The sequence below is a fragment of the Anastrepha ludens genome, chromosome 4 (assembly GCF_028408465.1).
Source record: "Anastrepha ludens isolate Willacy chromosome 4, idAnaLude1.1, whole genome shotgun sequence".
Classification (NCBI taxonomy): domain Eukaryota; kingdom Metazoa; phylum Arthropoda; class Insecta; order Diptera; family Tephritidae; genus Anastrepha; species Anastrepha ludens.
This window is the reverse complement of record NC_071500.1, coordinates 20,002,740-20,146,918: the sequence shown is the minus strand read 5'-3', so window position 1 is coordinate 20,146,918 and position 144,179 is coordinate 20,002,740. Positions and strand designations below refer to the sequence as shown.

At 37.4% G+C, this 144,179-nt stretch overlaps 10 protein-coding genes across 16 annotated transcripts; 3 read left to right on the top strand and 7 right to left on the bottom strand.

Annotated features, from left to right (window-relative positions):
• Window positions 1-26,835: 26,835 nt before the first annotated feature.
• On the bottom strand, window positions 26,836-36,747 carry LOC128860253 (serine/threonine kinase NLK-like). The gene is made up of 2 exons (XM_054097645.1): window positions 35,735-36,747; window positions 26,836-28,791 (listed from the first exon to the last, which is right to left on the bottom strand). The coding sequence occupies exon 2, from the start codon at window positions 28,398-28,400 to the stop codon at window positions 27,993-27,995; it is 408 nt and encodes a 135-aa protein (XP_053953620.1). The 5' UTR covers window positions 28,401-28,791; window positions 35,735-36,747; the 3' UTR covers window positions 26,836-27,992.
• A 1,066-nt stretch (window positions 36,748-37,813) lies between these two features.
• Window positions 37,814-40,190, bottom strand: LOC128861110 (UBX domain-containing protein 4). The gene is made up of 5 exons (XM_054099010.1): window positions 39,946-40,190; window positions 39,683-39,817; window positions 38,996-39,624; window positions 38,279-38,934; window positions 37,814-38,223 (listed from the first exon to the last, which is right to left on the bottom strand). The coding sequence occupies exons 1-5, from the start codon at window positions 40,025-40,027 to the stop codon at window positions 38,007-38,009; spliced, it is 1,719 nt and encodes a 572-aa protein (XP_053954985.1). The 5' UTR covers window positions 40,028-40,190; the 3' UTR covers window positions 37,814-38,006.
• A 3,376-nt stretch (window positions 40,191-43,566) lies between these two features.
• Window positions 43,567-44,467, bottom strand: LOC128860421 (uncharacterized). Its single transcript, XM_054097947.1, has 3 exons — window positions 44,248-44,467; window positions 43,807-44,023; window positions 43,567-43,748 (listed from the first exon to the last, which is right to left on the bottom strand). Exons 1-3 carry the CDS (start codon window positions 44,329-44,331, stop codon window positions 43,717-43,719), a joined length of 333 nt encoding a protein of 110 aa, XP_053953922.1. The 5' UTR covers window positions 44,332-44,467; the 3' UTR covers window positions 43,567-43,716.
• A 2,315-nt stretch (window positions 44,468-46,782) lies between these two features.
• On the top strand, window positions 46,783-54,484 carry LOC128860240 (iron-sulfur clusters transporter ABCB7, mitochondrial). 2 transcript variants are annotated; one of them, XM_054097628.1, is made up of 9 exons: window positions 46,783-47,025; window positions 49,048-49,177; window positions 51,576-51,750; window positions 51,817-51,980; window positions 52,044-52,210; window positions 52,282-52,392; window positions 52,463-53,257; window positions 53,331-53,606; window positions 53,697-54,484. In XM_054097628.1, the coding sequence occupies exons 1-9, from the start codon at window positions 46,885-46,887 to the stop codon at window positions 53,895-53,897; spliced, it is 2,160 nt and encodes a 719-aa protein (XP_053953603.1). In that variant the 5' UTR covers window positions 46,783-46,884; the 3' UTR covers window positions 53,898-54,484. The 2 variants fall into 2 exon arrangements, with proteins under 2 accessions (XP_053953603.1, XP_053953604.1); XM_054097629.1 differs by having other exon boundaries at window positions 46,784-47,025; window positions 51,630-51,750; window positions 53,697-54,483.
• On the top strand, window positions 46,936-48,987 carry LOC128860242 (SET domain-containing protein 4). The gene is made up of 2 exons (XM_054097632.1): window positions 46,936-47,025; window positions 47,305-48,987. Exon 2 carries the CDS (start codon window positions 47,499-47,501, stop codon window positions 48,843-48,845), a length of 1,347 nt encoding a protein of 448 aa, XP_053953607.1. The 5' UTR covers window positions 46,936-47,025; window positions 47,305-47,498; the 3' UTR covers window positions 48,846-48,987.
• A 6-nt stretch (window positions 54,485-54,490) lies between the features above and the next one.
• LOC128860241 (vitamin K-dependent gamma-carboxylase) lies at window positions 54,491-80,909 on the bottom strand. The gene is made up of 6 exons (XM_054097630.1): window positions 80,673-80,909; window positions 61,331-61,611; window positions 60,918-61,239; window positions 60,498-60,844; window positions 59,425-60,437; window positions 54,491-55,017 (listed from the first exon to the last, which is right to left on the bottom strand). Exons 2-6 carry the CDS (start codon window positions 61,593-61,595, stop codon window positions 54,823-54,825), a joined length of 2,142 nt encoding a protein of 713 aa, XP_053953605.1. The 5' UTR covers window positions 61,596-61,611; window positions 80,673-80,909; the 3' UTR covers window positions 54,491-54,822.
• Window positions 68,630-69,147, bottom strand: LOC128861082 (glutamic acid-rich protein-like). The gene is made up of 2 exons (XM_054098968.1): window positions 69,142-69,147; window positions 68,630-69,091 (listed from the first exon to the last, which is right to left on the bottom strand). Exons 1-2 carry the CDS (start codon window positions 69,145-69,147, stop codon window positions 68,630-68,632), a joined length of 468 nt encoding a protein of 155 aa, XP_053954943.1.
• Window positions 69,072-70,118, bottom strand: LOC128860243 (uncharacterized). The gene has a single exon (XM_054097633.1). The coding sequence runs from the start codon at window positions 69,836-69,838 to the stop codon at window positions 69,173-69,175; it is 666 nt and encodes a 221-aa protein (XP_053953608.1). The 5' UTR covers window positions 69,839-70,118; the 3' UTR covers window positions 69,072-69,172.
• A 12,211-nt stretch (window positions 80,910-93,120) lies between the features above and the next one.
• On the bottom strand, window positions 93,121-132,691 carry LOC128860238 (neuronal synaptobrevin). Of its 6 annotated transcripts, XR_008454230.1 has the most exons (9): window positions 132,603-132,691; window positions 131,729-132,054; window positions 131,365-131,637; window positions 120,949-121,010; window positions 120,404-120,554; window positions 115,900-116,058; window positions 115,749-115,800; window positions 103,814-103,906; window positions 99,492-99,580 (listed from the first exon to the last, which is right to left on the bottom strand). XR_008454230.1 is itself a non-coding variant. In XM_054097623.1 (8 exons), the coding sequence occupies exons 4-8, from the start codon at window positions 120,975-120,977 to the stop codon at window positions 99,414-99,416; spliced, it is 558 nt and encodes a 185-aa protein (XP_053953598.1). In that variant the 5' UTR covers window positions 120,978-121,010; window positions 131,365-131,637; window positions 131,729-132,054; window positions 132,603-132,691; the 3' UTR covers window positions 93,121-99,413. The 6 variants fall into 6 exon arrangements, 5 of the variants coding, with proteins under 5 accessions (XP_053953598.1, XP_053953600.1, XP_053953599.1 ...); XM_054097623.1 differs by lacking the exon at window positions 103,814-103,906 and having other exon boundaries at window positions 93,121-99,580; XM_054097625.1 differs by lacking the exon at window positions 103,814-103,906 and having other exon boundaries at window positions 93,121-99,580; window positions 132,591-132,608.
• A 5,368-nt stretch (window positions 132,692-138,059) lies between these two features.
• Window positions 138,060-139,382, top strand: LOC128859962 (tRNA N(3)-methylcytidine methyltransferase Mettl2). The gene is made up of 2 exons (XM_054097142.1): window positions 138,060-138,254; window positions 138,459-139,382. The coding sequence occupies exons 1-2, from the start codon at window positions 138,133-138,135 to the stop codon at window positions 139,285-139,287; spliced, it is 951 nt and encodes a 316-aa protein (XP_053953117.1). The 5' UTR covers window positions 138,060-138,132; the 3' UTR covers window positions 139,288-139,382.
• Window positions 139,383-144,179: the final 4,797 nt, after the last annotated feature.

The following is a 144,179-nucleotide window of genomic DNA, read 5'->3' as shown; positions in this document are numbered from 1 at the left end:
ATATGGCATTTCTACTTGTGCCAAGTAAATAGAGTAAATCGATCTCTGCAATCATGAAAAATGATTTTACAACCGACGACTATTGTTTCATTTTTATTTTCCGCATTGCAAAATAAATATTTGCGAAGGAGGCCATGACAAGGAAATTGAAAAAGTGTTAACTCAATTGTCTGAAACCCTCAGCGAGTGAGCGCCGTAGAAGACGACGCACTTGGCTGCAGTGCTACTGCAATGTCCGTCAGTCAGGCAGCGCACATATAAATAAATATAGTGACAGCAAGACGGAGGGAGTATACATATGTATGTATCCTTAAGACAGCGCTTAGCATATACAGGGTGATCCTTATATATATATATTTTTTTTTTTATATTTTTTTTTCTTGTTTTAGCAGTAACTTTTGCAATCCACGTCGACTTTTTATCTGCTCTAGACTGGCAATGCGAAGCGTCCAATGTACGCCTGCTCAATTAACTGTATAAAAAAGCATGTTGTTTATTTCGAAAAGCACAGCAAATTTCAAAATCTGAGAAATATTCATTTTCAAAATTTCGACTGGACATTGCAGAAGAAATTCTACAAAATGTTAAAATTCCTGAATACCCAACACGCGTAAGGACGAAGCACCGAAGCACCTTAGGCGAAGCAACAGTGCCTTAGCAGCAGAACAATGGGGCATTTCACAAGAAAAATTCCTCCTACACAAAGTAAACAAAAGCCTCAACGAAGATCAGGTATGCGCGAAACAGAATAAGTGCAGTGAAACTGTGTGGGAATGTAAGAAATTCACAATTCAATTCCTGATTGCATTGAAATACGAGTACTTCACACTGTACAAAATTATTAATAAAATTCTTTAAAATATGAATAATTTTATTTATATTTATTTAAATATTGGGAGGTTGAATTAGTTTTAAAGGTGATACACAGATGGCGCTATTTATCACTTTATAGCGTTGCCAACCCTAGGCTTTGTTTATCAGTATCTGTCATTTCGCTGAAGTATAAACAACGCAGTGTTTTCGTGCTCCGAGTATGTCAACTTTCGTGCCGTCGAAACGCAATTTGCGGGAAGCTTTGCTTTTCTGCTTCAATTTGAAAAAAAAATACATCCCAAGCCCGTGAATTGCTGCAGGAGGCCTACCCAGACCATACTCCGTCGATTTCAACATGTGAGTACTGGTTTCGACTATTCAAAAGTGGTGATTTTCACACCGAAGACAAGGAGCGTCTTGGCCAGCCCAAAAAGTTCGAGGACGCGGAATTGGGGGAATTGGTAAACGAGGACTCGTGCCAAACCCAAGAAGAGCTTGCTGAATCATTGGGCGTTGATAAATCAACCGTTTGCAAACGTCTAAAAGCGATGGGAATGATCCAAAAGCAAGGACATTGGGTCCCGTACGAGTTGAAGCTGCGCGACGTCGAACGGCGACTTTTTACGTGCGAATTGCTGATCGAGCGACAAAATCGGAAGGGTTTTTTGCATCGGGTGGTGACTGGCGACGAAAAATGGATCCACTACGATAACCCAAAACGCAAAAAATCATGGGTTTTGCCCGGCCACGCATCAACGTCGACGGCCAAGCAGAATATTCACGGCAAGAAAATCATGCTCTGCATTTGGTGGGATCAGGTCGGCGTCGTATATTTTGAGCTGCTCCAACCGGGCGAAACAATCACGGGGGATCGTTACCGACTGCAATTGATGCGTTTAAGCCGGGCATTGAAAGAAAAACGTCCGGAAACGGTAAAAGGGCACGACAAGGTTATTTTGCAACATGACAACGCTCGGCCGCATATTGCTCAACCTGTCAAAAAATACCTTGGAACGCTTGGCTGGGAAGTGTTACCCCACCCGCCGTATAGTCCAGACATAGCTCCCTCCGATTATCATTTGTTCCGGCATATGAGTCTCGATTTGGCGGACCAGCGATTCTCCTCGTACGAGGCTACCAAAATATGGGTTGAGTCATGGATAGCCAAGCAGCGGCCAGAATTTTGGAGAAACGGCATCCGGAAATTGCCCGAAAGATGGGCGAAAGTTGTAGCTAGCGATGGCCAATACTTCGAATAAAATATTTTGTACCGTTTTTTCACAATAAAGCCCCAAATCTTCGAAAAAAACCTTTAAAACTAATTCAACCTCCCAATACTATGACTAATTGTGTTTTTAAACACACTCGGCTAAAAGCTTTAATAGAAATTGGTTGAAATGCATTTATTGTTTTCATTTAAAGTATTTTTATTTAAAGTTTTAATAATGGGTATCTAATTTAATAAGTTTTCAATTAAACAAAAATATACTTAAGCCTGTTTGCTGGAAACCCGTTTCACGTCTGCAGTACCTACTTTTACTTTTGCTTCTTAATTTTCTCACTGGTCATGATCAGCGCGCAAGAGAAAACCAAGTAGGGTCGCATTTAGAGTGGTGAGTAGTGAATACTTAAGCGGCGTTTACATTAACTTTCGACTCATGTACCGAAATGCTGGAGCGCCTGCCGCGATGTGGGTTGCACCAGGGTGTGATTTGAAGTATAAGTAAACGAAATTTTATTTTAATTGAATTTTTGTAAGATCTGAGTTTAGAACTTTGAGTTTCGAATTTTTGGGTTTTCGAACTTTTAGCTTTGGCTGAGTTCTTGAGTGCAGAGTTAAGAACTTTTGTGTTTTGAATTTTGAAGTTTTTGAACTTTCACCTTAGAGGTCTGAGTCTTGAGTTCTGAATTTAGAACTTTGAGTTTTGAAATTTGGGGTTTTCGAACCTTCAGTTGTGAGATGAGTTTTTGAGTTCTGAGCTTTGAATTTTTGGAATTTCGAACCTTCAGCTTTGAGCTGAGTTCTAAAGTTCTGGGTTTAGAACTTTTGAATTTTTGAGGTTTCTGAACTTTCCGCTTTGAGCTGAGTTCTTAAATTCTGAGTGTTGCATTTTGGGAGTTTCGAACTTTCAGGCTTGAGCTGAGTTCTTGAGTTTTGAGTTTAGAACTTTGAATTTAGAAATTTGGCGTTTTCGAGCCTTCAGTTCTGAGTTCTTGAATTCGGAACTTAAGAACTTTTGTGTTTTGAATTTTAAAGTTTTTGAACTCTCAGCTTAGAGGTCCGAGTTCTTGAGTTCTGAGTTTAGAAATCGGAGTTTGAACTTTGGAGTTTTGAATTTTGGGGTTTTCGAACTTTCAGCTTTGAGCTGAGTTCTTGAAGTTTTCGAACTTTCAGTTTAGAGGTCTGAGTTCTAGAGTTCTGAGTTTAGAACTTTGATTTCTGATTTTTGGGGGTTTCAAACTTCGAGCTTTGATCTGAGTTCAGAACTTTTGAGTTTTGAATTTTGTGCTTTTCGAAATTTCAGCCTTGAGCTGAACTTAGAACTTTTGAGTGTTGAATTTTGGCGGTTTCGAACTTCCAGCTTTACGCCGAGTTCTTGAGTTTTTAGTTTAGAACTTTTGAGTGTTGCATTCTGGGGATTTCGAGCTTCTAGCTTTAATCCGAGTTTTTGAGTTCTGAGTTTAGAACTTTTGAGTGTTGAATTTTGGGCGTTTCGAACTTCCAGCTTTAAGCCGAGTTCTTGAGTTTTGAGTTTAGAACTTTTGAGTGTTGCATTCTGGGGATTTCGAGCTTCTAGCTTTAATCCGAGTTTTTGAGTTCTGAGTTTAGAACCTTTGAGTATTGAATTTTGGGGGTTTTGAACTTCTAGCTTTGAGCCGAGTTCTTGAGTTTAGAACTTTCCAGTGTTAAATTTGTGAGGTTCTCGAATTTCCAGCTTTGAGCTGAGTTCTTGAGTTCTGATTTAGAAATTTTGAATTTTGGGGGTTTCGAACTTTCTTCAGCTTAGAGGTCTGAGTTCTTGGGTTCTGATTAAGAAGTTTTGAACTTTGGAGTTTTTGAACTTTATTTTGTTTTCGAGCTTTGAGTTTTGCGTTTTTGAATGTTCGAACCCTTTTTCTTTGATTGTGTAGGTTTTTAGGAATACGTTTCTATAAAACGTTTTATTTTGTTTTAATGAAATACTTTTCATTTGCAAGAAATTATGCCAAGCACGGGCTCCTTATATATTAGCTTCCTTTGGAAATTAATTTCCAGCGCAAGAATTTAGTCATGTTATTTTTACAGTGGCAACTCCTTCCTGCTTACGGAAGAGAAGTCAAAATCATAAATTCTGACGAAGCGCATTTTCATCTCGGCTGCTTTATTTACAAGTAAAACTGCCACATCAGGGATGAAAAAGCCCACACGTAATCGTCAAGAAACTAATGCATTCACAGAAAGTGACAGTTTGTTGCAGATTGCGTCAACGGGGAGCGCTATAGAGGCATGATAACTATTTTTTGTGGCCGAAAATGTAAGACATGGAATTGAACGATGTTTGGTTACAGCACGATGGTGCGTCATGACACACAGTCCAAGCCACAATGGATCTTTTTTGCGCGCCAAGATCGGTAATTAGCCGTCCGGACGATGTCAATTGACCACTTTGAAGCTAGAATTTGACGCTGTTAGACTTCTTTGTGGGGTGCCATAAAGGACCAATGCTATGCGAAATATCCATTAACGATTCAAGCTCCTAAAAACGAATATCGAGGCATATGCGTGATAGAGCCAAAAACTATAACCAAGGTCGTGGAACGTTGGGTCAACAGGATGCGCTACTGCGAAACCAGCTGGCGCAGCAACATGACTGAAATCGTCTTCCCTACATAAGCGAAATATTTGATCTTTCGAATAAACCAATTATATACCGAAAACATCGATTTTTACTCCTTCTGTTACTGTTTTGAGTTTTTAGAAATAGAAACTATACGGTCCATCCTGTATATGCATATGTACGCAGGTGTATACTTCTGAGTCTGGCTATGTATGCGATGACGAAATGTGAGTGTTTTGCAGTAGTGCTTTACCTTTGCCGCAAGAGTGTCTGAGCCAGCACACAAGTGTGCATCTGCATCTAGAGTTGACGATGCTGGTTACACAGTTAATGAAGACTACATATACACACACACACATATATACATATATTACTACCAGCACACTACGAGCATCCATCCGTTAGAATGCAAAACCAGTTGTAGGTAGCTTGGCGCACAGTTCTCGTTTTTCGTCTTTAATTTTGTGAGTCTTTTTGAATTCCTTTTTGCATTCGTTGCTGACTGCCACTATGTCTATCGTTATTGCCATACAGCCTCGCCAGACTAAGTCCGTTGCCATCGGATGCGGCAACGAGTTCAAGTGACATGACAGGTACGAAACGCAGAGGGATGCTACAATGAAGGTATTGCCGTATACAAATACAACAGCTGTTCTGTATTGTAAGTTGCCTAAATTGTTGTTTCGCCGGCCTTGCCGTACGACAAAAGTACGGTTTATTGTCCGTACAAGCACATATTTGCCACTTTCTATAAAAAACATTCACAATCTAATCAGCTAGCAGTCAAAAGCGGTGCCGCAACGGATGAAGGGGACTCTTTCTGGCGGGCCTATAATACACCACTTCTCTACAACTAATTTTCATTCCTCAACTCATTTTTTTCTTAAATCTGTTGGCAACTGCTTCTAAGCGCAACGCTATGCTGTGCTCTCTGCCACTTATCGCACTGCAGCTTCTGTCTTAGTTTGCCACGTTAAGTTCAGTTTTGGCTAACCAGAAGCACGTAATGCAAGTTTGGTAGGTTGGCCTAAGTTAAGTTAAATTATGTCTAAATCTTGGCTAACTGAAGCTTTATAGGCGCTGCTGTTCATACCGAAAATTCTATCCTCAGCTACAACAGTGTCGGTCCTCTATCGTCATCATACATGTTTGTATTAGCTCAATTGTTGTTGTGCAGTTCGAGCCACTCCAGGTGATGTAACAAAATGATATTAAGAGGCAGACATGCACAAACTTGTATTGTACCCGCTGTGGGTCTACGTACTTCTCAACGGAGCAACAATAATTCGGCACTTCAGACTGCGCCGCATGTTGCACTGTGGTGTGTTTTGGTATTGAAAGTCATTGCCCAAGAGGAGGAGTGGGTAGACCGACTGAACATAGAAATTTTAGCTTTCCAATCCAATGATTAAATACAAATTATTCAAAATTATTGCTCAACCCTAGCAATGTTTTAGTGATAGTTAAGATAAGGGTTTCATTATCACTAAATCTTCAGTGTTTTAGTGTTTCAACTATCCGCTTATTGCATTAATTATTTAGAGCACTATGCGCAAGCCTGAAATTACCGTAGTGAACATCGCTGTCCTGAAGTGCACAGAAGAACCTCGTAAGGCAAATTCACTGCGTACAACCTTAGAAGGTAGGAAATGCATATAAGTCGCCTTATGGGTCAGCTAGGCAGCTTATTCTCCATGGCAACGCATCTCGAGTAAACGAGGAAAATTCTGGTTGTGACATAGCAAAAAAGAGAGCGGCGTTATAGGGGAAACTCGGACGCGAGTAACAATAAAAGTGAGAAACAATACAACAATACTAATGACACGTCAGCAAATCGGCTGAAAATTTGCTGAGAGCAGGATAGCGGTTTGCGTATGTGGCCCCTTCTGTATTATTTTTGCCATGAGGCGAAGGAAGTTTCGTTGAAGAGGAACAAAAACTGGTTCCGAAATGTCTCTCATTTCATTGTTGTAATAACAAATGCCAAACAATTAAATGGAAAATTATCGATAATACAAGATGTATTGTTTAGAGATACCAGAAAATTAAGTCGATATAGTAATACTAAGGGAAGTATTTTTTCTTTTACGTAAAATGCATAGGTTTTTCTGGCACATAATCATGTTTTTATGTTGTTTTTGTTGTCGCAGCATAAATATTCCCCATACATATACAGGAAATGCTGCTGAAGTGACACTCCTTACCCGGATATAAATCCGGGTCGTTCCGGTTACGGAGAATCGACTGTCGAGAAAAAACAAGAGGTTTTCTTATAAATCGATTTATTTTCCTATTCAATCATAAAAAAAAATTTTTTTTTTTTTAATTTTACTCCTTTTCCTCCCTCCTAGTAACCTAACTTTCAACAAATTATGAATTTCCGGTTTTCGTCATGTAAAATAACGTCTTAAACTCTATGCGATTCGGCAAAAAATTTAAAACACGTTTTTTGACTCCTAAGCAGGCTTTGGCCGAGCTCCTCTTTAAATTTGCGTTTTTGCATTTTGATGTTCCTCCAGTTGCACACGTAATTTTATGTCTTCTACAGCAGGAAAAAAAACTATTTCGAATCGCATACCTCATAGCAATATCTGAAATATATTTAACTCTGTGACGATTCCCAAAGTAAAGCGAAGTAAACGGAAACCGTCACTAAGTATACGATAACGGAGGGTTGCGCACTCTTAGGGTTCTATGATCTTTGACGTGCTCAAGGCACTTGCAGATTGTCTACCCACTTTATATTTACTTGCCTGAAATAATTTTAAAAACCATATATTTAATCAAAATCATAACAATGTAAGACATTTTCGTTCAGAAAAAGCATCAGTAGATTTCAATTTCTCCCAAGTCCTTACCGCTAATAATCTCTAATCAGGTTTTAAAAACGGCGCGAGTCTCTTTAAAATAACTCACTGTTTTCTTGCCCGCATCTGAGTTTGTTAGCTCGACTCTCATCCACCTTCACACACTTATTTTCACCAACATTTTCAGAACTCTCTCAATGCTGGCTGTGTAGCCATATGCACGCACGCACGTACATACTCGTATCTATTCGTTCAGTCCAGCTGCAATCGCCATTCTCCAATATTCTCCACCTATAGCGAGCGAGTGAAAACTTACACACGAAGGATTTATTAATAATTTCTTTAGCACGTTGTTTTTTTTCTGTGAAGTAAAAAAAATAAAATAGTTCGTTCGTCGCACCAAACATTGAGAGAGTGCTCAAGAGCAGTTGTTTCAGTATTTTTTGTTACGAGTTTAGTGCATTTTTTGTGGACCTATACATACACATTTGTGTAAATGCGGATGTGTGCTCGTTTGTTCGTCGATACCTTTTACAATCAGCATTGACTTTGGTTCGGCAGTGGCTTCTTTCTTCTCCCTTATTGAGTCCTCTGGCTCAGCTTAGTTGCGTTTGTTGAACTGCAGTAGTGTGACGATTTCTTCTTTTTATTTTTTTATTTATTACTTACTTTGGCATGCATGTGCGTGTGTGTGTGTGTGTGTGAGTGAATGTCTGTATTTGATTATACTGCCTTGGTGTGCACAACAAGTCGTTTAGGCAGCCGTAGTCGATTTGAGCCTGACCGTGTTTTTTTGAGTGTTCTTATTTGGTTTTTGGGAAGACGGCTTTAGGGCTTTACTTGTGGCGCGCAGCGACTGCGTCTTTGACTACAACAGCAAATGCTGAACCTCTGCAGTATTCAATAAGCTGCAGAATTTAAATTGCGCAGAACAGCAGGAAGAGGTTCGTTCATAAGTGGTAACGAACGACTCGAAGTGTTGGCCTGGCTCTTTAACACGGTGCCACTGCGCGGTTTTTAATATGTTTTTTTTTTTTGCTTTAGTATTTTTGGCATTTTGTTGTTTTTCTTTTTCGGAGTCAGCCAGTGAACCAGGCAACGATCCAGTCAGCTAGCGAACGGTATTTGAGTACTCCAAGCAGTTTTCGTCTGATTGCATCCGGAAGTGCCGCTTTACACTTGAATGGTAATGAGAATATTCTTGAATTCGGGTTTTTAAAAAAGAGTAGCAACACATTGGTTACTACTCTCGGCACACAGTAAGAGTTTGGTAGACATTTTTTCACTTTTTCATTTATTTATTACTTTTTTTTTGCCCACTTTAAACGCTGCGCTGACACTTGAGACGTTTTTTATACTCTTTTTTATCTTGAGTACATTTTTTTTTTTTGGTTAGTCTTGAGTTTGGCTGGGTTGGGCATAATTTTGTGGTAGCTGCACACTAATGTTTTTTAAATGCTTTAAGAATTTATTGTACAAATTTAATGTTATTGTTGGCATCAAGTGGTTACAACGAGCTTACATTAATTAACAATTAAAAATAAAAATACGAACTCAAAGAAGGAAAGATGAAAATGTATGCATGAGTTTTGTTTTTGTGCCAGAATGTGGAAAGGAGTGTGTACGTATGTATGCATGTATGTATGTATGTATGTAAGTGTGTATGTATGCGTGTTTTAGTAGTATAAGGCAATATCGTACATATAATATTAATTGCTGTAAAGATGAGATAAGCATCGGCTTTGAAATTGAAGTGGTTTTCAAGGAAATTATTTAAAAAAAAGTTTTAACGATTATTCGAATGATTAAATTTAAGGAGCCAAAAGGTTAGTAGCTATTTTTCAGAGCAAAAATGGAAGTAAATTAACAGCTCTACTAGAGAGTATGTTGTATATAGGTTTGTAGGGATGGAAATTTAAGGGTTATCGTTGAACGGGATCCTGAAAATTATTCCGGCTTATACAATAACATTCATAAATTCAGGAAAAAAATCAATTAGCCTGTTTTTGTAAAAATTGGAATATTTTTTAAATAGTGAATTTCATAAATAACTTAAATTGCTAGAAAAAACAAAAAACAAAAAAATCACTGGTACTTTGTTGTTTTTTTTTTTTTTTGTTTTTTGAATGACGTTAGCGGCTTAGTTTGTGCTTTTCCAGAAGACGACTAGAGGTACTATTTGTGCACGTCTGTAGGTAAACCTGTGAAACAGTTGTTGTTAAAATCTGTTGTTGCGAAAAGTTAAAATAAACACAATGTTTCGAAGAAGTTGAATGTTTTATGAGTCAATTCAAAGGGGCAAGCGAGAAGGTGATTGTTTGCTAGGACATATATTTGGTATATTTCGGATAAGTAGTCATAGATGGTGCTACAGCTTCCAGAAAGGATTTGTGCCACTATCACGCAAGCCTCAGGAAGCAATTACGCCTGCGATGTGTCATGATTGGTCGCGATAATATCGACGGTAATGTCGGAGGATGCATTTAAATGGTAACCTGACCTTTACGAGGACTGAGTAATGCTGCTGAAAAATGTAAAACAAGGCGAAAATTGCAAAAATAACGAATTGTTTTCGTAAAATGGTATAAAATATCAGCAATAAATATGCAGACATTGAAAGAAGTAAGAATTTAAACGGCGATATCATGACGTCAGAAACAAAATGTCTAATGCAGCAAATAATATTTTTTTTTCAGATACTTCGCTCATTAAAACATTTTCCTAAATGAGTGAGAGGGTAAACTAGTGCAAGTAGAAAACACTAAAAGTTCTGTCGTGACCTTTAAAATAGACAGATGTAGCTGGCTTCAGTAAATTAAGGGGATAGATACCAGTAAATTTTCGAAAAAAAAAAATTCTTTTCATAAAATGTTAATATAATCCTTTAAGACTATGTATGTCAAAAAAATGTAAGTATTTCTTATATTATAGATGGTCAATCGTGACGACTCTATTCTTTGCTTTCGAGCGCTGGGAGAGGTATAGTTACGTTGCCGACTTTAGGCGCGCTTTTCTCAAAACTATATTTTTCGAATTGGCGTCCACGATAACTCGAAAAGTTATTGACCGATCTCCCTGAAATTTTGCACACACTTTTTTTATGATATACTTTCTATGTGAATTTACAATCCGAGAATTTTTCGAAGCAAAAATAGTAGGAAATTTCGCCCCAAACTTCATGTTTTTTTTTTGAAGCATTTTATTCAGCGATTTTTTCCATTTTTTTTAATTCATATAGAAATTATGACATTAATAACCAAAAACAAAATTTTGGTTTTTGGTATTCAGGTCACTGACGCCGTTGCTACAATGCCCGCCGATTGAGAAGCCCCGCTGCGACCTCCCTGGAAGTATTGAGTGTACATCCGCCGTTTTAAATGATTAACATAAAAACAAAAAAATTGTGTACTATTTTAATGTTTAAATAAACTCTATGCCAATTTTGAAAAAAATATATTGACTTCTTCATTTAAAATAATTTTAATGAAAATCAGGGAAAATATGGCCGTTTACAGGTATATGTCCCCTTAAGTTCTTCGAACTTTTTTTTATTAATTATTTTATTTTTATTATTGTTTTTTGTAATTAAATCTATTTTATATATATTTTTTTTTAATTGTTTTTTTATTTTATTTTTTGTTTTTTATATTTTTATTTTTTTTAATTTTTTTTTTATTTTATATTTTTTATTTTTTTTTTATTTTTGTTTTTTTTATTTTTTTATATCTTTATTTTTTTTTTTTATTTATATTTTTTATTTTTTTTATATTTTTTTATTATTTTATATTTTTTATATTTTTTTATTTTTTTTAATTTTTTTTTATTTTTTTTTTTTATTTTTTTATTTTTTTTTTTATTTTTTTTTTATATTTTTAATTTTTATTTTTTTATAGATATAACGTAGATCTGACTGTCAAGCAATCGCGAATACTTTCGACGCAGACACTAGAATCAAATCTAACATTTAAAAAAAAATTAACAAACTAAAAATGAAACTTGGTTTTCACCGCAAAATGTATTTTCATCAATCAGCGCAATTTTTCGTAAAATGCCTCAATACACCCCATCAAGTTTATCTGAAATTTAGAAGGTCACATTCAAGAACCTATCTTTGAAGAACGAAAATAAAGCATAAATACAAATATTTTTAAAAACATTATAAAAAACAACTTGTTTTTCCTTCTATTTCCCAACACCACAACAATGAGGACGCCTTGTAAAGCGAAGCCGATAGTTTGCGGCGTCTGTGTAGTTTTGCAATAATTGCTTTGCGAACGCCGCAAGTAGTATAAACGGATTTAAAAGTTGGAATGCGATGGATAAACTCGTTATTATTTTGTTTTTTAATATGAATGCTATTGCAAACAAACTGAAGTGACTATTTAAATAAATTTAAAAAAAATTAAAACGCTTTTTTATAACGTAAAAACAGGTAAATACCCTAAAAAGAAATAATTTTTTTATTTATTAGTGAAACGCGAGAAAATAACACAATTATTTTTAACATGAAAAATGAGCATTGGCTGCCACGACCTTCGGCTAAAAAAATATTCAAAAAAAGAAACTATATCCGATAGGTATAATATAAAAAGCGCATTTTGTCATACTATCATACATCCTTTAGGTTGAAAGAGGGGAGGCTATATTGTCGCGTAAAGCCACTTTTCGTACCCACCAGTGCGGATATAAAATTTTCAAATTTGTCTCTTTGTACGACATGCTTGAACAGTACACACTGCTTACATGGCAGGTAGGTGGGGTGGGGTGTCGCAATGACACACTTAGACCTTTCATAGGTCCATTGTGATACCACTGGAACTTATCCTTACCCTATGGGTTCCTTCGTTAGTTTGAGATGGGCTATGTCCACTATATCAATTAAAAAAGCCATGTAAAGAGTGCGGAGCCTCCTTGTCGCTAAGCTTTCACACTCACATAAAAGGTGCCTGACTGTTTCCTCTTCTTCTGTATTTACACAGATTCTACAGAAATCGAAGTACGGGAGTCTTAACATTCTAGCGTGGCTGCCTATTAACCAATGACCAGTTAATACCCCTATCATTTTTCTTATAGTTTCTCTGTTAAATCTTAACTTTTTGGTGGACCGCTGTTCCATTTCGGGCATGTCTGTCTGCTTAGTTCGCATGTTGAGAGGTTTTGCCAACTTGTATTTACTTTATTGATGGTTTCCCTATCTATCAGTAGTTAAAAAGTGGCTAAAAGCATGGGTATCAGCGTCTTACGCGCTTGGAGGTCGAGCCTTGTTCCAATTCGAGCAAGTTCATCTGCCATGCAGTTCCCTGCTATATTCCTGGGGCCTGGCACCCAAATAAGGTGTACTTTGTAGTATTTTGATACGTCATTTCGAAGTTTAAAACATTCTATGACTGTTTTTGACGAGTGTGTTTTAGATTCTTGCGCTTTTTTTTCTGCTTGACTGTCCGAGTTTAGGAAGACTTCATTTGTGGATAATACTCTCGTTTTTATTACCGACCTAAATACACTGCAATGATCAGGTAGGCGAAAAGATTGGCTAACTCCGAGTTTATCGGAGTAAACCCCTTCACCTACTCTGTTGTCTAGTTTTGAGCCATCTGTATAGATGTTTATATATCATTTTCCCTAACAATAATCCCATTATCCCATTTCTCTTTGGAAGGAAACGCTGTGACGAAGAATTTATCTAAGTTGATATCCTTGGTCTTACAGAAATCCGTTGTACCAGGAATGCAGGGGAATTTTTCTAAAATTGAAGAGTGTCCTCTCTGGTTTATTCTGAGCAGACCTATTTCTCTTAATCTGAGAGCCGCCTTCGCAGCTGTTTGCTTACCGAAATGCTCTATTGGTAATAGGTTAAGCATGATGTTTAGTGTCTCTGTGGATGTGTTCCTCAGGGCCCCGCAGTTGCAAAGACTGGCCATTCACTGCTCACATATATCAAAAGTGATTTTAGTCACTACAGTTAGTCGCGGCCGCATAATCGCAATTTCTGCAGGACGAGTGCAATTTCCTGTTCGAAAAGTATGTAAGCTTGATTTTAGACTACTAAACTAAAGTAATTTAGATTTATTCCCTGATAAAAAAGGTTCTATTGAACCCAATATCCGTCACCACCGTGAACATAATGACTAATAAAGTTTTAACGTCGAAAATGCTCCACTGTAAAACAACGAAATTAAACCTAAACATTTTTTTTCTTGCTTTTCAGCACAGAAATTGTAGACCCAAAACTTATCTTTATAAGTTTCTTTCATAAAAAATTTAGAGCAACTTACCCACAGTCAAGTGAATATTGCGTATGGCTGTATGTAAAAACCACAAACGCCATAAACCAAATACATATGTACATGTGTATGTATACTAGGATGGGTCAATTTGCATGAAACGATTTTTCTCGACCTCATTTCTAGCAAAATCGGGTTCTACATGAAAGAGAGGCCCTAAAAATAGAGGCTCATTAAGAGTATAGCAAATTTTAAGGTACAATTGTAGCAAGCTGCTACAACAACAACAACCACAAAAATATATTGGGTTGGGGAAAAAGTAATGTCGTATTTTGTCAATTGAGCGCGACATTTAAACATATCTTGCGTTGTGCTTATTGCATCGGGTCACACTAAACGGCGATTTGAAGACGACAATCTGTACTACAATTGTCTCTTTGACAGTGTTGTGATCGTACGTTTCAGTCTTAAGTTATAGCGCGTCAAAGATGGAGTCCACCAAGCAAGAAATTCGTCATATTTTACGTTTTTACTACCTTAGAAGTAAAAATGCAACGAAGGCGGCGGCAAAAATTTGTGAAGTTTATGGGCCTGACAGCACAGCGTTGGTTCGATCGATTTCGTTCTGGTGTAGTAGATGCCGAAGATGCACCCCGTACTTGTAGGCCAATCGTCGTAGAGACTGATAAAATCGTTGAAATTATCCAAAGAGACCGGCATGTGAGCATTCGCTCGATTAGTAAGGAACTACGTGTAGACCACAAAACCGTTTGGAACCATTTGCAGAAGATTGGATTCCAAAAAAAGGTGGATGTTCGGGTGGTGATGAAAAGCGGATCACATACGACAACGCCAAGCGAAAAAGATGGTGGTCGAGAAGCGGCGAGCCGGCCCAAACCATCGCCAAGCCCGGATTGATCGCCAGGAAGGTTTTGCTGTGTGTTTGGTGGGATTGGGAGGGAATTATCCACTATGAGCTGCTCAACTATGGCCAGACCCTTAATTCGGTCCTCTACTGTGAGCAACTTGAGCGTTTGAAGCAGGCGATTGACCAGAAGCGGCCAGAATTGGTCAATAGGAATGGTGTTGTGTTCCACCAGGACAACGCTCGTCCTCACACATCTTTGATGACCCGCCAGAAGCTACGGGAGCTCGGATGGGATGTCCTATCGCACCCACCATATAGTCCGGACCTGGCACCAAGTGACTGTCATGTCTTCCGGTCCATGCAAAACGCCCTTGGTGATAACAAGTTGGCCTCAAAAGAGACTTGCGAAAACTGGTTGTCTGAGTTTTTTGCACATAAGGAGGGGGGGGTCTTATAAAGGGGGGATAATGAAGTTGCCTTTTAAATGGCAACAAGTTTGCGAACAAAACGGGGCATATTTGACTTGAATCGGATAATTCTAAATACGTTAAACAACGCGTCAAATTTCTATTACAAATACGACATTTCTTTTTTCCCAACCCAATATAAAAAGCCTGCTGGTTTCTCTAGCTGTGACCCTGAGAGACTGGATCGAAGAACTGAAATACGTTCTGACTCTACCACCGTCGTCTCATATCGTAAGTTTACATTATAAAGAAAATATGACTTCATCGCCAATGGCCCCCAATGTCTTTGAATGAGAACGTGACTCTCGGAATGACAGACGTCGCGAGCCTCACAGCTACGAACTAATTAGGGCGGATAAATGCCGACACGCGCCCTCAACGGTAAAATGGCTTGGGCGGCTATGTCCAGACATTCGTCCCCCAATGGGTTAAAGGGTTACATATAATTTGCTTTGTAGCGCCATCATGACGTTCTTTAAATGGAAAATACGTATCAAAAATGAATTATTCGTACCAAAAAATTAACACATTCAAGTTTGTATTAAAAAAAAAAATAGCATTCATAAAACTGTACAGCACTCATTTGCCTATTGGACCAAAACAAATTTTAAGAGATTGAGTCAAAAGTAAAAAAATAAGTGAAAGGTAGCCTACGAAATCGAGAGGCCTTCGAAGTTCGAAATTGGGGCTTTAGCAAAACAATATTTGAAATTAATGTGTGCAAATAACTAAAAAAGTAGAAATATGATCGTGATCCGCTGTACCTCCTATTTAAATAGTATATAAACATTTTTTTGCACAAAATTACATTACTGGCGCTAGAGGGAATCAATGAACATAACTTCGAAAATTAAAGTCCATATATTTAAAAAAGATTTTACTAATTTTTTTAAAAATTGTTGTTGTAAAGTCGCTCTTTTCTTTGATATGCTCATATACCTTTCTTAAAATTTTATGTAGAATCCGAATCTGCTAGAAGTGAGAATGTCGAAAAAATAAACGGCCCATCCTAATGTATGTATATACACACATACATATATTTGTTTATATTTATTCAGATTATGCAAAATCTTAGCATACCAAGCAAATTATTCATTTTAATGCCAAAATTATGATCAGATGTGCGGCAGTATGCCACATTTTTCATAACATAGGCGCAACCACTGAGATTGGCATAATTATGTAAATACATAATAGTAAATATTAAGCTTTTTTTTTAAGCGTGAATATTTCAATATACATACATACATACATAGAAAATATTTACAAGCACGTTTTTGCTGCAAAACACAAGAAAATACGACTAACCGACGTATCACAATTATAAAATGCTCGGTGAGTAACAGCTAATACAAACGGAGCATAATTATGTGTCAACCCAATAAACATTTCATTTGTTCGAAAAGCTGATAATCACAAATTCAGCGTATTCGCGATGCGAACCGGGCGCGATATCCAAAAAACTTGCAAAGAAGGGGAAATCGAGAGAACAAAGTGACAGTTAACTTGAAGGGGAAGTTGCTACTTCCTGCTGAAAAAAATGTTACTGTCGAGGCCAAGGCGGATTTTTTCGTCGTAGTTATGAATAACGTCAAAATTATTTGTTTTGTTAACATCTGCATGTTTACTTTGCCATTTGCGTACATTTAGAGTGTATAGTTGATGATTCAAATAATACCTATAGTGAAATATTACAAAAACAACATGAATGTTATTGGACTAAAAAACGTTGAGCGGGGTACAAGACGCTTTCCTGGAGGGGAACCGAAATGACAAGTGTGGCGATGAGCAGGCTGATTTTGACATGATGGAATTCAAAAAGCAAAAAACAAAATATGCGTATGTTTTTACTTATATGCGGATGCCCAAGGCGAATTGAGTATCTAACAGTGACCTGCATGGCTCACTGTTTTCTTGAGTTGTTCATACGCTAAATTTCTTGCTCACATTCAGTCAATTGAACCAAAATATTTGGTCAAGTGCAGTCAGCTCATGCAGGCGAACGCGTAGTTCAGCTCAGTCAACACGTATGATCTAATGTCTTCGGCTCAAATCTAATCATTGAACAAAAAGCAGCATTGAATGAAATTAGCATCGGCCTTTGCGTTCAAACGATCAAACTTGCTCAAAGAAGTAATTGTCATTATTGTAAATAGCACATGTTGGAGCAAAAGAGCGTTGGCGTACAATGTACGCTGTAAATTGGGTTTCGTATATTATTTGAAAGGATTAGTTGGTTTCAGCAATGTTTCCTTATTTACATTATTTTCTTTCGTGTTTTATTATAAGTTTTAAGAAAAAAAAAACAAATATGAATATATAGTGCTTTTGCTTTAAAATTTTGCTTTTATTTTGCTGAACGTTACATGCAAAAACTCATGCGGGATCATACGTGTTCAAACCGGCTCATTTGGCCCTATAGCCCTTTTATTCTTGCTCATGAATGTACAGCCGAACGAGCAAATACCCGAAACGGCTGCTATGAAGACGATTGGTGATAACATCGGAGAGCTAAAACGCAGCACATGATTTGATTGAGCTGAAATAAACAATGGCAATAACTTATTTGGTCAAGTTCGATCGTTTGAACGCAAAGGCCTGTTTTTTTGTTCAAGCGAAGCGTATGAATGTTTTACACTCAACCGGTGCAGTTCTCTGGTATCTAAGGTGGCGCCATTAAAAAACAGTTACTTGATTTATCGCGATTTTGTCAAATCTGACGCCAGTTCAAACTAATAAAAACGAAGTGCCGTGAGTTAAATTGTGAAAGCACAAATTAATATAAAGCCTCCAAATGCAGTTTGTGTTGGCGCTTTTATGTGGAAGGCACCGTGGCAAGGGAGTATGTGTGTTTCCATTGTTTTCGCCTACTCTTCTTCTTCACAAACAACTAATTTAGCTTTTTTTTGTTTATGTATGGACTCTTACGATACAGCGAATTCGGAAGGCGCAATCTCTTTTTCTATCATTCTTGGCGGATGTCATTACCTGTAATAAATTCGCTTTGATCGAGAACATTTCGAATTCATAAAAGGTGATAGCACTAGACCAACAACAACGTTTTGTGCATTAGAATGTTACAACAAAGCATTTTGTGCTGGCATCCTAATGTGCACGGCGAAAGAAAACAAATACAAAATAACCCAAATCAGCTGGTATAATGGTAGCATCTCTAATAGATTCACCTTGTTCGATAATAAAGACAGTTTCAATTTCAAATTTTTCAATTTCAATTTTCAGGTAGCAGCTGTAGGGTTGCAATTTTGAATTTTTTTTTCTATTTATTTTGTCACTAAGCTGTCACATCTAGTTTAAGTTGCTCTGAACTGTGAAAAATCAAATATTGTTGTTTTTGCTCTACCACTGCAGCAGTGCCGGATTTACACAAAATGCCGCCCTGTGCACCATGAAGAATGTCGCCCTAATTTTTTAAATTTGTGCGTGCGTGTTTGTATTGCAGTACAGAAAATCGTCGACTACACAATAAACAGGTGTAATAAACAAATTTATTGTTGAGCAAAATTTTTATTGTTTAATTATAAATTAAGTGCTAAGAAAATGTAATAAATAGCATAAAATATAGTAGCACATCTTAAAAAATAGAATCCAATTGAACTTATAGAACTGCGTACTTACTTAAACATATTATAAATCTTTATTAGATGAGCAAAAAAAAAGAATGATTGCTTTTATGAGATCAAGTTTTTACACATCACCTTAAGTGCGAACACATCTGACTTTTCGTACTGCAAACTAGTGTATTAAATTGTCACAATTCAAGCGTTCAAGTAAATCAGACTCAATGCACAGTAGAGCCAGACTATTCAGACGGTTTTCAGACATTGTTGAACGCAAATGATTTTTTACTCTATCCAGACATGAAAATGAACGTTCTGCACTGCAGTTTGTTGACGCTAATGTGTTAAATATTCGATATGCTATCTCCACATTTGGAAACTCAGTGTATAACTCGTTCGTCCGCAGAAGTTTCAGAAGGTCAGATGGCGAGTTACGTTCTATTTTTCGTTCAGAACAGTACGCGTGAAAGTGAATCATTTCGTCAGTGAATGAAATCTCAAGGTCTGAAGCATAAGCTTTTCTCAAATATTCCGATCTATCACGAAGCTCTTTGAAATTCAAACCTCCAAAATCAGTAATCACTGCAAATTTCTCGTATATCTTTTTATATGCTTGGCTTCTCTTTCTCAAGGCTGAATCAATGTTTTCTAGTATGATATTGAAGGTATTTACTCGAAAATTATAGCTTCCTGTCAACTGAACTTCCCCATCTCTTGATTCGTCAGCTTGTAACTTTCTTCTTCTTTTTCTCGAAACAGTCGCCTGGTATTCTTGACTCTCTGATATGTTCAACGCTTCTTTTTCATAAACTTGAAATTGCATTCGTGTATCTGCTACTACTTTTATCAGCGCACGTCATTAATTACATCAGTAATGTGATTTCAACTTTCTGTAATCTTTTACGAACAGTGTGGAATCGTGATAGTAAAAAATGGCAAAGAATGTGCATTAATGTTATCTCAAGTCTATCTAGTTGCATCCTCAGTCCTCTAGCTTCTTGTCTCGTTATAGCATTCTCAGTTAAATCTTCCTCGAATAAGATCAGAGTTTCAATGAGTTTGCCATAGTGTTCATAAAGTATTTTTACCACATCATGACGAGCCGCCATCTTGTTACTGACAAAGATTTCAATACGATTTTTTTTACACATTGGGCTTGTAGAATTGCCCAACGATTAGTAGATGCTGTGAAAAAATTGTACAATGCTTGAACTGTATTAAAGAAAGAAGCGGCTTCTGTACAACTTTCGACTGCGTGAACTCCAACTAAATTCAGCAAATGGGCTGCACAAGGAGCGTGTTCTGCTAGATCGTTGATTTCTTTAATTCTTGCTTGTAAGCCCGAATAAATGCCACAAACGTTATTTGCGTTATCGTACGACTGACTTCGACAGTCTGTTATATCAAGGTCCAAAAATTCTAAAGCAGATGTTACGGCTATTAACAAATCTTCAGATTTGTGTGCAGTGTTGACAATAAACATTAGAAACCTTTCTACAGGTGTTCCATCTTTTTGTACATATCTGAGGGCAAATGTCAGTTGATCAACGTGTGATATATCCGGTGTTAAGTCTACAATTACACCAAAATACTTGGCTGTTTTGACTTCTTCAACTATAATAGATAATAATTCATCTGCCAACAATTATATAAACTGTTCATAGATGGTTTTTGACAGATAGCTTGTACTTCCCGATCCCTTGTTGCCATATCTTCTTATATGTTCTTCTAAAAATGGATCAAATAATGCCAGCAATTCGATGAGCATCAGAAAATTGCCATTATTTGGTGAGCCGGAATGGAAGCCCATGTGAGGCTAGAGCTTTCGTAGCAGCAACAACTCTTTTTAATACGTTTTTCCAATAAGTGATTTCGTTGTCAAATTTGATCATTAAATCATTATCTATTCTTTTTTTGATGCTCGATCTTTCCTTGAGGATCGTCATATTTTTTATGTGATTTTTCGAATTCCCATGCTCTGCTACCCGAACACCTCCATGCCTCCAATCGTTGAAACCTGCCTTTCCATTAAACGAACAGTCTGCATCAAACAGAAGACAGGGAACGCAATAAACAGACTTCTTACTTGCTGAATAACTAAGCCAAGGGCGTTGGACTTTTTCACCATTGAGCAGTTTTCTCTCGAATAATGTTTCCGTCAACTTGCGAGCCTTTCCATCGCTATAAACTCTTTCTGTGATATAAAAATCTAGGTTTTTGTTCTGACTGCATCCATTTTCCGCTACATAATCTCTGGTAAAGTCACTAATTATCCAGGTTCCTGGATCTTCATTCATGATTTTCTCGTTCGACTTCATATCTGTTGTTTCGTCGCTTGTAGCTAAATTTTAAATTTCTTCTTTCTCTTTTGTAGAAGCTAGAAAACAAGAAGTCGTACTGAGAACATCGACATCATTATTCGTTGTCGGAAGTGAGTCCATACCATCAGGTTGAAATAGTGATATGGTGCTTAAAAATTTAACAGTCACATCGTTGTCATCTGCAAACGAAGAACTAAAGCAATCATTCAACAGCTGTACTCGCTGTACGCGAGTTGTGAAAATACATATTTTACTCTGGACATGCAATTAATATTAATCCTTATGAGACGTACCTTTGTTCTCTAAGACTAAACAATCTTTTTCCGGACCAGCTTTCTCTTCTGTACCATGTTTTTTCGTGAAATAATTATGTAATTTTGGAGTCTTGTTCAAAACTTCCTTCTCCTTATTATTTTTCTCGAGAGCACGCTTTTTATATGCGTGCGCACTCAGCCTTTGGAGCCCGTCACTCATATTTTCCGTACATATAGAATTATTATCTCCGGAAGAATCAAAAACAGTGCAGATTAATTGGAAAAACGTTAAATATTTCAAGATGGTATGTTGACTTAAGGGGTAACACCACTGTACACTCGTAAAATAAACACGATTTTTAAAGAATTTTTTTGTATAGAAGGAAAGGGAAAACAATCACTCTGATTTGGGAAGTTATTACTTATATACTAAAATACAAAACTACAAAGTTTGATCGAAAAATTTTACAAAATGGCGGCATTGGAGACATTTTTGTAATGTGGTTTCTCTTGAAGGAGCTCCGCGGCACGCAGCACAGAGGGTGCAAATTTTAATCTGGAACAAAGAAACATTTTTTTTTCTTAATCTAGATAAGAATAGCTAGAGAAACACGTAGGGGATTTAAGAAATATTTATTTTTGTGGAATTAGCAAGCATTTGAAGGAAAAAACTCTATTTTGGACTAAAAAAACGGCACTTAAATAATTATAACAATCGTTTAAATTAATCTATCGAAAATCCCCTACGCTCTTCTCTTAAGAAGGTTATTATACAGACGTAGTGAAAAACCTGATTAAAAATATTTAAAATTGTTTGAGTTATGCTGCGTGCCAATTTCAGAAAACGTGTTTTGAGAAAAACGCGTTTAAAGTTTGGAAATTTGGTGAAGTCGTTAGGTAGCAGTCACTAACGCTTGGTTAAAAGCTTAAAATATTTATGAAATAAACTTCGGTAACGTATAAAACTTTTTGTTCTGTATTTTAAAAGGTTCAAAGAATTTTTTAAGCTTATAAAAAAAAAATCAATTTTTTGAAATTTCTACAGTGGTGTTACCCCTTAATAGCGAATAAACAGCACAGCTGATCACAGCTGACAGTAGCTTGCTATAGAATGAGAGGGCATTTGAATTGAAACTTTAGCGCCGGACCTAATTTAAGACTGAGCGAAACTAACTTAAGTTAGCTGCGGTTCAATATTAAACCTCGTTCACATTTTACAACATCTCGTTCAGAGGAGATAATTTTATCATATGTTGTGACATGAACAGTTAGAAACTAATCCGAGATCAGCTTCTTATTTTCTCCATAAACTTTTTCCCTGAGGTGGCCCCTAATACCCGCCGCTCCTCGACTATAATTGTTTTTTTTTTTTTTTTTTTAATTTTCTTCTCCAAATTTTGCCGCCCTTGTAGAACCTGCCGCCCTGTGCGCAGGCACCGTTGGCACTTAGTGTAAATCCGCCACTGCACTGCAGTTTTATGTGCTTGTAGATACTAAGTATCTAATAAAAGAGTATTAAGTTTTGTTTAGTAAAATAGTAAATCGCGGATTTGTGAAGTGGGTTTCGGGCAAGTGGGGTCAAGCAAGGCGCTAATCAATAGTTATCGAGACTTGCACGTTTTTGGAAATTTTGGCTTTGCGCACTTTTTTAGTTATTTTGCTATTTAAGAGAGAATTGTGCGTTACTCTGTTGTTGTTGTTGTTTTTCTAGCAGCATAAACATCCCCACAAATATATGGGAAAAACTGCATAAGTGATAGTCCTTGGCCAGATATACATAAATGCCGGTCGTTCCGGTAACGTAGAACCGACTGTCGTGGAAACGTGTGTGTTCTCTCCTTCTTCTTAATTGGCGCTATAACCGCTTACGCGATTTTGACCGAGTTTAACAAAGCGCGCCAGTCGTTTCTTTCTCGTGCTAACCGGCGCCAATTGGACACACCAAGTGAAGCCAAGTCCTTCTCCACCTGATCTTTCCAACGCAGAGGAGGCCTTCCTCTTCCTCTGCTACCACCAGCTGGTACCGCATCGAATACTTTCAAAGCCGGAGCGTTTGTATCCATTCGGACGACATGACCCAGCCAACGAAGCCGCTGGATCTTTATTCGCTGCGCTATGTCTATGTCGTCGTAAAGCTCATACAGCTCATCGTTCCATCGTCTACGATATTCGCCATTGCCAACGTGCAAAGGTCCAAAAATCTTACGCAGAATCTTTCTCTCGAACACTCCAAGCGTCGCTTCATCGGATGTTGTCATCGTCCAAGCTTCTGTGCCATACGTTAGGACGGGCATGATGAGAGTCTTGTAGAGTGTTAGTTTTGTTCGTCGAGAGAGGACTTTACTGCTCAATTGCCTACTTAGTCCAAAGTAGCACTTGTTGGCAAGAGAGATTCTACGTTGGATTTCAAGGCTGACATTGTTATCGGTGTTAATGCTGGTTCCTAAATACACGAAGTCTTTTAGAACCTCAAAATTATAACTGTCAACAGTGACGTGGGTGCCGATACGCGAGTGCGCCGACTGTTTGTTTGAAGACAGGAGGTACTTCGTTTTGTCCTCGTTCACCACCAAACCCATTCGCTTTGCCTCTTTATCCAGTTTGGAGAAGGCAGAACTAACAGCGCGGTTGTTAAGGCGGATGATGTCAATATCATCGGCATACGCCAGCAATTGTACGCTCTTATAAAAAATTGTGCCCGAGCGATTAAGTTCTGCGGCTCGTACGATGCTCTCCAACATCAGGTTAAAGAAGTCACACGACAGCGAGTCACCCTGTCTGAAACCTCGTTTGGTATCAAACGGCTCGGAGAGGTCCTTCCCAATTCTGACGGCGCTGCTGGTGTTGAGCAACGTCATCTTACATAGCCGTATTAGTTTTGCGGGGATACCAAATTCAGACATCGCGGCATACAGGTAACTCCTTTCCGTACTGTCGAATGCAGCTTTGAAGTCGACGAAAAGATGGTGTGTGTCGATTCTCCTTTCATGGGTCTTTTCCAAGATTTGGCGTATTGAGAATATTTGGTCAATGGTGGACTTTCCAGGTCTGAAGCCACACTGATAAGGTCCAATCAGTTGGTTGACGGTGGGCTTCAGCCTTTCACACAATACGCTCGCTAGAACCTTATAGGCGATATTTAGAAGACTAATCCCGCGGTAATTGGCACAAATTGCAGGATCGCCCTTCTTATGGATTGGGCAGAGCACACTTAAATTCCAATCGGCAGGCATGCTTTCATCCGACCATATTTTGCATAGGAGCTGATGCATGCACCTTACCAGCTCCTCGCCGCCATGTTTGAATAGCTCAGCCGGCAGTCCGTCGGCGCCCGCGGCTTTGTTGTTTTTTAGCCGTGATATTGCTATTCTCACCTCGTCATGGTCGGGTAACGGAACGACAATTCCGTCGTCAACGATTGGGGTATCGGGATCTTCACATTCTCTATGACATGCGCAGCTGTCACCGTTTAACAGGTTCGAGAAGTGTTCCCTCCATAATTTAAGATTGCTCTGTACGTCAGTCACCAGATCGCCGTCTTTGTTCTTACAGGAAAACGCCCCGGTCTTGAAACCTTCTGTAAGCCGCCGAACTTTCTGGTAGAATTTTCGGGCGTTGTTCCTGTTGGCCAGCATCTCAAGCTCCTCGCACTCACGCATTTCGGCCTCTCGTTTCTTCTGTCGGATAATACGTCTCTCTTCCTTTTTCAGCTCTCTGTAGCGATCCCACATGGCTCGCGTTGCGCCCGATCGCAGCGTGGCTCTATAGGCGGCATCCTTTCTTTCTGCGGCAGCATGACATTCCTCGTCGTACCAATTGTTTTTTCGGGCTCGCCGGAATCCGATTTCTTCTTCGGCGGCGGTACGTAGTGAACGAGAAATGTTGCTCCATTGCTCGCGCATGCCGGTTTGTTGGGCAGTGCTCTCCGAGAGCAGGAGTGAGAGTCGAGTGGCGAATCTTCTGGCTGTCTGTTGTGATTGCAGCTTTTCGATGTCGAACATTCTTTGCGTAGGTAGATGTACGTTTTTTGCTGCACAGAGGCGGGTGCGCAGCTTGGCTGCAACAAGGTAATGATCCGAGTCGATGTTGGGCCCTCGGATCGTACGTACATCTAATACACTAGAAGCGTGTCTTCCATCTATCACAACATGATCGATCTGGTTTCGCGTTTTTCGATCAGGAGACAGCCAGGTAGCTTGGTGTATCTTTTTATGCTGGAATCTGGTGCTGCAGACTACCATGTTTCGGGCCCCGGCGAAGTCGATCAGCCTCTGTCCGTTACCGGATGTTTCGTTGTGCAGGCTGAATTTTCCGACTGTGGGACCAAAAATTCCCTCCTTGCCCACCCTGGCGTTGAAGTCGCCAAGCACGATTTTTATGTCGTGGCGGGGGCAGCGCTCATAGGAACGTTCCAAGCGCTCATAGAAGGAATCTTTGGTCGCATCGTCCTTCTCTTCCGTCGGGGCGTGGGCGCAAATTAGCGAGATGTTAAAAAATCGCGCTTTGATGCGGATTATTGCGAGACGATCGTCCACCGGAGTGAACGACAGTACTTGGCGACGAAGTCTCTCTCCCACAACAAATCCGACACCGAATTTGCGCTCCTTTACATGGCAGCTGTAGTAGACGTCGCAAGGTCCTATGGTTTTCTTACCTTGCCCCGTCCATCGCATCTCTTGGATGGCAGTGATGTCAGCCTTTACTCTCACGAGGACATCAACCAGCCGGGCAGAGGCACCTTCCCCATTAAGGGACCGGACATTCCAGGTGCATGCCCTCAAATCATATTCCTTATTTCGTTTGCAGGGGTCGTCATCAGTAAAGGCAGTTCTCATCCGAGGCTTTGTAATTCTTTTCATTGGGGGGGATTTTTAAGTGGCGGGTCCCAAACCCAGCGCACAACCAGCTATCCTGGAATGCTTCGCCTTCTCACGTTAGCTCACTCCCGAACGGGTGTTCGGGAGCTACCCAGAGGATACGTGGGCTAATCCCGGCCGTTGTGAGCTGCTTGAACCATATTCAGAAGTATCGTCCTGGCCACTCCCAAGTGAATGGCGATCAGTAACTTTCCCCACTTGCGTGGACTTCTACACATGGAACCATCCTCCAGCATTCACCCAGCTGAATTTTTCGCTTGCTTGCTGATTTTGACATGATGCTTGCACCAAACGCAACAACAAATACATGTAGGGTTTTACTTATATGTGTTTGCTGTCACCTGTAATAAATTCGCCTTGTTTCCAACCTTAATTTTCCAACAGTCATTAATAATGTACTCAATTCGCCTTGAACATTCATCGTATATTGAAAATACATTCGAAAGGAGGCAATTAGCAGTTGTCATATTCTTCTCTTCGAGAATGGGCTGGATTTCGAACTGACAACGGAGGTAAAATACATTGGATATTGAAGGTTCCACTTTGATGGAGAATGGCCCAGTGCTCGAAGGGGACATGCAACCTTTTCCATGCGGAGACTTGAAAACGAGATTCGTTTTCCAATAATTTTTGAATTGATATTCAAGAGACAAAGGTTTATTGGGTAACCAAACGCACATATAAAAACATGCAGATGTACATGAAATATGAAAAAGTTCATCATTAGTAGCAGCGGCGGCATATTAAATCCAAATTGCAGTTGATTCAAATTGAAAAAAAAAATATATAAAAAAAATTTTTACAAACAATTTCCTATGCGAACAACAGCCAGCTAGCCAGCCAAGTATTTAGGAAGAATATTTGAGTGTAAGCAACCCTCAATGAACGAGAAATGAACAGGGGCTGCTGTGTAGTGGTGTTGTAAATGTTAATGCAGTAGCAGTTACAACAGCCATACACAAACGACAGCTGAAACGAGGAGATGCAGGCAGCTCAACTTACAAATTCACACACACACACACATACCTATGTGCATACGGATACATATTTATATGCCCAAGCCCTAGCCCTAGACAAAATATGAACGCTACACTTTGTAATGCTGAAAGCCACAGTGAATATTGCCTGAACGCCGCTTTACCCCATTTATGTACGAGTATAAGCGCGAGCGCGCAGCAACAACCTACAGCGTCTGCAAAAGCCAATGAACCTTTGCTTGACGAAGCCAAATGCAATGTGTGCCGGTGGTGGCACATAAAGATTAAAACAGGAAAGAACTCTAAGGATCAAATGATTTTGTAAAGATTTGAACGAATCAAAATGCGCGCTTCCCAGTTGACGTTAATCGCGCCGCACACACTCACACACTGCAATATGAGCTCCCAAAATAAACAAAAGCCAAACGTACGTCGCGTGTATTTTATAATTCGTATATGTGGAAATATGAAAATGGAAATTATGTAGCAGAAATGTAAGCATTTGAAATTACAGACGTCTTCCGTAAGATTTAGTTTTAAGGGACACCCTTAAAATTTATTTTGTCACAGCAAAATGTTGTAAATCTATTTAAAACTTGATAACCCTTCACTATTGTTTTTGTTGTTGGCTTAAAGCGGCATATTACAACTACCACTGTGGTGGTTGATGGATTTGCTTTCCTTTATGGTGGTGGCTAAGGCGCGCACGATATTCCTTTAAACACCGGCTAAGAAAAACCTGTAATATTAAGGCACAGGAAATTGTAATATCAACGCGGCACTGCAATGCCATTGTGCCAATGGATTAAAGTCCAAGTAATATGAAAAGTATAAAACGCATAACCAACCGGGGAAATAAGAAAAGCCTTATGCCTTACACAGAGCACACCAACAAGCAGCTGCACTCAAATACATGGGCACATCAATTAGGGAAATTTCTTTACAATTACAAAGCAAGTATTACAAATAATAATTTTCCATATTTTACTCACCATACAACTCCGAAAGCACCATAGCCAATTGGACGATCCGGCTGAACATCCTGTGGCACAGCGGGTGGCTGGTAATATGGTGCTGCAGCAGCTAAAATGGCACCTTGTGGGGCACCGCCAGCAGCTCCTCCTTGTACCAGTGACATTGATACGCTCATCGAAATATGCGAACGAGGACGCGACGTGGGTGCAGCGACGGGCACTACTGCCGTATGACTAAACTGTTTGGAGCTGGTGCTGGCGCTGGCGCTGGAGCTGATGTTAAACCGACTGATGTTGTTAGCGCTTATGCCACCAGTGCGACTATGAACACGACCGCTAATGTGATTATGACTATGATTGGGATTGGGATTGACCCTTATACCGTTTACGGTTTGCCTTTTGGGGCCAACAATGGCCGCCATTCAACAAATTGCCATACAATTAATGCAAATTTCCAACGGCAACAGTAAAAAACGAGCACGCGCGACACGTCAACGATTTGCGATAATGCGATTTAATGCGTTAAAATACTTGTAATTGATTTTTTATGCAATAAATTAATGGATAATGGATATTAATATTATATTTGATTTTATGAAATTTTTAATTTCTTTAATTATACTATATACACACAATTACTACTTTTGCTAATTAATATTTTTTGCAACACTTTGAAACTGACATTTACACGAACAAACACTGTGTTATTATTTTTATTTAATACATATCTACTAATCAAGAGATTACTTTTTACAAAAACTTTAACGGAGAGCAACGGCGTTTTTTTAGATTTATTGAAGCGTTGATTACATGCTGTAAAAAAAAAAGAAATTACATTATTTTTCGAAAGTTATCACTTGAACAGTGTAGGTATAGATGTATGTGTGTATGTATGTGTATATGTATGTATATGTAGAACATCATATTTTCATACGTAAGTAAGTAAATGTGCCACTTATCACTAATGTGCACGCACGCATCGATGAAACTGAATTTAATTAAGTTTAAAATGAATTTATTTTAAGGGGGGAAACCAGTTTAGATCGATCAAAAAATCGATTTTTTTTATTGCATAAATCGTTAGTATAACTACTCAAGAATATGTGGTCAAATTTTTAAAGCGAGATTCGCATTATTCCCGATTCTATGAGCACTTAAGTGACTGCCCGTCGGTTCCGCACCGTAGCACGCGTTAGTTAGAACGACGTTTTTCTAGAAACTACTTTGTTTGAATTAGTGGGAATTCTAACTTGAAAAGTTATCGACCAATCGTTCTAAAATTTTTCGGGATTTTTTCTGTATTCATTTCTAATCTATATGAACCCAATTCTGGGACTATATTATTATTTAAAATATATTTTTTTAAGCAAAATAGATGAAAAAATATGGTATAAAAAGACTACTTTGTGTTCAAGCGCCTCAAAAGCATGCAATTTTCAATATTTTTTACCACAATTAGGTTCATATTCTTAGGAAATATATTGTTAATGAAAAAAAAATGCTGTTGATTTCAGAGCTTCAAAAAAATTTATAAGTGACCTAAGAATATAAATAAAATATCCTCTAAACTTAAACAATTTCTGCTTATTCCTTCTTTGTTCAAAAAATTCTCGGAAAACACCAAAATTTTGGCCTCCTAAACCGGTTTCCCCCCTTAATATATGAACTCAAGAACTCAATAATGTAAACCGTAAGTAAAACAATAAAACCTGTATGCAATAATAGAAACGCGACATACCACGAAATTTTAACTATTTAAAAAAAAAAAATTTATTTGTATTTTTTTTTTTTTTTTTTTAATTTTTCAATTTTTTTTTTTAATTTTTAACTATTTTTTAATTTTTTATTTTTTTTTTTAATTTTTTGTTTTAAATTTTTTTTTTTTTTTTAATTTTTTGTTTTAATTTTTTTTTTTAATTTTTTATTTATTTAAAATTTTTTTTTTAATTTTTTGTTTTAAATTTTGGTTTTTCTTCTTTTAATTTTTTTTTTTCTTAAATATAGTTCATGCCGCAAAAAACTATACAGCTAAAGTGTCAAGCTTTGTACAAATTAAAAAAAAAAAAAATTAAGGAATATCAATCAAAATTTCAAACTTTAAGATCAGACTATAGTATACGTATGTACATCGCACAACTTCGCGATAAAATTCTGTCAGATAAAATTCTGTTGCATGCATTTTGCTTATGTCTCCCGGAAATAAGAACAACTTACGAAAAATTAGCAATCTATAGAGTTATCACGACTTTGCTGCAAGTTTTGTTAAGCAACAATATTTTTAAAAATTTGCATGAAAATCATATTTTATTAATAAAAAAATAAATAAATAATTGGCGTGTACACTTCTGTTAGGTGTTTGGCCGAGCTCCTCCTCCTATTTGTGGTGTGCGTCTTGATGTTGTTCCACAAATGGAGGGACCTACAGTTTCAAGCCGACTCCGAACGGCAGATATTTTTATGAGGAGCTTTTTCATGGCAGAAATACACTCGGAGGTTTGCCATTGCCTGCCGATATTTTATTAATTAGTATAGGATAATTGTTCCGGCTCTGGCGGCTAGGCGCTTGAGATTTCTAGGCGTGCACTTTGGAGGTAGCTTGAAGAAATTCTCCAGCCTAGATCCCTTTTCTCTCCTCCACTACATCAACAGCATTGGATGGCTGTAGACGGTTTTTTCTTCCCAAATTTTTTTTTACAGGTAATGGTCAACATTATGGTATCAAAGCATAATTGTAAGTATATGATTTTTTTTTAAGAAATGCCAAGTATTCTAATAATTTTCGTGCTGAACTCCCATTCCGTATTTAAAAAGCGAGACGACGTATACAAAATTTCTCCCCCAAAATCTGAGATTATAAAATAATCCTGGATTATTACGATACTTTTTACAGCCCTGTGTTATCCATTATTGTTTTTAGGAATATAAAGAGAGACGTCAAAGAAAAAACTAAATAAAACGTACGCCGTCAAAGGAAACAGGCTTGTAGACATAATTCTAATAAAATTTTTGTTAAGGGTGGTTTAGAGCGCGAAAACGTAGAGTATTTTCAGAACTATTTTTTTACAATAAAAACAAATAAAAACGATATTTACATTTTTTCGGCCTTATATTTAACTTCTTTGACATACAAAATGAAAAAAAAAATTATTTTTACTTTCACAATAAAAAAATGGAAAACGATATTGAAAGTTTTTTAGCCTTAAATTAAACTTCTTTCACATACAAAAATGAAAAAAAAATTAATTTTAATAATTCAAAAAATGGCGCTGAAGTTGGCCCTACCGAAAAATTGGTGTTGGACGGTGTTGCCCATTTTGGCTCTTCTATCTATCTAAAACACAAAAACAAAAAAAAAATATTAATCAGTAAGGGCTAAGCTATGTCCCGTACTATAATTAAAAAAAAAACAAAAAAAATTTACAAAATGGCGCGGTTGACACCCTAAAAATCGGGGTTTTTTCAGTTTTTTAATTAAAGAAAATACGAACTAATTGAAGTAATAATCTGATTCTAGTACGGGCGATAGTCATTGATGTTATGAACATATTAAAATTTCAGACGATACGGTTAATTCTTTTTTTTTTTTTTTGACAACACCAGACCCAAAAATAGTCGTTTCGAGTAAACGAGTTTAAAGTTTGAGATACAGGAGCGCGCGGTCCGCTCTCTACCTAGTTAATGGGCTGTAGAAGCTATAATATTTCAAATTTCCGCATGAAAATTTCACAGTATATTCTTAAGATACTTTCGAAATATCGAAAAAATATAAAATCGATTTTGTGAAATTTCTAGATCACCCTTTAAATATTATTAATTATGCACTCATATTACAGAAAAACTTGAAAAACTATGGACGTGTATCCATAAACGCTTTGTCCTCTTATTACTTATTATAAAATGTAATTACGAAATTCGCCTGTGCATTGCTGTCATAATATTTTGAAACCTCAGTAAATGTCGTTAACGGATTTGCTCCAACTGTTTATTATTAACAGCAAATTGCGCAGTTAAATTAACTATTAGGTTAGGTTAGGTTGAAGCGGTTGTCCATTGTAGAACACACTCAGGCTCATGGTCCATTGTGATGCCGCGTGGGGAACTAGCCCCTATCCCTCCTGAAACCAATGTGTGCTATTCAAAAATTTCGCAAGATATTTCATTTCGACAGAGCCGAGGTCTTCTAACACGTTGAAGAAATGTCCGCCCAAAATGGCGAGTCTATGTACGTCTGGATAGAGCAGGACAGTGACACAGAAGGTGGGGATCGTCTCTTCCTCTTCCTCGTCTAGACAACTTCTGCAGAAGTCATGTGTTTGCACACCCATTCTCTGGGCGTGTCTACCGATAAGGCAGTGTACCGTAATAACTGAAATCAGTGTGTTAAGGCTGTGCTCATCTCTTCCTAGTAGAAGTTCTGTGCGATTAGCATTGAGAGTCGGCCACATCTGTCGGGCTATTTTGCAAGTGCCTTCGTTACGCTATCTTTCATTCGCTACTCTTAGAATTTCCTCACGGATACGTAGTCTACATGTTTGCAAGGGTATACCTATATCGTTATCTATGTACTCATCAGTCAATTTGGTACCGATTTTCGCTAGTTCATCGCCTCTGCAGTTCCCCTCAATGTCGCAATAGCCAGGAACCCATGTTATCATTGGGTGAAATGACTCAGCCACCTCGTAAAGAGATGCGCGGCATTTCATGGCTACCTTGGAGGTTATCGACTGTTTTGTGAGGGATTTTATCGCCGCCTGGCTATCAGTGAAAATGTAGATATCATCCCCAGGTATCGTATAAAAAATAAATAAATAATTGGCGCGTACACTTCTGTTAGGTGTTTGGCCGAGCTCCTCCTCCTATTTGTGGTGTGCGTCTTGATGTTGTTCCACAAATGGAGGGACCTACAGTTTCAAGCCGACTCCGAACGGCAGATATTTCACACTCGGAGGTTTGCCATTGCCTGCCGAGGGGCGACCGCTATTAGAAAAATGTTTTTTTTTTTATTAATTTTGCCTTCACCGAGATTCGAACTAACGACCTCTCGGTAAATTCCGAATGGTAATCACGCACCAACCCATTCGGCTACGGCGGCCGCCGTATAACACTGTAAATTAACTATTCCTTGTCTTTTCTTCCTATCCTTAATTGTGAAACAAACCAAAAACTCCAAAATATTTCACCAAAGCAATTTCTATAAAAAAAAATCTTTCAAAATAGTATTGACAGCTGATTGTCAACTTTGCAGGTAATCTGCCAAATGTGGGTAGACTAGTTTCGTGGATTTATTGCTAATTACTGCATATGTGAACGTACTTTAATGTTGTACCAAGTACAGTACAATCGTGATAGTCCGACATTTCTTAATCCGACACGTTCGGTAATCCGACAACCTCATAACGTCTATGGATGCAATTGGCATTATTTTATTTTGATCAGTCGTAGCAGAGCAGCAGAGGGGGATTGTGTTTTGTTTCCCGGTCACAACGTATTTGTCATTAGATTTGAACGACGCCAGTTCTCTCGCGATTTCTGACGGTGTTGATGTGATTTTTTTCTGTCTTTTCGTGTCATTAAATGGAACCTTCGGTAGTCCGGAATATTTGATAATCCGACAACGACTCGGTCCCGTATGTGTCGGACTATCACGATTGGACTGTATGCATAATCAGACCTTAAGGCGAATCTGTACAAGGTGGTGTTGTTTCATCAACTGGTTGGTGGCTGATTGTCAAACGAGAGAGTATTTGCGTTTACTTTAACTCTTCTTCTTCGGATGAAATATTAAAAAGGTTCGTTTTCAAGGTTGAATGTTAAACCGCCTGATGATTGTATTTATCTAATCGATATCACCTTGCATAGATTCGCCTTGGCATAAACATTTACAGTTACATTTTTATTTCGTCGCAACTCTGCTTTAAGTAAGAACGGATAAATGCACATGATTTTTATAATTTTTTTTTTTCGCCTTATATGGTGATATTTTGAAATTATATAATTCAGATTTCTTTGGCGCCATTTTAATTATTGTTTGTGTTACAGAGAACTGCCTTTAGCACAAAATTAATATTTATTCATTTATTTAGCAACATTTGTAATAGAGGTGAGCAAATACCTGACAAACATTTTTTAATTGAAATCTTATGTGCTGAAAGACCCACGCAGAAAAGATCTCTGCTATAAACGTCACGCTTGAGATGTATTTGGCATGCACGCTAGTGGAGACAGCGAATCAGGTGGAAAGTAAGGCGAGTCCACAAAAGGATAACAAAATTTATATAAACAAAATTTTAATGTCAAAATTTCAAACCGAATATAAGCAAATGAAGCAACAACCAAAAAACATCACTGACACTCAAACTATCAAATCGCAAAAACAAAAACAAATCAGTTGATATGGAATATAATACGCCTTGGAGCAGCGCATACAAGCCGCATTTATTAAAAGTGGTGGCACTAGACCAACAACAAAGTTTTGTACATTTGTTTGTCAAAGCAAAGTATTGGCAAAGTAGAAAACAAAGAATTAATTCGACTTGTTTCATTCTGTGCTGACAGCCACATGAACACGGCGAAACAAAAAAAACATATCAGCTGATTTACCGATACCACCTTTAATAGATTCGCCTTGAGCGCATATGAAAATTTCGTTTTGCTTAATATCAGAGCTACCATTCGCACCGAACGTTATCAATCGTCCTTAAAGGGATTAAAGCGCAAAATAGAGGCGATATAACCATAACTACATAAATCTGCTGGTCGAATCTATCTATGGGCAACACTGCAATCGATTAGAGGTGACGTACGATAATGTCGTAGTCATAAATGTAACCGTGCAGACCATAAAGAAATTCTTTATTTGTGAAATTTGCCAACTCTCTGTTCAAAAAATGCCTACTTTGCAGCAAAACCACTAATGGTATTTTCTTTGTCTCGCAATAATGTCGCATTTATTCTACTTTGAGTCAGAGTTGTAAAATCTTCGTTTGATTTTCTTTGCATAGTTATTGTGTAGGTTTTCTTGCCCAAACTGTTGTACTCAAAGCAGGTAAATGTGTGACATTTCCATCCCGCTACAAAGAGTGAGGGTGAGCGCTGTTCATCTGATTTTTGTTTATCTGTGTAGACAAATTCGTAAAAAAAATAGTTGTAGGAAAACTCCAATTGTTACAAAAATATGAAGTTAATCGTTCTATTTCAATATATATAAACATATATGTATATATATATAACTATGAGATTTATTTATATATTTGGTTATAGAGAACACAGATCCAATCAATATTCTCTCCATACCTTTTAGGGCAAATCTTATAGAAATGTCACATTTTCCGAAACCGATAAATATTTTTCAATTTATAATTTACTTTTACTATCATTTGACTAACCCCTGGTAGCTAGTGCAATTGCACTAGAATAATCTATAATTTTAATTATATTTTAATAAGTAAATAATAATAATAAGATTTGGTTACATGAAGTAGATGCACAATTTGCGGAAGCTTTAAAAATTTCTTGTTCCACTCTCAAGTGAATTACCACACATTTTCAGAGGACGTATGACAATATTTTCGCAATGTCAGCAAATAATGAGGATACAATAAAATGCTAGAAGTTAGGCGTCTTGGCATCACACATGCAATCACATGCAGATAATTAAAAAAGCCGCAAACTTTACTGATATATCACATAATTAGTTGAAACGAAAATTCTCAAATTGAGAAATATTGAGTTCAGGCAAAAAATAAACAAAACTCACCTTTGAAAACGCTAGGCTTGCAATGGCATTGAGTGCGGAAGCCGCAAAATTCCTTTCTTTCACAAATTTGCAATGGATAGTGCGCTGTTTTAAGCTGACTGATGACAATTGCGAATTCCGCTTACAAATTATAAATTTACAATATTTTTTTCTTAATTCTTTGTTGTAGTTATTTAAACCCAAATAAATGGCATGTAAACACATGTACATACATATATATGTATGCACTACGGAAGCTGAACAGGCGAGAGGCGTTCCACGTTTCCAGGTACGGCAAGTAAATTAATGGCTGTTTAACTGAAGTTAGGGCAGTTGTTAGACGGTGTGCAGGCAAGCATTAAACATTTTGTGGGGCCAACAACAATAATAGATAAGCCTCGACTAGCGCATTTCTCTGGTTTGTTTCACGTTCTTCCGCTTTCCACTAATTTTTTCCAGCTTACTTGTATTAATACGTTTTTCTTTACTTTTTTTTCTTCTTGCTAACAAACAATATCTCTTTTTACTCTGTCTCACTTTTTTGTTTACATGATTAATTTAATTTTTATTTCTTCACTATTAGCTCCAACGTTACTTTGTTAACATTAGAGTTTTTTTTTATTATTAATTTATTAACCACATTAATTTTGACGATTATATTTTACGAACACCAAGAGTGAGGGGACAGAAAACATTGGAAAACCAGCCGCGAATAAAATCTTAATTGCTTTTTGTTAGATTCTCACACACTTTGCATTTACACCAATTTTCTGCGGGTTCTTTGCTTCAATTCTTGTTAAATTTTTTTTTGGTTGTTTTTCAAATTTTATGCACTGCACGCAATAAAACTGAATTGCAATGAATTTTCTGCTCATTCGTGAAAACCAATTGATTTTACAAGTGAAAATGCTTTTGTTTGCCTCTTGCAGAAAAATAAGTACACAAATTTTTTGTGGAATTTTACTACACGCCGCACTGGCAACCAATTCACTCACCGTTTTTTTTACGATTGCAGCCACCCTTTTTGTCGATGAACAGCGAAGAGAGTCGAAAAGCAAACGAACATGTTGGAACGCCTTGGAAAACTGTGACAACGTGTTGTAGTATTGTCGAACATGTGTCATGGAAATGTCAAAATTTCCAGTGTATGTTCTAATTAGCAATGCAGGGTTGCACTTGACTTGACAGTTGGCAGAGGGTTGACCACTGCTAGTTGTACCAAATAAAGGGGTGGCACTAGACCAACAACAATGTTTTGTACGTTTGATTGTCACGGCAAAGTATTGGAAAAGTAGAAAACAAAAAATTAATTCGCCTTGTTTTATTCTGTGCTGACAGCCACAGGGACACAGCGAAAAAAAAACAAATCAGCTGATTTACCAACACTACCTTTAATAGATTCGCCTTGGTAATTGTACGGAATAAGCAATGACTTTTTAAGGTTTCCAGAAATAAATTTCTTGATGATGTTTGTGATCCAAAAATAAAATACTGTTAAATAAAATAACTGAAATGTTTTTTTCCAACTACACATTAGTAGTAGTAATTCTTTATTTATTTATAAATATTTCATCTCACATTTCAATAATTTTTACAATAATTCGTTTAAATATATAAATACATAAAGAAAGGAATAGTAAATTTGTGGCAATAACAATGTTGTCTGTCACAACTCAAAAATTAATCAAAAGTAGCAAGCAAGTTAGTCTTTTCCAATTATGGCCATTAAGTATATCTATTACTTCTGCTTCATTTAGCTTCGCTGCGTTTAGGTATTTTGTTCTGATCTCCTTCAGTACCGGATATCTTCCTAAGAAGTGTTGCATATTTTCTTCCTCGTTTAAATTGCAGAGGGTGCATATTTTCTGAGCATTTCCATACGTAGTTGCATTTAGCCTCAGTAAACCACATTTTGCTTTGAAAATTGTCGTAATTTCAGCTAGCCGCATATCTTCTTTGATATATGATTCCCCTTTTGAGTTGTCTAAATGTTTATAAATTCGCGTCTCGCTCGACATAAATTACTCGAAAATATTTTCCCCAACTACAGCAATATTTAAACAAAATAATTTTGCGTATTTAGATCCATTAAAAAATAAATTAGCTTTTACTCCGATGCTTTCGAGGAGGAAATTAATATATTAAAACCACATTCAAGGAATAGAGTACATGGACCATATCTCCAAAATATTTGTTGAACGGCATGCGTATAATATGTTTTATGAAGAGAAAAGATAATAGTTATTTAAATTATGAATAGGTTCTACACTAATATAAATTTGTTTGTTGTCATCTATTGTTGCTGTGTGGAATTACCATTCCATGTCGCGTTTTCGTCATCTGAATCTTTATGATCTGTCAAGCGATGAATATTTGAACCGCCATAACGACGATAGGGTTTTGTTTCCCCTTGTTCTGTAGCAGCGTCGGTTGAAGTAGACGCACTGTTACCTAAGGCAGCACCTGCAATAGTACCACCTCCAAAACGCTCCATATTCCGACGTTTTGCGCTACAAAGAAATTTATGTTATTTTTATACAATTTATTTATTTCACATGCACTAACGCATCTTCATGTGCTGCTCCATTGCCGTCGTTTGCTCTCTTAGTTGCACCAATATTACTAGCAGCATCAGTATCATTTCCCCGTCTACCACCTGTAGCAATATTCTTAAAGTAGCCGAAAATGGAAAACACCGGAGAAAGTATAGACATCACTAAAGTGGTAAAAATATTCAAAAGCCCACCAGAACGGGCAATAATAGCTGCTGGACTACTTGTACTCTCCTTTCCAATGATCAATATGACTGCACTAGGAAAAAGACTCAATTCGGCAAGCGTTTGATCATCGTTCTCGACATTCAGTTCTTGTTTTGGGTATGTTGTAGCTAACGTAAAGTTCTTTATGCCTGTGCCTGGCAGTAATTCTATACGCACATACTCGCGTAGTTTGTTAAGAGTATCCTGGCAATTAAAGACATGTGTTGCAGTGTTACCACTCGGAAAACGAAATTGTATTCGTGTGCTGTCAGGAGCAATGATAGGGCCACCACCACTATTAGCTCCAGACTCTGCATTTGGATTGTCTACATTTGCAGTGGGCGCTGTTGCATCACCGGATATTGAAAACTTTTGAGCGCGTTCAGCTCGATCTGCGGCTATTTGTACCCTTATCCTTTCGCGCGCCGCCATCTCCTCGAGTTTCTCACGCCGAATGTTTTCCTTTTACAAAAAAAATTTATTTCAAAAATTATTAAAAAGATTTGCAAAGATTTTGTCAAACCTTTAGTTCTTTTAATTCTTGTTCACGCTGCCATTGTTGCAAATTTTGCATAACTTTTCCTTCTTGCCTACGCTTAAGCTCGCGTTCTTTCTCCAACTGTTTTTCTTCCTCAATACGTTTTCTTCTTAGTTCTTCCATTTTTTGTCTGGTCTCTTCCAATCGTGCGTTGGCATTTGCTTCATTTTGCACAGCTTGATTAGTGGACATTTCGGTTTCCTTGTCCGTAACTGTGATTTCCTTCCCCGCTTTCGGTTTCTTGTAACAAACGTCGCCGTCACACACAATTTCATCCCGTTCTTCCTGCTTTGCTTCATCAACTACTTCTGTATCTGACTTGTTTGTAGTGGAGAGTGACTTGTCTGTACTGGAGAGCGACACAGGAAGCGCTTCTTCTGCTTCTGTTGTGGTGCTCTTTACATTGTTAACAGTAGTTGCACTTTGAGCTTTTTGCTCAGCTTCTATTAAAGAAGTCGAAGATGACACAGACGGTGTACTACGACCGGAAGTAATGAGAACTTTATTAATTTTCTCTTCCAGCTCCTCTACTGATGCAATAATGCCGGTTCCAATTTCAAGAGGTGTACCAGACTTTCCAATGAAAAAAATTGAGGGCACCGGCACTACTTGATCTGGAAATTATATATATATTAATTCGTATATAGGGAGCTTTCAAAGTGCACAACATACAAATGGTTGCAAACTGCATATATGATTGGCTATCGCTTTCGATTTTTATGGCAACAAAATCGTCAGATTCCAACATTCTTCGAACTTTTTCATCATTAATGAAATTCGAAAGTTTTGTTGTTGATTCATCTTTTCCTGTGAATATGCAGAAAATACACAAATACATAAATGTAAAATTTATATGAATTATCGACAGGAGTGACGTGTTCCGTCAGCTGTATTTTTATTTTCTTTTCCTCCCACTGTCAAGAATTCCTACGCACCTTCGACATAAACAACGAAAATTGCATTCTTCACCTTCGATTCAGCAACTGCCTCTGCAATGTTACCTTTATACCAGTTCATTTTGTATATAATATATTTTCAACGTTTCTATTATTTTTCAATGTTTGATTTTAATTTAAATAAAAACTGCAAATTTTCTTCTCAATCTTCTAGAAATAAGTAAAATATCGAAAAAGCAGATCAGCCGATTGACTTATTGGAAAAGCCGTGCTGCCGTACTAATGTGCTTAATATATATTTTAATAGATAAATTTTGACAGCACATAACAAGGCGAATTTATTAAGGTGACAGCATTCACCCAGCTGAATTTTTCACCGTAGGTATGGCTTATGTCAAAATGATATGCTTTGTTTGTATGTATTGGTATGTTTACATTCATATGTTTACATTTGCTTGCTGATTTTGACGTGATGGTTGCACCAAGGCGAATTTATTAAGGTGACAGCATTCACCCAGCTGAATTTTTCACCGTAGGTATGGCTTTTGTCAAAATGATATGCTTTGTTTGTATGTATTGGTATGTTTACGTTCGTATGTTTACATTTGCTTGCTGATTTTGACGTGATGGTTGCACCAAGGTGGATTTATTAAGGTGACAGCATTCACCCAGCTGAATTTTTCGCCGTAAGTATGGCTTACGTCAAAATGATATGCTTTGTTTGTATGTATTGGTATGTTTACATTCGTATATTTACATTTGATTACTGATTTTGACGTGATGCTTGGACTAAACGCAACAACAAATACATGTAGGGTTTTACTTATATGTGTTTGCTGTCACCTGTAATAAATTCGCCTTGGGTTGCACCAAACGCAACAACAAATACATGTAGGGTTTTACTTATATGTGTTTGCTGTCACCTGTAATAAATTCGCCTTGGCACATAAGCTCATAAGCATTTGTTCACTTGTGACATTAGGATTTTGACACTCATTATAAAAGGTTGCATTTAAGAAGGCAGAATGTGGTAGATATGAAATCATGGTAGCAAAAAAGTATTTTTTTTACTTAAACGGAAGCAAATTGCAAACGGTTTAAAAATAAGTTTAAATTAATATTTGAATGTAAATAATTTATTTTATGTACAATGTAAACATACATATTTCATACATAGTATGTACATATTTATGTTTATAACTAACCTGTTTAACTTAATCCCAGGTTATATTTTGTGAATTAATATTTAAATTAAAAACCGATACCTATTATGATACCTAAGCAAAATAGGGTCAAAGTGAATTCTTTCATAGAAGAAATGGATTGAGCATAAATTTAATTGACCACAAAAAAGCTTTGAACATACTGACATCTTACTTTGCTACACTTTATCTACGTACGTTTGCAGTTTTGACCCCCAATTCACGATTATTCTTACATTACAAATTTCTTGTCAAACTAGCTGTACTTATTTAAATTAATGATTATTATATTTAGAGGGTTTTTTTTAATATATATATATATATATATATATATATTGTATTTACATTCTATTTAATTTTCGTTTACAAGAATTTGGTATAGAGAAATAGTAATTTATTAATATTAAAATTTCTGTTAACACATTTTGGTTTACAGGCTTACTTTTCTCAAATGTTGCCACAGAAGAATTGTTGATTTCATTTCAACCATTCTTCGTCGATTGGCATACCATTTCTCTCACTGTTCCATATTTTGTCGGTTAATGCTTACAGATACACTTTTTATCGACTAATGGAGCGATTTGGATCGAATCCATCTGACGTCATTATGAACAATTTTGTCGATTTCTTATAGAAATGGACCCCACATCGGTATATTTGAGCTTACAGAGCGGTTAAATGAAAATTGAGTTGTCAAATTATGAAGTGACAACTGCTGTTAAGACAGTGATAGCAGGAAATTGGGTAAGACAGATATGATTTAACAGTGAAACTCGCCGTCTCCAGCTGAAGTTCCTGTTTTAACAGAGATTTTTTAACATAATCTATGGAAATTGTAGATGTGGAGTTATAATTCGTTATTTCTCATTTCAACGCTCGGCACTTCATTTTTATTATTTTGTTTAATTTTGACGTGATAACGTCTTATAATTCGATTTAGCCGGCTGCACGCACGAAAAAATGTGTCGTTATCTTGTTCAATTGTCGTTATCTTGCTCAATCGTCGTTATCTTGCTCATGCCTCGTTACCTTGCTTGAACTGCAAGCGAAAGCGCGGGACGAAGGACAAAGAGCACAATCGGCCCCCGCATTCGGCAACGTTCGACATCTGGCTCTCTCCTACTTGAGTGAGCATATATATGTATGTATATGCGCATATGTATATAGATTCACATATTTGTATTTGCATATGCCTTCTTCCTGTGTGCTTGGTAATGAACCATTTCTCTGTTGAGAATAGGACGATGATAGGAAAAGTAGGAAATGAAAGGGGGTATTTCGAGTGTAAAGTGTCTTGAAAAAGGCAAATCGATGATGTTGCCGCTTAGTGTTGTTGCCTTATTAACGTCTGATGCACAATCGAAATTGAACATATCTTTCATGAATTTGATAAATGTTTCGTTATTTTTCACGTTTGTGTAAATGTAACTTGACCTATTCCATTGCGATTCCATTAACCTCCTTCTCTATATCCATACAAAATATCTATCAAACAAATAAAATTTCTTTTGAAAAATGCAACCATTCCATCAGTATTTTCTTATGGCGTTCGTTGTCACGTAAAACTATCGTCAGTAAACCGACTTTACAGACAATCTCTTTTTTAAATCAAATTTATTTACTCAATACTCACAAACAAGTAACTAGTCAACCGACTTTACAGACAACCTCTTTTTTAAATCAAATTTATTTACTCAATACTCACAAACAAGTAACTAGTCAACAAAGGTTTGCTTATTTTATGTACTGACGACATCGGTTGTCAAAATTAAGAAAACTAGAGTAGTAGGAAGGCGTGCGTACCCTATTTATTCTGTACACCATACGTATGAAACTTTTTTTGAAAGTTCATCTCATATTTGTCACTCATCAAGAAAGTCCGTCCAAGTACCATTGTTGGACGCGGGTAGAGTATTGGTTAAGCTTTGATTTTTCTGAACCTTGATGATTTCAATAACTAATAGTTACAACTTATACACTTTACAACTTTGTAAAGGCACAGTATAACTGCGATCCCAATATGCCGTGGTGATCTCCCACGTTATTGGGTAATATTTAGAGATTTAAAACTTTTAAAGGCGAAATTATTTTTTCCGTTGTATATATACATACCTAAAAAATAAATAATTGGTGCGTACGTTAGGTGTTTGGCCGAGCTCCTCCTCGTATTTGTGGCGTTCGTCTTGATGCTGTTCCACAATTGGAGGGACCTACAGTTTTAAGCCGACTCCGAACAGCAAATAGTTTTGATGACGAGACTTTTCATGGCAGAAATACACTTGAAGGTTTGCCATTGCCTGCCGAAGACCGACCACAATTAAAAAAAAAAAAAAAACTTTTTCATTCATTCATCATATTGTTGTTTCGAACGTACGCTCTCCCGAATGGTAGTCACTTACCAATAATTTGGCTACGGCAACCGTAAATATATTTACCTTAAAGTAATAACAGTTACTAATTTATTTAGCTAAATACTTGCGCTGATTTTATATTGTATTCATATCAAATAATATACATATCTTTTCATAAAGTTTGGGTTAAATGAAAATTAAAAAGGTAAATATTTCCATTATTTAATTGTCAGTATATTTGGTAAGTGTGATTACGATTAGTGATCCACGATTTCGGATTCATCTAGCTCTGAAAATAACATAAGAATTTCACTTTTCATATACAGATATAATACAAAGCTTATTACCTGATTCAGATAGAATTCGAGCACTGGTAACAGATCCGGCGCGCGATGATAACTCGCTTCTTACTAAATTCAACCTGGGTAAACGAATGCAACAGCGACGCATTTTTGCATCTTTACCGACAATACCATCTGTTTTCCCCTTTGTGCAAATAGCAGTTTCAGCGCAACGTTGTAGACGTACTGCACAACGACGTATTCTTTGGTCCAAAATTTGTTCCTGCAAAGAAAACAAAGTAGCTATGCAGTTACATTTATGACATTTAAGAAACGTTAGGTGTCACATAGATTAATGCAATCTTTGTCCCTTTTATACCTATGAATTAGAAAGTGTTAGGAACAAAAGTCTTTAAAAGTTACTGTCGTTGCTCAATCAAAAGTCTATATTATATTAGGCCTTACGAAGGAAATCGTAAACAAATGCACACCTTTGAACATACATACCTGTACCTCTGCTGGAGTAATGCCGACATACGACAGCCTATTGAGTTTCACAGAGCATCTCTTAGTTTTAATAGTTGATTCCATTTTTTGTTGAATTGAAATTATTGCGATACAAAAATATTTATTAATATTTTTACAGAAAAATATTTCCACAAAATTTTCTATGCTGGAGTTGTCAAAATGGACGCTGCTATTTGTTGTTGACTATTTCTCTCATATGATTATAGTTTTGTTTTGAACATACTCTTATTTGAGAATGCTGCCAGTTGTTTGTAAACGGAATGTTATATTTTGTTCACACATGAAATATTTCAATGTGGTTTCCTAAATGTTCAAAAAGTTCCTAAACGTTCAAAATAAAAAAATTCTATTGAATTTAATATTTTTACAGATTTGACACTTTTAAATCGCTGTCAATTACGATTTGATTGCCTCAAAATCATCATCACATATAATATTACTCCGTTTTTATTAGAGCCTTACTTGATCTCTGTGAGAATAAATCTCATTATTTTCTCTTCTACAAGTAGTAACTTTTCGTTTGTGATTAAACCTTCCGGCTGACCACGGTCGATAATGGCTACTTTTAGTTCCCGCGGAGAGTTTAAACTTAAAAATGGTTTCATTTGCTTGTTCTCAGCCGCCTACTTGTCGTCGGATCTCGGCCTTTTTGACGATGTGTCTGCCGTTTTCCTTGCCAAAGCTGCAGCTTTTCAAGTTGAAGGTCGCAAGTCGAGGGCAGTCTCCGTTTCCGAAGGCTTTTTTCCATTTGACGCTTTCGACTTCGAAGGCTGTTCCGGCTTTCGCAGGGGACATTCAGTCTGGCTAGTCTTTTTCGGACTAGCTTGTTTGGAAACTCCGCGTTCAACTGCCGTCGTACTCAAAGTATGTCACTTCTCTTATTTTCGGACGCCTAATGCGTGCATCTTTCTCAGCACTTTATTCCTTGTGAAAAGAGAATTTGGGTTATTTGGGCTCAACTTCTCAAGAAACTTGACTGAGCTTTTCTATCCCGATTTCATCTTTTGTTCCCGGGTTTTGTCCACCGCAGGCCTCTGTCATGGAGTATCATCCGATTTGGTCTTTGGATGGGAGGTTGTGCAGTCTGGTATTTGGATATTGCGGATACCCACGAGATATCCGGAGATTTTAGTGCCCGAGCTGACATTAGACAAGGATGGGCAGAGATAGGTTGCATTTTATATTTACTACCCCGTGGGGATAAAACTGGCGCCCCACTTGGATCAGACTCTGACCAGGGAGCCGACAGACGCTTCTGGATTTGCGTACGTTGATGATCTACCTGGAAGTTGCTTAGCAAGTGAGGCAAAGCATCTGATTTAAAAACACGGAAGAAATTGTAGCTGTCTTTGTATGACATCTCCAGGCTGGTCTTTCCATCATAGGGGAACCTTCTGGAGTACCTAAGCACACCGTTGGCTCAGTTCAGCCATTCGCAGATGCTCACAAGCCCAATCACCATCGTCAAAGTCTAGATACAAGGAAAGAAAGTACTGTTAGCAATGATATAGTTTTCAAACAGATTTTGGAATTTTAAGTATTTTGTTGTTGATTAGTCTCATAGCGTATATACATCAGAGAACTGCACCGGTTGAGTGTAAAATATTCATACGCTTCGCTTGAACAAAAAAACAGGCCTTTGCGTTCAAACGATCGAACTTGTTCAAATAAGTTATTGTCATTCTTTATTTCAGCTCAATCAAATCATGTGCTGCGTTTTAGCTCTCCGATGTTATCACCAATCGTCTTCATGGCAGCCGTTTCGGGTATTTGCTCGTTCGGCTGTACATTCATTTTTTTGAGCAAGAATAAAAGGGCTATAGAGCCAAATGAGCCGGTTTGAACACGTATGATCCCGCATGAGTTTTTGCATGTAACGATAGCAAAGTAAAAGCAAAATTTTAAAGTAAAAACACTATATTTTCATATTTTTGTTTTTGTTCTTAAAACTTATAATAATCGTTTGACATTATTTTACAACGGCTGAAACCAACTAATCCTTTCAAATACGAAACGTAATTTACAGCGTACATTGTACGCCAACGCTCGTTTGCTCGAACATGTGCTATTTACAATAATGACAATTACTTCTTTGAACAAGTTTGATCGTTTGAACGCAAAGGCCGATGCTAATTTCATTCAATGCTGCTTTTTGTTCAATGATTAGATTTGAGCCGAAGACATTAGATCATACGTGTTGACTGAGCTGAACTACGCGTTCGCCTGCATGAGCTGACTGCACTTGACCAAATATTTTGGTTCAATTGACTGAATGTGAGCAAGAAATTTAGCGTATAAACAACTCAAGAAAACAGTGAGCCATGCAGGTCTCTGATATACATACAGCTGAATCCATCTTTTTACTAACATAGATCTAAATATTTTCGCTTTATGGGCATCACTACGAGATTCAATTAATTTTCGCATGGATTCTACTTGGATTGAAAATATTGAAACGGCAGCATTGTTACGAATTTTCTTGTGCTCTATTCAAAACGAACAAAGCTAAAACAGCTGATACGTCAATTACAAAAAAGTTTGTAATAGCAAGTGGAAGTGACAATTTTGGGCCAAAGGGTGAAGATATTACCTTTACCGACGTGTGTCTGTTAAATTATGGCAGGCTTTGTGAACTTGGCGCGATTTTGCAGTAAACAGCAACAAATAACATTTGCAAATAGACGATTCTCTAGCATAGTTAGAAACACTTCAGGCATACTTCAAGTGCATGGTCAACGACGATTCCCCGCTAATTTGGTAAGTATTTCTTTCTATTGAGACTCGCAAAACTCAAGGCCATAATATATGATTACCCTAAATTTCATAACATTTGATATAAGCACTGTTGTAGACAAGTACGTAGCATGAGTAAGCATAACCATATGCTATTACTGATAGTGTGCTTCTGGAGTGGTCAGTCAAACAGTGCTTGAGTTTGTGTTGTTTTGGCCTTCCGTATAGCAAAAGTTAATATAAAATTATGAGAATGGCTCAAATATATAAATTTCTTTATCCTTTATCTACTTCTCATTGCAGAATTATTAAACTTCTTAAAAGCAGCCACAACATATTTTATAACTTAAGCTAAATACGAAATAAAAAGGCCAAAACAACTACGCCCGAACGCTGTATGCATTAAAGCTCAAGCACATCAAGATAGATTGATGTTAAGTGACGGAAAAGTGATTGAACTTGAATAATAAAAATTAATAAGTTTTATAAACGTAGAGATGGGTCGCACAAAACGCGCAAGGCAGCGCAAAAAGTGCCTTAGCAATACATTTAACGCCAAGGAGGACAAAGTGGCGCCGTTAATTCATCAACTGAGCTGGTTAGGCTGGCGCAATTCCAATCAACTTACAGCACGCAATTTTCCCACAACAGGTCGTGGTATTTGTTCTAAAACCTCTACGTTCTCTGTCGGTGATGCACTTATCACCCTACCGCTGAAATGTTTAGTAACAATATCCACACTCGAAGAGGCAACACACTTTAAAGCTCAATTCGACGCTTCGAAATTCCATAAAGACCAAAAAGTACCCTTTCAAGCGCTACTTGCTCTCTACATACTGCATCAAAAACACTTGGAAGGAGCTTCTCACTTACACATGTATGTAAACTCCATACCCAAATATTTTAGCACCCCATATTTCTGTCCAAAGGCTGAGTTGCAGCGTTTGCCAGAGGAAATTCTGGAAAAAACAGTTGAACAAAATCGCCTCATACGGGAAAGTTACGCGTGTCTAAAAAGTATTTTCCTCAATAATCAATGTAGTTATTGTGGTCAATTTTACTTTGATGAAATCTATACGCTGGATGAATTCAAATGGGCTTATTTTGCTGTGAACACACGAAGCGTTTATGTATTTAGTCGTCTGTTCAAACCGGATAAATGTTTTTTCCAACCGCTTTTAAACGATGAACCAAATATGGCGCTGGCGCCGTTTCTGGACCTCTTCAATCATTCAGTTGATGTCAGTACGAGTGCTGATTTGCTGCCAACTGGCCCCAACAAACAATTAGAATTTGTTTTGACCTTAGAGAACACAAAATCTGTTTTCCCGCCTCGTTCACAGCTGTTTATTAGCTATGGCGCGCTATCGAATTACAAATTACTAACCGAGTATGGCTTTTTTATACCGCACAATCCACATGATTACTTCGTTTTTTCACTAACAGACGTCGAGGAATTTTTGAAACAAGATAAAACATATAGGAGTGTAATGTTGCACCGCAACAAATTCGTCTTTATACGCAATCACAATTTGCATGATGAAATGTTTGTGCATTTGGACGATGGAGCCTCACATAACTTGTGTGTTGTGCTGCATTTACTACTACACGAACAGAGTAGCTATGCGAATGTACTGAATCAGGTAGCTTTTGGGGCAGCTGAGAAACTGGCCAATGTCGAAGAGGATGTACGATCACTTGTTGCGTTTAAAATAAAGGAGTACAAAATTTTCATAGGTGATTTGGAAAAACTGCACGCGTTAAGTGAATGCGGAAAGGTGGCAAAAGGTTATTTAGAAGAGTGTGTACGTTTTTTAGAAGAATATTTAGCTAAAATCACTTAAAAGAGAGCTGGTGTTAGGCCTTGAGTAATAAGTTGTATGTCTTAAAGAATAAGTTGTATGTCTTTAAAAATAAGTTGTATGCCTTAAAGAATAAGTTCTATGTTTAGTTTTCAATAAACCACTTGTCGTTTTTTTTAAATAATCTTTTTTGTGGTTTTATTTAGTATGATGAATGGATATTTTGCAAACTTATATTTTTCAGTTCTGCTCCAGTCGTTCTGCAACCGGTAGCGATGATGTTGCAAACACGCCAAACAAGAAAATCACTCCCTTTACGCCGACGCCCGGAAGCAAGTTGCTTGGCGGTGTTCTGGTCAAGAAAGTTCCCAAAGGTAACTAAGATTTAGTAAGACAGTGTTTAAGCGCATCAACGAGAACAACGGCTTATTGTTTAATAAGAAAAAAGGTAACGTTGTCTTTGTAAAAGCAGATGTCAATTAAGAAGCTATGCTACTGTAACAGATTCTATGTACAATAAGACGCTTATAATACACGTCATTTACCGACGCATTTACCGTGTCTGATGTTGAAATACGCTTTGGACGAGCATGTCGATTTCATATACGTGTACAAACGCATTCTTACATGTATCTTTTGCAAAAAAAAAAAATAACTTTTTAACAAAAAATTTGTTCGCTAAATTTTAATTATGACTTTCAGTGAGTCACACTCAAAATTGGACGCTTTATACTCATATGAAAACTTTTAACTCCAATAAGAAACTACAAACATATTTAAATTCATTTCTATTTATTTATGTATACTAACATATTAGAAGTACAATTATAACAACAAACTCCCCTTCAAACACAAACAATAACAATATATGTATATTATAAGTATACAACAAATGCAATGTGAGCTACTCACACTCAAAATGGGACAGTTAGAATTCATCGGCGAAATACCGTTATATATTGAGTTCAAATTGTAAATCGCTTGTTTTTCATAGTGTTTGATTAAATGTCGACTAAGTGGTATCGTTTTTACAAAATGCGTCAAACAACAATTGCTGAGCGGGAAATTATTATAAGAAATTACAAAAACAGAAAGTCCATTCGGGAGATTAGCGAAATAATTAGCAAAAAAAAGTCTACAGTGCATAATATTATTAAAAGGTATAGGGAAAGAGGTAACGTGTGTGACAAAAAACGTAACTTAACAAACAGAAGGAAAATTGATGATCGAAACTCCAGATTTATATTGCGATTAGTAAAGCAAAACCCTAAGATATCTGCCGTAGACCTAAAAAAACAACTCCAAGAGGAAAAGAACGTTGAAGTTTCTGCAGAAACTATTCGCCGACTTCTTAAGAATAACAAATTTTATGCAAGAGTTCCCCGGCGAAAGCCACCTATTTCGAAAAAGAACCAAAAGGCTAGATTACAGTTCGCTAAAAAGTATGAATATAAGGAATTTGACTTTTGGTCTAAGGTAATTGAAAAAAAAAAAAAAAATTAGCTATTTCAAAGCCTCCACATAATTTATTTTTATTGCAGGTTTTATTCAGAGATGAAACAAAAATTAATATGTTTGGTTCAGACGGGAGGCGTTTTGTGTGGAGAATGGACGGAAAAGCATTGCAGGATAAGAATATTAAAAAGACGGTGAAGTACGGCGGTGGCTCAATAATGATATGGGGTTGCATGTCGGGAGCTGGCGTCGGAAAAGTGCATATTATTGATGGAATCTTGGATAGTAATGGGTACATTAACCTATTAAAACAAAATGTTCATACCAGTGCTGAAAAACTTGAGATTCGTAGTAACTTTATGTTTTACCAGGACAACGATCCGAGGCACACGTCCTGGAACGCTAAAAACTGGTTACTCTACAACTGCCCAAAAGTATAAGCTACTCGTGCTCAGTCTCCCGACATGAACCCTATTGAGCATATGTGTGGGGGGAACTTAAAAAAAGGCTCGCCTCACGGTGCGTGAGCAGTAAGTCGCAATTAAAGCAAGCAGTATTGGAGGAATGGGAAAAAATCGAGCCCACATACAGCAAAAAACTAGTTGAAAGTATGTAACGTCGCTTACAGGAAGTAATAAAGTACAAAGGAAGATCCACGAAATATTAGCTCATATGTGCTCATAATTTATTTGAACTAGAAAGTAAGTGTCCCATTTTGAGTGTGAACCTTCTAAGAAGGAGCCTAACCTATGAAATGAATTTTTTTTTGTTTTTAGTTACGAATAAAACGATTTTAATTTTTGCATATTTATCTTCATCGAAGTGGGTTTATAAATAAATATAGAAAACTTGAATTTATGTCTTAGTAAAAGTGTAGAAAATAAATTGGTTTTTATATGTGAGGTGTCCAATTTTGAGTGTGACTCACGTATATTGGTTTCAAGACTTTAAAGAAATGATAAAATCAAATTATAATTTTCTAAACTGTTGTTGTTTAAATAATTTTCCGCTAATAGCATCATATTTTATTTCCTGCTTGGTTCAAATCTGCGACGCACTACTACTTTACTCACTGTTTTTCAATTATTAACTAATTATTTTGGTATTGTTTTTCATCCTCTATTTTCGGTTGTTTTTGTTTTTATAATAAGAAATGTATATACATATATTTCTATATACATACATATATAACTTACGTTTGTTCAGCTAACTACGCTAACATTTTTCCTTTAGTTTTCATTAATCACCAATCAATCGCTTGCTGTTGTTGTGTGACCTTGTTGGGGTCTTACTTTTGAATTTAGTAATTCCCTGCAGGTCCAGCAACAATAGTACAGCGACATCCACTACGAAATTGTCATGTTCATATAGGCGGCACTGATGGGGGCAGTGCGCTGGGGAAACTCGACGCGCCGGAGGTAACCTCAAAAGATATGTTGCATGCAATGATGCACTACATTTGGCCAAAGGAGGATGCGCTCGTACGGAAACGGTACTGGAAAATGACTTCTTTAACTTAAACAGTATTTAATTTTATTTAATTTTTCACTTCTCATAGTGTGGCTATCTCTTTGAGCCTCCTGGTTGGCTCCAAATTGATGACAGTTTGTGTACCGTTTCTATTTAAGGGCGCCGTCGATACGCTGAACACGATGAACACCTTGAATATGGACACACCACCTGATACAGTGTTGACTGTAGCCACTGCCATGCTGCTTGGATGTAATCAAATCATATTACGCTTTATAAGCTCGTGCATATAAATCATCTACTAAATACTTTTAGATGGCGTAGCGCGTGCCAGCGCCGCCGCCTTCAATGAGCTGCGCAATGCAGTTTTCGCCAAGGTAGCACATCATTCCATACGTAAAATTGCAACGAACGTATTTTTGCATTTACATAACTTGGATTTGGCATTCCATTTGAATAAGCAGACCGGCGCCCTATCCAAGGTAAAATCTCTCCACGTAGTATTTGTGGGAAAGTGTCTAACCATTGTCTAATCTATGCCGATCTTATCTAGACTATTGACCGCGGCTCGCGTGGCATAAACTTTGTACTCAGCGCTATGGTATTCAATATTGTGCCAACAATATTCGAGTTGGCGCTGGTATCTACCATCTTGGGCACTAAGGTAATCTGTCCGTCGTACACTGGCAAAGGTGCACATTGTCAATATAATTTTTGTGAAATCTCTATTATAGTGCGGTTTGGCTTTCGCCGGCGTTTCTATGGGATGTGTTGGTGTTTACGCTGCATTCACGCTAGCTGTGACGCAGTGGCGCACTAAATTCCGTATCTACATGAATCAGGCTGAGAATGAAGCTGGCAATAAAGCTGTCGATTCGCTCATCAATTACGAAACTGTTAAGTATTTCAATAATGAGAAATTCGAAGCTGGTCGATACAATGATGTGCTCAAGAAATACGAAATGGCTAGTTTAAAGACGAGCACTAGCTTGGCTGCGCTGAATTTCGGTCAAAATGTCATCTTCAGTTCGGCGCTCAGTTTGATTATGTTGTTAGCGGCTAATGAGATAGCAAAAGGCAATATGACCGTGGGCGATTTGGTGATGGTTAATGGTTTGCTATTTCAGCTTTCCATACCATTAGGTTTCCTTGGTAGTGTGTATCGAGAAGTGCGTCAAGCGCTGCTGGACATGCAATCGATGTTTACGCTAATGAGTGTGGATTCACGCATTACCTCAGTGCCGAATGCACCACATTTGGCAGTGGGCCCCAATAATGCATCGATTGAATTTAGGAATGTCAGTTTCGAGTATGAGACGGGAAAACCCATCTTTAAAGATATGTCCTTCACCATACCAGCGGGCAAAACAATTGCTTTCGTCGGTGGTTCTGGCTCAGGGAAATCATCAATGGTGCGTCTGCTATTTCGCTTCTTCGAGCCAAATGCTGGTAAAATATTTATTAACGGACAAGATATCAGTGAAGTGGATTTAGACAGCTTGCGACGTGCCATCGCTGTAGTGCCACAGGTGGGCGTTTAAATTGAACGAATATAATTGTTTTTATTATTAATTAATTTAATTTTTTTCAAAACCTGTTCAGGACTCGGTACTATTCCACGACACTATTGAACACAACATCCATTACGGCAATTTGAATAAGTCGCAAGACGAGGTAGAAAAAGCGGCGAGCATGGCCGATTTGCATGACTCCATCATGCGTTGGCCCAAGCAATATCACACTCAAGTGGGTGAACGCGGTTTAAAACTATCGGGTGGTGAGAAGCAACGTGTGGCCATTGCACGCGCCATACTCAAAAACTCGCCAATCCTCATATTCGACGAGGCGACTAGCAGTCTGGATTCTATTACTGAACAGGTATGTATGTTTAAGTATTCAAATTTCAAATTTTGCATCAGTGGCGCATTTTACTGAATTGAAAATTTGTGTTTTGTTTTGCTTTTCAAGAATATTTTAAATGCACTTTCACGCGCCACTGCTGGCCGCACCAGCATATGCATTGCCCATCGGCTGTCCACCGTCATGGATGCTGATGAAATTTTCGTATTGGAAAATGGGCGTGTAGGTGAACGCGGCAAACACGCAGAGCTCTTGAAGAAAAATGGTCTCTACGCACGTCTCTGGGAAACGCAAACGCAACAATTCTGATCCGAAATATATCGAGCACCTTAATCCATAAATGTTTTTGTCAAACACCACCGACTGCCGTTGGGTAGTTATGTATAATGTCATGTAATTTAGTTATTGTTCATTCAAACAGGAATTAAGTTTAATGAGTCATTGTCAGTATCTATGTACATAGATATATTTAAAGTATTTTCTTAAATTACACACACACACTGACATCCCCACACCTGCTTTCATACCAAGCCAAGTTATTCAAAGTCAATTTGTAAGGTTGACTTTAAGCAACAATTTTTTTTTGCCACGTTCACAAGTAGGAAATTCATACCAATAGCTCATGACATTTTAACTGCCGACTTTGTATTGAGTGCATACATATGTAAATTTGTGAACCTTAATTTACACACACATACACCTATAATATGCATATAATGCAGTTGTTTGTTTTAAAGTGAAAAGTTTGCAGGTAGTTGCACACTTAAGTTGAGAAGGGTTGTAAGACACACTGGCCCGCATACATTTTTGTTAAAAAGGTTCCTGTGAAAGGGCACGCTGCTGTATTGTGAATAGTGAAATACCAAAATATATTTAAAGTTACCAAAAAAAAAGAAAAAAAATTTTTTTTATTAAATCTTAATATATTTTTTAAGAAAAAAAAAATGAAATCAATTTTTTCAAATAAGTGAAAAATTTTTTTTCAAAAAAAATGAAAAAAACAATTTTTGGAAAAAATGAAAAAAAAAAATCAATTTTTAGGAAAAAAAATGAAAAAAAATTTTTTTTTTATTATAACTTGTTAATTTTTATTTAAAATTTGTATACAATTTAATAACTTTATTATCCATTTATCACACAATTTTAACACTTTGATTTAAAATGTCCTTTCGAACTTTTTTATTTCCGAGTTTACGGCATTTGCGTAAGTCAGCATATACGAATGTTGTAGTCTCTAGTTACGTTTACGCACTTCCATAGGTATTGGCACATCGTACAGCAAATACAACAAACAATTAGCCATGTGTTTCAGAAATTGTTTGTAATTTTTCAGTCGATTTCTAAATTCATCCCAAAGTGGTAACCAAGGCTTGAGCTGTTTGTTGTTGTAGTCATCGATCAGCAACTCGTTATCGATCATAGTTTTATTCTGTTGAGAAAATTATAATATACAATTAATTCAATTTATGTAAAACCGTTGAAAAATATTTAAGAACAATGCGTTGGCAACCATATAGACTCACGCTTTAACGAGTACGGTGCCGTAGCGTACTTTTTGCGCTTGAATATAGCCCTGTTCAAGCAAAATTCTCCAGTAATTTAATTTCCTGGAATTCGCTCTCAAAGAGAAAAGTATCAAAAGAGTACATGAACGCAAAACCAGTAACAATTTGCAAGTTTTACGAACAGCTGATTAAATTATTGGCGGGAAGAATTACAAAAATTAAATATTTTTTCATTTGATCTCGTATTAAATTAAAAAAATAAAATAAAGCAAAATGCAAAATAACGAGCCTAGCATCACATGATTTTATTTTGTCCACAATAATTTGTTCCATTTCATCATTGCAGTCAGATGAAAAACATTCCATTAGCAGTTGTATTGTTGTGGCAATCACAGCTTTCTTCATACTTTCTGTCTATGTATGTATGTGGGTAATTACATACATATATTGCCAAATAGTTTTTTTTTTTTTTTTTTTTTTTTTTTTTTTTTTTTTTTTTTTTTTTTTTTTTTTTGTCGGGACAACCAGCAAGTGCAGCGCTCAGACACAATTAAGTCCATTCTACTGCACTCGGCTTCCCTTTTAATTTTCTTTAAATCTACCTGATCTCCGAAGAAATCTGAGCAGATTTTGTGGTGCCAAGGAGCCAAGGTTGTCGCTTCTTAACGAATCAGTGCCAAAGACCTCAAGCCTGATTCGAGCGAAGTCCGGGTAGACGCACAGAAAGTGGTCCGAAGTCTTATCCTCTTCTCCACATGCAGGGCAGAGTGCACTGTATGAAATGCTTAACTTTTCCATGTGAATCGCCTATAGAAAGTCGCTTGCCATCAGTGCAACAGGCTGCCTGTAGGCCCTTCTGCTTAATGACAAGAGGATCCACGACAGCCGGTCGGGCATGACAGCTAACATCAGTTTTGTCCATCTGTAGCCTCTCTCAGCCTGCCAGGCTCGCTTGTGGGCTAGTGTTACCCGTTTACTAACCGTGGCTTTGATGACTGTAGAAGGAAGTGGCAGAACGGGCTCCGGGCCAAAGAAGTTGGCCTCAGAGCCCATCCTAGCTAAGGAGTCAGAGGTCTCGTTACCCACGAAAATTGGGTTAAAATCAAGAAGTACCATCATAGAACACCAGATATACCTTCAATGTTTTCGATTTGTATTTGCAGCAAAGGTGACTGGAGGCTGTGGTTACGGAATACATGCCACTTTATCATTAGCCGATTCCCTTTTAATATATAACTTCAAATAAACTTTATAAATTTTATCAAAAATACATTTACTGAAATTCCCCATTTTATTTAAATTTAAAATTTTGACTTAATTTGCAAATTTTAATTCGTGTTTATTTTTACTTTGCGATCAGCTGCTTTTCTCACTTGCAAATTCGTACGAGTAAAAATTTCCAACTTCCCCTCAAAATGAAATGCCATTTTGCTTTCTCACTTTTCCCCTAACTAACAATTGTTACAAATTATTTGCTTCATGAACATTCCCCATATTTGCTGTAGTCACGTTCATTAATGTGCGTTCATTTATTTATTTCTCTTGAAGGTTTTGCATTGATTTTTTGCATTTTGGTAGGAGAACTGATGTTTTTCTGAGAAATATACTTAAGAACGATTCGGTCTTCGTACAAAATTTTGTGAATTGTTTTCTGTTTTATTTGCAACTGGTAATTAAGTAAAAAATAAAATATCTGGAGTAATCCTACAGCACTTTACTTAAGTTGAAACAATGCAATAAGGTCGAAAGGGAAAAATTGCACCCCAGTTGTTCGAAAAGAAAGCCTAGAGTTGCAAAAGACCGGATTATCTTACAGTGCTATTTCCACAAAATTAAATGTTTCCAAAAAACGGAGGTTTTCAATGCTTTGAAATATTTTTTTTTTTTGGAGTATAAAACAGCAGAAAATGAGAGAAAAGAATAAGCAGAAAAGAGAAGGCGCGAAAGACAACTAGCCAGGTTGATAGGATGATCGTTAGGTTACTAAAACAGGATCGCAGGAAGGGTGCCGCTGATACTTATCCATCGAGAAATTTTTGTTCAGCTGGAAAAGCCAAGTACGAGAAGAACAGTTGCCTTTCGATTGGCAGAAGGACTTCACGGTTGACTGGCGCGAAAGAAGCCATAGGTAATAGCAACGCAACGATAACGCCGAATTGAGTTTGCTCGAGAGCACATATCGTGGACTCAAAATCAGTGGCGTTATATTTTATTCAGCGATGAAACGAAAATAAATAGAGTTAGTCCAGATGGTAGGAAGTATGTGCGGTGGTAAAAACGTGTACTATTCGACCCCAAGTTCGTCCCACCAATCATAAAGCTCGGGGAGGCTTAATACTGGTGTGGGGCTGTACTTGCAGGAACGGTGTCGCGCCAACTCAACGTATTGAAGGTAATATGGAAGCGATCAAGTAGGTTTAGATACTTCTTAATGTAATGCTATCTTATGCGAAAGATAATTTTCCGGTGATTTGGAAATTTTAACAAGGCAATGAACCGAAGCACACTTCTCGTGTGGTAAACAAGTTTTTCGAGGACAATTTGCTCACTGTTCTGTATTGGGAATTTTTGAGTGCCACAAATTTGGATCAGTTAGTTGAAAAGGCCAAGGCAGCATGGGAATCCATTCCTGTTAAACGTTGTAGAGGTTTACTAATGTCAATGCAAAGGCGCTGGGCATCAGTAATGAAGGAAAAAGGATTTTCAACAAAATATTAACGTATACTTTTTCCTATTATTATTTTGGTTCGTTCTTAAGTATTTTTCTCTTTTATATTAAGTATGTTTTTGGCGCCTAAAGACGACCTGATACCCATAGTTTCATTTGGAAGAAAATTTGATGTTATTGTAGATTTCCACTGCGTGAGCAATGGAGCAATCTAGAAGGCATTCAGGGAGGTTTGATGGATGTTTTCTTTACCGATGGGTCCAAGAATCAAATAGGGTCTGCAGCCGGATGGTAGTTAAACGATAGTAATAAGTATCACTATTATTTCGGGGAAATGGCAACAGTTTTTCAAACGGAAATTTTTGTCATCCTAAAAACAGTCGAATGGATAATCAAGAGGAGATGGAGCGGGAAACAAAAGTGGAGTTTTGAGTGACAGTCAGGCTGCACTGAAGACCCCGAAGCAAAACTCGAAGATTGTTCAAGAATGTAAAAAGAAGCTTAATTCTGTCGCAAGACAGAACAGGCTTGTACTTATATGGGTTCCAGAACATTCCGGTGTTCAAGGAAACGAAATTGCCGATGAATTGGCCAACAGTGGATCAGCGGTTCCACCACATGAACCAGAGCCTCCGATTATTGGTTCATTGGATTATCAGTTCCGTAGGAATCATGAATTGGATCAGCGATTATGTATGCAATTTACATATAGAGCGATGGTCCGGTCTAGAATGCTGCAGAACTGCAAAGTGTTTTGTGTCAAGTCCGAACAGAAAACTGTCTAACTTTCTACTAAAACTTAGAGGGAAAGACATTCGGTTGATGGTCGGTTTTATTACAGGACACAACCCATGGGGTCAGCATATGATCACCATTGGAATCATGGAGGACACGATATGTCTGCCTTGCTTGGAGGAGGCGGATAGCGCTGAGCACTTTCTCTGTGAGTGTCCTGCTTTTGCTGGAGCAAGACTGCGAGTTTTGGGTTCCGATGTCGTGAGAATGACTAATATTCGTTCTCTAAAACGGGAGGGTATTTTCAGGTTTACCACAGGATCTGGAAAAATCTAATAGGACTAACTACCTTTGTCTCTGTCTCTATTCTTTCCTATCTCTTTCTCTGATACTTTTCTCCTTTCCCCTTTAACTATCTACCCTCTTTCCATAGCTCTAAATACATTGGGCTTTTCAGCCTGAGTGTTTTAAGGGCCACTAAATCTCTTGGTGCTCCTTGGATCGACCAATTCAAATTTCAAGTTAAGCACCAACCGCCGTAGCAGAATGGGAGTGCAAACAACTAATGTCAAAAAAAGTTTTTTCTTATAGCTGTCGCCCCTCGTCAGTTAATGGTAAACTTCCGAGTGTATTTTTACCATGAAAACGCTCCGAAAAAAACTGGAGTGCCTAAAACGCACACCACAAATAGGAGGAGGAGCTCAGTCAAGCACCTAACAGAAGTCTACGCGCCAACTAAAGGACTGCTGCAGATTCAAAACATTTTAAATCTATAAAATAAATAAGTCTCAAATGGAGCCAACTGGCTATCTTTCTTAAGTACTTTTCAACGGCTGCATTTCTTCAGATAAATACTGTTTGCTTACTACTTCGCCTCATCATTGGTTTATTCCCAATCAACATATTATATATACATAATATTGCTCACCATAAATGTGTAGAGGTACGAAGATGGCTTCTGTCCAATTGTGGTTATATGATGAGTCTCTCCGCTCTTCAATACGAAACTCTTACCGGCCGTAAGGAAATACGATTCATCCTCATCGTCACTCTTATAGCGTACATTCCCCGCCAAAATGGTCAGCGTCACATTCGTTAAGTCCGCTGGTATGTAATTGTCCAACGTCAGTCCCGGAAAATCAGCCACGAAAATTACATCGGAATAGTTACTCCAAGCCAATACCTCATGGGTCATAGTCTTCAGCTTCGGTCGCAAATGATTCAATTCGTTCAGCAGTGGCAGCGTCCATGAGGTGTGTTTGAATGGTGACCATTGTGCTTTCAAAAGGTCAACACGAGGATCGAAAACGCGCTGCTGAAAGCGCCCATTCATCGAACACCAAATATCAAAGTAAATCGAAATGTTCGTCGAACTTAGTGGGCTGGCCTGCGGATCGCGCGCATAATCTTCGCTTATGTTAGCCTCAATGCATTTGGCATACTGATAAGCCATATCGGCATGTTTTGTCCAGCGATCGTATTCGGTGAAAGCATACGGATCTAGGTAGTGTACATTACCATTATTGTTATCCACAAGTCTAACGGATGTCAGCACGGTGTCGTAGGTATGTACCATCATATTCCAAGAATAGCCGTAGAGCCCTTCAGTCCAATTGTTGTAGCCTTTCGTAATAAAGTGTGAATAGGGCAGAAATAGTTGTAGAGCGCAGTAGGCCAAAATGAGCCCTGTACGCAATTTAGCCGTCAAACAAGGGCTTGTTGGGTTTTTATTTGTGTTCGCGGCTATTTGATCCGTCGCGCGTGCATCATCTTTCACGCACTCTTTGGTATTTGCTGTGCTCAGCGGTTGCGTTTGCTGCTGCTGCACCGGTGATTTATTACCCAACGCTAGATTTGTTAATCGCGTGAAACTAATACGTCGAGGCCAGCTAAACCCGAAGAAGAGTGGCACCTCAGCCAAACAGACCCAAGGGAACATGCCTGCAATTTATACATTTCGTTTATTTATGCTATTCATATGAAATGTTTGTACAGCAGCACCTATCACAAATAGACGCGAATTCATCAAATGGAAGCTGATCATAAAGGGCGTAGCCATCACTCTTGTCGCCTCCCAGGTCATAAAGAACGCTATGGTAAAATCGAAAATCGCTGTAAACCAATGTACAATCAGTAGATCGGTCAATTCAGCCGACAAGAGCGTACGAAATGGTGTGAAGACCCAATGTTGGCTCAAGCTCGACATCGCATAGCCAGAGAGCCACTCGGCGGTGAACTTCTTCAGACCGGCATACATGTAGAGTAGGAAAAATTGGAATTTGATAAGAAAATAATTCCAATAGGGCACGGTGTCCGGCATACTCGGTTGTAGGAGTTTGTCCAAGGAACTGCGGCATAATACGAGTAGATTTAATTGAAATAAAAACTCGTAATTTTTCGTTTTAAGATACGCCCACTTACCAATACCGATTAGCGTGAGTGAAGAGTAGTATAGCACCAACCAAACCAAACAGATAACTATGGTTATTCCACGCCGGCTTGTCGAGCAGAAATATATACCAATAGGGTACGATATACAACAGGCAGCTGAGGCGGAAACGATAGCCAAGCGTTATGCCGAGTGCTCCCAGCCACATGATCAGATATATGCAACCCATCAGCGGAAATGATAGGGCGCGCATGCCATTGAAGAGCGGAAAATGGCAATGTTGTGGCTCGCCGAAGCGTATATCCATTTGACTGCCGCCGCGCTCCTCCGCAATGTCGATGCACATAGCCAAACCTTTCAAGAATAATAAAAAAAATATTAGAATTTTTCAAAACTGTCTTTGATCTGAAGTAGTTACATGAAAACTCTTAAGTGTAGTTCTTACCATACAGCATGCGAAAGACTCCGAGTGCTGAGGCATCAACCGGCCGATGTAACCAATTTGTGAAATTCGCATAGGATGTAAAAGTGTTCCATTCGTAACCGGTGAAGGTAGTGAAAACATCGTGAAGCTTGCACTTTCCATCTTGACTGGAAGTATTCGCTTTATTTACGTCAACTTTATTATCTTCGGGCGTTTTGTTGATGGCTGGATTCTCCGATTGGTTGGATGAAGCCCCGACAGGTGCGGATCGTTGTTCGCTGGCCATATTTATAAGAAAACGTCTACAAAGTATGAATGAGAAAATAAAAGTGTCTAATTACGAGGTGAGTCCAAAAAATGAGCTGAAATTTTAAAATTTCGCGGGCTACGCGCATTCGACTTTCGATTATTACTTTCTGTTTTATGTTGGTACACTCGTCTCGAAGATATGTTCACGGTGTGTTTAGTTCGTTTGTGAGCCGCATAAATAAGACAAGTGTTCGGCGTGTTCTGCGATTTTCTGCTATCGTTAAAAATGGATCAAAGAAGTTGCATCAAATTTTGTGTAAAAAATTGAATTAAGTGCTCAAAAACACTTGAAATGTTGACAGTGGCATACGGTGAGAGTACTCTGAGTCAAAAAAATGTTTACAATCGGTACAAGCTTTTCACAGAAGGTCGAGAAGCTGTGAATGACGGCGCTGGCTCTGAACGCCCCAGCACATCACAACCGATGAAAAAGTTGAGAAAGTGAAGAAATTTGTTATGGAAAATCGTCCAATTACAATTAGAGAAGTTGCTGAGGTTGGCGGCATATCGGTTGGTGCATGCCTTACAATCTTTTCGGAAATTTTAGGCATGAAGCGTGTGGCAGCGAAGCTCGTGCCAAAGTTGCTGAATTCTGACCCAAAACAACGTCGCATGAGCATCGGTCAGGAATTGTTGAATGGTGCCAACGATAATCCAGATTTGCTTAAAAGCTTCAAAGGGGCGAATTATGTATATATGGTTATGACATCGAAACCAAAGCCCAATCGTCCCAATGGAAGAGCCCAGGAGAGCCAAGACCAAAAAAAGCACGCCAAGTTCGATCAAATGTCTAGGTTTTGCTGACTATTTTTTTCGATTACCATGGTGTAGTGCATCAGGAGTTCTTACCACACGGTAGTAAAGGTGTATTACCTTCAAGTTATGCGCCCTTTGCGTGAAGCAATACGAAAAAAACGCCCGGAATTGTGGAAAAAAAATTAATAGCTTTTGCATCATGATAAAGCACCTCCTCACTCATCTTTGCTTGTGAGAGTTTATTTGGCCAAAAACATCACCGTTATCATGCGACCTGCCACCTGCGACTTTTTCCTGTCATCAAGATTGAAGAGACCCATGAAAGGACGGCAATTTGCTACGATTGAAGAGATAAAACCGAATCGCTGAGAGAGCTCATGGACATACCAAAAAGTGCATATCAGAACTGCTTCGAGAATTGAAAAAAAACGCTGACACAAGTGTATTATATGAATCTGAGGGGGGGCTACTTTGAAGGAGATAAAATAGAAATTGGTGACTAAATAAATATTTTTTGAGGAAAAATTTAAAATTCACATTTTCTTAACCCATTTCGTATGTACTTAGATACACTTAGAGATATTCCTCCTGAATTTAATTCTTTCTTAGGCAAATCATGCTTATGGGTGTTATCCCGCCATGTTATAAAATTAATGGAAGATTAAAATTGTCGTTTACCTGGGCGTGACTGGGATAGGTGCAATCTAATTTGGATCTCTCATGAATCAACCCTTATAAAAATATACCAGGATCTGGTTATGTGCTAAGTTAGGGTTCATTACGCAAGCTTGCTCCAATGAAAAAGTAAATGAAGTCTTATATACAATTGTTGGAGAAAGGTGGAGAAGGACTTGGGTTCTGGATATGTTAGCCAGGCTCGGACTGACGATCATGAACACAGGAGCAGATCCGGGTACGAAGAAACAATACCTGATATCTGATCGCTTTGCTGAACTAGTGAAAATGCTTCATGCTGAACTAGCTGAAATGCGACCCCAAGTCTTACTAGACATGTACAACGCCTATCTAAGAGATGGAATTTTCTCAGAAATCTGGAAAACGCAGCAGCCCGTGCTAATAAACGAGGAAGAAGGACACCCGTATGTTACATCAGCATATCGGCCATTATATTTACATGCTCGACACAGCGGGAAAGCTGGCCGCAGCCATAGATCATGCTGAAGGGCTATCGCCAAGACAGCGCGGCTTTAGCCGCAGAAAGTCTGCATAGAGGCAATCGAAACTGTCATAAACATGGTAGAAGCAGCTCAGCAGGGTAGTATTCAATCCAGAAGCATAGACCTCCTTGCCACCTTAGATGTAAGGAACGCCTTCAACAGCTCAAGATGGGCGGACCTATTATCCGCTTCAGAGCTAAGGTTCAAAATTCCGTTTTACCTACAGCGCATAATAAGGAATTATTTGCGGGATCGCAAACTCGTCTATCAAATCTTAGAGAGGTCTGGATCACGTCATATCAGGAGCGGCACAAGGATCAATTCTTTCTCCCGAATTATGGAACATCAGCTACGAAAATATACAAATACCTGATAGTACCTTTCGAATCGGATACGCAGGCAATAAGGCCGCGGTTATAACAGCACGAAACCTTGAAGAAATCAACTTAACCAAGTTATGATATGGACACCAACGTGGTTAGATTGACGTAGCCTCAAATTAGCCATAGAGAAAATACTTCTAACCAAAAATCACACACTGTTAGAAGTTAGCATGCAAACTTGCTCAAATACGCTAACCACAAAAAAGGTTCTAAAGCACTTAGCCATAAGACTGGACCCAAGACTAACCTTTTGGACCTAAATAAAACAAGTAGCAGAGTAAGCCGCTAAGATGTCATCCCAACTCAGTAGACTGATGGCAAACATATACGGCGATATTGACGAAGAACGCGTGCTGAACACATCTTTTTCCAATGCATGAGTTGGGAAGCAGAACGTCAAACGCTGGTGAATGCAGTCGGTCACATAACCACTAAGGATGTAAAAGAAAAGAAGAAGAAGAAGAAAGTAAAAGAAAAGTAGTGAGGAAACGTGGGACCCCATCAGTGGCTTCGCAGAAAAAATTCTCCTGATGAAAAAGTGTGACCTGGATGTAGGCACACAATCATAGATCTTGTGATGAGAAAGATGGAACGCTACTCCGTAGAAATGCAAAAGCGGTTTCAGAGTAGGCGACGGTTCCAAACGAATAATTTCCGGACATGCCATTCCTACGAGCTGTGGGGTCCGGCCTATAGGCTCGGTCTCTTATGGCACTTAAGCATCCTTAGAAACTTTCAGTTCATCCCCCTGTCACCGAATCAATGTATACCCTCATTTAGTCCAACCGGAACTCCCTCTTCTCATATTCCATCAAGGGAAGAATGGACGGGGGGCTACACCTGGAGACAGGGCCTGGGGAAACTGTTCAAGGATGGATCGAGGTTGGAAGCAAAGGTTGGCGGAGGAGTTTTTTGCGAGGAGCTCCCCATCAGACTCAAGTTCAGGTCACCGGATCACTGCAGTGTGTTCCAGTCAGAGGTAGCCGCAATCAAGCTGATTGGCTGCTCACATGCGTACTAACACTCAGGAAAGTAAATATTTACTCCGACAGCCAAGCGGCAATAAGGGCCTTGGGTCTGTGACGGTGCATTCGAAACTGGTCAGGGAATGCCTGACATCACTTTCGACTGCGTTCGAATTCTTTGACATAAGCATCATTTGGGTTCCTGGTCATAGCGACATTGCGGGAAACTGTGAGATGGATGATCTGGCCAGACAAGGGACATATGAGGTGATTTCGCCGGGAAGGGAGAGAATTGGGATCCCCCTGACTATCTGCGGTCTGCTCCGGGAAAGATGGGCTTCGCGCCAAGTCAGCGAGCGCTGGGCAAGTACACAAACTTGTAAGGTCGTGATCTAGCCACGTGTGGATTGGGGGCGCTCGGGTGCGCTTCTAAGGTTGAGAAAATATCAGCTCTCGAATCTCATGGGTTTTCTTACACGACACTATGCGCGAGGAACGCATGCTGTGAGACTTGGAATTACCTGATTCTTAACACTGTCAGAGCAGGGCAGCTAAGGAGAAAGTGCTGAGATGATCCCACCTCATCCTCCATACATCCAACGCAAAAAGCTCGAGTCCAGGGTTAAGATCCAGGCATCTTGGCTCTTACTTCTTTGCTACGCCTGCTGATATAGCTGGCGTTGATATTAAAAATCTGATTAATTTCATCAGCAGCACAGAGCGGTTAACGCAAACGCAGTACATCGTTCATAATCCACACACTGGAATGGAGGGCCTCAGACGAGCCACCACCCAAAAAATCGCGTTTTGAGAAGTCAAAAATAAAGTCGATGCTCATTTTTTTACTATTCCAAGGGAATTGCCCACAAGGAGTTCGTGCCAACGGGCAAAACCATCAATGCTATTTTCTATGTTGGCGTTTTGAAGCGTTTGTTGCATCGCACTCGTCGAATTCGCCCTGAGCCCCGCGAAGGAGGAAGCTGGTGCTTATTGCGATCCACTCTTGTGACTGATTTTTTGACTACGAGTAGAACTCGCATTTTAACCATCATTCACTCACCGTATTCGCCCGATATGGCTCCCTGTGACTTCTACCAATTCGTTAAATTGCATTTGGCCATGAAAGGAAAACGTTGAGGCCATCCAAAAGGCTTGTATCGACATCCTAAGGGGGATATTCTGGTCAAAGACCTGAAACACTCTTACGAAATCCTTTTAGATCGCGCAAAACAGTGTACCGAGGCCAGTGGGGACTCTTTTGAATAAATAAACTCGAAGTTATCAGAACAAAGCTCCTGTCGTTTCTATTTTAGCTCAGTCTGTCTGGTTTATTTTGGACTTCCCCTTGTAATATTAAAAATATTATAATTTTAAAAACAATATTAAAATCATTTTTTTTTTTTTTTGTTTTTTTTTGAATTTATTTAAAAATTCGACATAAATACATGCATGCATATTGTATACTAAATACACTTTGAATAAATAACTACCATTATTATTTTTTTGGTATTTTTTTTTTTATTTTTTTTACTAAAAAATGAACTTCATTGCATAATTGCGTATATTTCGGCTTTAAAAAAATCCTACTTTTACAATCATTCGCTTCTCTCTCGTAGTGATAACAGCTGCATATATACATACACACATACATACATACATGCATGCACACGTATACACGTACGCGAGTACATGTGCGGATGTACGCTTGCATGTACATACATATGTATGTATGTATGTATGTATGGATTTCAGTTCTTGCTACAATGCAATACAGTTACAGTACGCTGTTCCGGCTGTTGTTGTAAAGTTCCTATTGATTTTGCACATATTTTGTTAAAATGATATAAAATACCGACAATTTGCATTTTATAAGGGAGAAAAAAATCACAATACTTTCCGAAATGGAAGTATGTGCATGCGAAGATTGCGGTGCTCATTGATTTTTGTTGGTTGTTGTTACGGTAATTGTTCATTCATTTTTATATCATAATTTCAAAATTTTCTAAAATTTTTTCGACAAGCTTTGAGAAATGCATCAAAAACTACAAGTACAATTTTCATATTATATGTAGGTATGTATGCATGTTTGTTGGTAAATATGTATGTAAGTATGTTTGACCATTTAGCAATTGGGTAATCGTTTTTAATACTTTTTATAATTTTTTGTTGAAATTGAATAAGTTGTATGTAGTACTATTTACTTGCAATATTTAAAAAGTTCGGCATTTAAGTAAATATTTTTTCGTTTTGCATTCTTGCATTCTTGCATACGCATTTGCACTTAAGCACTTTGCCCCATATCTGTTTTGCTATTCATCTTCTTTATTGCTAAATTTTTTTAAAATTGTATCTGCTTGCATAATTTGCAGCTCCATTTAAGTGGTGGTCTACTGTATGTTTGAATAAGTAAGTAAGTATGTAAGTAAATAATTATATATGTAGTTTGTTTACAGAATTAAAGTTTGTATGTATGTATTTGAAATTTTATCATTGAGTAAAGAGAAAAGTTTTTAAAACCGATTTTCGGGCCAAAAAAATATAATTAAAACAGCTCATGAATAATTATAAGAATAATTTGAATTTTTTTTGTGTGTTTGAAATTGTATTGGTAAACGGTATTGATTGCCTAATGAAAAGTACATAGTTATTGAATTTATTTTTTAAATATTTTCAAGAAATTATAAAAAAAGTTTTTAACTGGAAACTTTGTATTCAAATAAATCGTATGTTTTTATTAGTAACATCTACTTCAAAAATATTAAAACGGTATTTGAGAAACTACACATGTGGAAATCCATCAAAATAATTCCATATAAGTAGATTAAGTGAAAAAATATGTAAAAAAAAAAAATTAAAATACATAGATAACTCATATATTGTTGGTATGCATCTTTGGAATGTGTGGCAGTTGCGCTAATCGTACTTAAATATTTTTGGTTTGCTTCACCTGTGTGTATTTAATGTATAGGGAATATTTCAATTAGATACTTAATTTTTGTTTAGTTATTTCTCATTTATTTTTTTTGCGTTTTTTACGGTATCATTTGGTTACGTACGCTTCTTAAATGTTTTAAATATATTTTTTTATTTGTTAAGTGTGTAAGTACGACAAATATTTTTTAAATTACTAGATAATTCATTCGCATAATTTGTTTTTTGCATAAATACTTGCTTTTTAGCATCATCATGACTTTTTTATAAATCGTCATATTAAAATTTTTTTCCAATTTCAATTCTAAAATACTTGAAATGCATTTTAAAGTTGCCTTCAAAAGGATTTATTAGCAATTGCATGCTTTAAAAATTATTTCGTGTTTGTTTTACGCGTTTTTTTTTTATTTTGCATGAATTCTGGCATTAATACCATTTTGCTGGATTCACATAGATGACTACACACACAATTGCATGTGCGTATGTATGTGTGAAACTTGCAGAATTTTAAAATGTCAGCAAAGCCATTGCTTGTGGCGCAGCTTAATTTACATTGAAAAAATGTAAAAATTCACATAAATGATTGCATTTCATTCAGAATCGTACACTTTTGCATTTATTTATGTTTTTTTCTTTCTTATGCTGCGCGTCACACGCCACTCACCATTTAATCGCTGCCCCATTGTGGCCAACCCCCATTGCCAAGTATTTCGACTACTGCGCTCTCGCCTACCCCCACCCACTCTTACTACCCCGTTGCGGAAAAGTTGAGGACTTTGTCTCTATCGTACACACGCACTATGCTGCCCGATCGCCTGCATTGCGAACAGCTGTAGTCTCGCTTGCGTTCACATTCGGTTCGACTTCCTCGTCTTCTTCTTCTTCCTCTTCCTCGTCCTCTTCCTGTTCCTGTTCTTCTTCATCTGTATCCGTATCGTCGTTGGTTTCATTTTCCGGCACTACTGCAGCTGCTGCTTCTTCTTTTCCACTCTCGGTTTCGGGTTTTTCATTTATTGCTCGTGCTTCCTCTGTAATCACTTGCTTTGCAACCGCATTATCGTCTTTTGTGTTTTTCACCTGTTCTCCGCTTACCTCAGCTTCTTCCTTCTCAGCCGGTTGCTTATCGTGTGTCAATGCTGTCGTCAATACGGATACCGATGCCGATGCCGAAACCGCTGTCTTAGTCGGCTTTCGTTCACGTTGCTGTCTCGGCTCCACTTGCTTCTCGTCGTCACCCTCGTCATTCCCGTCGCCGTCCTCCTTTGTTCTTTTCCGCTTCTTCTTCTTATTTATCCGTCTGCGATTAGCACCCTCATCCACCCGCCCATCAATGGCTTTGCCTTATATACGATTCTGATTCAACTGCGAACGTGGTGTGAAGGGACTGACCATAACACCGCTGGGCCAGATATTTTCGTTGAACAACTCATTGAAACGATAGTCGGGAATTGATATCTTGAATTTACAATATGATAATTGCGATAAATTCGCATCGTTCTTGACAAGTTTTGTGCATTTGACTAGATTCTTATTGATCTTCAACTCCTCAGCCAAATGCTCGATAATGTCATCCTCACTGGTGGAGGTTGCGAATTTGCCCACCTGCACCCAACGCCCGTAATCGCAGACAACTTGCAGACGATCCGAATTACAGTTGTTACCAACCACGATAAGGTTATTGGGTTGTTTCTTCGGGTCTACATTGTTCGCGTTGCCGAATTGAAAATATTGCTGATACATACGTGTCGAGATCTGATTCACGCCATTGTAGACTTTATTTAATTTTTCCTCCATTGTCTGCAGCTTGGCGGCCAGCGCCTTGGGTGATTGATTTTTACATTCCTCGCAATTGAATGAAATCAATGGATTCTTCTGAATCGCATCGTAGACAGCGTCATCAATATTCACGCAGGTCCGATGAAACTTTTTCATGCAATCATCAGAATTACAAATTACAATACCTTCTTTGGTAATTGATTTTTTGCACTTTGCACAATTTTCGGCCATTTTGATGATTATTCTTTGACGATTTGATGCGTTGCCTTTTAACTGTAGTTTGTGTTGCTAACACTTTACCAATTTTGTCGGTATAACAAGAAAAGAGTGAGAAAATCCACCAGAACCCACAGAAGACTGAAACTGAATTAATTGAACCAACCCGTGCTGAACCGAATACTGAACAACGGAATGGAATGAGGTGTAGTGGAGAAGAAAATTTGCTGAAGTACGTGAGAAGTTGTGTGTGCCGCTTTCGCCTAAGCCGGTAACTGATCCGTATGCTTCGAGTGCTGCTGTTCAACTGTCCGCCGTTTCGAAAGCAATAGCTCCCTGTCGATTTTTCGGCTATATTTCCGATATAAGCTATGTACATACGGCCGTATGTATACATACACGCCTATGAGAATTTTCACCCATAATAAGCGTTGGTATAATGCGCGCCGCTCTCTTTTTGTGGCCCGCATATGGGATTGTCGCTAACCACTTCAACGTCATATGCAGTCGCTTTACACGCGACAATTTAATATTGCAGTGCGAGCAGTGAGAACAACCCCCATTAAGTTGAGCAATTCAACCCTCAACCCCTAATCGCACTTGTTCTCTTTGGGTAAACGACACTCCGTTGTGCGCACAGTTTGGCTGGTCTCCAGCAGTTCTATGACCCTTGAGTAGTTTAATTTCCTGTTTTATTCGGTTACTTTTTCGAAGCTGATTTGGTTTGGTAATCGTTCCACAAATGCCAGTGCTTGTTAACGATGTAGAATAATTAGAAACCAAAGGCAAGGATTTCTTTTCCTATGTTCATATTTTTGTAGTAAAATAAAGTCCCAATTTCATTGAACTAGCGAAAGATATATGATTTAATTTTTTTCTTCAATTTTATTGCATTATCTTATCAATTTATTTTATTTCATTATCTGGCAAGAATAATTTTGTGGCTGTCAAAAGCCACTAATCGATATTTTAGTAATTTTTATCAGCTCTAAAAATGTGCTCATTACGATGCGAGTTCAAAAGGTGCAAAGAATGAAGGGGAGGGAAGATGAATTCATATATGAAATTAATTTTCCTTTCCATATATATCTTTTTAAGCTGAATACAGTTCTCAGATCCTTCGCAAAGTTTATTTATTATTTAGAACAAAACAAAAATTTTTAGAAACGGCCGACTGTGCTCCCGAATCGTCAGTAATTTCTTTTTTCTTAGAAGCTACATTTGCAATATGAGATATTTAAAACTGGGTAATTAAGAGTTGTATAGTCTTGTATCGGGAAGCCCTAGAAACATGATTCTTATGGACGAGCGCATTGGCGTACAAAAGTGGCACATCCGGAGTCGCCTCTTCGCCTTCTTTTACACCCGTCCCTTACGCCCTTTTTGGGTGTTTGGTTTTGGTCGAGCTCCTCCTCCTATTTGTGGTGTACTGTTCTTGCTGTAGTTCCACAAATGGAGGGACCTGCAGTTTCAAGCCGACTCCAAATTTTTATGAGGAGCTTTTTCATGGCAGAAATACACTCAAAGGTTTGCCATTGCCTGCCGAAGGGCGACCGCTATTAGAAACAATGTTTCTATTATTTGATGTTCATGCACGGAGATTCGAATCTACGTTCTCTCCGAATCCCGAATGGTAGTCACGCACCAATTCATTCGGCTACGGAGGCCGCCGTTTTACTTTTAGTTTCTCGAAAAGTATAGTTGATTATTTTCCCAGCTGATTCTTGTCTTCTTTCTTTGTAATCGACCAAAAAACAAAATTCCTCATCTTTTCAGCCGATTGTAATATCTGGAGTTTATTAGGCTGCGTCGCATAGCCTCCAGCTTCGACTCAGGTGCGTATCTGGAATCAGTCAATATTCATTTCTCTTTTCGTTAAGCGGATTACAAAATTCGAGTCGACACCGGATGTAGTGTTGCATCTGTAGAGAGCATTCTCGTCACCTGTCTTGACCTGACCTTACACATATGTAAAGTGAGATGATCATGGAGGATATTCAAAATGGTTTTAAATGATAATTTCTTTTTAAATTTGCCTCCTCCAGAACAAGTTTTTCGATTTATTCAACAATATTTTGAAGACTTCATATCAAAACGTCGATCTGAGCGCTAATCATTTTCAATTGACTCTCTTCCTTCAAAATATTTATATTTTAAAAGAGTATATCGCTTAGTAAGGAGTGCCCAATCGTATCCGGCTGTGGGTATTACTTATATATTGGCCCCAGAAGATAGCGGTATGCCATGGGCGAAGTAGCGAATGCCCTGACTTGATAGGCTGCGGCCTCGCTATTAATAGGTCAACATACCATCAAAGAAGTGCTTAGAAGCGAAGAGCTAAGGCTAGAAGACGTAAGCTGGCACCAAACTGTGCTACGCTAGGCAAAGTCCTTACTGGTAGGGTAGAATCAAAAGAGATTAAATCTTCCTTAGGAAAAACATAGAATGTTTTGTGGCATGCACTTAGGCACTGCAGATTCTACAGTCGTCTGCAAAGGCTCGGCATATAGAAAGAGGAATTCTAACACACTTCCTTTTCGAGAAGAAGGAGTAGAAATCTCGGCCTGTCCAACCCAGCTCTATCTTAGGTTTATTGAGGGCACTGGGTTTGAATAAGATGCTGTGATGAGTAGAGGGCACAAAACTCCTTTCGACGTCAAGGACTTGTCAGGTGTGACGCTACAGGCTTGTCAAAACCCTGCCATTAGCACTGCGACAAGATGTCTTTCGATGTCCCCACTTCAACATCTACAAGACGAGGCCTATTTGCTCCCTGTAAAGGAGCATAATAACCTGTTCAGTAAGCAGTTCCTGTTAGGGTGTTATTGCAGGTTCCACCAATGCAGACACTTGCTTGATCCTGAGCCGCCTCCCAGGCATATCAGGCGGCTCCTCCTCAATTACGCGGACGAGATCCAGGAGAAAACAAACAAAACAGATCGACAAAACAAACAAATACGGGCAATTACTGGATCGGACAGTGTAAAGACAGACAATTAATGACATTCATCGGGAGACTCTTACCACCTTCTTAAGCACCCGACCCCCGAGTGTCGTCATCGGAGTCCAACCACCGCCCATTGCAGACGAAGAGCTCCAACTTCCCCGAGAGTCCTGCGTAACCTTGACACAATTACGTTCTGGATACTGGAGTAGGTTAAACTCCTACTTATCCAGAATTGACTCCGACATACCAAACATATAGCCAGCATGTGAAGGCACCCCGCACGACACTAACCACCTTATCACATGCCCTATCAAGCCGACTCATCCAACACTCCTCTCCCTCTGAACCCAACCTGTCGAAACAGCAAATTTCCTGGGCCTACCAACTGATGAGCTAGACGAAGATGAGCGGTGATTTACCCCTCACTGACATGACAAAGTTAACTGCTACAACAACAACAACAATGTCTAAGGGCAAACCTCCTCTGTTTTCATTTAGTTTCATTTCGGATCAATAGTTCCCGTGAACATTTGTGGAAGAGTCCCGAAACTCAATATTCTTCTTAGTTAATTTTTGCTTCTCGATGGATTGATTTGATTAGAACTTAAAATTGTTTTTATTGAACCATCAAGTAGTTTTGAGCAAGAAAAATACCCTTCCTTCTCTTCACCACCTCCATTCATCGAACTGTTTTACCTTCTCTCGTACATATTGGAAAATTTGGAAATATTTCAACAATTGCTTGATGCCCTTCAAATAATATAATTTGTAGTTATGTACATTCAAAATAGACGTTTGTCTCATTGAAGACCTCTTCATACGCTCCAAATACAATATTTGACCACCGAGCAATTTCCTCATTTCATTAGAGGCCCAATATCTCAATGGTTCCTTTTTTTGTTTTGCTTCCTTATTTCGTCTAAAGTTACGAATATCAACACGAAACACTCCAAATCTTAGTAATAATCTCGCGAATAGTTCTTTCATATCCAAATATTTATGGGAACTGAAATCGCTCATTCACGCACCTTTATTAGCCGTTGATCTAACGGCAAACTGTCAACCATCAATCTGAGCTAATACGACTCCATCGCAAGGGACTCAACCAGCGGCGGATGATTACAATCAATGACGCTGATGCCAATGACATTTTTCAAGCTTTTATTTGAATGGCGTGCGGTTTTTTCAGCATCATCTACTTCTAGTTTTACGAAAACGCACGCATGCTTCTGTTTGCAATGGCTGTCATAATACCTAAACCTATTTGATAGACCATCCCGAATATTGGGATGCATTCTTAAGAAAAATTTTGAATTTCGGATTTTCAGATCCTTATTGACTCAACCTCGTACTTATGTAACCGAACGAATAAGCTTGTCATCAGTGAGTTTTTATTCTTCTTTCAGCTTAGTTCAATTGTATACTGAGTCCAATGCAGCACTTTTTGGCGAAAGAGAATCTCTACAACTTCTAATTGTGTCCGAGACTCTACTACAAAAATCTGCTATTGATTGTGAAAAATTAATGAAAAACATAGCTGAGTTATGGAAGGACGGTCGGCTCGTTCCAATCTTTGAAACTTAAGAGGTTTCGAGCACAACATCCCAGTGTTATTTTTCTAAAGCCTTGATCACAGATATGGCCATATTCAATTCAGTATTTTCAAGAATTATTAAGAAAGCAAAGTGAATGGATAAGGTGGTAATAGGTCAGTATACTATGTGAAGTTTTTAACAAAAAGAAAGTCAGAGAACATAAATATTAAGGGTTTCTCATACTGAAAAAAATGTTTCTCACTACCTGAATAGATTATTATTTTTCAAGAAAAGAACAGCTTTTCCTATGACAGCCAGGAACACAACCACCACGGACAATGTAGACTAAAATCGATTTGGTTATGAGGGTTACGAACTTCATAACGGGTTACGAAAGATCTTCTCGATCACAGTGCTCCTCTGAGGAGGATTATGATGAAAATATAGTACATTAATACTTTGTAAAAGATCTGATCTCCCGACATTTAATGTAATGTTAAGAATACATCGAGAACGTACTACGAAAAAAAAGATTGACCTCGACCCATTGCAACAAAGCGAAGCCGCACAGATAGAGACACAAGAAGACGAGCCTATAGCATGAAAGCTGGCTATTAATATGGTTGACCCAGACGTGGGTGTATAGAATTGGTCCTTTATAGATGCCGTTGTGGACCCTCCCGAAGTAATATAGAAAGCAGTTCCGGGAAGGGTGGTTCCCCAGAAGGAGAGGAGCGATCGTTTTAGTAGCCACACCACGACGCAGTGACGACGGTCGCGAAGGCATTTTGAACCCTATCTCACCCACCAAAAAAACAAAAAAGGATTTCATTTCACTAGCTATATATGTAAAATTATATCACAGTTCGTGCAAGAAACTAAAGATAATTTTTAATATATTCGAAGTCGTTTGAGCGACTGGGGAGTCAATTAAGAACAAGTTCAGCTTCAAAAGTTAGTTTCTCTAAGAGGCAGCACCATTTTAGGGTTTTTCTTATCTGAATTACTATAGGGTGGGCCATGTAAAATTTGCTTTTTGAATCGGCTATAAAAAAAAAGACTAATCAATATTTTTTCATACTTTTTTTTTATTTTGAAGATTTAACATTGTTATTTATGAATGAAAAATAGGCCATTCGATCAACCTAATTTTTAAGCACATATTCGATTGTTTGGGCTCCAATTTCATGAATGGCAACTTCGATTTCGTGTTTTAAAGCATCAATCGTCTCTGGATGGTTCGCATAGCATTTGTCCTTAATGGTTCCCCACAAAAAATAGTCCAACGGGCTTAAATCACAGCTCCGAAGCAGCCAATTGATATCGGAATTCAAAAACGGTAGCCAAAAGTTCGAGTGTAACTTTGGCAGTGTGACAAGTTGCACCGTCCTGTTGAAACCAAATGTCGTCCATGTCATCCTCTTCAATTTTTGGAAACAACTCGTTGAGCATGTCACGGTAACGCTCGCCATTTACTGTAACCGCGGCTCCTCGCTCATTTTCGGAAAAAAAATGGCCCGATGATGCCGCCAGACCAAAAACCGCACCAAACAGTGACTCGTTGTGGATGCATTTGCTTCTCTATAGTAACGTGTGGATTTTCTGAGCCCCAAACCCGACAATTTTGCTTATTGCATAGCCACCGATGTGAAAATCAGAAAAGAAGAAGAAGACTCGCCACTTTGGAAGTAGGTTTTCAATATTTCCCAATTTTGTTCAAGCGTATAACGTCCCATTTCGTAAATGTCAAGCCTTTAACTAAATTATGAACAGATTTTACATGTCATTTGTGTTACCATTCTCAAAAAAAATAGGTGGTTCAAAAAGCAAACGCTATATGGCCCACCCTGGCTTAAAGTTTTAAAAGAATATTCTATGGCGGAATAAATTTTTTAAAATGTTCAATACTCAACTTTTTCTCAGTGTCTAGAGCAATTTTTTTCAAACTGCGCGCCAGATTACTTGAAGGCTAGGCCGATAGCCTTAGCTACTAGTGCCTTTCGTAGTGCAATATTATATATACACCCTTTTTGGATGTTTGGCCGAGCTCCTCCTCCTATTTGTGGTGTGCGTCTTGTTATTTTTCCACAAATGGAGGAACCTACAGTTTCAAGCCGATTCCGAACCGTTTTTTCATGGCAGAAATACCCTATGACCAGAAAGTACCGGGAATGTTTAAATAAAACAAAACAAAGTTAAATTTCTGGCAAATTTATTTTATATCCTTCAAAATATGACTCGTCTGAAGCAACAGACATGTGCCAACGTTTAACCCAGTCCTCCAAGCACCCCCGGTAGGTCGACGAAGGGATGGCCTTCAGCTCCTTCGTCGCATTCTCTTTGATCTCCTCTATCGACTGAAATCTCCTTCGACGAAGTGGTAACTTCAACTTGGTAAACAAAAAGAGGTCGCACGGGACCATATCAGGTGAATAGGGTGCTGGCATGATGGTATTTACTTGGTGTTTGGTCAAATAATCAAGCCCAATTTGGGCTCGGTGCGATGGGACGTTATCATCATGCAAAATCCAAGAATTTTTTGTCCACATTTCCGACCGTTTGCGACGTGCAGCAACTCCCAAATGAACCGATGGCGCTAAAAGTGACAGATGTGTGTCTTACTGTCCTACCAACATAAGAATAAAATATGGACCGGTTCCCACGTGCTCGGCTCGTTTAAATTAAACATTCTCGATACTTTTTGATCGTAGGGTACACTCGGAGGTTTACCATTGTCTGCCGAGGGACGACCGCTATTAGAAAAAAACTTTTTCTTTATTTTGGTGTTTCACCGAGATTCGAACCCACGTTCTCTCTGAGTTCCGAATGGTAGTCACGCACCAACCCATTCGGCTATGGCTGCAATATTATTATTAATAATTATATTTCTAGTCAATAAATAAACAAATAAAATATTGGGTGTTTTTTTAAGAGCTTGATAATTTAAAATGGTAATACAAAACAGAAATATGTTGGGATATTTTTTTTTATTATAATCTGTTAGATAGTTTCTTGGCATTTATCTTTTGACAATGATATCCCGTGTATGTATGTCTGCCGTGGTTGTTTTTGAGTATTTTTTCCAATTAGTCCAATTTTTGACTAATAACTCGAGATGTGTACTGGCTGTTAAACCATAAATCCACGCCCTCAATGGACAACAAGCTTATTCTTTACAAAACTGTGATAAAACCTACATGGTCTTATATTGTTGAAACCAACTGTGACGCACAGCATCAAATTCAAACTTGGAAATCCTGCAGCGTTTCCAATCCAAGACCCTACGCACCATAGTCGACGATTCGAGGTACGTGACAAACGCCTATATTCATCGGGACTTAAACATCCCTTCAATAAAAAAGGAAATACAAAATTTAACCAGAAAATACCGAAATCGACCTCAATCGCACCCAAATGAACTGGCCGCTACCCTCATGCCACTATCACGTGTCTTTTTAAGGTCGAAAAAAAAAAAAAAAAAAAACGAACCAGCTCGCTTAAGAGTTACCTATGAAATATTGAACTTATTCTATTTATTTTAGAAAGGATATTTCACAGGAAATATACCTGTAACAATACAATCAAAGTCACTTCTAAATTTAATCAAATATTTGCAAAATGTCTTCTGAATTATAAGTATAGACAGATTAAAAAAAAATAGCGTAAAAAAAAAATTTGTTTGAGACAAAACTGAATAATAAATCTAAACGAGCCCAATCAGCAAAAATGCGACGCCAACGTTGGCCATTTGGTTTCAATTCTATTCTAAGTATAGACAGATTACAAAATAAAGTTGACTAAAAAAAAATTTTTTTTGGAACTAAACTGAATAATAAATCTAAACGAGCCCAATCAGCAAAAATGCGACGCCAACGTTGGCCATTTGGTTTCAATTCTTGAAGCAGCTGGCACGAACGTAAAATTATCCAGGCAGTCGAAAAACAACGTCATGTTAAGATCTATGGCGAACGATAGTCGATACGTTTTTTCAAGAAATATCGATGCTCTATGAACTTCGCGAACACATTTTTTGTTTTTTTAGTTTCAATATTTTTAAGTGTAGTTTTGGCGTTAATCGATTCATGATGATTTGCCAAACCTTACTGAACGGAAATGTAAATACAGTTTGCCATTCTTAGCGGTCAACCTATCGTTATCGATATCGATAGTTCTCAGGTAGCTAAAAAAACAACCGATACTTAAAGACTGTAGTAGGGATTGAATTAATGTTTCACAATTAATTTAAAAATTAAATTTTTTTGTAAGTGCATAGACGTTTTACGAGTATTATTGAATATAAATTGTTTTTCTTTTCAATCTACTACTCAGTTTTTCGGTCCAAAATCGAAGAACTTCTTCCGAGGTGCTCCATTAAAAGAACAAATTTACTTAACCACCCACCTACATGTGCTTCCCAAGTCATAAGTTCGTAGATTATGATAAATCTGTCCGCCCGTAAGAGAATCCGAAAAAACCGATTCTGAAGATTGACTCTGTCATCCCCATTTTATGATAGGACAAACAAACTGATTTTCGCACGAGTAATATTAGCAAGGATGGTATGAACAAATTTGGTTTCTTATGGCAATTAAGAAGCTGAAGCTCAACAAAGCGGCGGGCGAAGATGGCATACATCCTGAACAAACAGCCTGCCGGCCCGCAAATATCAGCGGAAATTCTTCATCCCTACATCACCGCCGTCTGGAGCAATGAAAAGCTGCCGCTGTTCTGGACAAAAGGCATCATAGTAAAGCTGCCCAAGAAGGGCATGACTGCGGCAACTGGCGAGGTTTGTAGCCGTGATCATACAAAATTGTAGCCGTGATCATACAAAGCAGGCTCAAAGATATCTAACGCGCCTTAAGAGGCAAGCTGTGTTGACCAAGCCAACATACTTCGGATTATAATAGAGAAATCAGTTGAGTGGCGCTCCCCGCTCTATATGATGTTCGTAGACTTTAAGAAGGCGTTTGAAACTATCAAACGAGACGCAATATGGCTGCACTGAGTACCATAGAAAGGGAATTCCCGCCTCATCAAAGCCCTGTACGAGAACTCCAAATTGGCAGTGCTACACAAAGGCGATATTTGCGAGCCATTCACTACCAACGCAGGCGTAAGGCAAGGTTGTCCCCTGTCGTCCCTTCTCTTGATCATCGTCCCTGACAACGTCATGACCCAACCGACCCTGCACAAAAAAGGCATCGTATGGAGTTTCACCAGTCATCTTGAGGACCTGGACTTCGCTCATGACATCTGCTCCCGCTCTCACAAACTCTCTGACATGCAAGCGAAGGCGGACAAACTAGTCGCGCTGGCAAGCACTGGTGGACTGTAAGTCAACATGACCAAGACCAAGGCCTTGAGAGTTAACCAGAATAACGCAAGACAGATATTGGTTACCCGGTGGCCGGTGGGATTCGTCAAAAGCTTCTGCTACCTCGGCTCGATCAGCACGGCAGATGGAGATGGAGCAGATGAAGATGTCAACTGCAGGCTAAACAAAGCAAAGGCGGCATTCGAGTGAATGCATACAATATGAGCGAGTTCGAAAATCTGCAGCCGCACTAACTACGAATATTCGGCTCATGCGTGAAGTTCGTATTGTTGTACGGAAGCGAAGCATGGCTGGTCTCTAACACCATCACACAGAGGCTACAATCCTTCATCAACAAATGCCTCCGCATTATCTGCAGAATATTCTGGCCAAACACCATCAGTAACGACGCACTGTGGAGATTAACAAAGAGAAAGCCATCCTTAGGCAAATCAAACGCAGAAAGTGGCGATGGATAGGTCAGACATTGAGAAAACCACCAAATAGCATTGGACTGGAACCCGGAGGGGAGCAGAGGTCGCGGTCGACCAAAAACATTTGGAGAAGGTTGATGTTACGCGAACTATCAGATGCCGACATCTCATGGGACGGTGCGAAAACAGGAGCACTGCACTGTGTACGATGGAAGAGTCTTGTCGAGGCCCTATGCTCCCGAGAGGAGTGTACAAGAAGTAAAAGAGGAAGGTTTTCCACACTCAACAAAAGCAAACAATTCGTTAAATTTATTCACTAAAGCGGTTTTACCTCTTAAAGCACAAGGTTCATAACTTTTAGTCAAAAATATAAAACAAAAATGTAGAAATAAAATTAAATTAAAATGGGAATATAAAGAAAATTTCAATTTTTTTTAAATATTAAAAATAATAATTTGTTGAATTTTTTATAATTTTTTATTTTTTGTTTAAGTCACCATTTTCGTAATCCAAGACTTGACAAAAAAATTAAACGAAATGCAACTTGAAAAGTCCAAACACGTCGTTTTGTTTACAACAAAAGCTCAAGTGGCACGTGCCACAATTTGTCACTTACCTGTCAATCCAAAATGCTGGTGACCAAAATGATGCTATTTTTGTTAAAAATGCGAGTATTTGTTAAAAATGGTAATTTGGAAACGTAGCCAAAAAATTAATATTGTATAGATAAAAACAACAACTTTCTACTGGAGCAATAGCTATTCGTGGGTGCTGCTTAAAATTCGTGCACCAAATCGCAAATTCGGATAACTCGTAGCTAAAATTTTCTGGAAGTTTTTTCAAGGCGCACGGTAAGAATAAGCTCCCGCACAAACGAGAAATACAACTGAAGCTGCGCTACACAAACCTACTGTATTTATACATACGTCTAGTAAGCTAAAAACATGTGTGTGTGTGTGTGTGCGTGTGCGTGTGCACATCAGTATCAGGAAGCTTATGCTTCTCAAGCTTGATACCCTTATATGTAAAAGAGCAAGATTTTGAGTTGCTATACCTAGCTATGGTTTAACCAGCTTGGTTAAGCTTTTTTTCGTTTCATTGGCTAGTCATTGTTTATGAGAATACACGCAACGACCGTCAAGCTAATGCGAAAGGACAATTGCGCATGTCCTTGTTAAGTAGACTTGCACTCGAGCAGGTGACAAAATGTGCTTCGTTCATTGCTTTGTTTGTTGATGGTTGTATGTATGTAATTGTGTGGATAAGATTGCTGAGTTGGTGGGTATCCGAAAACAATACTTTAGTTCTTTTACTCGTAGATTGCGTATACGCCATGGCATGCCTTTAATGCTAAGCTGACTTTTGAGACAAATGCACATCCACATCTCTGCCTACGACATTTTTGCTGTTGCTTACTTATGTGTAACATTTCTGCCTAATTTTGTTCTAGTAAAATGAGGACTTATATGCTACTCCACTAGCAGTATATATTAATTGGCGCGTGCTTTTAGAAGGGCTTGTGATCGGCTAAATGAAGATTTTCCTCTAACTTCGGTGTAGGTTTATTGTTAGGCAGATAAATTTAAATCAGTTGAGTTAGGAAACCAGGCGATAATGTGACTTTGCTTGCACCCGAAGAGGCATGAACATATGCCTAAAGAGCTTAGCTTTTTGACCGTCTACTCCAACTTTTCTCTTTAGTCGTGGGGGTACCGAAGATTTAGTCGAATTTTATGCTTTTTTACCTTTATTTTGAATGCTGTAGAACGCAAATGGCTTTCCCAAGGCGTAATGCCTTCTTTAGTATAGTATAGCATAGTATAGGGTGACCCAATAAGTGGTTACATACGGTTCTTTAAAGACTTCTAGCTGAAAATGGTCAGAATTATTTACCTTACCTAATTGGCTGGCGCATATTTCTGTCAGGTATACCTCTAAACTAATGGTCTGCTCGCAGAAGAAGAAAAGTTAAAGAAAAATTTTCATTTTCAATTAATTTACCGCATAATTCGGTGTTCCACAAGCAAATATCCCTGCCTCTATTATTATTCGTCTTATTTATCAATGACATTGACGGTTGTTTCAAGCATTCCGTTGTTCTCTTTAGGCAGCTTGGTTTGAATAATCTAATCAGTTGGTGGTTGGAAAATAAATAATCACTTAGTATAAAAAATTTCCCCATATGCGCATTTATGGATCACCCATTCTCTTTATTTTGCATTACACTAACTTAAAACATCAGCTTTCCGCTGTTAAAGATTTCGTTCCGTTGTGGTTTTGTCTCAGGTTCTATATTTTTGAACCCTGCATGCTATTTGCTTCCGAAGGCATATAGTAACTTCACTTTCTTCAGCGTTATGCGAAAGGCTTTAAATACCCTTAAACTGGGAAAATTCTTTTTAACTCACTTCTTCTTCTTGATTGGCGCGATAACTGCTTACGCGATTTTGACCGATCTTAACTAAGCGCGCCAATCGTTCCTTTCTTGTTTTAAGCGGAGCCACTAGAACACACCAAGTGAAGGCAAATCCTCCTCCACCTTCTCTTTTCAACGCAGAAGAAACCTTCCTTTTCCTCTGTTACCACCAGCTGGTACCGCATCGAATACTTTCAGAGCCAGAGCGTTTGTAACTATTGGGAGGAAATGACCTAGACAACGTAGCCGCTGGATCTAATGTCTATGTAGTTTTAAAGCTCATACAGGTCATTGTTCAAAGGTTCAAAAATCTTGCGTAGAATCTTTCTCTCAAACACTCCAAACACTTCTGCGCCATACATTAGGACGGAAATGATGAGAGTCTTAGAGAGAGTTAATATTGTTCGCCGAGAGAGGACTTTACTACTCAAGACTTCATCTGTTTTCTCTTGAGCATCGTAATTTTTTCGATCCCCTTCCATCCTATACTGCTCGCTGTCAACCAATATACTTAAAGTCATTAGAAAAAAGAAGTTGCTGATTCTTCCCTTTGACGTGGCTCGTGGATGTATTGAATATCCTGAATTATTCGAGCAGATTTATCCCTCACAGAATCTTACATTTTCTACAGCCAGTTTATCTTTAAACAGATAGATCCAAATATTATTCGTTAGCTCCGATCTTTAGAGTGATTTCGGAATTTGAAACCAACTCAAAGAGAGTAGCTTTATATAAGTCCATCTTTGTATCGCTTTATTCTTAGGCTAAGTGAAAAGCGCTATATACGTAGTTTCTCCCCCAATTTGTTCTGTGCTAATAATTGAATGTAGGTCTTAGTTTTATGACGCCTTCGAATGGCAGCCGGTTTTCAATATTTGCAGGAACCTTTTTTTTGGAATGAGAAAACACAACCCTAATGCGAGTAAAGGCTATACTAATTAGTTTACAGAGCGAGAGTTAGGTTACCCAAAGAGGGCCACTTGGAAGAAAAATCAAATTTATCCTTTGTGATACCATTGCAGAGAAAAAAAGGGAAAAGAACAGGACAGAGGTAACGAGGACGAACGAAGACTGAATGACGGTTGTGTTATGCTGAGAATGAAGTTCTTCGGGTAACTAATACCTCGGCCTGTTATCGATAGGTTTTCCTTAATTCTTCGAAAATTTCTGAACGACTCAAAATTGATTGTTTTAAATTTTTCCTATGGTACAGTGACCATCGTAGTAGAATGGATTGGTGCGTGACTACGATTCGGGAGGGCGGAGGTTTTTTTTTTTGTGTTTTGTTTTTAAGTAAGAACACTTTTATTGCAAGCTGTATACATACATTAAGCAATATTTGCAGAATAACTCAAACTAACAGCTAGGGAATTTCAGTTGTTTATGGGATGCACCCAGTGGTACAACCCATTTCAGTTTTTTTCACTAGAAGAGGAGATCTGTGGTGGATTTTCTTTTGAGTTCACCCGACAATGGGATTTACTATAATTTCCGTTATTAAGGAGTTAGAGTGAGCAAAGAGCCTGAGATTGTGGAATCTTGCGTATTTCTCTATTTCTTGCACAACAGTGGATATTTAGAGGTCACGGTGTATTTGCGAGTTTGCAATGTAGTAGGGTGAGTTGGTGATAATATTTAATGTTTTTGACTGAAATCATTGTAAAATCTCAATATTGGAGTTTGCCACAGTGCCCAAAAGTTGAATACCATATGGCCACACGGGTTTTAGAACTGCTGAATATAAGAGCAATTTACTTTCGACAGAAACTTGGGAATGACGGTTTAAAAGCCAGTTAATAGTAAGTGCTTTTCTTTTTGAGAATATATGTGTGATCCACGTTAATTTTCTGTCTAGATGCATTTCTAGAAGGTTTGAAAGAAATAATAGAAATAGTTTTTCTAATAGTGGCCGCCCCTCGGCAAGCAATGGCAAAGCTCAGAGTATATCTCTGCTATTCTTCTCATAAAAACCATTTGACATTTGGAGTCGGCTTAAAACTGTAGGCCCCTTAATTTAGGGATCAACATCAAGACGCACACCGCAAATAGGAGGAGGAGCTCGGCCAAACACCGAACAGAAGTGTACGCGTAAATTATTATTATTATTTTTTTTTTAATTGTACAGTTGCAACATGACCCGATTTTCAGAAAATATCGGCGTCCATTTGGTTTGAGATGCCTTTTTCACAAGCCGCTTTTGTTGGATGAAGCTCGTGTTGGAACGGCCACTCTGTCGATTGTAGTTTTTTTCCAGCTCATATGCATAGATCCAATATTACTCACCTATTATGTAGCCATATACGTACTTTGAACTACCACTTCTGAATTTCTTCAATATTTCTTTACACCAATCGACACGAGTCATTTCGGCAATTGTCAAATCATGCGGTGCCCAACGAGCAAAAATCTTCTTGACGATCAAATGTGCATGCAATATTGACTTTATGCTGATCCCACTAATGCCCAAAATGAATGTCCTATCCCATGTCGAATATCTTAATAATCGCACGAAAATATTCACGTATTGATTTCATCTTTTGGGCGAGATGACTTTTTCAACTCGCTGAAAAAAGGAGAAAAATAAAACTCGTAAAGTTTTCGATAAAAATATTCAATTACAGCTCATCACACGAAGTGTTGCAAAGTCGTAAAATAGAAAAGGCAAGCCGCATAGAAGAGAATAAGCGTCACAACTTGCGTATTGTGAAAAAAGGTAGTTTTGCTTCAGGTCTTGAGATTAAACCCAAATTTGTAACTTTCTCTTGTAAAAACATTTCAATGGTTATCTTCGAAAGCTTCTCTGTGTCGTACGCTGTAAAAGTCACTGGATGAAAAACATTCAAATGTACCTTTAAAAAGGCGAATGTCAGGTATTATTACTCAGACCCTTTTACCGGATTTCATCAACCCCCCAGACTACCAGATTTCGTCGACTTTTTAATATTTGTGTAACCTTTTTTTTTGTACAAATGTCTGAACATTCTAAAAATTTACCGCATAGATTCGATCAACTTTTCATTTTTATTTAAAACAATTTTTTATATCTTTTTTAGTAAATCAACACGTAAGCTTTAAGAATACGTACTTATCTGCTAAGTGCCCCATACCAACAATGGAATGGCCGTATACCGCTAAAAAAAGAAATTGCATACTATTTTATCCTATTTATATCTACTTGTATAAGTAAATACATGCATGAAGACGTACATACATGGGCGTAGATATACTGATCTGATATCACTGTGTGGTAAACAACATTAGCATCATATGCTCATAATTTATTCTTAGATACATTTTTGAATTTCAAATACTTCGCCTTTGAGGAGTTCCCCTATTGTCCACACACAGGTGCGTATATCCCCACGCACTTATTAAAATGCATGTATGTATGTGTGCATAGTGTGCAAATTCCAGTCAAGGATTTTATTAAACATGAAAAATCTACTGAAATCCATATTCGATTATTGAAAAATGGCGTACGTGCTTCTCTTGTTTTTAAAACAAACGTTGAAGCTATGCACAGATATTCCCTCAGCAACAGATATTCCTTAACCAATCCTTTTTATATGCATTAATTCTTACCTGCGCTGCTTGTTTACGAGTAGTCAAACACACATACATATGTAGATGTATTTGTGTGTGCATATTTGCGGACAAGTGTTTGCACGTTAAGCCCAATCGTCGCCAAGCTTATAAATATTTACCAGAGTGGTAAACAAATGCGATTAGTGCAAGTGTGAGAGTATTAAGGTGCGGTTAGATATAGCAAGGAAAGTGATTTTTCAATCCATTTCACTGACGAAAGTATTTACCTCGGCGTATGAATATTCGAAAGTTAGTTGTAGAAAGTTCTTTTTAGTAAGTTTTTTCGAAAAAAAACTTTTCATAGTTTTATAGTAAATAAACAGCAAGCAATTTGAGCTGGAAATTTACTTTCAACTGGTTAGCGTTGCATTATTAAATTTTCCTTTTTCTAGGAATAGGCCTCAGTTTCGCCGATAACCGCTTTATTCGATGGAAATTTCTTACCGGCGAGCATTTTTTAGGTCTGCGAATGGTGAATGTGGGAGCAATTTTAAGTTCAATTCATGTAGGTTTGCCATTGTTTTGATTGACTTGTGACACCGGGCGTTGTCTTGATGAAACACAATTTTTTTCGGTATTTTCTTCTTACATCTAAAATTAAGTTATTTCCGAAAAAGTGCACAAAATCTCGAGTACCTCAAAAAAGTTCAAAGATCAAAAATTTGTCCGCCAGGTGACGCTCTAAATTAACTTATCTGAATTCTGCTTGTTTTTTTGTTTGGGAGGTCGAGGCTTCCTATATAGAAAGTGCTGCCAGAGCTAGTTCCACGTCTAGCTCCGTCTTTAAAACTGACAGTGAGGGATATATGCTCGACGTACTCATCCTAGGCAAGCGGGTGCCTGCCTAAGCAAGCTCGTCAACTCTCTCATTTCCCTCTATTCTCTTGAGCCTTATTACCCAGTAAATTGTGACTTATCTATTCTCGCAGAGCCTGTCCATACCGAGGAATTCATGACAGTCATTATTGCTTTAAATGCAGCTTGACTATCGATGAAGATGTTTGTGTGAGGGTGTGAATTTCAGCGCTAAATCAACTGCTCTGCTCTGGTTACAGCAGAGAACCACTTTCCCACGGCAGTCGGTTCTACGTAACCGAAACCACCCGGATTTATTTCCGACCAAGGACTGTCACTTCAGCAGCATTCCCCGTATATGTATGGGGAATGTTTATGGTGTTACAACTACAACACCAGCAGCATATAACTCTTCTTGAAATATGCTAGAAAAGCTGAAAGACTTTTGGAGATGAAATTGCGGGCAGAACGCAGCCACTCCTACTCCTTCCGTCCTTTTGGATCCATCTTTCAAGAAATGTTGTGCCTGGTGATCGGCTTCTAAGCCCTTCTGCCAGCCATTCCGTTCTATTACAAAACCAGGTTTCTTGCCAAACTTTACTTGTAGAATAGCTTAGTCTGACCTTTCGCTTATGTCCTGTATGTTACTGTGACTAAAAAGCATTTGTGAGAATTGCCCAGTCATCCTCAGTCTTAGTGCAGTAAAGCATAGTTCAGCTGCTCTAGTAATTATTAGTTTGCTACTTTTTGAAACCAAATTGCTTGCTACGTCTGATCTAACCTTTACACATGAATCTATATGTACTTACCGTTTCACTGAAATACCTCTTTCAACAGCTTTATGCTAAACACACACACACACATACATATGCTTGATGGTATTAATTGGTTTGGACATGTGAAACTTATTAAATTTTATTGCATTGCGAATCTTTTATTAGATGCCTGTTTAATTGATAAAATTTAAGTCATGGACTAGGATAAAATCTCTTTTAATACACCTGTACATAAAATATAAATACAATTTTTGCTGCATTTTATTGTTGCTGAATGTTTTTAAATAAATTTATAGGAGCGCTCTGAACGAAAGCTCGTGCTTTTTAAATTAGATAGAATTTAATCTGACAATTCATTCTGTACTTTAATTGGAGAAGTTTAGTGGCTACGCTAACAGACATAGAAAATAAAGCCATAGAGATTCGAATATTTGTGTATTTATGTATATATTGTAAATTATAAAAATTCCATAGTGGGCTGTGGACTAGTGTCTTAAGTACATTAAATGTGAAACCACAGCACTTGGTTAAAGAATTTATTCATATCTTATGGAAAGATACGTATACGTAATTATACTTCATTGTCAGCGAAGCGTGAGAAGATTTCGTTATCTGCACTAAGGCAAAATTGCCCATTGAACTTAAAGTCAAAAGGGAGGTTTTAAAAGATATGGCGAGCCAGGAGTGGTGGGACTCATTACTCCGCATGGTGAAACTATTTCAGAGGTCTGGCCAAAATCAAACCCCTAACCGCCTCTCAGCAAATTTAAAAGAATCAGCTGATGGGCTGACGTAACAGGAGATGTCACGTCGGTTTACTTACGAAAAAACTGAGGTTGTGCTGGTGATCTACGTAAAAAATCAACACAGTCATCGCTCACATTGAATAATAACTGATTAGACGAGACGTCTGAATACATGTGAAAATATATGAAGCTGCTCACAAAATCTTATATTTCATCATAGTAGATTGGCCAAGCCTGGTAATCTATCATCCTTGATTACTCCACCGCAGACTTTCTAGATTTTTCTACGAAATTTTGGGGGTCAGATAATGTAGCTTGTCTCTTCTTAGTGCATCCCACCCAAAACTGCACCATCTAAGTCTGGCGAAACCCGGACAGCGACAGAAAAACTGCTTCGTATATTACTATCCTCATCTTTCAAACGAGATGTACACAGTGGATCGTCGATGATGCCTACCCAAAAATGCACCCTCTAAGTCTGGCGGAACCAGGACAGTTGATCGTCGATGATGCCTATCTGGACTCCATTTAGTCACCATAAAGTATGCGCCGTAATTAGATCTATCAGGGCTCGTAGCTCACTCCTCCTCTGTCTAATGGGGAATTTAGCTACTGCCTCTGTCAGACGTTTTCAAGAAATACTTGGGATTGTGTTTCAGGTGTCATTACTGCACTAATGGCACTCATGATTTTTACTAATGAAAACATTTAATTAACCGACAGTTCTTGCTATGTTTTTGTCTACAAGCTCCGGTCTATTTGACGAACCGCAGTTCGCAAATTCATCGGTCAGTTCTTTGATCTGCCAAGTTCATTCCACCTTGAGACGGAGTTTAGCATCAACTTACCTTCCTGAAATATTTCTGAAGTGGTATGAACGATTTCTAGCTCATTAAGTGTGGCTTGGCTGTCACCACAAAACTGATTTTTGTTCTTCGCTACCTTTCACCAATTATCCAGTCTGCTAATTTAAGTATTGCAAAGTTTTCCGATCCATTGTCATCATACCTGGATTATAAAGACAGCTGTAGTTCCTGTCCAAATACCATTTCGCTCCTGTACCATTTTGTTACTTACCTGGTTACTAAATAGCCAATACAATATGCGTCCTTTGCTTAGCGTAGCACGGCAATGCAAAGAGCTTAGATCTGCCGAGTCATTCGGAAAAGTGTAATAAAATTGACTTTTCTTTCAAGGCACTACTATTTTTATTTCCGTAAAAGTATGCATGAATTTTCACCAATTTGCAGAAATCTGCGTGTAAAGAACAAACAAAATCTTTAAAATATCGGGTTGGGGAATAAGTCGTAGCGTTCAACTTTCATTTAAACAAAAAATAATAATTATATGAATAAGTTAATCAATAATATATTCGCTGTTGCTGTTTACAACCTCTTCCCTCCTCTCGATCAATTTGTTGATGCCGTTTCGCCAAAAATGGCCTGTTCTGATGTCAAAGAAGTTGTTGAGCCAGTTTTTACGGACCTCTTTGTTATCGAAGGTAACTCTCTTCATATGGTTTGGCAGGGAGTTGAAAAGATGGCAAACGGTCGTTGCAAAGCCCGGTGAATGCAGCGGATGCTGAAGAACTTCGCATTCGAGCTCTTGGAGTGCGGCTTTGACGGCTTGTGCAACATGGGGCTTGGCGTTGCCGTGAAGGAGTATGGTTTGACCATGTCGATCGGGTATTTTCAGTCGAATAGCCTAATTCACGCGGTGTAGCTGGACAACGTGGAGCTGCTTGTTGAGCGTGGCATTCTTTTCGACCATTTCCCAGTGCAACATGCCGTCCCAGTCCCATCAAACACATATCATGATATTCTTTGGATGAAGATCAGGCTTGACTCTCAGCTTTGACGTATCTCCTGGAGCCACACACTCCCTCTTTGCTTCATATTGATGTAAGAAATGGTGCCTTCTCATCTCCCGTGACGATTCGGTACAAAACGCGTTGTTTATGGCCGCGTGTTGCGTGATAGCGGGCGAGACACTGAGAAGCAATTTAAAGGCGACTTTCTTTGTTTTTTTCGTTGAGCTCTTACGGCACCCAGGCTCCCAATTTTTTGGTAAATCCCACAGAATGAACGTGTATGAGAATCGTTTTATGATCGCTGTTAATTTTTTCCGCCAATTTACAACTGATTTGGCGACCGTTTCTCTTTAAAAGTGACTGGAGACGTCAGAATCGACTTCCGCTACGGGACGTGTCATCGATGTCAAAGTCATCATTTTTTGAACTTTGCAAAGCATTTCGGTGCTGTAGACTCGTCTATGACACCTTCTCCATACACGTCGCAAATGTTCCGGGCTGCTTCGGCAGTTTTTTGACGCCGATGAAAAGCAAGGAAGTGCAGGTGTCGAAAATGTTGTTGCCAAGCAGCAAACAAATCGTTATAAAATAAGAGAAATTATAAAAACGGTATGATCTTAGTCCCCAACTCAATTTTAACGTTTTTCAAAGCATATTCAGAAATGGAGGGTCCTACAGTTTCAAGCCGACTCGCAAGGGCAGATTTATTTTTATGAGGACCTTTTTCAAGGCAGAAATACACTCGGAGGTTTACCAGTCACTGCCGAGGAGCGACCGCTATAAGAAAAAACTTTTTCTTCATTTTGGTATTAAAACAAGAAATTATTTCATTTAAACCAAGATTTTATTTTGTAAATTAATTATCAAATTTAAAACCGAAATTGCGAAGCTTCGCCAATATGAAACTATTTCGTTAAAAATAAATAAGTAATTGGCGCGTACAAATTTTGTTAGGTGTTTGGCCGAGATCCTCTCCCTCTTTGTGGCATGCGTCTTGATGTTGTTCGATAAATGGAGGGGCCTACAGTATTAAGCCGATGCTGGCAGATGGTTTTTTATGAGGAGCTTTTTCATGCTGGTACTGTGCTTTGCTAAGCCTCCTCTGGACACTTCATCCATCCATGGTAAGGTGGGCTCATTGGAAACAAGTTCCGTCAATTCCAACTATTTTATAATGAGGTATGCAATTTTATCGGTCACGTCGGGACTATCCAATTATACTCCCTGTCGTAACTCTTTGGGAAATGCTAGCTCTTTGCAAAACATGAATTCTTTCTAAATCAACACATCACAAGAAATAAAGCTTTGTAAATTCTCCACTCACCGATCTTGGATTACGTCAAATACTCCGTCATGTCCTGACTTAAGCGGTATGTACTCCATGTCATACTCCCATAGTCCTCAACATACCGATGAAAGCTCTTGAGCGAGTTGTTGCTTGTAAGCAGACCATTTTGAAAATGAAATGTTTTTTCTAATATAAAAATTTTACTTTTCCTCCACTTTTACTCAAAACTTCTAGAGTTCGCAACCCAGTGTCTTGCTAAGGGAGCCGAAAGCTGCTTACAGGGTTTGATTGAAAAGTAATGAGCCTTATTTTTTTGTAAGCAGTTTTATTAAACCTTTTGGCTTATACAACTAATATTCTTCAAAATAGGACCCTTGAGCGTCAATTCACCGCTGGTAGCGGTCCTTCCACTGCAGGAAACATTTTTTAAATTCATCCGCCGGTATCGCGTTCAATTCGGCTGTCACAGTTTTTTGGATCGCCTCGATGGTGTCGAAACGCTTCCCCTTCTGCTTTCTTCTCAGGCGCGGGAACAAGAAGAAGTCCGGAGGGGATAGGTCTGGGCTGTAGGGAGGGTGGGGAAGCACCAGAACCCCCGTCTTGGAGAATGCAGAGGTGCAGAGGAAGGCGGTGTGCGCCGGCGCATTGTCGTGATGAACGGTCCAGTTGTTGACGAGGTCGGGCCGATTTCCCGCACATTGTAATAAGTTTAATTTAACTCTTCACTGATCTTACGTAGACTAGCACGACGGTCAATGTTTAAAAATTCACGTACCCGGTTCACATCTTCGTCTGTTTGCATCGTCGAATGCCTTCCAGATCGCTGTTCGTCTTCGACGTCCTCCCGGCCTTCCTTGAACAACTTGTGCCACCGTTTTACCTGGGCACTGGACAGAGATTTGTCCCTGTAAGCCTCCTTGAGTAGCCCAATGGTTTCGGTACTCGTTTTGTTTAGCTTTACGCAAAATTTAATCGAGTAACGTTGCTCCAACGATCGCTGCATTTTCGCCACTGCAAAATCCTAACTCACTTTTAAAACAGCTTTCACGCGCGGAACGATGTTGACTGCACCGCTGTTGCCAGCGAACTGGGACCGGTTTCTAGTGGAAGGGGAAGGTCCAACGATCATTTTCCCCACCAGCCGATTCGGTTGATCGCTTGGCAGACGCTCCGCGCGGGAAGGCTCACTACTTTTCAATCAAACCCTGTACTCAGCAAAACTTTTATCAATGAATCATGATTGCTGACCTAATAAAAGCTACAATGTCGAGACTCGAAGTTTATTGTATACAAACAAAATAGTGAGATAGGCTTTGACTATCTATGTTCAAAGAGATATATGTACAGGGTTGCCAGATATATACATATATTTACATGTAAATGATAAAATTAAATCTGAAAACATGTTGAATAGTTTTTTTTTGTTTGTTTTTTTGTAGTTTTATTTATTTATTTAAATATTTATGTATTTGGGTGCAATTAATCATTAAATTAATTAATATTATTATCGTTTATATATAATATTCATATTCATATGTGTACGTATGTATATCCATACACAGATCTTGCATTGTATTTATTGATTTAATCCATTTGAAATCTTCAATCGTCCTCATTTTCATTTACTATCATTTTCGCTTTGTTTGTCTTTTTGGTTTTTTTTTTTTTTTGTTTTGGTTTGGAATTTGGTCGATTTGTTATTATTATTTTAGTTTGTTCTTTACTGCTGCTACTAAGTATTTTCTTTACAACATTTTTGTTTTGTTTTTTTTTTTTGTTAATTTGGATTTTCTTTTTTTGTTTTCTTATGTTTGTCTTTTGCTACGCAGTTGTTGTTTTAATTCTTTGTTCTTCAATTTCAATTCATTAGGATTCAACTGGACTTAGTTATGAAAAGTAAGAGCTTCACGTGGGAATTGTACTACTTTGTTAGTCATGAAAATCACGGCGTCAGATCATAAGAAAATACATTTTTCGTTAGAGAAGCAGTGGAAATACTTTTCGGAATGAAGTTAGTTACGAAAAAGTGTCATTTAGAATCAGTTTGAGGTTATCATTAGATTGACTGCTATTACTTGAATATATAATTATGTAGTTGAAACTACTAACACTTATATATATTTAAATTATTTAAATATTTTAGTGCCACATTTATGTAATGCTTCTAACATTTACGAGAGTTCTACCTGAAAATGTGCATATACACACACACACGAAAAAATAGTGAGCAATTGCACAGCGCACTAACACTAGGCCAGCCATGACAACACTTACTGCGATCACTCGCAAAGCTCCGTTGGGAACATAAGCAAATATATGATGTACATGGATTTCTGGATATTAGGGATATTTCTGAAAGAAATATTCAAATTGCAAATCCATATTACCCACAGTTTAATAATGGATGCGTTGGCACGCATTTGAATTCATTACTTTAGAACGCAAAAAATCAATAATTGACCCACCCACTTATAACTGATGAGTAACTAGCAGTCACTCTGTTTGTAACTGTTTTCTTTTTTGGTTTTGGTTTTTGTTTTTGTTTCATATACTTCGTATGCCTTCTTATTTCGATATTTTTCAAATCATATAGAGCACCACGAAGGATTTGCAAATATGTTTAACATTTTGTATTAAATAATTCCCACAAATATTGAATTTCCCTATAGGTCGAACTTTCAATCAAATATATGTATATGTATTGTATGTATACATATAGTAAACAAATATTCATTAATTATCGCATAGTATACATTTATTTACTTGAGTATATGGTAGTATGCAGTTTTATAGGCGCAGTAAAGAACAAAACAAAAAACAGATTTGAGCCTTCAAAGTGCCACGAGCAAATGAGAAGTGGGTAGAATTGCTGACATTTGTGGAAAATTCGAAGCCATTCATGTGAAACTTTTTCACGCCTGGTTATAATTGTGCAATTTCTTATGTCAGAATTTGCCACTGTAGTGAAAATGACTAATTTTGCATTTTGCAGATTTTCGTTTTGTCGAAATTTCGAAAAATGTATGTAACATATTTTATAGTAGTGTTTAAATAAAAAAAAATTGATACATAAAAACTAACTAAATTATTAAAAATTTATACAAGTTTTTAACATTTTTTTTAAACTCGATATAAAAAGAAATTTTTGGGACAAATTTGTGTAAAATTTTTTTTTCGCAATACGACATAATGAAAACTAAATTTACAAGCATGTCAATTTTTGACAAATTTATGTAACATTTTTTATAGTCGTATTTCAATAAAAAAAAATTGTATAAAATAAAACTAAGCATTGGAAGCATTTGTAAAAATTTTAGAAAATTTTTTAGTTGTTTTTTAATTTTTTAAAACACTTTTTAAATATTTTTTGTTTAAACACGGTGTAATGAAAACGAAATTAACAAAAATTTATACAATTTTTTAACAATTTGTGTAACTTGTTTTGGTCTAAAAACGGCATAATGATAACTACACACGCAAGCATTTGTCAAAGTTTTCCTATATTTTAATACATTTTTTTTGTTTAAACACGCAGAACTTTTTGTGGCGAATTTCTCAAAATTTCCACAAATTTATGCCAATGTGTTTTTGTTTAGATAAGAACAAATTTTTGTGACAAATTTGCCAAAATTTCCACAAGTTTGTGTATATTTTTTTTTGTCTCACCACGACATAATGCAAATTAAACATTCAAGCATTTGTCAAAATTTCGACATATTTATTTAAATTTTTTCGTTTACACACGAGAAATTTGTCAAAATTTCGTCAAATTTATGTGAAAATTTTATTTTGTTTAAACACGGCATAATATAAACTTAATTAACAAGCATTGTCAAAATTTTGACAAATTTGTGTATGAATGAAAACTAAACTTGCAAGTATTTGTCGAAATTTATAAGAAAATTATATATAATAATAATTATAAAAACATTTACCAATTTGTGTACACTTGTTCGTCTAAACACGGCATAATGAAAACTAAACCCGCAAACATTTGTCAAAATTTCAAGAAATTGAAATTTTTTTTTTTGTTTAAACACCACAATTTTTGTGACGAATTTCTCAAAATTTCCACAAATTTATGTTAATTTTTTTTTTTGTTTAAAGACGGCATAAGACGAACTTTTTGTACAAATTTGCCAAAATTTTCAGGAATTTGTGTACTTTGTTTTGGTCGACATAATGTACTAAACTTGCAAGCATTTGTCAAAATTTCGTCATATTTATTTAAATTTTTTCGTTTACACACGACATAAGAACAACTTTTTGTAAGAAATTTGTAAAAAATTCCACAAATGTATGTCAACATTTTTATTTTGTTTAAACGCGACATAATAAAAGCTAAATTAATAAGTATTGTCAAAATTTAGACAAACTTGTGTAAAATTTGTTTGTGTGAACATGGCGTAATGAAATCTAAGCTTGCACGCATTTGTCAAAATTTACCTCAAAATTTTTATTTTGTTTAAACGCAACATAAGATGAACTTTTTGTAACAAATTTGTCAAAATTTTCAGAAATTTGTGTACTTTTTTTTTGCCTCTCCACGACATAAAAAGAACTAAACTTCCAAGCATTTGTCAAAATTTCCACGAATTTATGTAAAAATTTTAGTTTTGTTTAAACACGGCATAATAAAAACTTAATTAACAAGCATTGTCAAAATTTTGACAAATTTGTTTAAAATTTGTTTGTGTTAACATGGCATAATGCAAACCAAATTCACAAAAATGTGTACGAATTTTTACCAATTTATGTCAGTTTTTTTCTGTTAAACAGGTCATAGTAAAAACTTAATTTACCAACATTTATCAACATTTTTACCAATTTATTTGAAATTTGTTGTCGAATGGCAACTTGTAAATCATTCATTATGTATGTAGAAGTGCGATTTACTTTTCAAAGTCTACTCACATTAGTGGCACTTGATTTCAAAATGTTTGTAGTGACTTTATTGTTATACACAAGTTTTTCGTCTATTCAAGGATTGTATACACAGCATAATTCAGTTTTTTTATTAGGGCTTACATAAAATTTACATTCAAAACAAAAATTGTAGTATTTTTATTTGTCCCACTGTTGCAAACTGACATAGCAATGCCCTTAACGGTGTTGCATTAAATGCGGGCGTTGCCACATCAACCAGCAGGTAGTACAATAGTATGCTGGTATGACAATTTATTAATCGCTGACTTGTTTTGTTTTTGCATTATTTTTTGTTTTTTAATTTTATACTCACTTAAAATAATCGTTGAAATAGTAAATATTATTAATGCTGGCTAACAACTTTTATTTAATTACATTTTTATTATTGATCAAATTTGTTAAGCGGAAAAATATCTACATCAATAGTGAAAATATTTATTTTCAATAAAAAAAAATTTCAAAAAGAAAAAAAATTATATTATTTTTAAATAAATAAATTAACATTTAAGGTCTGTTGTTTGTTTGTTAATTTTTGTTAATTTTGTTGGTAGCTTTGGCATGTACATAGGTATGTAATTAATTAGGCATTGGTACTGATTAAATTTAATATTTATGTAGTATATAGTATATGCACGCCATTTCAAGCAAAAACGCAATTTTATTCTAATAAAAATTCAACATTTCCATACATGTGCCTCATATATATGTTTTATTAACATTAACTGGCTTACATACATACATATATTTATTTTGCTATTTAAATACATTTTCGCTAAGCAACGCAAATTTTAAAACGAAAAATATTAATCAATCTAACATAAATTTGAAATTTTCATGGAAACATAAAATGAAAAACGTATAAAAATTCATACATTTGTCCGCTAAATTTATTTATTTGCTCGTTACATTAGTTTCTCTAATACATTTTCTTTGTTATTGTTTGCTTTTATGTATGAATTAATTTCAGTTTTTTCTTTCTTTAATTATGCAAATATTTTTGTTTCTCTAGTTTAAATATTGGTTTGTATGCCCGTTGCCTGTCGCTCTTTGGTTTTTGTTCGTTTGTCTTTGTTTAGTTTTCACACTAATAATGCAATCATAAACGAATATTCTTTAAATGTCAATATTTTGAAATATCAGTAATTAATTACTCATTATTTAAATGTTATAATTATGTTGAAATAGTAATTAATTTCGTAGGATCTTTACCTCTTCTTCTATTGAATTATTGTTGAAAGTATATTTGTCATTATTTTGGTGTTGGCATATACAGACATACATATATATACATATATGTGTATACTTTTATATGTATGCGGCGGCTCATGAGTATTTTCACTTGTTACGGTAAATGTTGTATATGTAGCTCGCAACAAGCGGGTACGCCTGAATTGTGGATATATTCTTCTCACCGAATCATCATTCAAATTCCATGGAACAATGAGTACCATAAACGAACTTCAAGTCAACTCACACGAGTCTTTACAGACATACATACATACATATTTGTATAAGGAGTAGAAGAATTGAGCAAGCCTCGACTATTACACACATGCAAAAACAAAAAAACGCTCTTTGGCATACAGATTATACTAAAATTGCGCACTTCATGTTTGAGAGTGACAAAAAAGGTGAAATTTGAAGTTGAAAGTTCATATTGTTGTTATTCCAACTGCATAAAGTGAATGATACTAAAGTCCCTAGTCAGATATAAGTTCGTGTCGTTCTAGTAAGGTAAAACCGACTGTCAGGTTAAGAGTTTCAACTTCAACTTTACCGTCCCAGTTGTTCAAGTTTAAAGTTGACCAATCACAGCGTTGCACTGCTGACTTTATCAGTCGTCGCTCTCAACTAAAACGTGAGCAAATGGAATGGGAAATTTGAACAAAGATCGCCGTTAACTAGTGAACTGCAACAACAAGGCCAGTGATCGAACACAAAAAACGCATAAAGACGCGAAGCTGCATTTCTCTAATAAAACAAGCCACAGGCAGCAAATTTAGCCACTCAAAAAAAAAAAAACAAAGTTAAAAGCACAATAAGGAGCAATAAGAATCGATTTAGAACCAATTCCTTTTTTGTGTGTTGCAATTTCGTACCATAATTTAAAAAGAGAAATGGACTGAAATAGCGTCTCCTTGTTTTTGCACATATTCTTTGTGGAAACGTCACTGATTTTGCTATACATATGTATAAAATAAATTTAGAGTATTTGATCTTTAATTTTTTCCTGTTAATAATTGAAAGCAAGGCCAAGTTTTTATATTCAGCATAAATTGTTTGTGTTCACCGGCTCAAGCGGACGCGCAAAACTATGCACTCGAATGAGTCTATTTTATCCATTGATTGTTGCTAGCCAGAGTTGACCCTAGACCCTATGTTTTTTGCTAGCCTGCATGACCCTAGAATTGCTTCGTGATTGGTCAAGTTCAAAATTGAATAACTTGGTGCAGGCGCATCGTACAGTATACCGGAGACGCAATTTTTAACTCCAAATTTTACCTCTTTCCCATCCTCAAAAAAAAAAATAATAATAATAAATTGCGGAGTCTTGAAACACCCTGTTCATGTATGTAATCATGAAAAACTATATGCACTAAACCGCTAATGCTGAAATCTCTTGCAGGCAACTAAACTTAATCATCTTAATATTTAATATTAAAAAAAAAAAAAACAAGAGAAAATATTTTATTAAATTAAATGAAATCCTATTTAAGTACAAATATGGTTCCAGTGTTACGTCACTTCTGCCTAGACAATTCGCTGAAAAAATGCCCTTTTAACAACATTTACTTTTACTTTTTTCCGCACATTTTTAAAAAATTGTGTTTTTTCTTTTTGAGGTTATTTGACGCAATCCTTACTCCTTTAAGAAGTTGTTTATCCAATGCTTTGACTTTCAACGTTGATGTTTTTAATTTTTTTCTTCTTTTTTTTGTTGTTTCTAATAATTTTTGTAATTTTCGTATTTTGGTTTACCTTTTCACTTTAACTTAGTAGACTTGAAGAAAAGCTTTATACTGCACCATGTTGCTCTTTGTTGCCAACACTGTCGCCGTCAACCAATGATGAGGTGCCACCAGCTGGCGCTTGTGCCTGTTGTTGTGGTGGTGGTGGTGGCATATATTGTGGATACTGTGGATATTGTGGCTGTGTTTCGCCGCCTATAAATCCTAGTTTATCTGTTCGATTTTGTTTTTTTTGTTTGTTTAAATAGAGAATTCAGAAATTAGTTTTGTTGTTATTTTAGAACTGCTTAAATGCAATTAATTGAAATGACATTTAAATATTTACATACTCGTACGTTTAGAGAACATTTACATACATACATACATAATATGCAGAATACATTGTGCCTGAAATGCATTACTATACAATACTCATACAAATATACAAATGAGTGAAATATCCTAAATGTTTGGTACTGATGAAAATTGATTTTCTGTTTTCTGTTTTTGTTTTTTTAGTATATTGCAAGAACTGTTATGTTTCTATGCCCTACATTGTCGATGATGCTACAGTAATCGGTGTCAAGGATAATACGACACATTGACGACCCAATAAGTTTAAAATAAAAGCATTCACTTTTTGTTGTTGTAGCAGCATAAACATTCCCCATGTATGTACGGGGAATGCTGCTGAAGTGTCAGTCCTTGGTCAGATAAAAATCAGGGTCGTTCCGGTTACGAAGAACCGACTGTCGTGGGCACCCACTTCGAGTCCCTCGCTGGAATGCAAGTCTAATAGGATATAAATAAAAATAAAATTTTGGATGGTGTGTAGATTGAATTAACCGCAAATCTGTGTATAGCTTCAAATTGTAAGCGGCTCCGATATATTTTGGTTCTGACTAGTATTTCTCTGATACGGTACAAAGCGCTGATACCGTGAAAAATATTTTTTCGGTTAAAGATCCCATAAAGGGTGTTTTCTAACCCTCCAAGGTTGTTTCTCTGGACAACAAACTTTCACGAGTAGGCCACGCTGATCGACGCACAAGAGGTACGGTACACTAGACAGGGTTAGTCTACTGGGACAGAGCCCTTGGTCGAGAAAAATCCGAGTCATTCCGGTAACGTATAACCGGCCGCCATGGGAATGTCCTGACAAGTGGAAATCAGGGAGAGTGGTCCCACTACTGAATCCTGGGAAACCCTGCATACCATAACACAAGCATGGTACATATCATACTGATAAATCACGGAGACTAGTGCGGATTATTGAATTAGAACTAAATGCAGTAGACGTTCTGTGCAGTTTTTCAACATCGATAGAATGGCTCCTCACAAACCCTTTAGAACAGAGAATAGATGGCTCAGAACCAAAAAACAAAAAAAAAAAAAAATACACCCATTGCCTTCAGCTGTAAATAGGAGTACACAAAAAGCGTAGCAGTTATTTGCAAAACGGTATTTTCCAGTGGCGGGCTGTTGAATGAAAAATCATCATACTCCAAAATTTAAAACGAGTATCCACTCAATCAAGACCCGGTCCCTCTCTAACAAGTGCCGGGCTGTGTTAATTAAATTCATGGTCTTTCTCCCCTCTATATCCCGGTAACTTCCATAGAAACCTTTCCAGAGAACATCTCATCTGGATGAGTGTAAATGAATCAAAAAATATTGGTAGGCGTAGGCGTATCCTTATAACCATGGGGTTGAGGCAATTTTCATTAAGATTGGAATGTCCGGTAATACAAAGTGAAGTCCAAAATAAACAAGACTGACGTTATAAAAAAGTTTTTGATGGCGCCATCTTTTTAATGAGTTAGTGCGTTGGAAGTTACATCCCTAGCTGACTTCCAGTGAAAGCTTGGTGACATGCGGCTCAGTGGAAGCGAAGTTATTGCGTCTAAGTGTCAGTATGTTTGTGTCATCGAGACAAAACGGAGTTTCGAAAAAAAAACTACTATGCAATTTTGTTTTAAAATCGGTAAAATGTTTACCGAAACAATTGAATTGATGAAAAAAGTTGATGGCGATAATTGTCTACCTCAAGCCAGAGTTCATGAGTGGTTCACACGTTTCAGAGATGGTTGTGAGGACATAAATGACAATGAACATACGGGCTGCCCAAAATCAGTAATCATCGAAAATTCCATCGAAATTGTTCGTAAATTTATCAAAAATGAACCGAAATCATCGTTGAAGTTGATGGAATCGGAGTTGAATATCTCCAAAACATCGATTTATCGCATTTTAACTGATCATTTGGGCTTACGAAAAATCTGTGCACCTTTCACTCCGCACAAGTTAACTGAGGACCAACAATTGCTGAGAATTAAAGATTCGAAAGGCCTCATTAAAGAGGCGAGAGAAGACGAGAACTTCCTTTACAACATTGTAACTGGTGACGAAACGAAGTGTTTCCAACCTGAAACTAAGCGTCAAAGTGCCAAATGGAAGGCCCCAGACGAGCCACCACCCAACAAATCGCGTTTGGAGAAGTCAAAAATCAAGTCGATGATCGCTATTGATATCGATGCTTTTACTATTCCAAGACAATTGTCCACAAAGAGTTCATGCCAACGGGTCAAACCGTCAATGCAATTTTCTATCTTGGCGTTTTGAAGCGTTTGTTGCATCGCAACATCGCCCTGAATACCGCGATGGAGGAAACTGGCGCTTATTGCGAACCACTCTTGTAACTGATTTTTTGACTAGAACTCGTATTTTAATCATCATTCACTCACCGTATTCGCCCGATATGGCTCCTTGCGACTTCTACCTATTCGGAAAATTGCATTTGGCCATGAAAGGAAAACGTTTTGCGCCATCTAAAAGGCGTGTACCGACATCCTGAAGGACATTCCGGACAATGACCTGAAACACTCTTTCGAAATCCTTTTAGATCGTGCAAAACAGTGCATCAAGACCAGAGGGGACTATTTTGAATAAATAAACTCGAAATTATCAGAACAAAGCTCCTGCCGTTTCTATTTTAGCTCAGTCTTGTTTATTTTGGACTTCATCTTGTATCTTCTATGACCTTTTAGGCTAAGGGAAAGTGTGCAACTCATCCTCAGCAAGGGCACTATTGTATGCATAAGGTTCAAAATTTCGATAAGCCTATGTCAGAGTCTTCCTATCCTAATTTTTACTGTATTCATTGAATGAAATTTTCGAAATTAGCATGAAAAAATATTCTTTGGGTTATTTGAATGAATAGTCCAATATTTATTTATGAGTTATGAATATTTGAGTTATAATATTTGTCAATGCTATTTATAAAATATTATTAAAATGAATAAAATACAAAAGCTATTGAGTACTGAAAAATCGCAATTTCATGCACTACGTTTGCTTGTAAGGGAAATGTGTTATGTGTGAATTCGTAGTGTGCGGGACATGTGTGGTTTTGTAAGACGACATGAAACTTAGTAATCAATCGGATGAAGCATAACATACACACAAACATAAATGAAATTTTCAAATCACACATAAGCCCATAAATATGCTGGTAATTGCTTACAAATTTAAAAGAAGCTCAATTAATTTCGGTTGTCTAAATTTTGCTATAAATTTTTGATTTTTTCTTTGTTTTTTCTTCTTCTTCTTCTTCTTGATTTTATGTTGAAAATGTTGCTTATTGTAAAAATTTGGAATTTTGTTTGGCAAATATTTATTCGTGTACAGCAACTGCATCCGGTGGATTACCCTCTTCCTCTTCGTTCGTCGGTGTTCTTTGAATGGTATGCTCGGGCGCATTGTCGTGTGCTATTTTAGATTTTGATTCGAGCTCGGTTTTGTGTTCGAGTTCGAGTTCGGTCTCGGGTTCATGTGCGTGCTTATTGTGTTTAGATGCATGAACTTCAGATTCAGATTCAGTATCAGTTTGATTTTCATGTTCAGTTTCGGTATCAGATGCTGAGGATGTTCGTGAATGTTCGGTTGCGTGGTTTTTGTGTGATTTAGATGTTTTTGTGTGTTTGCCAATAGCATTGTTATTATTGTGATCGGTATGCACGTATTCGGGTTGGGAAGTTTGTGATGGTGCGGAAACTGTTTCATCTACGGCAGAAATGGCTGGCACTACCCATGCTTCTACAATGCAAAATTTGTGTAAAATGGAAAAAGTGCAATATGAAAAGTTATTCCTTTTCTATTAGTTTTACTTTTAATCTTCCAATCATAGCAGGTGAGTGTGCGTGTGAGCGAGTGTAATATAGTGAGATGTGAATTGTAAGTTGTGAATAATGAAAACTAAGATAAAATATGTGAGTGAGTGAGAGTGACTGTCAAATGAAAATAATTGAATTTCTCATTTATTTCAACTAAAAGTGAATTTTATTTCTTTGAATGACGTCAAATTTAATTAAGCTCTTGCTTGTAGCACTTTTATGGTATTAGCTTTTTTTTTAAATGTTTACGATTTTGCAAGTACTGCATGATCTTTGAATTTTTTCAATTTTTTACCTTTCGTTTTATATAAATTGCGTGTATTTTATTTATTGCATATGTCAAATAACGGTGTAAACTTGAATTCATAAAGTTAATCTTCATCTTTCTCTGCAATTTGTGGAACACAATTGGGTATTCAGTTATTTCGTATATACATAACTGCTTGAAAATTGTGTATATTTATATTAATTATATTAGTATAACACAAAGTGGCGCAAAATTAATCATCCAATTTTGTTTTTTCTGACTAACTTTTTTACTAAAAAAAGAAAAAAAATTGGGCAATGGAAATCTTAATTTAGACCCTTACGCGTGTCTACTTGTATGCTGCTGCTATTTAACTCACAAGTGTCAAACTTGACACATTTGCAAAAATTATAAGTCCTCCGACAGGGTGATTAATTTTGTGCCATCCTGTATAATTTTTTGCAAATGAGTGAACCATGAAATGATGCACCTTTGATTACGTGACTTTGAATTTTGCAGACACTTCTTTACACTTCTATTTAAATTATTAAGGGGTTATATACCTTGTGAGCCCGAAAAAATGGACTATTGTCATAATTTTTTTTAAATACATATGTTTTAGAACTTTTATTCAAATGAGGCATGTATCATACTGAAGGGTCTCGAAGAATACATTTTGGTGTTTTTATTTTAAAAAACATTATTATTTATTGTTGATATCGCCCCTCCCCCGAAATGCCATTTTTAAAAAAGGTTTGCGGTGATCACGGCAGCGCATGAGCACCTCAACTGATATCAAAAAAGTTAAATGATTATTATACAATAGAAAAATGTTTTTTAGTGAATCTGAACGGTTTATTTACCCAAAAAAAATTTGAAATATACAAATCCATATGCAATTGTTATTGTATCAAAGCTAAAAACTAGAGCTCCAGATACCCGCGTATATCCAAACTTACTCGATTCGTCGCTCAACTGCCCAAATGCTTGTTCGGAATTTTGAAAAAATTTGCGAGACTTTGAACCATTTGAGCAGCTAAACAAAAATTGTCAATTTTATGTGTCAGCATTTTTTTGTTTGTTTTTCAACGAGTTATAAATATTTTTTGTATAAAAACCACGATATAATCGTGCTCATGCGCCAAAATGTTCAAGTAATGAGCATCGAACAGGTGTGCGTGCGCTCGTTGCTCATTGGCTCCTTTCAGAACGGAGTCAACTCAACTTGGTTAACCTAACAAAAAATGTTATTTTAACATTAAAGGCCGCATTACCGGAGAATGTCTGCTAGAAGTTTTCTAATGTTTCTAATCAAAACGTTGAAAATTTTGATGAGATGCTTTATTTTTATTTCTTTTTTTTTGTGAAAAATTTGATGAAATTTTTTTTTAAATTTTTGTGAACATTTTTCTACATTTTGTACACATAAATTTGTATTTTTACAGTAACGGCCGCATTACCAGAGAGGAAGTTTAAAGTTTAAAAAAAAAGTTTTTTTTATTTAATTTTTTTGTGAAAATTTTGATGGAAATTTTCTTTTTTCATTCACATAGATTTGTATTTTAACATTAACAGCCGCATTACCAGAGAGGAAGTTTAGAAGTTTTCTAATGATTCTGATGAAAAGGTTGAAAATTTTTATGAATTTTGTATTTTTACGTTTTCAATTTTTTTGTGAAAATTTTTCTACATATTGTACACATAAATTTGTAGAGGTGTTTTTATTTATATAAAGATATATTTTTTGTTTTTTATATACAAATTTAACATTTTAAAAAAACTAGCGAAAAAAATTTAGCCCACAAAATATTGTGAATATTGTAAAAAGACAAAGTGTCTTAATTATGAGAGCACAAGTGGATGGACCAACAAAAATTTTTTTTTCTTGGCTACCCCTAAATTTGGTCTATGACCCCAAAAATTAATCACCTATATTTTTGTTTTTTTTTTATTGTTCTATTTTTCTATTTCTCTTCTCTCTGTATTGTTGTTCTTATTGTTCTATTTATATTGCCAACGCTTTGAAGATTGCCATTGAATTTGCACAGGAAAAATTGCACTTTTCTGTTAATTTGGTATAAAATGTTTAAAAATCGATGTTATTAATCTCCTTTTCTAGTTTCTCTTTAAAAATATCCCAAAAATTATACTAAAAATAATAAAATATTACTTGTTTTGTGTTTTTATTGTTTTGTTTTGCTAACTTTTAGCACTGATTTTTAATTTTGAAGGTCTGTGGGGTCACTTAGAAATAAAGCTGTTTTTTTTTTTGTTTTTTTGCCATCCTACTTTACATATGTTTTTATTACCGAGTATCAACTTTATTTTTTACAAGCATTTGCAATTTTTGGGCAAAATTTACAAACAAAAAATGTCAAAATCGCACTACATCTATAAAATTTTATTTAAACGCAGCCTTTATACGCTTTGAGCTACGCGTGAGTGCCCTAGCCCTGGCACCTTGTGGCATATTCGTCCGCCTGTGAAGGAGTTTAAATGAGGCGATTTCGAAGATTGACTCTGTTGCCGCCACTTTGCAACAGAATGATGAGGAGATTTTTTCTTTCATACTTCAGTGTGTAAATGATAAATAAACTCTAATGTTGCGTCTTAATTCAGCACTACTACTGGCAGTATTACCATTATTTAAGAAGAACTGTGGCTAAAAAGCAAATGAAAAACAAGAAACATGCAGATTCCTCTCTTTAAATAAAATATTCCTCTCTTTGAAAAGTATACACAGCTCCGGTAACTGTTTCTTGGCAACAGATCTCTATTGTAAACAAAAATCTGCTGTTTGAGTTAACTCTTCAACGGTGAAAACGTCTAATATTATATTTCTGAGAGTTAGCAGAGCTTTTAGCTCCAGTTAATTGCTTGACATCAAAATGCTGTTTAAAAAATCTTTTATTTACTCCGTATAATTTTTCATATTTCTTTGCTATGGATTTGTATTTTACCTTAAACTTAAAATTAAAAAAAAAACACTGTGAAATTGTATTTCGTTATGCATTTAGTTATGCACAGCATTTATTTTTCCTGTTCAATAAAATTAAGTATCAAGTACAACAAGTAGAAGTTCGCTACGATCTATTAACTAACTGGGGGGAACAACAGCGGCAGGTTTGCACGAAACGCCAAAAATAATCTCAACAAGCTTTTCTTTTCATACCAACTAATGGTGTATTAAAAATGTATTAAAATGGAAATTAATAAATAAATAAAAAAAAATATATGAAAGCAATAAAAAGCTTTAAATATTTTTAACAACAAAAAATTTACTACGACAAATTTTTAATGAAAAACTACTACTTAAAAAGCGCATAATCGAGTTCACGTTGACCGTTAAATTCATAGTTTTGTATTTTTCAATTTTGCCCCTACAAGACAGCTGACTATCATATAAGCACTCATATTATCATCATCACTATCCTCATCCAACTACACATTTTTGTTCTAGCCATGGGAAAGTTCTGACAGTTTTCCTTTGTCGGTTTGATATTCTATCTCTCTTTTACCAATAGCAATTTCTTATAACTGAAAAATATATCTACTATGCTCTAAAGGCAAGGCAACTTCTCATTTTTGTTCTCAACAAGTAATCAGCACTGATGGGCCAAACTACTCATTTTCGTCATCAAAAAGTAAACAACACAAACTTCTCAATAACTCCTCATTTTCGTTAAATAGTAATCAGAATGAGGAGTTTCGTTAAAACGTTTTATTTAGAAATTATAAAATTTAAATTTTACGGAGATCCAAACTCACGAAATTTCAACTTTTAGCGGCTATGGCGACCTTACAACAACAACAGCCAAATTCCACACTAGAACTTTTTTCAGAGCAGCCTCTTATAAGCATGCAAATGAGTTGCCTTGGCGTTTAAAGTATAGTAGATATATTTTTCACTTATATGGAATTGCTATTGGTAAAAGAGAGATAGAATTCACACCGAACAGGGGAAAAGATATCAAATGAAATATTTGATTTCCCATTAAAAAATGTTGTATATGCTATTCTGATAATGCGCGTGTATTAGAGACTAATAAAATACTTGTAAATGTGGTGGAATTTTTGTCGAAAATGCTCAGCACTGTCTTGTAGGGGTGATATTGATGGATATGCATTTTGCAAATAATTAATGTTATAGTATTAATTTCTTTTTCTTGTTCACTCCTCTCGGGAGCATAGGGCCACGACATGACTCTTCCATCGTACACGGTTCTGTGCTCTTGTTTTTGCACCGTCCCATAGTATTCATAGGAGTACGACCGAGTTATGAGCTGGTTTCGAAATGGGAGGTCTGCTTTTAGGCTAACACGTATTTGCATGAACAATAGTTTGAATGACGAATTCGATATCTTTGATATGCTTTTCTAAACTGGAAAAAGAAGCGACGCGAACGATTCTGGAGGCGAATGAGTTCAAGAGAACAACAGTCAGCATATTCGCCTCCCGGCAAAAAAAAGATGTAGTTATTAATAGTAATAATTTTAAGCTAGTAAATGACTTTATTTAAAAGCTCAAAAGAGAACCAGCATTAACACCGTTAGGAATCTCAGTCTTGGAATCCAACGCAAAATCTCTTGTAAATAAGTGCTACTATAGATTGAGTAGATATACAATTGACGAATAAAGTTCTCTCTTAATGAGTTCTCTGTCGCTCCGTCGTGAGGCGCAAAAACTTGGACGATGTGGCAGCACTTTATGCACATTATTGTAGCTGTGATCTTGGAAGCAAAAAAAGTTTTTTCAGCAAGATATGTAAGTATTGATATCAAGGCGAATTGAGTACTGAGAGTGGCTCCTTCCTAAAACAGTTACTTTTTTTTCGCGATTTGGACAAGTTTGACGTTAGATCCCTTGCCAATGCAAAACAAACAAAAGGAGGAGAAATTACATGCCTGTGAAAATTTGGTGAATGGCTCTGCACTATTGTGATAAACTAATGAAAACGCAGGACCGCGTTTTAAATCGTGAAAGCACAAATTAATATAATGCCGCGAAATGCAGGTTTTCTGCGAAAGACGCCGTAGCAAGAAAGCGTGCGTGTGTGTGTGCATATAACTTCTTGTGTTTAGCAGTTGCTATTGCTTCCGCCTACTCTTCCTCTTCACAAACAAGTAATTCCCCTTACTTTTGTTCGTTTATTCACGGGCTCTGACGACACAGCGAATTCGGAAGGTGCAACCATGTATTCTATCATCCTCGATATGTTACATATTTTGCTTACAAAAAATCACTTATAAAATTGGTAAGCGAATTACGAAAATTTTCGAAGAAATATCTGAGCAGCGAGAAATTATTTTACAAGCCTATCAGTGGGAAACTATTTTATGAATATCAAGTAAATAATTAATTACGTCGAAAGAGGCAACAAAAGAAAAAAGAAAAAAAAAATTCGTCTGATATCAATTTTTTTAAATTTTCCAGCAAAATAATTTTACCTTAATTTGTTAGGAAAGTAACTTAAAAGTAACCAATGAATTACCAACAAAAAACATTTTTTTTAAATATAACCCACGAATTTCCGAAAAAAAAAATTTTTTTTAGGTTAAACTTCGATTGATTTTATTTTATGTGAACAAAAAATATTTTAATTCATCAACATATTTGTCTTAAATCTAAACAATTTTAGCTAATAACAACAAAATAATGCTCAATTTAACAACAAGTACACATACATTGGTGAACGCACAAGGGGGGAACTAAAGATAAAAACACACAAGTAAACTAACAAACGAACGGCACAAACGAGAACTCTTTAATAACACCACTTCGAACGAAAACACTTTGATATCGGACGGATTACTAACGAATTCCACTGACTTGGCAACAATGCAAAAAAAAAAAAAAACAACGCGCTCAGAATTATGCACATATCTACATACATACACATATACATATGTATGTATATTCTTATGTAAGCTCAATACTCCACTCCAGATGAATTCCAAAACCCCGCGTTTTAACGGAGTAAACGCCAGTGTGGTGGGTATGTGTGTATGTATGTGCATATGCACTTTACAGATGTAGCGAGGGTGTATTGATGAGGTTTTCCACTTAAGCTTTCATGTAACTAATGTGGATTTGTTGCCAAGGATGCCTCGAAAATATGGTTGGTACGAAGTTTTGGGTATCCCATTGCTAACGCATAATTTGTTGTTGTTGGAAAGTTTTTATGTGTGCACGTCAATGCCTGAATTAATGCTACTTGTTTTTGAGTAAACTGAAATTTAGCGCTGTGCAAAAATATTATTTAATTTTGCCAAAATGTCAACACAGAGTCGTAGGTATTCCGTAAATAACCTTCAAGTCTACACTCTACTTATATATTCCAGGTACTTTTTTATATAAAAATAGGCCAATCTGCTCTCTTTACATTACCTTTTACGGCTACCCTTTGAAAGGTATTTCAATGTTGAAGGAAAAATAATTAATTAAGTTTTAAATTAGTTTAATATGAAGCGGAAAAATAAATTCAAAAATGACACAAATGCAAATGCCCAAGCATGCATACTCGTGTGTGCCTCCTAAATGTATGTTCATATATAAGTTCCTATGGTTCCGCGAGAGTACAAAGCTGTATACTTTAATATGATACTTAATTAAAGAAATGTGTTATGGAGAGGTTGAAGAAAAAGATTTATGGTAGATCAAGCTTAATACAGGTGCCCCTCAGGTTAAACGATTAACTGGTTCTGTGTAACTCGAAACCGTGAAAGTGGGAACTCAGAATTAATACAACCTTTTTAATGAAAAAAAGAGTAGGAAGCAAAAGGATTCTGGAAATAGCTTTAATATATCAATAATCAGGGCGACTGCCGTAGCCGAATGGGTTGGAGCGTGAGTACCATTCGAAATTCGGAGAATGTAGGTTCGGATCTCCGTGAAACACCAAAATGAAGAACTAGTCGACAGGCAATAACAAACCTCCGCGTGTATTTCTGCCATGAAAAATCTTTTAAAAAAATATCTGCCGGAGTCGGCTTAAATATGTAGGTCCCTCCATTTGGGAAATATCATCAAGACGCATGCCACAAAAAGGGTTTAAGCGCTAATTATATCAATAAATATTTGATAAATAGTTATTATTTTGTCCTCGTCATAAAAATTGGTGAACAACCGTGTAACTTGAGTGAATGTCGGATTTTTTTCCGAGTAATTCGAAAATCGTGCTACTGAAGTACCGCGTATCTCGAGAGATACCTGTACAAGGATGAAGGAACCGGTGAATATGCAGATGAAGAAAAAGATAAGAGCAAAAATAAAAATAAAAATTAAAATAAAAGGCGTTATATTAGCACCAAGTCAATAGTCAGTAAAAACCTTTGTGTTTTTTGACTAGAATAAATAAATACAAGATAAAGATTAATATAAGATTTTTTTTAAAGGACCTTAAAGTTTCAATAAGGGTATGACAAAAAAAAAAAAACAACAACTTATAACGTACAGAAATATGAACGAACATTGTTTTTCGTAGTCATTATTTGGTAAAACGTCTCAAAAATGCCCTCTAAAGTTCCTATCCTTGAATAGCTTCGACGACTTTCATTTCAATTCCTTAACAAAATTATTTTATGTGATAAACATAGTATTTAGTTCGCGTTTCACGTGAAATTACTGTCAAAATCCATATAAATAGCATTGCCATGAAATATGCGCGAAATTTCGTATGTATCTCACGGCGAAATAGTACGCAGTTCACGCTGGGAAAACACCGTGCAACATGTCAGCAACATGATGCCAGCAACAAATCGTTTTAAATTGAGCAAATCCTGACATGACAGTTCGTTTGCGAGTGAAGTGCTCGGAATTAGAATACCTCGAAAATATGCAATTTTTAAGCGGAACGTCGCAAAAAGTGTAGTACATCTTCTTTACTCATATTGTGTCAATATATATGTGTATTGATTTCTTTGATATATATGTGTATACATTTCTTACCAAAATTTACCAATTGCTTCTGGCGCGACGCTTATAAACCCAACCAATGTTGCTAGCAACATTTTACGTCAAGCCAAATATATTACATGTTGCTGGCGACATTTCTCAGCTGTGAATTTAGTACTAGCCTATATATGGTATTATGTGGGGTTTTTAGTGCATGTAACAATAATTATAATATTTATTTGATGCCCGTATTTTACGAGTGATTATTGACATTTAGAAAAATGCGCTTCAAATTTGAATTTGATTTTGAGTTTAGCTGTTTATCAGCGAAAAAACAATTTTTGACATTCCTGAAATATTCTCAAAATCGATATCAACATTTTGTCGTTATTGTTTTAGCAGCAAAAAAAGTATGATACTTTTTACTAGAAGGTACAAGATCCCCTATTGGCAACCACCGCAGCTAAACGACGTGGAACTAACTCTTAAAAACCACACAAAGTACCTTGCAGTAATTCTGGATAGTAAACTATCATGGAAGCACAATATATTAGAGAAGAAGAAAAAGGCCAGTAACGCACTATACGCATGCAAAAAGATGCTGGGAGTTACATGGGGTCTACGTCCTTCAATAATGTATTGGTGCTACTCAACTATAGTAAAGCCAATATTACTATACGGCGCTCTGGTGTGGTGGACTGCGCTAAGAAGGCCGACATATAAAAAGCCTATGGAAAGTATTCAACGTCTAGGTGCACTCTGCACAACAGGTGCATTGAGAACTACTCCAACCGCAACGCTTGAAAGAATACTCAACTTGTCACCGATTGATATTGCGGCGGAATGCCTAGCAGCTAAATCCGCCGTAAGACTCAGCGCGACAGGCGAATTTACCTGTAAAACATTCGGACATAGCTCAATGGGCATTAGTTATAGGGTCCAAACGGACTATATGTCTCCGCAATGCAATTGGGTGAAGAAATTCCGAACAGCAATAGAAGAAGAGGGATGGAAAAAAGGAATGAAATCTAACCCAAATACTCTTAATATATTTACTGATGGCTCGAAAATGTTAGACGGAGTAGGGGCATGGATCTACTGTGCAGAATTAGGCATCAGACAGCCATTTAAGCTTCCTGACCACTGTAGTATCTTTCAAGCAGAAGTCTTTGCTGTATGTAAGGCGGCGGAAATAGCATCGCAAAGATATCAAGCAACTCCAAAATAAATACATATATACGTTGAAAGCCAAGCTGCGATAAAAGCACTAAACTCTTATGAAATTTCATCTAAAACTGTTCTAATATAAGAAGCAGGGAAGCCATAGAGAGATTAGCCGCAGACAGACGGTTGCATATCTATTGGGTACCCGGACATAAGAGCATTACAGGAAACGAAATTGTAGATGAGATTGCCAAAAGCGCTGTTTATAGACGATTCGTACAAGAAAACGACATACTGCAACCTTCAAATACGGTATACAAAGACATCGCTGCGGACATGAAAATACGGATAGATAGGAGGTGGAATAATCTGGCCACTTGCAAAACAGCGAAAATCATGTGTACACAGACTGCAGATAAATACGTCCGATTCGTACTAACTTTGTCTAGAAAAGAAAGCAGAACTATTTATTGCAGGTATGCTGACAGGCCACAATTTGCTAGCGGATATTAGGAATTACAGCCTTTTGTGGACTGACAAAAGGCCACATTAATGAATTCCTTAGGAAAAGGGGGGGAAAGAAAACTTGCCGCACACTGGCTAAACTGTGCCGGTCAGCGTCAAGCCAAACTATTCCTAAGTCACAACAAAGGAATATCTGACAAATTTCTCTCACTAAACAGAGTAGATCTGCGTCTTTTAACCGGATACCTTACAGGTCACTGCAGCCTGAGGTACCATCTAAACAATATTGGTCTATCCGAGACCAATGTCTGCCGCTTTTGCGAAATGGACATAGAAAGCTCAGAACATGTGCTTTGTGAATGTCCTGCGTTGGGCAGACAAAGACTTCACCACCTTGGTGGTATCGTAGTATCTCCATGCAATCTTTGGAACAACAAACCCAAAACTGTGCTAAAATTTCTAAAAAGCCTAAAACTCTAGGGTTACAAAATAGGCCTTTCACAATAGATCAGCTCTGGTCGCAGTGCGTAATGGCCTTCTAAAAATAATAATAGGAATTACAAACAACCATAGTTCCAAATTTGCAATGAACTAGAAGAGAGGGAAACGTTAGAACACCTTCTATGTTCCTGCCCTGCATTAGCTAGAACCAGATTAAAATGCTAAGGAGCTTTACAATATGAAAAGTTAAAGTACCTTTCGAGGATAGAGCTCCAAAGTTTACTTAGATTCGCAAAAGACGCAGACGTATTAGAAGATGTCTACTACAAAGAAACGTAAGGGTCTAGCTCCATCTGTTAACACTAAGGATCAATAGGTCTATGTGATGGCTTTCAGCCAGCCAGGTCAACCTAAACTAACCTTTAGCAGCAAAATATTCCCTATACATGTACGAGAGTGCTGTTGGAGTGAGGGTGCTTGGCTGGATATATATGTATATGTATATAGAAAATACGGGTTCCGGTAACGTAGAACCGACTGTTAGGAGGGATGCATCAACATTTTGCCCTTGTCTTTTGCTTCATATATCGCATTAGGATGCGCGACTACTATAAAAGGATATCTTCACAGCAATAAGAATTTATTTGCAAATTCTCGAGATGAGTTGCTTTTCTACTACACACAACAGAAATATTTCCTAAAAAGTTTTAGAATTCTGAGCGCGTTTTTGTTTTTTGATATTCGAAAGTATTTTATGCTTAAAAGTAATAACAGTTTTCAAAAGTGTTCCGAGTGATTACATGGCCTTGTCCTTTTTGTGTCACTAAAAACGTATAAAACAACACAATTTCACAAAAGTAAAGCTAACTACACATTACTGAAGCGTTCGACGTCTGTTCGCCGAGTATGCATTTTATTCAGATGATATCGAACCTGGTGCGACTGCCAATTGTGCGCGAAATGATTGCACTGCTCTTTCGATGGGATGAGAAGGCGGGATAGTGATTTGAATTTAATTCAAGATTTTTCAATTTTTAAATTTTTCAATTTTCCAATTACAAACAATTGTTATGGTTATTGAAATTTTGAACTTCAATAATTTCAGTAATTTTAGTAATTTCCTTGCTTCGATTGTGCTTGGATAGGATGTACATACATACTAATTGACCGTGTTTTTTATTATTGTAAAGCTTGAATTTTTTCTCTTCAACTTGCTTACTGATGAGTTATGTGATAAATCTATTAACATAGCGAATATATGTATGTACATATGTACATATGCATGTAGTGGCCACAGTAACAGCGCCGCGCATGTGAATGCTTGCTTCTTTTCACACTCACTAATGAACGCATGTAGGGGAATATGTATGTATAAACACCACATTTCGATCTGTTGTAATTTCGAAATTGAAATTTGGTTCTCGCAGAATTTTCAATTTGTTAATAAGTTTTCCTTTTTTTTGTTTTGGTTAATAAAACATTCTAGCACTCTACATAAAATTACCTATAAAAATAGGATAGAAAATTAAATATTGGCAATTAATGAATGGGAAACGAATAGGTATGTAATTTCCAAAACTGTATGTATACTCGTATGTAATGATAGAAATGTCTTGTGTGCATTTGATTTAGAATAAAAATAAAAACACACCTTTTTTTACAGCAATAATAAAGATATTTAAGATTGTTACGAAATCATTTTAAGTAAAATTTAAATTTGTGCTGCAAACATGTTAATCGTTCAAAAGTGCTTTTAAAATTATTTATATTATAAAAGAAATTTGTGTTTCACTAGTAAATTTATAGAACTAAATTAGTTTAGTTAAAAGAGTTAAAAAGTTTTAAGAAATTGTGCAAGTTTTATCATTCAAAAGTTACTATATAACACGCACACGTTGAAGGCAATTTTCAATATTATTTTTATATTCGTACATATTTGTTTTATATAATAGTTTTATTTTTGTTTTTTTTATCAACAATAATATTTTTCGAAGTAGTTTTGTATTTTTGGAAGACTTACTTGCAATAATGCCCACTACGACCAACCCAATGACGCCCATAATAATCATCATCTGTCAAGCGAGCGGGAAGTGAAATGTAGTATTTAATTATATTAAGAAAAAAAATTTTTAAATATTTGCACATTGGTTGTGCATATCGCCTTACTGTACCTTCAAATTTTGCAGCCAAAATTTTCGTTTGAGTTTGCCAGCTTGCTGCTCAAATTGCGAAGCACCCTGCTGTAAGGCATCAGCTCGATCATCCAATTCCGAAAGTTTTTGATCTCTCTCAAGCACCTTCTCCACGTTTGTTCGCATAATGTCGACGACCTGGAGAAAGTGAAATTTTTAAAGAGAGTACAAATTTGCATTGATTGATGCGTGTAAAACGGCGCTTTTGTGCTACTTGGGGAGAGCGAGAATGGTATCGGGTCAGTCCATAAGTTCGTGCGTTTTTTAAAGGTGGTTTTAAAATTAATAAAAAAGATGTTGAAAGAATTTATTAATCAATAATATATTTTCCTTCACTAATTACAATGTCTTCTCAACGTTTAGGCACATTTTTAATTCCCTGCTCAAAAAATTTTTTGTCTTTGGAGCAAAAATACCTTCGATATCCCTTTTTATAGCTTCTTTTGAGGAGTAGTTCTTATTACTCATATGGGATTGAAGTCCATGGAAAAGATGATAATCACAGGGTGCAATATCCGGAGAGTATGTTGGATGCGGCATTAACTCCCATCCGAGCTCGTTCAGCTTGCCTAATGTTTGCCTTGCGGTATGAGGTCTTGCGTTGTCGTGGTGAAACAAAACTTTGCGTATATTCACTAAAGACGGTCGATGTTTGTTAAGGGCCTCATTCAGGTTTGATAGTTGATGGGAATAATAATCAGCAGTTATCGTCTGGTTTGGTTCCAGAAGTTCATAATAAACAATACCGGCCATATCGCACCAAATAGACAAGATAATCTTCTTGGGGCGAATGCCATCTCTAGCGGTCGGTTCTGGTGTTTCATCTTTATCTAACCATTGGCGTTTGCCAACAGGATTTTTCATCACCAGTAACGATACGGTTCAAAAAGCTTTAATTTTCAAGCCGTTGTAGCAGCTGAGAACACACTCTCACTCTCTGCTGAAGGTTGGCGACGGAAAGTCTATGCGGAACCCATTTTTCCAGCTTCGACACCTTTCCCAACTGAACCAGGTGCCTGTGAACTGTTCCATGCGATGAATTAAACCTCTATCGACTATCATATCGACTGTCAAATTTGGCTCAGCTTCCACGAGTTCGAGCAAGGCGTCGGAGTTAAAGACTTCAGGACGTCCAGCGCGCGGGGCATCCTTCATGTTGCAGTTACCATTTCGCAATTTTGAAAACCACTTTTGAGCAGTTCTTACACTCACGGTATCCTCTCCGTGAACAGTGTTTATTTCTGCAGCAGCATGTTGTTGCATTTTTACCACTTTTATAAAAAAAAATACAAAATATGCCTCTTATACGCGTTCGAAAATTTCATTTTATTTTTATTTCTTACCAACACGTGCTTCTATCCGCGATTAAAATCACTTGTTGAATGCACAATATATCAATGAAAATATAAAGAGTTCCGTTATATTCCGCGAATAATTTTTTGTATGCAAAAATCGTTCTAAAGTGAAATTATGGGTAAAATACGCACGAACTTATGGACTGAACTGATACTTCAACCTTTTCATGTATGATTATATGATTGGAAAAACATTTAAAAATATGCATTGTTGACAACAAAATATTAATAAAATAAAACACTTGCAAAACCTAAAAAATATTTGCAAAACCTACTTAACTTCTCGGTGGATGGAGGTGAATGGAGATTAATTCAAATTAGGAGGCCCACTCATTAAAAAGATACTCAATTAACACAACTGCCATGGGTACTTAGTGTCATCAGCGTGTGAGGAGGGCTTAGTGGACAATACTTCTCCTTCTTCTTAATTGGCGCGATAACCGATTACGCGATTATGGTCGTTTCTTACTTTCTCGTCGGCGCCAGTTGGACATACCAAGGGAAGCCAAGTCCTTCTCCACCTGATCTTTCCAACGCAGAGCAATACTAGCTAGCCAAGATCAATAGATGGTTGTATATCCAAGGAGACATTTTCAACACTTTCGAAGCAGATGCAAAATTAGACTTAAACAACTCGGCAAAGAGATTAGCGGAATCAGCAGGAGTATTTGCAGCTTTGCCGCCGATATTTAAGTTCCAGAACTAGAGGCACATGCTGCATATCTGTATTTATAAGAGACTTTAGACTTCAAATCGAAAAATCTATTGTAAAATGCGACGAAGTTTGTTGGGAAAACAGTTAACTTGCACGATTTCAATAAATAAGAAACCATCAACTAAGTATATTTCACTAAGACCATTGGTTGATTTCGATAAAGTGCTCGACCAGTGCGTATTAGAAAGGCTAAAGTTTCCCAGCACACAAAGATTGCCATCGCCTACTTTATTCAAAGCCAAAGAAACAATATTGTCGACATGGGTTGTGTAGAGAGTGTGGCTACTGTTGGGCGAAATATACGAAGAAAACAAACAAAAATAGACTGAGAGATATCACGGATGTGTACATAAAGTTGGTTGAACAGCGCATCTTTATTTTCAAGTGCAACCTTAGAAACGTGATGCTTATATTTCACAGCGATTCAATATCCCGCCACCTCCAGTTAAATTGGCATTTCTATCCTTACGAAACGCGTTGTAGATGTTGGAGTTAAAGTAATCCTCGCTGAAAAAGTTTACATTGAACCACGTCTTGGAAACAACAACAAAATTTTCGAGTAAGATTCGCTGTCTGCGAGTATGGTTACACCTCATAAAAGTGGTGTAACTTACCACAATAGATTTTGTGTTTTAATTTTGCACTGCGTTTTGATGGGAAGCAATGGTTTGAAAAGTATTATGGGAACTCCGCTCTATCAGAAACAGCATTAAAACGATGGTTTGTTGACTTCAAACGTGGTCGTAGAGGCACCGATGATGCACAACGTGGTAGTCGTCTGGACGTCCAAATGAGGCGGTAACGCAAGAAAACAACAAAAAAAATCCACAAAGTCGTTTTGAATTATCGCAAAGTGAAGTTACGTGAGTTAGCTGACTTCATTAAGGTATCATAAGAACGAGTTGGCTTTATATTTCATGAGCATTTCCCAATGGAAAAGCTCTGTTCAAAGTGGGTGCGGCGTTTGCTCACTGTTGACCAAAAACAAGAACATGTTGATGATTCTGAGCAGTGTTTGGCCATGGATAAAACATGGATCCCTCATTTCACTCCGGAATCAAAACGATTATCGTCTCATTCGACATCAACTGGTGAACCTCGTCCAAACCGCCGGAAACCACAACAATCGGCTGGGAAATTTATGGCCTCAGTATTTGGAGATGTGCGTGGTGAAATATTCATCGACTATCTTGAGAAGGAAAATACCATCAACAGTGAACCGTTATTGAGGAGTTTGAAGGCCAAAATGGCAAAGCAACGTCCGCATTTGGCAAAGAAAACAATTTTGTTTCAGCAAGGCAACGCACCGTGTCGTATGTCAATCAAAGCAATGGCAAAACTACATGAATTGAACCTCGAATTGCTCCCGCATTCACCGTCGATTTGCCAAATTTGACTCCCAGCGACTACTGGCTGTTCGCAGACCTAAAAAAACATCCTCGCTGGTAAAAAACTTCGCTCGAATGAAGAGCGAAACTAAGGCCTATTCTGAAGCAAAAGGCAAAATTCCTTCTAAATAATTCTAAGTATTAGAGCGGCGCTGGATGATTGCGTTGTTCTTGATGGAAACTATGTTGATAAATAAAGCTAATTTTGAACAAAAAAAAAGACAAAAACACCGGACTTTTCAGCTTATGTGCAAGTTTTCTGACTCTCTCAACTGGCATACAACCCCAAACCATGGCAGAACCTCTATCGTGCTTGTTTGTGGATTTAAGGTTTTTGATTCACAGCCCTTCATTTGGCTTGCGCCATACCATACCATACCACGACCATCCGATCTCAAAACTTTATACTTGCATTTGTCACTCAAGATTGCGGTTTTCTAAAATTAAAAACTTTTTTCATCGGTGTTGGCGAGTAAAAGTAACTTTTCTTCATTTACTCTGCTTATACAACCGTCTTTTTCCGTGCTACGCGACCGTGGATGTTGTTGTTCTTCTGAGTACTCTGCGCACTGTCTAATCGGATACTTGGATATGAGGTGTTCCCTTCAGTTTGTCGGTTGTGTTTGTCGCTGATATGTGAAGGTTTTTGAGACTTTTTTTTGCTAACATCTAGCGTTCCTCACTGAGTGTCAGCAGCTTAGGTCGACTATCACGTCTTATATTTTTTGAATTGCTGCGTTCTGTACACCCTTTTTTACGTTTCTTGACGATATCGACTAAACATATAACAAAGGCATATCGCAGATTTTCCTTCATTGTGATGACATAAAATATTTTTAGCTCAATTAAATCTTTACCCCTGGGATTTTCACTATGCACAGTACCATAACTAATAATAATTCTAGCGAAATACTTCTGTGAGCCACTGTATGTGCTTAGTAAACTTTGTTAAACTTCCATTGTGAAATTTTTTCTTACGCATCAAACCAAAAGCAAGAAATTATAAATTTTTTCCATTTACTCACCTCATCTACTTGTGCCTGTGTCTGCTGTAACCTTTTTTGTGCTGCAATCTGCTGAGGATTACGTGGTCCACCAACAATTTCGCCATCACCACCCTCACCAGGGGCACCACCCTCGGCTGGTGGTGCATCGGCAGCTGGTGCTGGTTCCGCCCTATAAATTTTTATTTAAAAAACGAATTATGAGTGACTAGTTTTTAGTTGCTTAGTGCATTCGAAAGCGGAGTGCAGTTTAAAATAAAAAGTTTCTTGACCAAAACTAATTCTGCACTAAATAAAATGTTATAACTTATACGATCAACGGTACATAAATTGTTTTTTTTTTTGCAATTTCTCGTAAATCTTTTAAACTAAGAAAATAATGAAATAAAATTATAATTATAATTACATATTTGTATGTGGTGCTTGCAATATGTACATTCAAATATGTGGCAACCTCTTAGTCACCAATTTACAACTACGTACATTGTTGTTGTTTACAAAGTTTTCTTTAGCAATACCCAAACTACTGAACTAAAACACTGCTCATTTACTTAAGTTTCACTTACTCTTCCTTCTTTTTGTCTTTCTTGCCCATTATCGTAGCGAGGTTTTAAAGGAAATCGATAAGCTTAAAAACAAAAATATTTTTATAGTAAAAATTGTGAGTCAACACTATTGTGATGATGAGTTAATAAGTCGTTTTTTCATAAATCACAGTCACACGTAATGCAATATGTACACAGAGTAACATAAAAAGAGTATTCAACTACGAGAATACCTTCTTTGCTTCTAACGCCACATCTGCAATGCTCATCGTTTATGTCATGCCTATGTCATCAGAGGCGATGTGAATGTCTATGATAAATAGATATTTCCATGAAAATTGCCGAAGAAAGTTTTGAAGTAGGCCTCACTTTTTATGTACAGGATGGATCATCGGATGATTTCTTTTGAAATCGCATGATCTTTTGATATGAACAGTTATTTTGCGTTAAAAAAGTTGATGGAGTTAGGGTAGGTTAAATGGCTGTCCTTGATACCATATAGGGAAAAGGGAAAGAAGAAGGGACCTTGGGATTAGGGGATGATGATCATACACTTACGACGACACCGACGGTAGCTAATTTAGGTGCGTAATTAGCCGCATCAAACTACTGATGAACTTCCCCAGATGTATTATATTTAAACCCGCTATAACCGCAGGTGTAGCGAAAAAGGAGAGCCAGACGAGAGCAGAGCAGCTGAGAAGAATGTGCTGAGAGGCAATCCCGGACAATGTCCGTCAAGGATACCCACCAAATTCGAGAGCTGCGGCTTTGTTAGCCTTAGAAGTTCTCTCGAGCGCCCCCGATCTAGCCGTGGCCAGAAGGATCTCGCGACTTAGCAGGTTTGCGCACTAGTCCAGCGCTCGCTGAGTTGATGAGAGGCCCATCCTTCCAGTAGCAGACCACAGGTTCACAAGGGAACTCCGATCCTCTTCCTTTTTTTGCGACAAAACCGTCTCCAAAGTTGCCTGTCTAGCCAGCTCATCAGCCCAGCAGTTTCCATCTATGCCGCTGTTCCGGGAACCCAAATGAGCCTGATATCGAAGTATATGGATGCAATCGAGAGAGAAGCCAGACATTCCCCGACCAATCTGAAACTCTCAAATAATTACCGCTTGGCAGTCAGAGTAAATATTTACATCCTTAACGGTAATTACCGAAGTAAGCAACCAATCCATTGCTTCCCTAATTGCGGCCACCACCGCTTGGAAAACTCTACAGTGGCCCGGAAGCCTAAATTTGAGCTTGATGGAGGGCTCCTCAAAGATTACTCCCCGGAGCCTGAGTTTGAGCTTAGTGGGGAGCTCCTCACAGAATACTCCCCCACCAACTTTGAGCCATCCGTGAACATGTTTGCTATGCCTTTCCGCCAAATGTTACACCCCGCCCAGTCACTTCTTGATGGAATATGAGTGGAAAAAGTTCCGCTCGGACCTAGCGTGGGTGTACAATGATCCAGCACCATGAGGATGAACTCAAAATTTTTATGAATGCCAGAGTGTCCGTAGCTTAAGTCTACCTTGTGGCCAGAACAACTTAATCTGATTGCGGCGCGCGCAGCGGTGGTTTTTCCTGTAATATCCACAGGTGCCACACTCAGCATAACGTTAAGCGCTGGAGTAGGAGTGGTACGGAGCGCCCCACTGATTTCAATAAGGACAGACCATTGTACCCTCTCCAGCGTCTTAACTGATACCATTCTTTCAATCGAGTTCCACCAGACAAGAATTCCGCACAGCAAGATCGTGTTATAAAGCCAAAAGGTGATTTTATTCGAGAGGCCCCATCTTTTGCCGATAGCGCCTCTGCAACCATGCAAGGCAACTGTTTAGGTTCCACGTTAGACCTCTGGATAAGTTCCATGCAGTACACCCAGCCATGCACTACGCCCAGAAAAACTGTAGATATTTTATATTTGCTCGTAAATAAGACGAGCTCCGTCTTCAGAGGGTTTATTGAGAGGCTGCAATTTGCGGTTCATTTCACAACTAGATTCAGATAATCTTGCATTAATTCCATCAGAGTATCTAAAAACTTCCCTCTTACAATAAGTGTCACGTCATCCGCGTAAGAAATCACCTTTTAGCCTCTCCAGCTCCTCCAGCAAGGCGTTAAGTACCCCAATCCAGAGTAGTTGCGAGAGAACACCGCCTTGCGGAGTGCCTCTGTTCACTTGCCGGCGGAGAGAGGTGCCGCTCGTTGCAGGAACTCAGTAGCAAAACTCGGTGATGCGGAGTGGATCGCTTTATCTTTGATCAACGTCTCAAAATATTGAAAACTTGCTTTCACTTAAAAAATGTTTCAATTGGAAAACCTATTGGCTTTTAAACTCTCCATAGAGAGCAGCAATTTGATGCCGATTTCCGGGCAAAGACTTCATTGAATTTTCTTTCCAAAATGCTGCAGCCTTAATGAGCATTTCCTATCATGACATCATTTTAAAGGTTTCACGGCTATGAATATTTCTATATCGAGGAAGGGTTTTCCTGAAGAGACTGCGACATAATGGCGTTCTTTTCTCTAGCTTTTTTCTTTCGTTTGAAATGTTATTTCCTCCATCTCACAATTATTCATATTTTAAAACACGACCAAGTAGGAGATAAACTATTTTTAATTCCGCTGATATGCATCGGAAGTAATGTACGAATATGGGGCCATCGAGGTAAATACGGAAAATATTTAACAAAGCATTCAGAGGTGGCTTAAAGCCCAAAACTGCTGACAATAGGGCACAGTTTTAGTGTATTATAATAATAGGGGCTTGTGCAGCGAAGAGTCTAGACCAATGAACAGTGAACAAGGTGGCATGCCTCCTTAATCTCCAACAGCATCTCTTGATGATTATCGTAAGGGAAAACAGTTGTGAGACCCTAGATAGAAAACAAAAATTTTTTCTTGCATTAAATTTGCCGAATTTTTATGTCTTTAAAGTAAAGGGTGATCAATGTAAAGGTATCAGATTTTAAATTAAAATAAAACAACGAAAATTCAAATATATTGGGCAATCTGTACTTTTTGTGTAGAACCATTCGTGGCATTTATTTTTTAAAGATAATCCCTTTCAAATGTTGACCGCAACTGCACCGTAATCCGGCCATTCGGACTTCGGTCGGTATCTACAGAATAATGCTGCCTTCCAATACGTCAATCGAAGCTGGTTTATCCACAAAGCATTTAAATTTTTCATAGCCCTACAAATAAAAGTCCAAACGAGTGATATCACAGGACCTTGGTGACCAATCCACTGGTTCGAGACGAGAAATGAAGACGCAGTAAATCCCTAGTTTCACGGGCTGTATGGCAGTTAGCGCCGTCTTGTTGGAACCAAATGTTGTGGATTCAATTTCGGACATTTTCAATGGATGTAATGGCTGTTCTTGAATGGCTTTTCAGCTCAAATACTGCAATTTTTCTTACTGAAGTAGCCAATAAGCCAAAAATGGGTCTCATCGCTGAACACCATAAGTTGGCCTAAGCGCGCGTTGAATAGTTTTCACAGAGGGTCGATTTTCGTAATAAAATTGTACGATTTATATTCCTTGTTGAGGCGAAAGTCTTTCCATGATGAAATGCCAATGAATACTGAAAAAAATTATGTACTTAATTTGACAGTAGTCACTCGTAATCCGTCAAAGAAGTCCTATTGGAAAAAGTACCATCACTCTGATCACCCTTTACTATAGGATATGCGAAGAGGATTAGTTCTGGTAATTTTGTAACTCCTTTGTTTGTACTTTTGTAAAGTGAACCAAGTGAAAATGTTGCATAGCGACGAATTTTGCTTTACTTCTAAAAACCAACGGAATATCAAAAGATGCAACATTTCGTAATATTGTCTAGCAGCGCGGCACCACCATACTAAGTAAGCACAGCGCGCTCGAAAAATGGATAGATGGTAGATCCTCTTAGTCGGGAGGCAAATGCCTATGCGGCTTAATCATCAGACTTAGCTCTGTCTGATTATCACTTGTTTTCATTTGCCTTCATGCACTCGTACGACATCCCTTTCTTTCTTGGGAAAATGTGCAAAAATGGCTTGATGTTTGCTGCAGCCAAAAGTCACACAAGCAAATTTCTTAGCAAGGCATTCTCTTCAAATTGACTTTTAATAAAATATTATCTAATAATTGTAAGCCAAAGTTCCGGTTGCACGGGTGGCATATGAAGTGTGAAAATTTTCAATTATCCAGCAACATTCAGCTACCCTAATATTTTAATGAATCATGCAATTTTTTTACGCATTGATGAAAACCGAAATTAATCAATACCGCAAAGTGCACACTTTACATCCTCGTACATACATATGTAAGTAGGAAACTAAGCCAACGTGTACCAAATTATAATATTAATATCAGCAAAATATATAATACACAAGCACATATGCTTTGTTAGATGTTTTTCCTCCTCTCGGCTGCGCGTCTTGCTGCTGCTCTACATATACAGGGTCCGGCACTCGAAGTGCAACCCATTAAAAAGGCCATACAGTTTGGACAATTATTTTTATTCTATTCAAAGTAAAAAATGTGTGAAAATAATACAAAATTAAGAATAAATTTACTTTTGCTTGATATGCCCATCTTTTGCTTTGAGACGGTCCAGAAACGATTCGCAAGCTGCCCGAATGTGACTTGCAGGTATTTTGGCCCACTCGCGGGCAATGGCTATTTTCAGCGCCTCGAGACTGGTGAATGTTTTAGTACTGACCTTGCTCTCCAAAATGGCCCTAAGAGAATAATCCATCGTATTCACGTCTGGTGAATTTGAGAGCGATTGTATGAACGCTATGAAGTTCGGAACGCCGTTTTTTAGCAATTCTTGGTTCACTCGAGCTTTGTGAGACATAGCAGAGTCCTGCTGAAACGTCCATGGTCTGGAACCGAAATGTTTGTTTGTCCACGGCTTCAAAGCAACCTTTACAATACATTCCCGATAATATTTCGCATTTACCTTGACGTCAGGCTCGATGAAAACGATTGGAGAGCGTCTAACTGCGGTTACAGCGGCCCAAATTATTACCTGTGGTGGGTGCTGCCTCCAGTTGGCCAATCGATGACTGAAATTCTCGTATGAACGGTCGGCCAAGGAAACCCTTTCGTTTTGGGAGTTTACGAATTGCTCAATTTGAAAAATTTTCTCGTCAAAAATCACATTGTTCGGAAATTGATCGCTTTCGGTAAAGCGAAACAACTCCTACCCTCTCTCAAATCTGATTTGTTGCTGCTTTGGTGTGAGATCATACGCCTTTTGGATCTAGTAAGGCTTGTCTGTGAGCTCATTTTTCAGTATGCAGTGGGTGCGACGGTCAGATATTTCCAGTTCCTTCGCCATTTGATTGGCGCTTCGTCAGGGATTTCGCTCAAGTCGCTTCTTCACTTTTTGAACCATTTCACGTGACGTTGCAGTCTTTTGATGACCGCCTCCATGACGTTTCGCGATGCTACCAGTATCATTGTAATGCGTAATGGTGCGATAAACAAAAACTTCCTTTACTTTAAGGTGCTCGAGCTCACGAACAATCGCTGATTGTGATACTGATTTTCTTTTTTCGCGTTTGTTCTCGGCAAAATGCTTCCGCCCGCTTGTAAACAATAATCTGGACTGTCATTTAGCCAACTAACAGACAAGTGATGTCCGTGCATCAGGAGCGCGTGCGGTCTGAAATGGTTACACTTCGAGTGCCGAACCCTGTAGAAATCCCTACAGTTTTATGCTGCCTCCGAGTGCCGGATAGTTTTTATGACAATGCTTTTCATAGCAGAAGGGCACCCGGAAGTTCGTTACTGCCTGCCGAGTGCCAATTGCTATTAGAAAAAAAAGTATTTGTCATTTGATGCTGCATGCCGAGAACGGACATCATACTCCCTGTTAACCACAAGATAATCACGCTTAAAGCCACTCGGCTACAGCGGCTGCCCACTACACCTACGATACTCCATTATAATAACTGTGCATGTACACTTAATAGTAAAAAGCCATGTTGCCTTCTTTTCACTCCTCACCGCTATACCTTTTGGTGTAGTGAAATATTGTCAACCATAACGTCGTCGCTCTTCATTGTAAGTAATTAAACACAGTAATTTGGGTTCACCAATTGATTTCCGGTTATTACAGCCCTGTAGGAAAATCCATTAGTACGAAATTGGTGCGCTTCTACTTCAATTTAGAATTTATAAACTTATTCCTTGTAAAATACTGGCGTTAATTGTCTCACGCTGTTTCGATAATCGACGCATAATTAAGAAGGCTCGATTATTCGGTTATAATTGTTTTAATACCAATTAACTGCATCAGTACAAGACGTCAACTTTGGAGGCCACACTCTTAATGAGCTGGAAATACACTTTAGCGGCTTTACTTACACCATCAAAATATCAAACTTGGTGTAAAAAATTGGCGTAATTGCATTTGTATTAAACCAGAAATATATTTCGTAGGTTCAATATTTTCCCTACAGGCAATACAAATGTATGTGTGCATGTATAGAATTTTTCTATGTGCAACAAAGTTGAAGTTTAGCGCTAATAGTTTTTCGAACCAGTCTGGAAGCGATGAATATTCACCAGTCTAAATTGGGGGGCCGGTGGTTTTCAAAAAATAGATTTTTTTGTTTGATATTTCGAAAGTATAGGCTTTTAAGAATATATTGTCAAATTTTTGGAAGAATATTTGCAGTATTTTCTATTCTACAGCCGTTATAGCAGGCAGAGTCAGATTCGTCACGCGACCACTCTCAAAACTTTAAACTAAATTATCTCAAAACTACTATTTTCGGCCTGGTGTTGCCAAAAAAAACAAACTATTCAACCGTATCGTCTGAACTTTTAATATGTTTTTCACAACATCAATGGCTACACCGCTCGTACAAGAATCATATTATTATTTCAATTATTTCGTATTTTTTCTTAAAAAACTGAAAAAACCCCGATTTTTAGAGTGTCAAATTCAAAACCGCGCAATTTTTTATTCTAGTAGCGGGGCATAGCGACAGTCATACTGATTAATAAGTTTTTTGATTTTTGGGTTTCAGATAAATAGAAGAGCCAAATTGGGCAACACCGTCCAGGTCTAATTTTCGGGAGGGTCAACTTCAGCGCCAATTTTTATATTATTAAAATTAACATTTTTTTTTTCATTTTTGTATGTAAAATAAGTTAAATAAAAGCCTACAAAATTTAAATATCGTTTTTAATTTTTTTTATTGTAAAAAAATTCTTGAAAATACCCTAAATTTTCGAGCTCTAGACCACCGGGACCCCTTAAGTCGCTGGCCGAATGCAAGTTGGCTTTGCTTGCCTGTACTCGATTTGCTTGGCTTGAATGGTCTTGAAAACTTGTATGGTCAAATGGGTACTGTGAATACTGTCATAACAATCAGATGATTCGTAAAAGGGAAAAGGAAACAGAGTTGCTAGCCATTTTTAATAATAAATAATACATTTTTGAATCATGATGCTCACTGGAAGCTGTGAAAACTTATTGCGAATTTTTCATTTAATAGTAAAAATCTACAAGATAAGACACCAACCAAGGCAACGTGGAAAGTTTTTGGGCAATTTCAGCTCTGTGCAAGCTTGCACGAGACGAGAAACAATTCAAGAATGATAAAAACATTTATGCACTTTTCAATGGCATTTATTAAATTTTCTTCAAACATTTTGGAAGAGCAAATTTAAATAAACAGTCTCTGTAATCTGCCTTAAATTCACAAATAAAGCTAAACCAAATCAAAATAAATAAGCGACAATCCCTTTCAATTCCTAATGCCAAAAGCGCTGTCAAATAGATCCAAGGCGCATTCATTAAAGGTGGTGGCACTAGACCAACAACATTGTTCTGTTTATTTGATTGTCAAAGCAAAGTATTGAGAAACTAGAAAACAAATAATGAATTCGCCTTATTTTATTCTCAGCTGACAGCAACATGGACACAGCGAAATAAAAAAACATCTCAGCTGATTTACCAATACCACCTTTAATAGATTCGCCTTGAATAGAACATTGAGTTATTTGAAACTTCGCTGTACTTCAAACGCATGAAACAAAGCTGCCACTTGTTCTCATTTCATAATTTTATTTTAATATTAGGCCTCTTCATGAAGCAAATAGTTTGTAACAAATAGTTTTTGGTGTTCATGTACCCTAAAAGTCCAACACTACACAAAGTAGGGGAAAGTGAGAGAGCAGAATAACATTTCATTTTGAGGGGAAGCTACAAGTTTTTACTGGGTAAATTTTTACTTGTAAGAATTTGCAAGTGAGAAAACCAGCTGATCGCAAAGTAAAAACCAACACGAATTAAAATTTGCGAATTGAGTCAAAATTCTAAATTTAAATTGGTGATTAAAATGGGGAATTTAAGTAAGTGTATTTTAGATAAAATTTATTTGAAGTTATATATTAAATAGGAATCGGTCAATGATTTAGTGGCATATATTCCTCAACCACAGGCTCCAGTCATCATTGCCGCAGTTTCCGCTGCAATTCGAAAACATTGATGGTATCTTTTGTGCTTTATGCTTGTACTTCTTGGTTATTAATCAATTTGTATACACTTGCATACAGGCATAGAAGGCAGCACGGAAAATGTAAAGAAAGCTGTGATTGCCACAAAAATACAACTGCTAATGGAATGTTCTTCAGCTGACAGCGATGATGAAATGGAACAAATTATTGTGGACAAAATGAATCATGTGATGCCGAAGCTCGTTATTTTGCATTTTATTTGCTTTATTTTTTTTTTTAATTTAATACGAGGTAGCTCAACTGAAAACATTTTTATTTTTTGTGATACTTCCTGCCAACAATTTAATCAGCTGTTTGTAAAACTTGCAAATTGTTGCTTGTTTTGTCTTCATGTACTTTTTGACATTTTTCTCTTTGAAAGAGAATTCTCGGAAATTAAGTGACTGGCAAATTACTGCATAATTTTTACATAAACAGATCTATTGTTCTATTCATTTTTGGCAGCTTTATTCAAAAATAAAAACCTACACTTTTTATCACAATAATAGCAGCGCGGCATATTGGAAAGTTTTGACTATTTGCTCATGTTTATTTTTTTTTATAAAACTATAATTCAAACTGCACTAACGATAATAATTGAAAAAATTTTCATCAGTATTTTATAATTATTTTGTAGTTAGAATTTCTAAAAAAATGTTCGGCATGCAGTTTTTGTGGGCCATTAAATTGGGTGAAATATTGTGCCAATGTTTCCTCCCTGGAATCACAGGAATTAATAATAATAATAATATAATTGTACAATACCAATTTAAAGTGGCTCAAAATTCGCATTGATTTTTGAATTTTTTTTTTTTTTTTGTTGACGGTTTTATGTTTTCGATATAACGAATGCTGGATATTCCTTATACGGAGGAAAAGCACAGTATCGCCAGCGGTTTTTGTGGCAGTTCAAATTGCACCAAAATACATTGGCCATAAAACTGCATACTCAAAATTTTTCTAGAGATTCTGATTAAAAAGTTTAAATATGTATTGAAAGTTTTTTGAGTTTTTTTTTTAATTTTGTGCAAAGTTGGAACTTTTATATTATATGGTTTTTCATTGTAGTATAAACTAAACTTTTATAAAAAAAAAATAAAAAAATTGAATAAAATAAAATAAAAAATAACTAATTAGTCAAAGCTTTGCCATATGCGGTGCTGCTACTATTGCAAAACACAGGTGCTTATGCATGCGTACATTTTTTTTGTTTTTTCAATAAAGAACTTTTAGCCCTTACGATCCGAACGGGACCTATGTATGTGTCCCGGTATATGTTCGAGCATAAAATACTAATCGGGACATATAAGTCAAATTCAAAAACACTGACGGGACATATACATATGTCCCAGCAACTTCCAACCCCCCTTTTTACCCGATTCAAATCCTGATGTGATGGAATGCTTTTATTTTCCCTATTGTAACGATTGAAAACGTAAAACAAGTTCCCTTTACCTCAGCAGCTTTTCGGATCGAAAGGGTTAACTCAGCGAGCGATGCAGCAAGCAATAGGTAAGAACCGTACAATGTAGCTCCACAATTGCTTGTACAGAAAAGAAAAGATAAATGCGAACTGGCAGAGATTCCTCAATCACTAGAAGGTCGACAGTTCGGCACCAGTGGATTTCACAGCGGAGTGTTAATATATGTAAGTATTTCTGTGGTTGAGTGGGTGTCGCTATACCACAAAGGCAGTTTTCTCGTCAACCATGTCGTTGTTGTTTTTGTACCACCACTAATGTAATCACTACCTTTTTTCTTTTTTTTATAAAGTTTTGCGTTTTTGCGACAAAATACGCACAAACACTATTAATGCCATTAAAAAATAATAATATCACCCAAAAAAACAAATAAACAAAACAAAAGCAAAAAAACGCATTAAAAAAAAATTTTGAATAAATTGTAAAATCAATAATATCAGTCAATCAACACTCACATGTTCCTTGCTTTCTTTTGATACTTTGCGCTGCGACTACGGGACTAAAAGCACTGAGCACTAGAGAAATTGAATATTAGTTGCTGTCGCTGTCGCTGTCCCTGTCGCTGCCGCTGCCGCTGTTGTTGCTGTTGCTGCTGCTGCTGCTACTTTCGACTGTTGTGCTAGGTGAGTGGGCGATAGGGTGCGGCAAGGTGGTGTAGATAGACGACGATACTTTGCGCTGATCTACGGTAAAACGGCGAGCGACGTTCGCTAGCACTGACGACGGTACTACTCGCAAAAAAGAGAAAAAAAAACTCAACAACGTTGTTGGTTGTTAAAGTGGTGACAGTGTGGCTGGCCACTGATGTTCCTTACTCACCACTCACAAACACAATAGAAGAGGATATTGATGGTAGGTGACTTGCTCTATTGTTGTTTGTTTTTTTTTTTTGTTTTTGATTGTGTGTCGTACGTGTTGGGGTGAGTTTTGATTTAGGGTTGTTTTCGAAGTTAGCAAGCTTTGTGCAATCGTACTTCGAAAAATAGAGATTACGCGTATTTTCGGCTGTTCCTGCCTTTTATTGGATGACTCGCAGAATTTCGTATGTGTGTCCTCCGTTGTTTTTACGTTATTTTTTTTTTCTTTTGGATATTGCTGGTTATTCAGCCCAATTTATGATTGTATACGACGTGCGAAGTTTGACACTGCATAGTTGGCATTTTTGTTTGTTTTTAGTTGGGGAAATGGAAAATAGCAAAATTGAATTTTCGTTAATTCGTATGTATGTATGCATGCAACATTTTACATTATACATATACAATTCATACAAAATTACTACTTATTGTAACAAAAAGTGTATGTTTACGAATAAAGCACATTTAACTAAGATTATTAATTGAGAAATATTTTTGAAAAATTTTAACTGTTAATTCAAGTTGATTATTAAATATTATTTTTCTACACTATTCATATGCGCAAATTCCCACAGCAATTGCCAGCAATGAAAAATCAATGAAAGTTTTTACATCATTATATTAGTGACACTTGGATCATCGCTTCAATATTTTCCTCGCTAGCTAAGAAAAAACCTAGTTTCGCTGAAAACTTTTTGACCACACAATTCTGCTTATAATTTTTACTCTTCGAATTCTTCGTTTATAATTTTATATGTATGATATATATTTTACACTATTTGAATGGCAAAAATTAATTTTCTTGATCTTTTGCATGCGTAGCGCACATTTTCACTTACGGTAAATTTTTATCCAACTGCGAAAAATTTTTCATTGCTCGGTTCCAGCTCCACGTCGCTCGTGTGATGAATTTTCGAAAGCACGCAACTACGAACTGTGTTGGAATTTTTGGTCTTTGCCTGACTTGGTTTGTACTTATATGGGTGAAAATGAGACAGTTAATTGTGCTGCATGATTCGAAATGCATTTGTTTCCTTTTTGAAGACTTCCGTTTTGCGCAAGCCCAGTTCAACAGATTTGAGACTTTCGGAGACTTGAAGTACAACACCGCATAACACCGCTTATGTGTTTGTTGCCAATGGTCATGAATGAAATTGCGCTTTGTAGGTAAGAATAAATAGGATGTGATTTTAAGGTGTATCATCTGACAAATCTATTTTTAGCTAAATGCAAGTTATTAAAAGTACCCGAAGTAAATGAATACGTGCACACTGTGGGACAATGGCTCAGGTTACATTTTATATGCAAATATATAATATTTATTATTCACTAATACCCAAAGCATGGACTTAAATTGCTATCCTTAAGTGTTTAGGTAATCAATATTAACGATAAAATGTGAAATACTTTATTTATAAATATTAATAATTTTGGTCGCCATAGCCGAATTCGGAATTCAGAGAGAATATAGGTTCGAAACTCGGTGAAAGACCAAAAAGAAGAAAACGTTTTCCCCAATAGCGGTCGTCCCTCGGCAGGCAATGGAAAACCCCCGAGTGTATTTCTACCATGAAAAAGCTCCTCGTAAAAAATATCTGCCGTTCTTGCCACAAATTGGAGGAGGAGCTAGGCCAACCACCCAAAAAGGATGTACGCGCCAATTATATATATAGGTATATATAATAATTAAGGCCCCTATTAGCATGTTCATGAAAAATTCCACGAAGTTCGGAATAAAAATTTTACTTTGGTTCAATAACACCGCATGTAAAAATGTTTTCGATGGAGCAGTCTTCCATTAAAAGGAGTTAGCGTGGAGTTTTGCCGCTTGGACCGCAGCTATTTTGATTTCATGTCGGCTTATAAAGTCGACTAACTCATCTATCTTGCTCTTGATTCTGTTAGATTAGATTACATTAGATTTGTGGGGAATTGGACAAGTCCAAGCACTCAGTCAGGAGACCATTGTACTACACCCGGATAGATTTCAGAAGAAAGAATTGAGATAAAAAGTTGGTAGTAAGACGGATAAATTAGTTTGACATCACTCTTCCACTTGGATACATTGATGAATCTTAGGAGATCCGGAAGAGGATACATTGATGAATCTTAGGAGATCCTAAGTCTGATTCCGTTGCAGTTTAGTTGGAGAAGTTTGAAGCTCATCGGCAGTATAGTCTTAACGCAGGATGTAAGGGACGCGTGTGGTTATCTACGTTGGTCCTGCTGCACGTTCCGCAGTTGTTGTTGCAGTCTGATGGTGACGGGCGACCGCGCCACAGGGGGCAACTTAGTCGCGTGTCCATTCACGAGTGGTGCGCAGGCTAGAGCACCTCCGAAAGTGGCACCAGCGATTGCCAGAATTGCACTTGACAGCCGTCAGATTTGGAGAAGCCCTGATCTGACGCATGGAACAGACTGTGCGGGGGAGCAAGAGAGGGAGTTGTGTTGCACCATTAAGGTTTGGTTTGTGGCGGCAGTTGCCTTGCTGGCACATTTGACGTTGAAGCCGTTAAAGCAATAGCTGCCTGATGAAGAGAAGTATTTGGAACGAACTTGCTGCAAGAGATTGCTCCTGTGCCGATCGAATGGGGGGGTGAGGAACGGTACACTAAACAAGGCTAGTTTACTGGAGCGACAGACCTTGGTCGGGAAAAATCTGAGTCAGCCCCGTAACGGACAGTTAGTTAACGCCCTCTGTTATAACGGAATGCGTTGTCGATGGAGTTATCCTGTCGCCACCTGGACACCCTGGGAGCTTGTATGATCCAGGACTGGGGTGGGAGTTGAGTGGTATCTACGTTACTTAGATAGTTAAAATCCCTGAAGTAGCCGTCCTAGTTACAGAATAACGGCTGCAAGGTCCATCAGAGCGAGAGTAGAGTAGAGGTACGTACATCAGCGTGGAAAGAAGTACTCCCCAGGAAGACCAGCCCCTGTCTTTCAGCAGAAGACGAGAAACCAGCAGCTTAACCCGGAAGAGGCCGAAGACAGAAAGGTAATAGAGCGTCTCCTGCCTCTCAATATGACCGAGGCTGCGACAGGGCATTCCTGCCGTTTCGACACCGCGGATTAAGAGTGGATAACATTCCAGCTACTCGGCTGCTTTCAAGGACATTCATTTGGTGTTGCTGTCCAAAATCATCCCGCGGAGGCAATTAGGCCGAAAGATTTCACTGCACTCCAATAGGTTATAGTGGACTAAGTTTTTATAGCCTGGGTATACCTTCTTTCTTGCTGCGTGGTGTACTTTAGGCCAGCTCTTCTACCTGTAGACTGCAGGGACGAGAATATCGTGGATTGGCTTGGAGGGTTCAAAGGCCCTCAGCTAGACACTAAGAAGAGGGGATAATAATGCACAGCCAGACCACAATTTGATGGTATTCCTTCTAAGAGGCCCGAATATGTCTACGGACAATGCAATCGGACTTTTTAAAGCACGAAACATTAGCTTTAACAATATAACCTGGCGTGTTCGACTCTGAGCTTAGACTTAAACTGAAATAAACGAGGGATCCTATGAGATTGCGCTTCCGTTGAATTACCAGTTCGATTTTATCACTATGAAGCCAAAAGCTATGCATGCAACAATCCAGTAGCCCAAACCGTATCAGTGCCAAACATCCCTGCCACGGTAGCAGTCTCTCTGGATGTGAAATCAAAGCATGTGACCGGAACGGTATACTTCGCAGCAGCTAAAAGAGAGACTTGATCCCAGTAGACTTTAGTGCAATAGGAGGAGCGAGAGAGAATTGCGACTCTCGGATATCGACGAATGATACATCACTTGACAGTGGTCCAGATCACATCGCGCTATGACCTCACGCTTGTGGGCCTACTGAAGCTGGGTGAGGGCCCTCAGGAACAGAAATAATAAGGCGTCACCGGCTGAAGAGATCCAGAGCGTGTATAGTGTTAAATAGCTATACTAATTAATTTTGCGTAAAAAGTTTTTGCTCCCAAATTTAGTAGTGATGTGACTTTCAGTGGTCGCAAAACGAATTAGAAGGTTTGATCCAAGCTCTACCTATCAAATTACACCATTATCCAGTATGTAATGTAGGTAACTCAAGAAAATCGTAGAAAGAGTACAGACTGGAATATAGCTCTGTAAGGTATAAATATAGCCGGTGCAAGTAGTCCTAGAGCTACTGCCTATGTGGAATTAGAAGAATGGATAAACATATCCAGTGATACCACTGCAAAGAAGCGAACTGATTCTACTACATCTTGTTCGGATAACGGATTTGTCCGAGATTCCCTCCGGTGTGGAAGAGAGCTCAGGTAGTTTTTATACCATTAGTTTGATACCGAAGTTAAGTAAAAGCGACTTCTCACTAGCTAAGTTTTTCGTAGTTTATATTCAGAAATTCAATGGAGGGAGCGCGGGGAATTGTAAGGAGAAAAAAAACTGGTGAAGGCGAGTATCCATCGATATCATTTTCACTATCAAATAACAGCAAGAGACTAAGCTCAAAGAACAAACAAAGATAAGAAGATGTATTATACATGGCTAGTAGTCGAGTAATTCCTGTAACGTAGAACCGTCTGCTATGGGAATGTGGCGTGTATGGCGGCCTATGCTATTTTTGGCATCAGACCATCTACTCATTATCTTCTCGATTGAGAGACCTGACGACTTTATTTCCGCGAATCACCGGCCTATGCTAACTTTAACGAAGCTAATTGGGCTGACCTCGCGAAATAAACGTGACTACCTACTTCAGGGGGATCCCGGAGATCCCCGTGCAAGGGACACTGGTCATCCGACATAAGCGGAACAACTGGGAGGGACACATGAAGATCTACAACTTCACCACTGGTGTGTGTAAGCACTGGTACACCATAAGAATCTTATTGAATCCAAAAAAGCACAACTACAAGATGGCAATCACCTTTAGTGATAGCAATTCATCGGACTCGAAGGAATGTGGGAGCTACTTTACATTCTCCGGCCGATAGGTCCGAGCATCGTGCCACCAGATGGCAGCACAAACTGCCAAACAATAGTGCACCACGTAATTGGTAGTCGAATATCTCGCAAGGGTATTCAACTTGTCCATGAAAGGGAGATTCCATCATTGAAACCTTTAAAACTCGCCTGATAACTCTCCTTTCTTCAGTAGTGACGACTTTTGAGGCCCTCTAGAGTGGGAGTACTACACGAAACATCTGAATCTAGCTACACATCAGTATGGATTCCGCAGAGTGCACAGTACCACCACAGCACTCACCGGGACTGAAGAGGTGGTCTCCGAACTATTTCAGTGGTCGGCATTCCTCAGTCATCTTTTGAGAACAAAACGCAAAACGGAGTAGGATAAAGCAAAGTGTACCTCAGGGTGGTGCCTTTCCACCAATGGTTTCCAACTTTTACATCTCGAAGCTCCCCCAATCACCAGAGGGAGTCTCACTGACAATTGTTTGACAATGACGCCGGGCAATGACATCGATGGCTTGTGTTTTAAAGTGAAGGTTTATATCTCCAACTTTCTCTCACCAAATCCACGGTGACCCTTTTTGTCACCTGGGCGAAAGAGGTGAAAATCCAGCGTTCCCATGACAGTGGGTTCTACGTTACCGAAACGACCCGGATTTATATCCGGCCAAAGACTGTCACTCCAGCAGCATTCCCCGTCCATGTATGGGGAATGTTTATGCTGCTACAACAACAACAAGGTCGAAATCCAGCTAAGGGTGAAAGTCGACGACTCACCAATAGCGACAATTAACAACCCCAAAACTGTGGGCGTCATCTTTGATAATTAGCTCTCATCGCACACAATCGCAATTACAACTAAGGTCTAACAGCACAACAAGGTCATCAAATCGCTTGCCAGCGGCACTTGGTACCAAATATAAAGAAATTTTGCTGGCAACATTTAAAGAAATTTTATAAAAAATCGTATCAAAAGGTGTAAAAAATTACTTAGAAATTCTGATATTTCTCAATAAAAAGAATTATTGTATCCCGGAAATATATTAAAAAAATTTGTTATTGTAAATTTTCCAGGTCAAAAATATTATTTTACATTTTTTCTATTATTTTTAATGTTACCAAGAAAATTCTAATTTGGCATTGCAACCAAGCCAATATGCTCAAGCAAACAGACCGAAAACGCACACCATCTCACACTTGACTATCTGTCAGACTGACACTAAGGGTGACCGTCAAAAATTGGGACAAAGAAGAGTGTTTTTACTTGTATTTTTGTAGCATGTGTCACAGTTACTTACACTTTAGCTCACAATAATGTGATTCAAAAAACATCTACTCTATGGCTATTGTGATCGGACCATCGTACAAGAAGCAAGTTCTGTAAACGCAAATGTAAATACGAGCAAATTGTTAGCCGCATTTATTTTGATATGACTTCATTGGGAAATGAGGAAAATCCAGCGGAGCTGAGTGAAATTGTCGAAGAAAAGCGCCCGAAATTTGGAAATCGGTTTTTGACCAATGACAATGACGTATTTAAGCACAACGCTTGGTAATTATGTTAAGTTAACATATAATATTGCGCTCAAATGGCGCCTGTTCTCAAGTTGGGAACATACGCGCTATCGGCGAAAACCAGCCACTGGTGGTAGATTCTTAAATGATCCACGTGATGTATTTCAATTTAATGCTTGGTATAATTTCCTAAATATCATTGGCTTAAACATATTATTCGTTTTTTCTTATATATCTTTAGGGATAATGTTGAATGGGATGAGGAGCAGGAGCAAGAGGCACTTGCGGCGGTGAATAAAAATTCTACAGAGAAAATGAAAGCGGAGGATAAGCAAAAGTTTCAAAATGATGCCGATAAGTTTTGGGACTCGTTTTACGGTGTGCACCAAAACCGCTTCTTCAAGGATCGACATTGGCTATTTACAGAATTTGCTGAACTTGCTGCGCTTCCTGAGACTGGGGTGCAAAAACAACGTACCATATTCGAATTGGGCTGTGGAGTTGGAAACACTATTTTGCCAATATTAAAATATAGTCAAGAACCGAATTTAAAAGTGTATGGCTGTGATTTTTCTGCACGCGCTATTGAAATATTGCGTACGAGCAAAGAATATGATGCCAAGCGTTGCGAGGTATTTGTTATGGACGCCACGCTCGAAGAGTGGCAAGTACCTTTTGCTGAAAATTCATTGGATATTATTGTGCTAATTTTTGTACTCTCAGCGATTGAGCCGGCAAAAATGAAAAGCATAGCTGCGAATTGTTTTCGTTACTTGCGGCCAGGTGGCTTGTTGCTTTTCCGGGACTATGGTCGCTATGATATGGCACAGTTACGTTTCAAGAGCGGCAAATGTTTGGAAGATAACTTTTATGTGCGTGGTGATGGCACAATGGTGTACTTCTTTACACAAGAAGAGGTTAGGGATCTCTTTTGTAACGTGGGTTTTGTAGAGGAGCAGAGTATAGTGGATCGGCGATTACAAGTAAATCGAGGACGAATGCTGAAAATGTACAGGGTGTGGATACAAACCAAACTTCGCAAGCCAGTGAATGAAGCGCCAAAGGACTAGAATTCGATCCAAGTTTTGAAAGTTGAGCTTAATCTGTGCACTGTGAAAAATGTGTAAATAATAAGAAATAAAAGGATGTAATTTTTTTTAAATAACGTCGTAATGTGATTACCATTTGGAATTAGCGAATAGACACATAATTCATAGCAAGTTTTGTTTGCAAGTCTATATGCCTGAAATTTCTTCTTTTTTTAAATTATTATTTAAGGGGGGAAGTCCATGTAGAAGCCTCAAAATCGGTCATTTTTTAAACATATTTTTAAAGGTGATAAAATAATTATATTAATTAGAAACTTTAACACAACTTTATTTAACCTTTTAAGAGTACAAAAAAATTTTTTTTTTTCAAAATGGCGGCTCAGCATCATTTCTTGTCGGCTGCCTACGGCGCGAGGTCCCAAACTGCTCCATTTATCACTCTTAATCTATCGATCTGAAACAAAAAAATAAAAGTGATTTCTTTTTATGAAATATTAACGGAAAGGATGAATTAAAATTAAAAAAAAATTTTAAATTAATTGTAAAATGAACTTTTGAAAAAAAGTCAGAATTTAGGGCTATTTTGTTGACATTTTGAACCCCCAAAAAGTAATTTATCAACTCGAAATGTCTAAAGTTTTTGGTTCATCCTTCCGGTAGTAACATACAAAAAGGCCTCACCAAATTTCAAACAAATCGGTCGATAACTTTTTGAGTTATAACACGAGCAGTTTTTAAAAATACAGTTTCGAGATAATCGCGTTTAAAGTTTGAGGTACATCAGCGCGCAGACCGCTCTCTACCTAGTTAGTGGGTATTTCACAGTATATTCTTAAGACACTATACTTTCGAAATATTGAAAAATAAAAAAATCGATTTTTTGAGACTTCTACATGAGGCTCCCCCCTTAAGGCAGATGAATGAAATTATTATTAAACGAGCAAACAAAGCGCCAGCCGTATTCCCCCCGTCACTATTTGAGTTTATATAGTTGGACCTAACGGTATATTCGGACATGAAACTTTATTTGTCTGTACCGTTACTACGTTAGCTCCCTATGTTGTTGTTGTAGCAGCATAAACATTCCCCATACATGTGTATATGGGGAATGTTGCTGAAGTGACAGTCCTTGGCCGGGTCGTTCCGGTAACGTAGAACTGACTGTCGTGGAATATCTCCCTAGCTTTATTTCTAGTGTCATATTTTGAATTGAGTTAAATAATTTTTAATGCAAATCGTTGGTTTGATATACTTATATTTTTGTGCATTTCGTTTTCTTTTATTAATGGAAATTTCTTTTGATTTTTCAAGTGTTTGTATCTTGTATGAGCTAGGCTTGGAAATTAATTAATTTCGGCGAACATTTTCTGTTGTCATATTTTTTAATTAGGCTATCTTTAAGCATGACTTGGAGTTTAAATTCATTTTAACATGACGAATATTCTTAATTCATTTCAGTTTCTTCACATACATATATTGGTTTTAATTCTCTTTTCTTCTTATCCGATAGGTCTATGCGTCATTCTTAACGAGGAGCCATTTTGCGGCTGAACCGAAATTTTCAATGTTAACAATTCACACGATTTTTCATATTGTTGGAATGTAGGTGTATATAACGTAAAGTCATAGAAAATTCAATCAGGTGGAGAAAGTTCTGCGATGCCGGTCCTTGGCTGCATATTCATATCGTCCCCTTAGTATAACAATAGTCTATGTGCTCATAGGCTATTATTTTTTTATTGAATTTTTGGATTCTTCATCGTCAATTTTATATGTGGTCAAAATTTTGTCAAATTCTAGTTCCACAAAGTGGGTCAAAACGTCAGTCAAAAATAATAAATATTTACAGACATAACGAGATTTGAGTGAGAGCTACTTTCGACAAAAAGTTTGAAATTCATTTTCTCAAAACATCAAAAAATGTATAGGCTATTTTAATACTAAGGGGACGATATATCCAAGTTGTTCAGATATAGAGGTTATGTGCCTTTAACCGAGTTGCTACACAAAGTTCTTTAAACAAAACTTGAAATAAGTAATTAACGCAGTTATTTGTAATTATTTAATTGTTAATGCTAAATAACTAAGATAATTAAATTAATCAGTAAATAATGATAATTATTATTTTTTCCTTGTTCACTCCTCTCTGGAGCATAGGGCCTCAACAAGACTCCTCCATCGAATACGGTTCTGAACTAGTGTTTTTGTACCGTCCCATGAGAAGTCTGCATCTGCTAGTTCGCGCAGTATCGACCTTTTCCAAGTGTTATTTGGTCGCCCCCGACCTCTGCTCCTTTGCGGGTTCCAGTCCAGTGCCATTCGCGTGATGCTATCTGGTGGTTTTTCAGATAATTAAATTAAGTTAATTTAATCATTAAATTAATTAATTACCATTAATTAAATTTATTTTATTATTAACAATTAAATATAATTAATTTGATTTAATTTTCATTATTGATGCAATCAGTTTTCAATACTTGCCAATAAACTGAGATATTATTATAATATAATAAAAAAATATCGGAACATTTATAATTATTGTTGTCAAATACTAATTCGTATCTATTTTGTGAACCGAATACACACCCCAAATGCAACCCTACAAAACTTTGTTGACTTGGCAGCACTGTGCCCGTCAGTGTTCACGAAAACCTGCTGGCAAAATTCGAGTTAGTTTTCGAGTGAATTTCCAGGTAAACGAGGCATAAATTGCGGCAAGTCGTATGTAACGCCGCTTTAGTGTTGTTGTTTCTATATGATTGAGGAAAATTTCCATGGATAAAATTATTGGATGCGAAAAATTTAGTGTTAAATTAATAATATTTGCTAAAATCTGTGAGTGTTAATTTGTGATCCGCAAGGGCGGTGGCTGTGAGCAAACGAAAATTCAATAAAAACATTTTATGTGCGAACCAATTGATGAAAAAATGTGGTAGAAGACGGTGAATCACACGCATTTATCCAAATGCACACCTGCGAACGGTGGTGTGAAGTAAGAAGACAGTAGGAAACAACGAACAAAAGATAATACAACAAAAAGCAGAAAATCAACGAAAAGCGAATTGTTGACTGCAATTCGATTCTAATGTGCAAATTTTTTCAGCACGCGTCTGCTCAATTTAATTTGTTTATTGGAATATTGGATATTTTCGAATTGCCACAACATACATATCTCGACTGTGGCAAATATATGTGACAATTGGGCTAGTGCCATTAATTAAGAATTTAGCTTCGGCCATTGAGATTTTGTTGGGCATCTTAAGTTTTTGCTCAAGGTCCACATGAGTGCAAAAATTGGATCGTGCACTATTTTTCCAAAATAATGAATTATTTGGTTGATAGCTAGAAAAATCATGTGAAAACAAAAATATATGAAACGTATTCAAATACAAAATGAGCGTGAGAGTTTTCAAATAATGAAAAATCTAAATCAATATTCTATTTAATTTTCGTTTGTGTTTTTCTTTTGATGGAAACTTGTGTGAAATAAATTTCGCGAAAATTGCCAAATTTGTAGTGAAATGTGCAAGCCCATTGGAGAGGCAGAAAACCCAGAAAATATAATCAAACTTATAAAGTAGTAGACAAATAGAGAGTGCATCTGAAGCAAATAAACGCAAACAAAGTAGGTCCTTAAAATAATTCAGCATTAAAATGCCAACGATTTCTATGCAAATATTCGCAAAAACACGCCTCATTGAGAACATATAATTGTGTAAATTCGCAGCAACAAAGATTCAGAATCATGCTACGCCACATATGTAATTGGCTTGTTTAGAAAAATACTCAAGTGTATTTGCATTGTGCCATTAAAATAAAGTTTTCTGTTACGTCCCATTTTTACGTCTGCTCCGTTTTGTGCACTATATTTATCGCGGTTTTCGTTTTCCCAGCTTCTGTGTATTTCTCGAGATTCGTAATTTATAAGTGCAAGAAAAGGCGCTGCGGCCAGTGACAATAACAACAAACGAAGTTACAACTGCACAAATATAAATAAAAACTCGTGTAGCAGCGCAGTATAAGTTGTTGTTCGCGTAGTGGACGTAGTCGCGAATGCAGTAGAAACCAGCAACTTCATCATCGCAATCAGTTAGCGTTATTACCGTCATATGTACATACATACATCCATGCATACATTTGAAAGCGTGTGAAGCAATTCTTGAATTGGAGTTCAGTTTCGGCTATATTACCAGTTTGCTTTACGTATTTTCTTTCCGGTCTTACTTGCCTGCAGCTCGGCGTCGCGTTCTACCTGCGCGTACTTGATTCTCGCGTTGCTTGATTCTCGCACTCACTAACAATTTATTTTTAATTTTTCTTTTGTTTACTGAAACTAAAGTTTCTCACTATTTTTCGTTTCACTTTAGAAGCCTGTGTGAATTGGAAATATCTTTTCAACCCGCTTGCAATTCGTGTCGGCGGTTGTGTTCCACCCCACCAACAAGTGTGAATAAGAATTTTTTTTATAGTGTGTACAAAATCAAAATTATTCCTTCAAATCGCCTAAGACGAAGGTATTTTTCTGAACAGCGCAAAAATAAAGCACTGAACTTCAAACCTATTAATTGAGGATTCACTGCTTAGCATTAAAAATCGATCGCAAAACTGGCGGAGGAAGCAGCAGAAAGCGCCAACAAGATGAGTTGGGGAACGCAACTTTGGGTGAGTATTTAAAACGCACTGAATAACAGAAAATACGGTAAATGACGTGACTTAATGCCATTGTGTTTGTTGTTGAATGCACAAATATATCTAAAGCATAGAAAGCAATATGTAAACTAACTTAAAAAATTAGGGGAAATGTGATAACAAAAAAAAAAAGTTATAGTGAATAGAGGAAATAGATAGTGAAAATACGAAAACTTTGGTGCCACGCCAGCGCTGCGTTATTGAGCACACTTGGATTTATTTAA

What these genes read in the sequence shown, in the direction of transcription:
- LOC128859962 (XM_054097142.1), top strand. Translation starts at nt 138,133, where the DNA reads ATGACTTCATTGGGAAATGAGGAAAATCCAGCGGAGCTGAGTGAAATT. An exon ending in GTATTTAAGCACAACGCTTG is followed by an intron (nt 138,255 to 138,458) that starts GTAATTATGTTA and finishes ATATATCTTTAG; the next exon opens with GGATAATGTTGAATGGGATG.
- LOC128860242 (XM_054097632.1), top strand. Translation starts at nt 47,499, where the DNA reads ATGGGTCGCACAAAACGCGCAAGGCAGCGCAAAAAGTGCCTTAGCAAT.
- LOC128861110 (XM_054099010.1), bottom strand. Translation starts at nt 40,027, where the DNA reads ATGAACTGGTATAAAGGTAACATTGCAGAGGCAGTTGCTGAATCGAAG. An exon ending in AAGAATTAAAAGAACTAAAG is followed by an intron (nt 38,935 to 38,995) that starts GTTTGACAAAAT and finishes TTTTTGTAAAAG; the next exon opens with GAAAACATTCGGCGTGAGAA. An exon ending in GGAGCAGCACATGAAGATGC is followed by an intron (nt 38,224 to 38,278) that starts GTTAGTGCATGT and finishes ATTTCTTTGTAG; the next exon opens with CGCAAAACGTCGGAATATGG.
- LOC128860253 (XM_054097645.1), bottom strand. Translation starts at nt 28,400, where the DNA reads ATGGCGGCCATTGTTGGCCCCAAAAGGCAAACCGTAAACGGTATAAGG.
- LOC128860238 (XM_054097623.1), bottom strand. Translation starts at nt 120,977, where the DNA reads ATGGGCAAGAAAGACAAAAAGAAGGAAGA. An exon ending in CACAGGCACAAGTAGATGAG is followed by an intron (nt 116,059 to 120,403) that starts GTGAGTAAATGG and finishes CACTTTCTCCAG; the next exon opens with GTCGTCGACATTATGCGAAC. An exon ending in CGTAGTGGGCATTATTGCAA is followed by an intron (nt 99,581 to 115,748) that starts GTAAGTCTTCCA and finishes AAAATCGAACAG; the next exon opens with ATAAACTAGGATTTATAGGC.
- LOC128860243 (XM_054097633.1), bottom strand. Translation starts at nt 69,838, where the DNA reads ATGGCCGAAAATTGTGCAAAGTGCAAAAAATCAATTACCAAAGAAGGT.
- LOC128860240 (XM_054097628.1), top strand. Translation starts at nt 46,885, where the DNA reads ATGGCAGGCTTTGTGAACTTGGCGCGATTTTGCAGTAAACAGCAACAA. An exon ending in GGTCAAGAAAGTTCCCAAAG is followed by an intron (nt 49,178 to 51,575) that starts GTAACTAAGATT and finishes AATTCCCTGCAG; the next exon opens with GTCCAGCAACAATAGTACAG. An exon ending in CCATCGCTGTAGTGCCACAG is followed by an intron (nt 53,258 to 53,330) that starts GTGGGCGTTTAA and finishes AAACCTGTTCAG; the next exon opens with GACTCGGTACTATTCCACGA.
- LOC128860421 (XM_054097947.1), bottom strand. Translation starts at nt 44,331, where the DNA reads ATGGAATCAACTATTAAAACTAAGAGATGCTCTGTGAAACTCAATAGG. An exon ending in TTACTCCAGCAGAGGTACAG is followed by an intron (nt 44,024 to 44,247) that starts GTATGTATGTTC and finishes TTTTCTTTGCAG; the next exon opens with GAACAAATTTTGGACCAAAG. An exon ending in TCGAATTCTATCTGAATCAG is followed by an intron (nt 43,749 to 43,806) that starts GTAATAAGCTTT and finishes TGTTATTTTCAG; the next exon opens with AGCTAGATGAATCCGAAATC.
- LOC128860241 (XM_054097630.1), bottom strand. Translation starts at nt 61,595, where the DNA reads ATGGCCAGCGAACAACGATCCGCACCTGTCGGGGCTTCATCCAACCAA. An exon ending in AGTCTTTCGCATGCTGTATG is followed by an intron (nt 61,240 to 61,330) that starts GTAAGAACTACA and finishes TATTCTTGAAAG; the next exon opens with GTTTGGCTATGTGCATCGAC. An exon ending in TTCGCGTCTATTTGTGATAG is followed by an intron (nt 60,438 to 60,497) that starts GTGCTGCTGTAC and finishes TATAAATTGCAG; the next exon opens with GCATGTTCCCTTGGGTCTGT.